The sequence below is a fragment of the Phyllobates terribilis genome, unplaced genomic scaffold (genome assembly GCF_046119375.1).
Source record: "Phyllobates terribilis strain yellow unplaced genomic scaffold, ASM4611937v1 Scaffold_4__5_contigs__length_816908805, whole genome shotgun sequence".
NCBI classification, from domain to species: Eukaryota; Metazoa; Chordata; class Amphibia; order Anura; family Dendrobatidae; genus Phyllobates; species Phyllobates terribilis.
In genome coordinates this window covers 168135288-168279466 of record NW_027362764.1, presented here as the reverse complement: position 1 = coordinate 168279466, position 144179 = coordinate 168135288, and the positions used below count along the sequence as shown (strand labels likewise).

At 44.0% G+C, this 144179-nt stretch overlaps 2 protein-coding genes across 3 annotated transcripts in view; one reads left to right on the top strand and one right to left on the bottom strand.

The window, feature by feature from the left end:
• JAZF1 (JAZF zinc finger 1) overlaps positions 1–10398 on the top strand; it is a 368303-nt gene extending 357905 nt beyond the window's left edge. The window contains exon 5 of the mRNA XM_073677913.1: positions 7600–10398. Coding sequence (XP_073534014.1) covers positions 7600–7776 — 177 coding nt within the window. The 3' untranslated portion in view covers positions 7777–10398. The remainder of the gene's footprint in view (positions 1–7599) is intronic.
• Positions 10399–23686: 13288 nt separating this feature from the next.
• TAX1BP1 (Tax1 binding protein 1) lies at positions 23687–138705 on the bottom strand. Of its 2 annotated transcripts, none has more exons than XM_073677912.1 (18): positions 138507–138705; positions 132778–132961; positions 121779–121881; positions 104934–105121; positions 100813–100971; positions 68734–68882; positions 66625–66715; positions 60898–61083; positions 59570–59818; positions 57478–57627; positions 54526–54610; positions 53995–54113; positions 52458–52583; positions 43549–43644; positions 42789–42975; positions 41674–41825; positions 28307–28392; positions 23687–25758 (listed from the first exon to the last, which is right to left on the bottom strand). In XM_073677912.1, exons 2-18 carry the CDS (start codon positions 132952–132954, stop codon positions 25554–25556), a joined length of 2508 nt encoding a protein of 835 aa, XP_073534013.1. In that variant the 5' UTR covers positions 132955–132961; positions 138507–138705; the 3' UTR covers positions 23687–25553. The 2 variants fall into 2 exon arrangements, with proteins under 2 accessions (XP_073534013.1, XP_073534012.1); XM_073677911.1 differs by having other exon boundaries at positions 54526–54613; positions 138507–138704.
• Positions 138706–144179: the final 5474 nt, after the last annotated feature.

Sequence of the window (144179 nt, the reverse complement as noted above, 5' to 3'; positions counted from 1 at the left end):
ATGTGGGGGTGTTCCAGCTCTTTCCCATGTCATATTTCATTAGTTCATTGGATCAAACATGGTTCATTTTAATATGCACCATCCTTTGTTCTCATCAGAGATAAGTTGCTGCCAGATGTGTAACCGAGGCACTGTTCGTGGTTACCTGGCAGCTCTAAATATGGCTACCATGAACAGGCTTAGCGCTAGCTAATCCGTGTTCCAGATCCTAGCGGTCGTCCAGGCCTTCACTCTTTAACCCTTATACATGGATCTGAAATTAACAGGGACCACAGAGATAGCTGCTGTATGGTGGTTCGAGCTGGCAAGAAGAAAGGTCCTGTAGCTGGGTCAGTACCAGGGGGTCAGTGTAGGGATGAGATCGTAAGGCAGGAGAGTAGTCAAAAATGACCCGAGGTCAAAATCAGGAATGTCTACTGGAAAGCAAAGCAGGATACTAAACTGTTTCTGGAACTGGTTAAATTATAACTGCTAGTGGACAGCAGGCTGTTAGGAGCTTAAATAGCTCACAGCCCTGCCTAGGCCAGACAGGAGGAAGCAAATACTGACAAAAGTTAACTCTTGATCTCCCAGCATGGACAAAACTACAAATCCCAGAGGAAACATGAACTAGAGTTGTCGTCTCGCCTGGTGACAGAAGCAAAGACAGGAAGGGCAGGCACCAATACAGATGTCACACAGAGGTGGCTGGCAGTGGCGATCAATGGAATAATTTTCAATGATTGGTGTTAAAGTTGATAGCGATCAAATTGGCCAAATTACTAGTACAAATATCTGTGTGAAACAATTTAGAACTAGAGCTATTAATCATTTATAGATCAGGCAACTATGCAATGTGTAATATCATGAATTTCCACATTTACCTCAGTCAAAGACTGTCATCTTATTCAATTAGTTCATTATCGATGCATCTGCCACATCACTTCCCCGGTGAATCATATTTACGTTTCTCAAACATAAATAAAGTCATCTGAATTCATAATTTGTCGCCTCCAGTGCAGTAACCAGGGCAGTAAAACCCATTTACAAGATTGGCACTGTGCTATACTTCATACCTTCAGACCTTGGCAAGCTTCATCGATACACAAAACAAAATGTTGACATTAGCCGAGTGGAAAAAGAAGTAGCAAGTCCCCAGTAATTATAGAGGCAGAATTTATTTCTATGTCACTCATTGAGATCCGGCTTCAGCCTTACTTTGCTTACCCCCTGCCTGCATCTTGTATGCTTGGTGCGTTTTATTAGGGCTGAACTAAATCTTGTCTTCAGTCATAATTCATTTTCACCCCTTTCTAGCAGGTGTGGCTTAGATTGTGAACATAGCCACACAAAGACTCAGTCTTACCCTTTAAAAACTAACTTTCCAGACGTTCTTTGCGCAATTCACCCGCTTTTCGTGGTACAATCATGTACTGGAAGCTGTGTGCATCTTTTAGCATTTTCCTTACAAAATTAATGGAACACGATAGAACATTAATAGAACATTACTTCATAGGTAACATTGGGTTATAAAACTAGACATTTAGAATTTATTCACATGCGGTAGATTTAATGCTGAAATGTCTACAGCTTTCCCACAGTCCTATTCATTTGATTGGGGATTGCAAAAATCCATGTGCTTGCCGCCAAAACAATATCAATTAGATGGCCTGGATTTTATGTGATATACCAACACAAAGTAGCAAGCAAGTATTTGTGAATTGTAAAGGAAATAAAAGAAATGATACATGGTTTTCTAAATATTTTAAAAATATAAATCTGTAAATTGTCACATGCATTTGCATTCAGCCCCACTGAGTCAATACTTTGTAGGACCGCCTTTCACTGCAATTACTTCTGTAAAGCCCCCGTCTCACATAGCGATATCGCTAGCGATATCGCTGCTGAGTCACGGTTTTGGTGACTCACCAGCGACCTCACCAGCGATGTCGCTATGTGTGACACTTTGCAACGATCAGGCCCCTGCTGTGAGGTCGCTGATCGTTGCAAAGTGTCCTGGATCATTTTTTGGTCGTTGGCCTCCCGCTGGCCAGCACACATCGCTGTGTGTGACCAGCGGGACCAACGATCTGGCTGGTAACTATGGTAAACATCGGGTTACTAGGGGCACGCGCGCACTTAGTAACCCGCTGTTTACCATGGATACCACTCTGCTACGGTGCACGGAGGCTCCCGCGCACCGTAACAGAGTGGTATCCATGGTAAACAGCGGGTTACTAGGGGCACACGCGCACTTAGTAACCCGATGTTTACCATAGTTACCAGCCTGCTCCTGCTTGCAGCAGGCTGGTAACGGGAGCAGGACATCGTGGAACGATTCTTTCCACGATATCGCTGCTCCCCTGATCGCTGGTGAGCCTGCCTGTTTGACAGCTCACTAGCGATGTATTAGCGATGCAGCAACGATCCCTGACAGGTCGTATCGTTGTCGGGATCGCTGCTGCATCGCTTAGTGTGACGGGGCCTTAAGTCTTTTTTGGGTATGTCTCTACCAGCTTTGCACATCTAGAGGCTGAAATGTTTGCTCATTCTTCTTTGCACACTAGCTCCAGCTTAATGAGCCTGGATGGAGACATCTGTAAACAGCAGTTTTCAAAGTTGCCACGGATCCTCATTGGATTTAGGTCTGGACTGTGACTGGGCCATTCATACACATGAATATTCTTTGATCTCTACCTTTCCATTGTAACTCTGGCAGTATGTTTAGGGTTGTTTTCCTGATGAAAGGATAACCTATTCCCCAGTCTCAAGTCCTTTGCAGCCTCTAACAGGTTTTCTTCCAGGATTGCCCTGTATGTGCTCCATCCATCTTCCCATTATCTCTGACCAGCTTCCCTGTCCTTGCTGAAATAAAGCCTTTCCTCAGCATGTTTGATGGTGGGCATGGTGTTTTCAGGGTGATGTGCAGTGTAAGTTTTCTGCCACACATAGCGTTTTGCACATAGCCCAGAAAGTTCTGCTTTGGTCTCATGTGACCGACCAGAGCACCTTCTTCCACATACTAACTGTGTCCCCTACGTGGCTTTTTTTTCCCTAAAACTTCAAATGGGACTTCTGATGGCTTGCTTTCAAAAATGGCTTTCTTCTTGCCACTCTTCTATAAAGGCCAGATTTGTGGAGTATACAATTAGTAGATGTCCTGTGGATAGATTCTCTCACCTGAGCTGTGAATCTCTGCAGCTCCACCAGACTGACCATGGATCTCTTGGCTGCTTCTTTAGTTAGTGTTCTCTTTGCTTGTGATGTCAGTTTAGGTAGACGGTCATGTATTGGTAGGTTTGCAGTTGTGCCATACTTCTACTTTTGGATAATGGATTGAAAAGTGCTCTGTGACATGTTTAGAGATTGGGCTATTTTTATTACCTAAACCTGCTTTACTCTTTTCCACAACTTTATCCCTGACCTGTCTGTTGTGTTCCTTGGTTTTCATAATGCTGTTTGATCCCTAATGTTCTCAAATAAACCTCTGAGGCCTTCACAGAACAGGTGTAATTATACTGAGAATAAATTACACACAGGTGGACTCAATTTACTAATTATGTGCTTCCGGGTGCAATTGTTCACTCAGGATTTTATTTTGGATTATCGAACTACAGGGGTCTGAATACAAATGTGCGTCACAATTTTCAGATTTATATTTTTAAAATACCGTAATTAAAAACCATGTATCTTTTCCTTTACACTTCACAAATACTTGCTACACTGTGTTGATATATCCCATAAAATCTCAATAAAATACATTTAAGTTTGAGGGTGTAACGTGAAAAAATGTACAATAATTCACAGGGTATGAATCCTTTTCAAGGTACTGTACAGTGTAACAGTGGTATAGTCTGCCTGGCTTCATCGCTCTCCTCATATACCAAGGGATTACATCTCGCTGCACCGTGCATACTCGGGGAGTACACCTCCTTCCACTGTACACATTCTTCCTGCTCTGTGAATAAATCATCGGTATCTTATCGGTGGGGGTCCGACCCGACTCCCATTCTCCCACAATCAGTTAATCCATGGTATAGTGGCTGTGACTGGTACTACAAGCCTTCTTCCTTTCACTTTTATAAATTGGATATATCAGAAAACATACTGAAAGGTTGACTGGCTTCCTTTGAAATTGGATAAAGTATATATAAAGTGAGAATTTTCTCACGCGGCGGTGGTGCCATAAGTGAGGTCAGCAGAGCTCATCAGCTGATTGGACTCCGGTAACCTCTCTCCCGGCAGCTCAGCTCAGCTATGTGCACTGCCGGGAGCGAATCATGCTCCTGTCAATGTATAGCCTGCTGCCGGGTAATCCGATCGCCGTGGGACACTCCGAATTTTACCTGGATTACGGCGGATAGGTAAGTATATGGTGGTTTATTATTTTTTATTTTTTACAGGTGACATGGACATCGGGAATTAGGCACTGCGGTGATTATATGGTGGGGTTTTTTTTTATATTTATTTATTTTAACTTTTTTTTTCACTGTGAGCACAGGCGCCGGCTGATTATATCTCCCATTAGCCTGCTCTGCTATTATCAGCAATAGCAGCCGCAGGCTAATGGGAGGAGTGGTCAATTCTTTGTGCGTTTTTGCCGCTTTTTTGACCTATTGGCTTCAATTGAGTCAGTCAAGTACACAGCAAATCCGCAAACCTTTTTATACCTGCGTTTTTGCTGCGAATTTGACTGACTCTATTGAAGTTAGTGGGTGGAAAACGTGGCAAAAACGCACAAAGAATTGACATGCTGCAGATTTAAACGCACTGCAAATCCTGACAGGAAAATTACTGATCATGTGCACAGCACTTCAGGATTTTCATTGACTATGCTGAAGCTAGGATTCCCTAGTGTTTTTGTTCCAATTCAGCGTGGAAAAAAAATGCACCAAAAACGCACCGTGTGCACACTGCCTTCAGTTGTGTGCGCACATTGCAGATTTAGTGCTTTTTTTGTCACCTTTTTTCTGTGCGGATTTGTGACAAAACCTGATGCCAGCAAAGTGATTGAGAAACCTGAAGTGTCGTGCACACGTTGAGTATTTTTGACTTGCAGATTTGGTACAGAAAATAATCTGCAGCGTGTCAGTTCTCTGTGCGTTTTTTCCAGCGTTTTTCACCCATTGAATGCACTGAAAAAACGCATGCAAAATCGCGGCGAAAAAGCAACGTTTTTGAGATTGCATTTTCCTGCCAAGAAATGCAGAAATGGATGGAAATTTCTCCAAATACTCAACGTGTGGTGTGCACATACCCTTGGAATTACTTATTGTGGAGGGAAAATCTGAGCCGTGATTAGAGGGAAATTCTCGGCTCTTCACATCACATTCTTACCTTTTCAGGTATGTGCACATTTCAAACAAAGGTTTCACAGACCTGAATTTTTTTACAGCTTCATTGTCTTCAAGGCAGAGGCCAAGAATGACAAGGGCAGCCATATAATAGAAGATGATAGTCTTCATTGCTGTCTGCAGCTGCGCAGATTTAACAAGCCGGGGCTATTTATGATCTGCAGAGTTTACTGCTCATCACATCCCATTAACAGAGCGTTTTATCCATTTTATATAAGTGCAAGATGATTTTTATTTGTTTGTTTCATGTTGTAAAGATGCCCCTGTCCTCACATCGTGTGCTGGAGAATGTACTCTGTACAAGCTGTCACTGAAGGGTTAATGCAGCAGTTCGTACGTGTCACATCTGAGCAAAAAATAATCTAGAGAATGCAATAAAAAAAGCGCCAAACTGGCAATAAACGTCTGATTGCTGGCAGAGGAGGATACTTTCCGCTGCCAATGCTGGATATCAGGAAAAGGCTTCTTCTGATAACACAAGTGCGTTTACTGTAACTGCGGCAAAGTATACGATCCTATATAAAGATTAATCCTAGTTTGCAGCCGGGCTCCGACTCTTCTATTTTTCCACAATCCGACACTGGCACCAGCCTGTTCATAAATGGCCAATAACAAATTTACTGAAGTAAAATAGTAAAGTAACATCACTGTTTTTTTTGTGTTTTTTTTTTTTTTAGAATTGAAATATTAACATTTCTAAACTTGTCTAAATTCCTATGAAAGTTAATAAATCAATTAACCAATATTAATACTGGATAATATTTTTTGTTGGTGCATTTCTACCAATTCTGATTCCACCAAACACTCCAACGCAACAGTCCTAATAAATGGAAACTTGGAAAAATATATAATCGGAATGTATATATTTTAATTAGTGTACTGAATTTAAAAAAAACATGGTCGCCTCCTTGTCCACTGGTCAAGTATTATATTGCAGGTCACTCACATTTCCTTCAATACAGCTGAGGTTCAATACCAGACACAAGCCATGAACAGCTGCTTCTGGAATAAAAATCCATATTTTTGTAATCCTAGATTACCTTCTATAATACAGTTGTATAGAGAAAGCAACATATAGGGAAAAGGGCTGTAAAACTACCAATCTATTTCTACAGAACACCATATAAAATGTGGATTTGTTGAAAGTTCTTTTCATTGTCACTCGTAACGCCATTAAAAATGTAATTGTAAAGCAATAGCCGGATTTCACGACTTCATTTGCATTTTAGTTAGAAAAATGTAGTATCTTTATTTTTCTGGTATACTGTAGGAAAACAGAATAGTGATGAATATAGTCAAGACATCCTGTGTGCTATATTTTTTATCATATATAAATGTACTCTTCTACCTTTCCCTCAGATTCACTCACAGTGTTTAAAGGAGTTTTTCAATACTTTTAAAGTTATTTTCAATAGACCGAGGGTGGGATAGTAAAAAACAAACTATACTCTTCTGGACCGCTGCTTTATCTACTGTGACCCCCACCGGTCTCAGTGTATCATCACCTGGAGGGGGAGTGACATGGCCGTTGGCGATAATCAGCAGATGCTGATAGGCTTCAGTTTTCACATGTCGTCTGAGCCTGTTGCTAATTGGCTGCATTGGTGATGTGATGTCTCCTGCAGATGTTGATGCCCCAAGACCATTAGAGGACACTCACTGATTACTTTATTCCTCGGTTGTCTTGAGCTGCAGCTGAGTCAGAGTTTTCTCCAAAAGGACATTTCATCAAACTAAAGCTGACCACACAGGAGATAGTTGATGGACAAACGATTGTTCATCTAACAGCTATCTCTCTTGACTACTCTATACACTTGACCGTTCAGATATGCCATGAGCTTACGTGTTTTCAATAGGTAGAGTAGGTGGGAGAAGGGAAAGTCACTGCCAAACAACTCTGGCAGCGGCTTTTCGGGTCAGGTGTTGAACCTACATCATCTGTCGGAGGAGAGTCAGGAGGCCCAAATACACATTAGATGGCCTGTTGGTCCTTTCCGAAACCGGTGGGTTCATTGATTTTCATCTAATCTGCATGGAGGCCTGTTACCTCAGTAAGTAGCTAAATTTCCATATCTTCTTCACAAGAAGCGTGGCCTGTAGGTCCCCCTATGCCAACTGGCAGTCTCCACAAAGAGACCCCATAGGTTATAGACATGTTAGACATATTTGTCAGGAGAATTTCCTGCCGTATGGCCTAAACATAATCTTGAGAAAATCCATATTGCATTTTAATTTAACATCTGTACTGTTTTCCTCTCACCCGCAGAATGTAAATGGTATTAAGTACCACGCCAAGAATGGACACAGAACGCAAATACGAGTCCGTAAACCTTTCAAATGCCGCTGTGGGAAGAGTTACAAGACAGCTCAGGGTCTCCGTCACCACACAATCAATTTCCATCCTCCTGTCTCCGCTGAGATTATCAGGAAAATGCAGCAATAAAAGCTGAAGACATCTGTGCCAAGAAACCCTCACCAGCAGATGCTAATTCTGAGAACAGCCACATTCTGGTTTTATTTTATTTTTACCCTTTATGTTGCATTTCAGGGGAAGCACTCAAAAGTCCAACAAAACCTACGTTTCAGTGCATGCTTTAATCAAAGAATTCCAGTTGTTTGGAATGATCGCTCTTTAAAGTGACCCTTTTTGTACTTTGCACATTCATTACCAGACCCATTTTCATTACTTTGATACGGTGCTACAATAACAATAACGACACAAGGTCAAACCTTCTATGGAGGAAACGAGTGTTTCTCTCTCCCAACCATAAAGACTGTCCAGTCAGTTAGGGCGCATGTTGTGTTGTTTAGATGTGATCGGTTACGTGAATGGGAACAGTAATCTCAGTGCTGAGACCATTAGAACTATTCTACTGCTAAGTGAGTCTGGAGACCACCGGTGACTGGTGGCAAGACGAGAGGACATAGCGTGTAGCTTCACCTATGTGCCATAGGTCTTATGTAGTGGTGACGTTACTCCTTAGCTGCAGACTGGGAAACAGGTAGATTGATGCTAAGGAGCAACTCAGAGGATTTTAAGTGGCATGCAGCAAATCTTTAGAGCGTGCACTTTAAGGAATATTGGCCAATTTTTATCCCGGAGGAAAGGTTCAGTGTTCTTTCATATGTGAAAAAATATATTTATGCTCATTGCTGTTTATCTGGTAATTAAAATATGGACTTATGGTAAACCAATATGACTGATAGTCGTCTCCACAGCCAAAATGGAGTACTAAATGTCCCATGTGCACAGAACGGCATTATTGGGTCTGTCAATGGGTTAATTGATCAATATACAGCAAAATATATACCAGACAATCTATAGAAATGACAAAGTAAAGTCAGAAGAGTAAAGTCAGAAGATATGAACATTAAAAGGGTGTTCTGGAGAAAAAAAAAATTGAGAAATGGAAAGAAATGCCATAAAATAACAAAATAACCCACCTAAAAAAAATTACATTGCTCCAGAGCGCCCCCTAGTTTCTCTTTACTCCTCTGCAGTGATCACATGCTGTCTACCCATGTGACAGCTGCAGCCAGTCACTGCTGATTTCCATAATTGGCTGCAGTGGTCATGTGGAGGGATTTATCCAGTGAGTTCTTGTTCTTTTATTACTTTATGGCATTTCCTCTCTTTGGACACTTTTTTTTCAATCTCAGTGAACCCCTTTGTTGTTGACAATTTTACGTAGATATTTTGCAACAGAAACTTCCAAAGAGCCTGTAAAAAACTACGCAGACAAAAAGTGTATGGTGTTGTGCAAGCAACCACTCAGGCGCTGGCGAGAGGGAGAGAGAGAGAATATTTTCCAGCTCAAAAGTTTAGGTCTTCATTGTTTTCAATGGGGTTTGGGTTCTGGTTCAAGTTCTGGTACCCAAACTGAACTTTGGAATAAAGTTTGGGTGAGGAACCAAATTCCGAACTTCCACGGGCCCGCTCATCCCTAGTCACGTGTTATCATTTACTTGTGACCATACTACAAAGGGAACTTGTCTCCATAAAATCAGTATAATATGTATTCTGGGCTTTGAGGTTCAGTGGGCTGTCCTATCGGTGACTGACAGCCTTCCCTGTGTGAGCTCACATGCATACAGTGGGGAAAATAAGTCTTTGATACACTGCCGATTTTGCAAATATTCCCACCTACAAAGAATGGAGAGGTCTGTAATTGTTATTATAGGTACACTTCACCTGTGTACTTATTTTCCCGACTGTATGCACTGATGAAGACCACCCCGTGGACCTCTCAGCCCAGAATGAGCAGATTTTACAATGAATAAAATACGACTAATACATAATCATTTCCCCAAAAAATATATATCACTCTGTTCAAATTATTCTGCTTTATTAGATGGTGGTAAATGACAGATAAGATTACTTGTTCAACGTGACATGTGCCCTTTATCCTTTCCTCTTATGTACAGATGCCAAACATCTGAATAAGACTGGATGGGAAAGCTCAAGCCAACAGACTGTGAGGCTATGTGCAAATTTAGTTTTTTTAGGGAATTTTGTAACATATCCACGAGAAAAAAAAGCTCCATAAAAATTGCCCCAAAAAATTGTAGAAAAACTCCTTCTATCCATGCCAGTGTTCATTTTTTTATGAGTATTTTGATTGTTTCTTTTCACTTCATGTTTTGAAAGAATGTGCATGTCACTTCTTTGAACAGTTCCTGATGGAATCCTCAATGTCCAGTCAGTCAACTGCAAAAAAAACACATCTGAGAGCAGCATGATGTAGGGACAGAGACCCTGATTTCAGTGATGTGTCACTTACTGGTCTGCTTAATGTAGCTTTGATAAAATCATTATCTTATCTGCTGCAGATCTAGAAGTTTTCTGAATGCTGAGCTCTGTATAACCCCGCCCACACCACTGATTGACAGCTTTCTGCCTATGCACAGTAAGTTGTCAATCAGTGGTTGGGGTGGTGTTACACAGAGCTCATGAATATAGAGAACCACTTGGCTTCAGGTTTCCTACTGATAACATCACAGTTTTATCAACAGGAGATTATCAAAACTACAGCAGGCAGCCCAGTTAGTGACACATTGCTGGAATCAGGGTCTCTGTCTCTACATTATGCTGCTCTCAGATTAGGTGGCAGAAATCTGGTGACATATTCCCTTTAGAATCACTTAAGGAACAAAAAATTTCCCCGAAAACTCACCCCAAAAAGAACGTTTCCTGAAACAGTTTCCATTTGAAAATCTTGACCTTTTTGAACTCCTCAAAAAATTCCATCTGTACATAGCCTAACAGGACTAAATAAGTATGATAAGAAAACATTTCTGCCACCCTTCCGTAATGGCTATAAGGCTGGGCCACGGTAATTAAGCCCAGGTCACACATCCGTGATATGGTGCAACCATAAAGTCATTGGGTGGCTAAAGAGAATGATGTTTAGGTCTTGGCCTCATTTTTATATAAGTTTGGAAATATTTGTAATTGAAGAAATTGAGCGATTTTTAATTTTTACCCCCAATTCAACTAAAGAAAAAATAGACAAAGCAGGCTGTAAAAACCACAATATTCCCGAATCCTCACGTAGAAATGTCTCCGCACTTGTGGGAAAACTGAACTTAAAACGCCCTTGATGAACTTGAGTCATTTTGTTACAGAATTTTACTACCACATTAATCCTCTGGTTGTTTTCTGATGACAGGCGCTTAATGTGTGCTTAAAACCAAATGACCACCACGTTCAGACTCGCTGACCTGCCTTACTTGTTGAACTCAGTATATTTGGTATCAGTTGCGTAGGTAATGGAAGTATAAATAAGAATGTTTAACATATTATAAGAAAGATATTTTCATACGTAAATGACATACATATAAAGGTTGTGCTTCTATCATTTCTTATTATCTTGCTTATCCTATTTTTGTTACCATTTAAAGTGCTAAAAGTCTTGTCTGCAACTAGCAAAAAAAAAAGAAAAAAAATGAAAATGGATAAAATATGTAAAAATAAAGTTCGATGTTGAAGTTGGGTGGTTTGCAGTCAGCACGGTATAGTAAGGATTTGACTTGGTGCCAACTTTCTGTTTCGGGCCAGGAAAGGCTGGGGCTTAGTGTAGCCACCTGGGCACACATGGGTGAGATTGACCAGTAACTTAGTGGGTAATTCCATTTCCAATGTTGATACTGAGAGAAGATCTATCATGGTTTCTCTACCCATTGATGCAAAGTTGCCCGTGCCACCCTAGCCATGTATAAGTTTCAGATTTTAAGCAGCATTGCCAGTTTTAGCAACACAGGAATTAATAAAGGTAAAGGCAAGTGTGCCATAAAGAGCAACATATCCCCCCAAAAGAAGAAAGTGTTAATTCATTCTTCACCCAGTTCACCACATCATATTGTCATGAATTAGGCTCTTGCACCCGGCAGATACACATTACTGGCCCAGTACATATTTATTAGGTATATTCTGTACCTGCTCTTTTTTTCCTTACTGATTCTTTGAGACTCGATTAAAACAAATATGGCATGCTCCATCATATGCCATAATAACAGGGGTATTGTTTGCTTCTAGGGGAGTACATGGAGGATTATACAACAGCAACCTGAGGACCTACGGCCCATAAGGCCTTCTTGTGCCATGTTGCTGCATGATGTGGCATGGCCTAGTCTAGACATTCTGAAACTTTACCGGGATTCAATGGGTTTTACAACCAATGATAAAGAGCCGCTGGTTGTTGTGTAAAAACCTACTAAAAATGCAAAAAATGTCTTTTCCTTTTTCTCTTTTTGCTGCTTAAGACAAGTTCTAAGTGCAAGAAGGGCAAGTGCAGCGACATGTAACGACAGTCGCAGGTTTGTGCCATTTTTAAGGTACAAAAGTGGAGCACAAATAAAAGAACCAGGACTAGTCCGGGCTTCAGGGTCGACTTTTCATACATTTTCTAAGTGGCACAATTTTTCTTCTTTTTAGAATCATTTATGATAACGGGTAATATGTTTCCCTTCAGAATTGTGCCTGACTATATTTTAGTAGTAAGTATTTTGGATTATTGGGGTTGTATATATTTGACCGCTTCTACCATGATGACAGGAGTCACTTGGATTACGCCCTCCACAGTTTCTCCTGTACCTTCACAGAAAACAGTGATGGAGAACTGTGCGATCGCTTTCCTATAATGTTATACCTGTGTGAATAGAGATAAGGGCAGAAGTGTCCATGAATATGCAAAACCTTTCTCGTTCTTACAATCTAATATGATAATGTCTTGTTTTATATAGAAGAAACCATACTGTGTCAGCTTTTCATTTAGCCTGTGGGAATTTAAAGGAGAACTTCAAGAAGACCCAATTTATTGCTTAAAAATGTGACAACCATTATTAAAATAACTTATCCATAAGTCAAGTTATCTGTAGTTAAAATCGGAGGTTCTTGTGTGACACTTTCTGCTCCAGCAGTGTTGTCATAGGGATAATGAATGTAAGGACAACCAATCAGAATTTGCTTATGTAGTCTAAAAATAAAAGCTGGAGTCTGATTGGATGCTGTTATGTACATTGTTAACATGGTATCAGTGGAATGCTAAAGCAAAAGGCCATTAAAGGGGTTGTCCACCTTTGGGGACTTTTTTTTCTTACTTGAATGCATATAATTGGGGCTAAAAAATTTTTTGTCAATTCTATTTAATGTGTTTGCACCATCTATTGCTGTCTGAAGAATGACATAACTGAGGAACCATCAGTCAGCTATGATGGTCTGACCGGGAGTTTATAACTCTTTTATCTGTCTTCTTCTGAGCTCCTCATAGTTTATTTATGACCACAGACCACATCAAAGTAGAATGTGCAGAAAGAGTCTGTAAAAGCCAAACAGTGCAACATTTTTAATGACACCCACTTGCGAAAATGATTTTTAGCCACAAACATATTCATGTAATTAAACATTTATATGTATGTAAATTATATATATATATATATATGTTTCCAAAGGTGTATGACCCCTTTAAGCATTATGGGGGAACAAGCAGAGATCATCTTAGCTTGTATCTTCAACTTGGTACAGGAAAAAGATTGAATACATTTGTGGACTACATGGACTTTCTTATAGATTTTGCAGTAGTTTGTCCATGTCCATTGCTCGGTGGCTTATCCTGGTGATCGCATGATCATCTCATGAACTGAAGTTGGACATCTTGATGTAACTATCAAGGTCCGCGCTGAGCAGAAGGCCTTCATTTTTTTTAGTTAAAAGAGCAGCTGGATCTGCTTACTGAATATTGATGTACCTGACCGAGGCTTGTGTAAGCTGCACTAGGTGCCTCATGGGCGAGGTCTGAATTGATTTTTTTTCATATTTTATACTTATGATCTAATTTTTTGGGTTGGCTTTGAATGAAAAAGTAGCATAGGGTAATGTTTACAAGTGTGATGGTTGGTCTGTAGCAAAAATCCTGGACCATTCAAAGGATGAAGCAGATGGGTTAGGCTGTGTTCTCACCATGGTTTGGACCCATGACAGATGCAAGTTGGGAGGTTCTTCATATGTAAACCTCTAATGGAAGGTTATACATACAGTGGGAAACTAATAGGCTCCCAGTAAAGTCAATATACCGATCTGACAGAGTTCAAAAGGAGTCTCCTTTCGCCTTCTTCAGAAAAATGATGCCCAGTGGCTTGTAGGCTCCAAACATGATGTGGACATGGCCTTAAAATTCTAAAAACTACAGCAATCTTAAGATAGAGGAAGAGTCTTTTGGAGTTGTAGGTGGGCACGTTTGTTTGGCCCCCTGATGGACTTTGAGATGCAGTTGGCCAGAGTACAGTTTTTTAGGAGGAGCCATGTAATTGGTGCCAAGAATAGGTTACTTTTGTGTAATGTAAGAGCTTGATTTGAGGTATGCTTTCCCGATCTTGTAGGATGAAATCAAGTCCCATCTTTAACTCCATATATGCATGAGCCTAAAAGGAGGTTTTCTCGTTTTATCTTCGGGAGCGCGCTGCTCCCCAGCCTCTCAACTTCTTGTTTGCGCTAATGAAGGTTGACAGTTGGGACCATTGGCATGGTCGAGCCAATGGCCCGAAATGTACATTCTGTGATGCTGCAAGCGGGGCAGCATCGGAGGGGCGCAGTGGCACTAAATCAGGTCAGCTATAGATCAGTGCTTACTAGCCGTATTCAAAAGCATTCTCAAGCACTATGTATGCTCAAACCCCTGAAGACAGTTGTGTTGAGTGATCAGAACCCCTGCAGGCAGTCATGTTGGGTGATCAGAACCTCTGCAGGCACTCTTGTTGGGTGATCAGAACCTCTGAAGACAGTTGTGTTGAGTGATCGGAACCCCTGCAGGCAGTCATGTTGAGCGATGAGGACCCCTGCAGGCCGTTGTGTTGTATTCTTTTACATACACGTGTATCTCCTCCATTGTTCTCATGACATTGAGATCTTGTATTCATGTATCAACTTCTGTGTTGACAAAAACATGCAATGCTGCCCTAAGTATTAATTCTGTGATTTTTTTTTTCACATTTTTCCTGTAATTTTATCTAAATTGTGAAACATCTCCTATATAAAAAATGGAGATTTAAAGCACTTTGTAGTTCTCTATTGCCAACCAAGCTAACGTTTTTTGCAATGCCAATTATTGTAATTATGGCACAGGACATGTGCGAGTAGACTGCACCCCTAAAAAGTCTCCATTAATAGAAAGGAGGCCGAGCAGTCGAGAAGGAATTTCAAGTGACTCTCCTTTGATGTTTATTGTGATTATTTTTTTTAATTGTACTTCCCTTTTGTAATGTTTGTTTCATTCCACATAGAGCTATCTGTTTAGCCTTACGGGTCACCGGTGTGGTGTGTTGTGTGCTGCGGGTGGCACGGTTACAGCCACCTGTCTTACATTAACATGTCTGGATCATTCCTTGCTCATCTAATGCACAGAAATCTTAACAGAACTGAAATTAGATGATCTTAACTGAAAAATCATCAGGTGAAAAATTTGGATTTTCCAGTATGAGGCGAAAGAAGATCTGAATTTGTTTTTGTTTTAATTTTTCCTTAAATGGCATCGTGGTAGAGTTACTACTATGTCTTGTATTGCAGCTCAATTACTTTCCATTAAATAGGGGGGAGTTGCAATACCAGACACAGCCTAAGGTCAAGAGTGGTGCTGTTACTTGGGGAAAAAAAAAGGCGATCCTTTCTATAATTTCAGCCAATAATAATTAAATGACTTCTCAAAGTTCCTATGACCAGTAACAGCATTATGTAAATAGTGAATTAAAAGATTGCTGTTCTTTAGATGAGCGTGGTACCATTTTGTGAAGTCTTTTCTGCAGGCAGAATTCATCACAGATATCCGTTTTTTTGGAGGGGGGGAGGGGAAGATTATACAAAGAGGAAGATGTATGTATGTATAAAGTCATATGGATATGGAAAGGAAGCTCTGAAATGGCTCAGTTGTGTGGCACATACATGAATTTGAGGACAGACGATCACGTTCAGTTGTTTGCTGTCATATTTAAGGAGTAGTTCACACAATCTCAGCATCTTCGGAGCAAGTCAAGTATGTTGGGAAAAAAAAAGGGGGGAGGTTTAAAAGGTATCCATAGACTGTAATGGTCAGGCTTGGCTCAGCTAGGATTACATTTGAACAGTTTGTTTTTAGAAAAGTGCAATAACAGTCTTTTCCATACCTAAATGAAAAAAGTTTGGAAGTTAAATATAAGCACAGTCCGACCATTAGTGCCTATGGGTCAGATACCTTTAAATTCCTTCATTTGTGGTTTTCCTATAGTCACTGGATGGGTGTAAAAAATACAAAACGTGAACAGAGATTCCTGTACTTTGGAAAATGTTCATAAACTTTCACCACATTTTAATCTGAATCAGATATCTGATGCACAAAATCATGGTTTTTCTATCCTCTTTGCCATTAAAAAAAATAAGCATCTTTTAAAAAAGGTGTCATTACAGTCTTACGAATACTATGGACCTAGGAGTTAGCCTACATTCCAGCATCAATTTCTGTTTTTATGTTAATAAAAAATTGACTGTTTTGCTCTCATATGTCATTCATTGTGCCTTTGATATACATCTGCTTTAAAAACTGGAGGTAAACTGACCAACATTTGTATCCATTGACATTTAAAGAGAATCTGTAAGCGTGATTTCACCCCCCAAAACTATTTATATGCGCATGTAGTTCTTTAAAAGACAAGTCCACCATTACCTTTATATGGCCAGTCTGTACCTCCAATACTGAGAAATCCGTGTTTGAATTAATATGCAAATGAGGCTGAAGGACTATGGTAGATCTGAAGTCTCTGTCATTCCAGCTCTATTCCCTGCCATGCGCTGCCTCATCCTTCTTGACTGCCAGCCTCTATGCTGTGTGACTCCAGGCAAAGGAGCCATGAGTTAAGCAGGAGGAGGCAGCACTAGGCAGGGAATAGAGCTGGAGGCTTCAGATCTACCATAGTCCTTCAGCCTCATTTGCATATTAATTCAAACGGATTTCTCAGGCAGCTACATGCACATATAGATAGTTCAATCCTGCTGACAGATTCCCTTTAACAATACATCAGTTAACACTAAATTAAAAACAGATGGAAAAGTGATAGAAAACGGATGTCTTCTGGTTCCCATGGATCCCAATAGATTTGAATGGCCGAATCTGATCTGCAAACACTTTAACCGAACAGTCACAGTCTGTAAAAAAAGAATAGATCGGTGAATGGTTCCAGTCTGCAGTCAGTTTTAAATAGGACAGCACATGGAGGTGAAAATCAGATTTGTGAATGTCGTGTTAGCAGTATTCTTCTTTCTTTGGTTCCATGACCTAGTGAAAATATTTTTTTATCATGTAGATTAATAATAAGGTGCAGCATGTTCAGCTGATGGAACCATTGTAAAAGAAAACACAAAGGAGCAACTTATTAGAAGAAATAAGTACAGGGATTAGGGGCTAGTGAAAGTGTTGGGGTATTGATTGAAACACCAATGATTTTGTGCATTAGTCATCTAATCTGACATTTTTGTTTTTTATTAAATGTCCAAAAACCCCAAAATTTTGAATTTCGCTTCTATAGAAGATATGTTGCTCTCCATTAGAGAAAATAATGCACATTGCACATGATGGAGAAGCTGGGGCCATTCTGTGATCCCCTTCACATATGCTGCCTGATCCAGACATGGGGATGAAGCGGGACGCATTCAGCAAACCCTATTAGGCAATTTGCAATCTTCTGCATTGTTGGCAGCCCGGCAAGGAAAAAAGCCTGGATCTTTTTTTGGCAGCGTTCTTTGTATCCCAGGCAGGATGTTAGAGCAACAGCTAAACAGTTGTAAAATAATATCATTGTTGCATGTAAATTCTTTTCAACTATAAAACTGAAATTCCAGTTTCTATTTACCTGCTCCGTGTGACAGTATTATTCCACAGGTAAGGATGGGACTATTTTGTTACATTGTGTATAGTGAATGTATTGTACTGTGTCTGTGAAAAGTGTTTAAATTATATTTTCATATGTTTTGTTGGGGACAGAGTACATTAAGTTGGAAGGTGACAGGGGTTTTAATGTTTTCAATCCGAAGGCAACTTAATGAATCAAAACCTCCTGTCAAAGCTGCTTATAAATGTAAATCAAAGTTAAATAAACTGCCTCTGACTGAGAACAAGTACAAGCGGCTCATTATTTTTTTCCCTTGTGGTTTTAAAGGTGATAAGTTCCACCGGCACACAGACTCATAAAAGGCGGCGGAGGAAGAAAATGTATATAAATATATACAATTACTCCCAAGTTCTAAACAGGCCATTGAGTAAGACGCCCGGCTCGCCGAAAGACTCTGCATGCTGATATTAATCTTATTAAGATGCACCTGTCACCTCCACACATTACATGTGGCCATGTTGTGCGCTGAAATGGTTAAAACCGGATCGTATAAATTTGTTGCGAATCACTAAGTGACAATATGAAACAATCGGGTCAGAACTTAGAGTAAAATCCACTCTACAGAAGCCAACGCTGAAAAGGAGAACCAGTGATACAAAACCACCAAGGCCTCCTGCACACTGGCGTGTTTCCACTATGTGAGGCACCTATTGTGCTAAGCACACGTCCGTGCTCGTCCTGGACTGTGTCTGTGAAAAACACACGGCGACAGATCAGTTTTTTCCCAGCAGCACAGATGGCAAGGGCCAATACAAGTCTATGGGTCGGTGAAAAACATGTGCAGCACACGGATGACATCAGAGTGCAGTCTGTATTTACCATTGCAAAGTATAGGAAAAGCTTTGTAATTTATTTATTTCTTTATTCATTCTGGAAAAACACTGATCACACACTGATGGTAAAAACGGACCCACAGATCCAAAACACTGATGACACTGGTAGTTTTTTTCACATACGTGTTGTATACAGATGTGTGAAGGAGACCTAAGACCTTTATTAAATAGAAGCTCATGATTCACCTTCTTCTGTGTAGAGCCACATTCAGAGATGCCTATGTGGTCACCCAGGTTTCCTAGAGCTTTAACTAACAAACCTTTCAAGTTCTCGGTCAGGCATTCTGGGAGGATGGGGGGGTATGTATAATCACGGACTGATCCAGTGTGTAGATTTACTGGCAACCTGGGGCTTTATCACACAGATGTGCGAAGCTACGGAGTAGGATTTTTTGGTCGGCTTGACAAAAAATATATAGAAAAAAATAAATAGATTCCTTCTACGTCCAGAAGTCATTTATCAGTAGGATAAACCCTCTTAAGCCGTCTATATGGGAATCTAGATCATAGATATCAAGATATCAGATGGCAGACAATTTTATTCAACTATGTCATAGTCCAGAGAAATCCACATTTTTCTGTTATGTACATGAAATGTTCAGGACTATGGGACGGACATAGATCTCCCTGAGAACCCGATTCCAGAGGTGATTTTTAACCCCTTCACGACCTATAGGTACATCATAGGTCGTGTCCCGGCATTTGATGCGAGCTCTGGCACTGAGCCCGCATCTTTCCCAGCACGTGACAGCTGATTATGTTAACATGATGCTGCTGTTAATCATTGGCAGCAGCATTTAACACAAGCGTGTTGGAAGCATGTCACAAACCCCATCCATCGGCGCCCCTATCACATGATCGCGGGACGCCGTTGGGTTGGCATGACAGCCAGGGGTTTGCAGAAGACGCTCGCATTGGCCATTGAAGATCTCTTATGAACACCGGCCGGTGTTCATAGATGATAATTTTTGTTATACATACTAGTCCTAAGAGGACTATTGAAGCAAGTAAAAAGTAGGGGAAAAAAAAGTTTAAAAAAATTTTAAAAAATTAAATATATAAAAGTTTGTATCACCACCCTTTTGCCCCATTCAAACTAAAAAAAATACACATTTCGTACTGCCGCGTTCAAAAACGTTCAATCAAAATATAACCTACCGTATTTTTCGGACAATAAGATGCACTTTTTTCCTCCAAAATTTTGGAGGAAAAAAGTGTGTCTTATAGTCTGAACTATGCCGTGTACTCTATACCTATGGCTGTGGGTGGTGGTAGTGTGGGGGGGAGCGGCAGAGGGGGATGAGCGGGGCACAGGAGGCAGCAGCTGCCTGCTGCAGCCTACGCTGTGACCGCTGCTAAAGAAAATGAATATTCACTGCTCCCCACACCGATGGGCGTGGAGAGCAATGAATATTCATTTTCCTTAATAGTGCGTACACTGTACACGCAGCGTGGCTCCTGCTGCCGCTCTTCAGTCTTTGTGCCCGCTATTAAAGGCCATGAATATTCACTACAATCCACTCCCATGGGATATTAACAGAATTGGGGGACATTACCCCTATAACAGTGTCAGCAGCAGACCCCCTGCCCCTTAACAGTGCATCATGACCACATTTTTTGCTTACATTTTTTTTCTATTTTCCTCCTCTAAAACCTAGATGTGTCTTATGGTCCGGTGCGTCTTATAGTCTGAAAAATACGGTAAATTAATCCGATCGGTAAAAGGCGTAACAGACAAAAAAATCGAAAAGACAGAATTAAGTTTTTCTGGTCGCCGCAACATTGCAATAAAACGCAATAACAGGCGATCAAAACTTTGTATCTACCCCGAAATGGTATCAATTAAAACTTCAGCTCAGCAAGCAAACAATAAGCCCTCACCTGGCCCCAGAAAAATGGAGACGCTACAGGTCTCAGAAAATGGCGCCATTTTTTCTCTTACAAACTTTAGAATTTTTTTTCACCACTTAAATAAAAAAAGAACCTATACATGTTTGGTGTCTACAAACTCGTAATGAAATGGAGAATAATAATGGCAGGTCAGTTTTACCTTATAGTGAACGTGGTAAATAAAAATTGTGGAATTGCACTTGAACTTTTTTCCCCCATTTTCCGTACTCTACAGTTGTGCTCAAAAGTTTACATACCCCGGCAGAATTTTTTATTTCTTAGCCTTGTTTCAGAGAATATGAATGATAACAAAAAACTTTTTCTCCACTCATGGTTATTGGTTGGGTGAAGCCATTTATTGTCAAACTACTGTGTTTTCTCTTTTTAAATCTTAATGACAACCAAAAACATCCAAATGACCCTGATCAAAAGTTCACATACCCTGGTGATTTTGGCCTGATAACATGCACAGAATTTGACACAAATGGGTTTGAATGGCTACTAAAGGTAGCATCCTCACCTGTGACCTGTTTGCTTGTAATCAATGTGTGTGCATAAAAGCTGAGTGAATTTCTGGGATCCAGACAGACTCTTGCATCTTTCATCCAGCCACTGACGTTTATGGATTGTGAGTCATGGGGAAAGCAAAAGAATTGTCAACGAATCTACGGGAAAAGGTGGTTGAACTGTATAACACAGGAAATGAATACAAAAAGGTATCCAAGGAATTGATAATGCCAGTCAGCAGCGTTCAAACTGTGATTAACAAATGGAAAATCAGGGGCTCTGTAAGAACCAAATCACGGTCAGGTAGACCAACAAAAACTTCGGCCACAACTGCCAGGAAAATTGTTCGGGATGCAAAGAAAAACCCACAAACAACATCAGCTGAAATACCGGACTCTCTGAAAACTAGCGGTGTGGCTGTTTCAAGATGCACAACAAGGAGGCACTTGAAGAAAAACGGGCCGCATAGTCGAGTCGCCAGAAAAAAAAGCCATTACTGCGCAAATGCCACAAAGTATCTCGCCTACATTACGCCAAACAGCACAGAGACGAGCCTCAAAACTTCTGGTACAAGGTAATTTGGAGTGATGAGACCAAAATGTAACTTTTTGGCCACAACCATAAACGTTACATTTGGAGATAGGTCAACAAGGCCTATGATGAAAGGAACACCATTCCTACAGTAAAGCACGGAGGTGGATCGCTGATGTTTTGGGGATGTGTGAGCTACAAAGGCTCTGGAAACTTGGTAAAAGTTGAAGGAAAGATGCATGCAGCACGTTATTAGCAAATACTGGAGGAAAACTTGCACTCATCAGCCCGGAAGCTGCGCATGGGACGTACTTGGACGTTCCAACACGACAATGATCCAAAACACAAGGCCAAGTCGACCTGTCATTGGCTACAGCAGAACAAAGTGAAGGTTCTGGAGTGACCATCTCGGTCTCCTGACCTCAATATCATTGAGCCACTCTGGGGAGATCTCAAGCGCGCAGTTCATGCTAGACAACCCAGGAATTTACAGGAACTGGAGGCGTTTTGCCAAGAAGAATGGGCAGCTTTACCATCTGAGAAATTAAAGAACCTCATCCACAACTACCACAAAAGACTTCAAGCTGTCAATGATGTTAGAGGGGGCAATACACGGTATTAAGAACTGGGGTACGTGAACTTTTGATCAGGGTCATTTGGATGTTTTTGGTTGTCATTAACATTTAAAAAGAGAAAACACAGTAGTTTGACAATAAATGGCTTCATCCAGCCAATAACCATGAGTGGAGAAAAAAAATTTTTTGTTATTCATATTCTCTGAAACAAGGCCAAGAAAGGAAAAATTCCGCAGGGGTATGTAAACTTTTGAGCACAAGTATATATGGTAAAATCAATGGTGTTTGTTCAAAAGTACAACTTGTCCCACAAAAAACAAGCCCTCACACGGCTATATTGACAGAAAAAAAAAGTTATGACTCTGGGAATAAGGGGAGCAAAAAGAGAAAAACGCAAAAAAACACAAAACAGAAAATCCCAAGTTTGTGATTTCAACTAATGGTTCTTCAGCTTTCTTCTCACAGGCAGTCAGTATGGGAGATGGGGAGCATAGGGAAGCAGAAAGCAAGACAGGAGAGCTGCAGATGTGTTTGTAATGAGATAAAGCTCAGCTCGGCTATACTGTGATAACTGTAATTACATACAGCTCTGCAGTGAGATCAGATTAAGTCATTACATATCTCACACTGGTAATGCAGATTTTCAGGGAGATCTGTGTCTAGCCCATAGTTCTTAGCAGCTCAGAAAAATATTGATTTCTCTGGAATAAGGCATTGGATCGCAGATATCAAGGTACCTATGACCTGCACGCCCATGTAGACAGCTTAAGAGGTTGGATCCTTCTGACAGCTTCCCTTTAAAGTGGATTTCCAGTCTTCTAAAATAGCCATGTATGAACCTAAAACAACCCTCACTATTTCTATTACACCAAGGTTTTTATAGTCACATGTTGGCTTGTCATCACCACGGCTGTAAAGACCCAAAAACTGGTTATATTTGGACATGTGACACCACCTGCAGGTCCCCTGTTCATGCAACTTCCCATACAAGCAGCAGGATTCAGAGAACACCAGAATCTTTTAGAAACCTGGAAATCTTGTAACTTTACACCTTTTTATTTTTTGGAAAAAAGTCTCAAATCATTTTAACTTCTCCATACCCATCAATCGATAAAATAACCAGGCATTGTTTACCCAAAACCAACTAAAAGTTGAAGAACGTTGCTTAAAAACACTCTATACTCCCTTTTTAAAAAATGAGGGATAGAAAAAAAACAAAAACATTACTTTCACATTACGGTGAATAGGAAGTTTTAATGAAATCTAGACACTGTAGAAAAAAAGAAAAATTGGAATAGATGAATGGAGACTTCCTTACTAGAACTACTACTTTCTGCTCTCCTTATTTTGTCTGCATTTTCCCTCCACCATCAGGAACATAAGATAAATCCGTATACATGGGCTCATGACACAGATCCATATTACAGAGGTGTCGGACCACCGTGTGCCATGTGATGGTGCTTTCGAGTGGCAATGCATCGAGGCCCCTGTAACCAGACACGTATTGTTGTTTTGTTTTTTTCTTGCAGATTTTCACACAATGCATAAGAAAAAAAAAAACGCCTTCAGATTTATGGAAAGAGATATGAATGACTAAATAATCTCATTGAAGGATTGGATTTTAGTTTATTTAAAATTAGATTAGAGAAAATAGGTCAGAACAAGTTACAACGTTGATAATTTATTCATTTTTAATGAAGAAAAACAAAAACACAACTGTGATTCAGCATCTATACGTGCACTTTAATGAGGCGCTTTTAGAGACTATATACATTAAAAGGCGTATAGATGACAGACACTTCCTGTGACCAATAATGTATAATAGAATATTGTGTGCAACAAATGCAATCAATCTACTAATCGTGATTATTTTCACATTTACAGAAGACGTTTAGAAGATGGTCTACACACGTCTGTGCCCGCTGCCAGGTCGGAGACCGGCTTTCATTTCATATTGTCCTCTAGATAAATGGAAGCCAAAAGCAGATTGGTTATGAGCAAAACATCATTTCTTGCTCTGCTTTCTCTAAGTGCCCCTCATAATGAGCATATAGTGTAAAGAAGTGACAGGTCGTCATCTAGTCCCAGCTTAGAGCTTTATCTGCTGTAAGCTGTTAAAGTGAACGTCCGTCACATAAACTACATACTGATGCTGGCCATACACGGGAAAGCTGTTGGCCAAACATATAGCTCCTAGTGATGAGCGAGCACGCTAGTTACTCGAGATTTCCGAGCATGGTCGGGTGCTCACCGAGTATCTTCAGCGTGCTCGGGTGTTATGTTTGAGTCACTCCGTGCGCATGATTTGCGACTGTTTGACAGTTTTAACACATGTTAGGAATGCCTAAGAAACAGGCATTCCTCACATGTATTAAAGCTGTCAAACAGTCGCAAATCATGCACATGGACTGACTCAAACATAACACCCGAGCACGCTGAAGATACTCGGCGAGCACCCGAGCATGCTCGCTGAAAGGGTTAACAGAACACGCTCGCTCATCACTAATAGCGCCCGCTCCCGACTCGCTCACATACATGACCACTTGGCTGGGTCGAACGTTCATGTGATTTCAACGTGGAAAGTGGAGAAAGCTGCCACTGGAGACATCAGGCTTACCCAGAAAGCAAAGTATTGAGCATTGAAATTCCGAGTGCTTGATCCTACTCTCTCCTGACGTCAAGTGTCGAAGGAGCCAGACACACCAGACAGCGGGTTCAGATAACTTTAATGTGTGAGGGAGTTAAAATGCAGCCATTTTGAAGATCTGCTCATGTAGGTAAAGGGGAAGCTTCCCAGTGAGTCCACAATTAAGCGGCCTATACGCAAGAGTCCTACATGCAATATGAGGCTGTGCAATCTTCTTAAGCAACTTGGGTGGCTGTGAGCTAGAGACAGAGCAGTCATATTTTTCTGTATTAACCACTGGGGCACCAGGTGACTACGTTTGTATACGCAATTACCTGTACTGAAATAGTGGTCATAGATATAGGAGTGGCCTGAAGTATCACAACCTCCCAGTAGGGGGAGCAAGAAGAGGATCAGTCAGAATATACACGTTTGCCATATTAATTGAAGGTGTCTGCAGTTACCTCGGTGGAGTTAGGCTTTAGGGATGTTAGACAATATTACATGGACCATGTGACCAGTACATAAGTCATGTCAAGCAAACGCCATAGCTACTAAATTACATAGCACAAAATCAAATAGTAGAAGACATGCAGTGACCGACCACCAGGAGCCTTTTGCACATTACACAGCTAAAATACCAGAGGCAGAATGCAGTCTCTCAGCAGAGGTCCGATACATACAGAGGTGAAACCCCTCTACCAGAAAGTGACATCACAGGGGGTACACTGTTTATTTCAGCTCTAGTTACATTGCAGTGCATATGTCATATCTCTTGATTTAAGCGGCTTCTTCTAGTTTTTAAGGTGAACTTCTCACCGCTACTACACCACAAAGCTGAACAGACTTAGTTCTCGAAATTCAGGACATTTGCATCAAAATGGGTCTGCACATGTCGCTCAAATGCCTGCTGGTCAAACTCCAGGGGGAACTGCTCATTGCACATTGGGCACACTTTCCAGTGACTCTCCACGTGCTCTTCAAATTGGTTCTGATTGTAGTTGGGTGGGAATACCATGGTACACAGCGGGCATTTCTTCTGTATTGTGGATCTGAAAAAGAAACAATAAAACACCATCCAAATGGATGAGAACATCCTTCTCTACAATTAGCTGTTTTGCAGTATTTCATACAGTCACATATTTGTTTTGCAATACTGGTTGTGAACGTAGGGGAGGTGAGGGCAGACTTCATAGTTATGGCACCATAAAACTGTATACAATTTATACTCCTCTAGAATATGAATACATACACACACACAGTGACAGCATTAAGGCTGTGTGCCCACTATGCGTTTTTTAAGCATTTACGCAACATAATTTCCGCCACGGAAACGCTTAAAAAACGCTTGGTAGAAGGTCTGCCATGTTCCCCAATGATGATCCACATGTGCTGTGCACATGCTGCGGAAATTTCCGCTGCGGATTATCATTGCGGAAAAATCTGCAGCACGTCCATTAATTTTGTGGAATCGCTGCGTTTTAGCCGCCATTGACTATTATTGAGCCACATAACATCCGCATGCATACAAGTATGCATGCGGATGTTATGAGATTCAATGTGCGGATGGTACCTGGGTCTGGAGAAGAGGAGACTCTCCTCCAGACCCGGGTACCATAGTACCTGTAGTTAAAGAATAAAAAAAACAATATGCTTACCTTCTGATGCCCCCTGTCTGCTCCTGGCGGCGCTGCTCGCTCTTTGACTGCTCGCGGTGGTGTCAAAGGACCTTCCATGACGTCATTTAGTCATGTGACAGGTCACGCAACCGCTGACATCGGCGGTCGCGTGACCGGTCACATGACTAAATGACATCATGAAAGGTCCTTTTTGAGCATCGCGAGCTGCCGAAGACACCGGAGAAGGAGACTGGGGGCCATCGGAAGGTAAGTATAATGGTTTGTTTTTGTTTTTTTAACATTTTCTTCTTTTTTTTCTTTTTACTATTTCGTAACTTGGTCACACAACATAAATCCATGTCGTTTGCATGGATTTATATAGTGTGACCAAGTTGTCAAGCACTTTCCAAGTGATACTAAAATCATTTGGAAAAGAGCTTGATAACCCGCATGCAGAAACGCTTCTACCTGGCAGGAAAACGCATGTACAATCCGCATGTACAATCCGCATGCGTTTTTTCTGCCAGGGAGATTCAGAAACGCTCAGGAAAAATCCGGAGCATTTCTGCATCGTGGGCACATAGCCTTACAGTCCAAAATACATTGTTACTCAGGATAGTTTGAGGACAGTTTGTATAGTTGATTCCAGCAGCTCCATGGAGTCATCCAGACTTCCAATAAACCGGTTAGGCTAATGAGATAAATGTTGAATCTCAGTCAGCTAGAAAGGTTATCTCCTGCTTTAGTCCGCACTCGCTCCTCCTGTCAGGTTCGGTGAACAGAGGAATGTGCGTTCACCATACCCGACAGCACACTGCCCTTACCAGACACCTGTCTCGAGCAGACGTCTTTACGCTGTCCGTCCTACCACCTCACAGTTAGGAGATGACATATTTAAAACCCTGATAGTGCGCTAACTAAACATTACATTTTTGCTAAATAAAGGTATTTAGTAAAATTTGTAATACTTAAATACACTATATTTATTACAATTCTCAGAGTGTCCCTTTAAGAATTTGCATAAAAAATGTGACTAGGCAGGAAAAATTATAGAAAAAAAAAAGCCTAATTTCTGCATGCATTTTTTTTCCAGTGAATGTGCGAAAAACGCTGAAAGAATTGACATGCTGCATTTTAAACTGTTTCAAATCTGCAAGGAAAAAATAAGCAGCATCTGAATGAGACTTTAGCAATCTCATTCACTTTGCTGCTACTAAGAAATGCTTCAGTTGCGACAAAACTGCGCAGGAAAAAAAAGTGACATAAGCATAGCAAATAATTAGAGTGGGCACATACCCCAAGTTGTGAGTGACTGCAGATGTGTACAGGGAGGAGAGGCGAAGCCACAGAATCAGCTAGTGGCTGGCAAGAGGGGTGCAACTGGGCCTTCCAGAATGCTAGGTTACATTAGAAATAATGAATAAATATGGCTGAATGCTCCCCTACAGCACACTGAGCTTTGTGGTGTTCTGTCAGCACCACTCGCATTACTGACTGCAGGAGAGTCTCAGGACGGTGCATACTTGGAATGCAGGAGGAGAAACAGGCTAAGCAGCGACTTAAACCATTTTTAGACTTTAAATGAGTCTCAAGATGGTGCTTTGTATGTGGGGTGTGAGAGCATTGATGGTGGGAGTGAATGACAGATACAGCTCAGCATAGCACAATGCTGCTTGGTAAATGTAGTTTAGAGGCACAGACCATAAGAATGTAACGGTAACGTGCTTTGGGGGACTCATTACAGGGACAGTCAGATTGTTTTTTTATCTCTTTAAAGAGTGTCCCTGTAATATGTATCTCTCATGTATGTTAGCCACGTGGTTCAGTGGATAACAATGTTGCCTTGTAGCTATTGGGTACTGGATATAAATCTGACCAAAGACAACATCTTCATAGCGTTTGTAGGCTTCTTCCCGGTACCTCTTTCACATTCCACGTCCATTTATATTTATAGACTCTTATGTAAAACATTTGAAAATACCTTGGATCAAAGCAAAACCCAGACCGGTCTTGTCCAAGAAAGCTTGGCGGATCTTGGTTCAGTTGCAGAGGCTCGTTGTCATTATCCTGCAACGCAAAATGTAACAATTAAAGTTTAGTGCATTATACAACCTATCAAGTAACAGGTCAAAGTTAAACACAGAGCCCATATCTTATTTGTTCAGAAAAAGGACCCTCTCGATGATGTACATATACCCCAAAAAAGCATTTTGGAAAGGGATCGTTCTGACAGGACAACTCTTTCTGGGTCTGCCCACATGGGGAGTATTCGCAGAGCATTTCCTTCCCAGACATAATCTGCTGCATATTACAGCACCACCATTGTGGATACGATTTTAGGAAATCTCATTCAAACCTGGGGCACAAATTGCTGCAGAATTGACATCTAGGGTTGGTCAATCCATGAAGGGTGAAGATGGCATATATGCGCTTCGAAGGGTGAAGATGGCATTATATATGCACTTTGGAAACCACAGATATATGCAGTTTAGTGCAGATATTGCAACAGCAAACTGCTGTGGAAATTTTTTACTGCGGCAAATCCACTGTACGCATGTCTCAAGTGGACGTACCCTCAAAGATAATAAATGGCAGAATAAAAAATATACAACTATTTGATATGTTGGTGGCACAACACTGGCATCATTGTTCCGGCTCTCTTTTGCCCCATAAGGGTCCATTTACAGAAACAGGCCAGAGGCACGAAGCAACCGCCCATCTTTTAATAGCCCGTTTACACAGGCAGACCGCAGTAAGTGATGGGCACGGTAATCGATCACTCGGTGCTCACAGGCTGCCATTTTTCTCGGCAGGGAGTCCTTTTTTACACAGGACGATGCACCACCAATGAACAAGCATTTTCCACATTCATCGCAGCCTGTTTGCACTGAAAGATTATCGTGAAATGAGCTTTGTTAAGAACGCACGTTCACGATTAGATTTCAGTGTAATTACAGCTGTTCCCAAAGGCGTTAGGAATTCTGCCCCTTCATGCACCAGAAAAATTTAATTCAGACAGCGGATGGATGTAACATGACAGATACAACATTCCCTGACTGTAGCAGGGTTTTCCCGGGAAAAATAGCATGGAATGCTGCACTATTTTGAGAAAAATGAGGGAGTCGGCAACACAATCTCATAAGGGTATGTGCAGACCATCCGGAGCCGGCTGCGGAGAAGCCGCCTCCGACTTCCGCTCATTATGCAATGGAGCGCCGGCCTCTTTTTTTTTTTTTTCCTCACATGCAGACTTTCCCCACGGAGATTAGGTCTAGGGGGAAAGTTCACATGTGGACCCGCAGGAGAAATTGACATGCTGCGGTCTGGAAAGACACACCGCATGTCAGTTTCCGCGGGTGATCCGCAGACACCTAGTGGGCATAGGATTTGTATAAATCCCATCCACTATGCTGTAACATCTGGCCGCTGCGGATTGCACTTGCGCTGCGTCCAATCCACAGTGAACACTGATCATGCACACATACCCTAAGTCTCCAATACAGGTGAGAACATGGCCTTATTTTGCCTATAAAAACTACTAACAAACCTGCCATCCTCTATGCAAGTCAATAGGATCTTCTGGGATCAGATGCTGAACAAATCAGTCATGGAAAATATTTAATAGGTTGCACACTCAGTGAAAAATATATAATACAAAAGCAAGCGAGGAAAAAACAAAAACACACGAAGAATAGAAGAGAAATAATGCAATAGATGAGACAGGTGATGAAAAGCAGAGCTATTACTATGGGAGAGAGACATTTCTGGCTGTAAATTCAAAATATATTTTAATTTTAGAAATGTTTCTCTCTCCCATAGTAAAAGCTCTGCTTTTCATTGCCTGTCTCATCTATTGCATTATTTCTGTGCCATATTGTGTATAAATATGTGACTTCAGATATTGGGTTATACTAGTGTGATGAAGAGGCCTGAGTAGTCTCGAAGGCTTGCAATCTGTTACCATCTTTTCAGTTAGCCATTAAAAGATATCAACCACTGAGGACTCTCAAATTGAAATATTTTTCTATCTACTGGCTAACACGGTACAAAAAAAAAATATAATATAAAATTATAGACATAGATACATATATATATTTTCCCTGTAAGAATAGAAGGGGACACTAGACTTAGCACGGAGATTATAAGTGTGGTAGGTGTGATAACAAAAGCTGCAAATTAAGTGCTTTAAAAAATACAAGTGTTAATAGTTTATTTTTCTTATTAATTAACAAAATGCAAAGTGAATGAACAGAGGAGAAATCTAAATCAGATCAACATTTGGTGTGACCTCCCTTTGTCTAAAAAACAGAATAATTATAAAAAATCAAAACCAATTATACCAAACAAGTCATAGTGATCATCATTTTCATATGTAGGGTGAAAAACTGTAATTTACAGAAACCGCTGTGTAGGGGACTTAAAACTGGGTGAGGAACAGCCAAACTACTCTAAAGGTGAGGACGTAGAAGACCGTTTCATGTCTAAGATCATACCCATACCAAGACTGAGCACAGCATCAGGACAAATGATTGTTATACTGCATTAGCAAGGTATCTCCCAGGCAAAGATTTCAAAGCGGGTTTTAAGATGGTGGTTGTACAAAAGAGCTTGAAGAGCTCAAGAAATGTGGAACACTAAGGACCGTAGACACCGTAATGGTCAGCTATGGAAACTTAGTGCAGCAGATGAAATACATGTTTATTTTCCTTCGAAATCGGAAGATGTGTTGCAGTGCCATCAGCGGAGAATTGGTAGTAATGGATGAATGTGACTACTATACACCCACCTACTGTTCTGAGAAGTCTGGCCAAGTTGTTGAGTTGTGACTCAACTATGCACAGAAACATAGCAACTGAAGACCAGAAAACTGGCACCAGGTCCGCTGGACTAAGTAGTCTAAATTTTAAATATTTGGATGCAACAGAAGATTGCAAGTTCGAAGAGGTACAATGATAAGTGTCTGCAGGAAAAATTGGGGGATACGCAAATAGAGTTGGAGATTTCGTCAGAATTAGCGGTGTCCTCAATGCTGACAAATACAGACAGATACTTATCCATCATGTAATACCATCAAGGTGACGTATATTTGCCTCCTAACTTAATATGTAGCAGGAAAATAACCACAAACAATCTAAAACAAGAACTAGGAGTCCTGAAAGTGATAAGGACTCCACAGAGTCCTGATCTCAACATAGAACCAGGTGGGATTATATGAGTAAACAGATGTATTTGTGCAAGTATACAAAAAGTGAAACTCCTATATTATATAGAGTCATTACAAACAGAGTGATCTATTTCAAGTGTTTATTTCTGTTAATGTTGATGATTATGGATTACAGCCAATGAAAACACAAAAGTCATTATCTCAGTAAATTAGAATACTTAATAATAACAACTTGAAAAATGTTTTTAAAATCCGAAATGTTGGCCTCCTGAAATGTATGTTCAGTAAATGCCCTCAATACTTGGTCGGGGCTCCTTTTGCATCAATTACTGCATCAATGCGGTGTGGCATGGAGGCGATCAGACTGTGGCACTGCTGAGGTGTTATGGAAGCCCAGGTTGCTTTGATAGCAGCCTTCATCTCGTCTGCATTGTTGGGTCTGGTGTCTCTCATCTTCCTCTTCACAGTACCCCATAGATCCTCTATGGGGTTAAGATCAGGCGACTTTGCTGCCAATCAAGCACAGTGATACTATTGTTTGTAAACCAGGTATTGGTATTTTGGCAGTGTGGACAGGTGCCAAGTCCTGCTGGACAATGACATTTCCATCTCCAAAAAGCTTGTTGGCAGAGGGAAGCATGAAGTGCTCTAAAATTTCCTGGTAGACGGCTGTGCTGACTTTGATCTTGATAAAACACAGTGGACCTGCACCAGCAGATGACATGGCTCCCCAAACCATCACTGATTGTGGAAACTTCACACTAGACCTCCAGCAGCTTGGATTGTGGCCTCTCCACTCTTCCTCCAGACTCTGGGACCTTGATTTCCAAATGAAATGCAAAATTTACTTTCTTCTGTAAACACCACCTTGGACCATTGAGCAACAGTCCAGGTCTTTTTCTCCTTGGCCCAGGTAAGACGCTTCTGGCGTTGTCTATTGGTCATGAGTGGCTTGGCACAAGGAGTGCGACACTTGTAGCCCATGTCCTGGATACGTCTGTGTGCGGTGGCTCTTGAAGCAATGACTCCAGCAGCAGTCTACTCCTTGTGAAATTCCCCCAAATTTTTGAATGGCCTTTTCTTAACAATCCTTTCAAGGCTGCGGTTATCCCGGTTGCTTGTGCATTTTTTTCTACCACACTTTTTCCTTCCACTCAGCTTTCCATTAATATGCTTGGATACAGCACTCTGTGAACAGCCAGCTTCTTTAGCAATGACTTTTTGTGGCTTACCATCCTTGTGGAGTGTGTCAATGACTGCCTTCTGGACATCTGTCAAGTCAGCAATCTTCCCCATGATTGTAGAGCATACTTAGAAAGACTAATGGACCTTTTTAAATGCTTAGGAAGCCTTTGCATGTGTTTTTTGTTAGTTATTCTAATTTACTGAGATAATGACTTTTGTGTTTTCATAGGCTGTAAGCCATAATCATCAACATTAACAGAAATAAACACTTGAAATAGATCACTCTGTTTGTAATGACTCTATATAATACGAGTTTCACTTTTTGTATTAGAAAACGGAAATTAATAAAATTCTTGATGATATTCTAATTTTGTGAGAAGCACCTGTATATAGAACTGTTCCTCAACATACAATCCTCTGTCTCCAAACACAGATAGCCACCTTATGCCCTCTCCTGCTCCCACCTGCTAACACTTTCTCTGCTCCTCCTCACTGCCAGAGATATCTCGCCAAATCCTGGTCCTCCTCACATCTCCACAGTCACTTCTACTGCTCATCCTGGATCTTTGTGAAACCTTTCTAATCTCATTCCCATTCGGGCAGCTCCCGCTTCCCCAGCCCACTAACAGGAGCTCTGTGGAACGCTCGCTCTGTCTGTAACAAACTTTCCTACATCCATGATCTTTTCATTACTCACAAAGTTTCCTTCCTCGCCATCATCGAAACCTGGCTCACACGGCCTCTCGTACAGTGGATTCCACCATTCCCACACCACTCGCCCCAGCGGCAAGCATGGTGGAGCAGTTGGTTTTCTCCTGTCAGATACCTGCACCTTCACCCAAATTCCACTGTCGCCCTCCATTACTCTTCCCTCTTTTGAGGTGCACTGTGTGCACATCTACACTCCCTGCTTATATTCAAACGTGGCGGGCACCACCCTAATATTTAGAGGGGATCAACCCAAAGCATATAAATAGCCAAGAACGAAAGAAGAAGAGATATGCATAAATGGGGATCCCACCAAAAAATGATAAACACTGTAGTAATATCAAACCTTTATTAGTACATAAATATAGACAACAACCCAATAAAAACAATTAAAACCGCCAAAAATGGCCCCATCTACACTCCCTCCAACTGGCCGTCATTTACTGCCCCCCAGGGCCAGCCACCACCTGGCTACTTAATTTCCTTTCCGCTGACATCCCCATTATCATCATGGGTGACTTCAACATCCTCATTGACACTTCCCACTCAGCTGTCTCTAAGCTTCTATCCCTCACTTCCTCAATGGTCTTACGCAGCCACTCGCAAAGATGGCCGCACACTGGACCTCATCTTCACCCACCTCTGTTCCCTATTTAACCTCTCTAACTCACCTCTCCCTCTTTCTGACCACAGCCTACTTTACCTCCTCTCCAGGTCCACAATCCCCACTCCACAAACTTGCAAACCCTCGCAGAAATCTCTAACACCTTGACCTACACTCACTCTTTGAATCCTTTCTCTCTCTTATAGACTAATTCCTTACACGATGCAAATGCTGCGGCCGCTTTATAAAACACCACAACAGCTACAGCTCTCGAATCGGTCTCCCCCCTCACACATACCATAGCTCGCACAATCAACAGACCACCCTGGTTAAAGAACTAAGAAGGGCTTCCAGAATTGCTGAGCAGAGATGGAAAAGGTCCCACTCTAATGAGAAACTCATTGCATTCAAACAGGCCCTCACTACTTTAAAGTCCACAATCACTGTAACAAAACAAACCTACTTCTCATCTCTCATATGCTCCCTGTCTCACAACCCTAAACAGCTATTCAACACTTTCAATTCTCTCCTCAGTCCCCCAGTACCTCCTCCCTCTCCCCTCATCTCAGCTGAAGACCTTGCCTCATTCTTCAAGCAGAAGATTGATATCAGACAAAGCTTTTGCCTAAAATCCCCACTGTCCCTCCTCATAACTACTCAACTCTCCTCCTCCAAAACCAGCTTCTCCACCATCAAGGAAGATCAACTTTCCTCTTTACGCTCCAAATTACATCTCACCACTTGTGAACTTGACCCAATCCCGTCCCACCTCATTCCAAACTTTACCACAGTCTTCATCACAACCCTAACCCACCTCTTCAACCTGTCACTAACAACTGGTGTCTTCCCCTCAAGCTTCAAACATGCCTCAATCACAGCCATCCTTAAAAAGCCCTCCCTTGACCCATACTCTCTGTCTAGATATCGCCCCTTATCACTTCTCCCCTATGCCTCAAAACTACTGGAACAACACGTGCATCTTGAACTGTCCTCCCACCTTTCCTCCTGCTCCCTTTTTGACCGCTTACAATCTGGCTTCTGACCGCACCATTCCACTGAAACTGCCCTGACTAAATTCACCAATGACCTACTAACCGCCAAATCCAAGCAACACTACTCTGTCCTCCTCCTCCTGGACCTGTCATCTGCCTTCGACCAAGTGGACCATTTCCTCTTACTACAGACTCATCTATTGGCATCACATACTTGGATCTCCTCATACCTAACAGGTTCTCCCACTTACACACCACCTCCTCATCTCACCCCGTTTGTCAGTGTCCCACAAGACCCAGTTCTAGGATCCCTGCTCTTCTCCATCTACACCTACGGCCTCGGACAGCTCAGATGCTCACGGCTATCAGTATCACCTCTATACTGATGACACACAGATCTAACACTATGGACCTGATCCAACCTCCTTTACTAACCAGAATCCCACAATGTCTGTCTGCTATCTCATCTTAGTTCTCTGCTAGATTTCTAAAACTTAACATGGATAAAACAGAATTCATCATCTTTCCACCATCTCAATCAACTCCCCCGCTCAACTGACCTATCCATCAAAGTCAATGGCTGCCCACTCTCCCTAGTCCCGCAAGCTCGCTGCCTTGGGATAACCCTGGACTCTGATCTCTCCTTCAAACCACATATCCAAGCCTTTTCCACTACCTGCCGACTCCAATTCAAAAATATCCCCCGGATGCGCACATTCCTGAACCATGAATCTGCAAAAACACTAGTGCATGCCCTCATCATCTCCTGCCTCGACTACTGCAACCTCCAGCTCTATGGCCTACCTTCTAACACTCTCGCACCCCTCCTACCTATCTTAAACTCTGCTGCCCGACTAATTCACCTGTTCCCCCGCTATTCCCCAGCCTCTCCTCTCCGTCAATCCCTGCACTAGCTCCCCATTACTCAGAGACTCCAGATCAAAACCCTAACCATGGCATACAAACCCATCCACAACCTGTCTCTTCCATACACCAGTGACCTAGTCTCCCAGTACTTACCTGCACACAGCCTTCGATCCTCACAAAATCTCCTTCTCTACTCCCCTCTTATTTCCTCTTCCCACAATCGCATACAAGATTTCTACCGTACATCCCCTCTACTTTGGAACTCTCTACCGCAACATATCAGACTTCCGCCTACCGTGGAAACCTTCAAAAGGAACCTGAAGACCCACCTCTTCCGACAAGCCTATATTCTGCAGTAACCACCGCTCCACCATACCGCTGCACGACCAGCTCTACCCTCACCTACTGTATCCTCACCCATCCCTTGTAGATTGTGAGCCCTCGCGGGCAGGGTCCTCGCTCCTCCTGTACCAGTCGCTGACTCGTTTTTTGTTAAAATTATTGTACTTGATGTTTGCCATGTATACCCCTTTTCACATGTGAAGAGCCATGGAATTAATGACGCTATAATATATACACACATATTTACACACATTCGACCTCTACAATTAAACTGGTGTCTTCGTGCTTGCCACTTGCCAGTTATACTACCAGTACAAACATTGGACATGGCACAGTTTCATTCCGTAGTAAAATTATTTTGATATCCCTGCTGCAAGGCCGTCCTTAGAACGCATGGGAAAATCAGAGATAATCTCAGGAGCTTCGGCTGTCATTCCAATGTCTTTCAACCATGGGTGGAATTTTGTAGCGCCATAAAACCAGCAAATAAAAAATACCAAAGCAAATGATTGTCATAGTCGCCTGTCATCGGCTAGGGACAGGGCTCCACTGGCCAGAAATGTGAAGAATGCAGCATACAAGGCAGAGCAAATCAATCTATGTCAGGAGACATTGTACCTTGGTAGCATCCCTCTGGGATTTGTATTAAAAGAAGCAAAGTGCTAAATAATCTTCTATCACATCTCCTTGTAATTTGTGTATAAATAAGATGCGATCACTTCCAACACCTCCACGATAGAAGCTGACAAGGGAGTCATAGAGCTGAGTGATGTGTACATGGAGATCTAGGCAGCCAAGCATGTCACCGGTGTCTCCCTGCACTCAGGCGCATCACTTAAATTGCCCTGTCAGGCTGAGGCTACATCACATCATCAGCTCTGTCAGCCGCGCTTTTGTTTCACGAGCACTAACACCACAAATATATCGGCGGCGCACTCATGAGTATCGTGCCCATCACAGGAAACAGTGCCACATACCTGAAGGTCTCCTCCATAGGATGCCAATAGCGACTCTTACATTCATACAAAACACTAATAAAAGGAATCTAAAGGGTCAATAACAATAGAATAATAAGTTGTTTAGCTCGTCCCACATAACAGGGGATAACCTCTGTGCACCCTGCACTTCTGCCCACATACATTCTCCATGTTTATTATTAGGCTGCTTTATAGCAGATTTAAATATTATTTCAGCAGCGAAGGATACTTTGAGTCATTTTTGCAAAGAATATAATTACAATAGTAAGATATATAAGGTATATCTTATGTAGTGTGGGCCACCGAAATGAATCATTTTTTGGCAAAAGAACAATACTTATGTCCCTGATCAGTTATCTGTGCAAAGAATCGGCCATATGTTCACTTTTTCAGTAAAGAATATATTGGCATCAGTCATGGATCCGGTGTTTCACCCAGGGCTGTGGAGTCGGAGTCGGTGTCCACTTTGGTGGAGTCGGTATAAAATGGACCAACTCCGAAAATATATAATAAATTAGGTACAGTCGTTCAATGCAGTTTGTGGGGAATATTTTTTCATAAGAATTTGGGAAAGTTCTGCTGATAAAATAATGATTTTATTAAAATTACAGCAAGCAGCCCAGTAAGTGACATCACTGGATTCCAGGTCTCTGTCTCTACATTATGCCGCTCTTAAATTAGCAAAAACCTGGTGACAGATTCCCTTTTAAAGTTATCACCTATCCATATGTGTTTGAAGCCCAACGAGAAGAGAGATGGGAGAACAGAGCTCAGCAGAGCCCTTCTGAACAGCGGCAGGACATGCGCCATCATTCTGCAAAAGAAAGCACAGTACAGCGCTTGGCTTTTTTTTCTTTTAGCTGTCCCACAGAGGATTTAGTTTACTGCCAGAAAAAGCTAAATTAAGTCTAGTCTGGCCACTGATGACCATGTCCGACCACCTCAAAATTTAGACCGGGTTCTGCTGAGCTGCGTTCTTGAGATCGGCTGGCATCCCAGCGGTTGGGCACCTACCAATCTTAAAGTTATCACCTATCTTATAGACCGGTGATGACTTCTAAAGTCGGAAGTCACCCTTCAAGAGTTTATGTTGTTTGGTACTGAACATATATTTTGCAATCCATAAAATTCTGTATATATTATTACATGCACACACATTTCTATTTAACATGCAAGAAGGCAACACATAGGTCGGGAAGACAGCGGTATTAATTAAAGTTCTCCGGCTGACTAGAAGAGAAAAAAATCTCTTGTCAAGCACAATGTCTCCAGTGGGAAGGGTTTAAGACAATACGCAGAATGAGAGGTGAAGGTGGGGGACATTCACGGGCAAGCATTTTGGACCTTAAAACTGTCAGTGAGGGAATTAGGACAGGCTCCCTAATTATCTTCAATCAAAGACACCAAGATCCTGAAGGCCGGAGGAAGCAGCTTTTTTTTTTTACTACGGGTGCTGAATGCCAAGGCTATTATTATAGCTGTCTGAGCACTTATCAGTTTCTGCAAAGGTTAATAGCAATTAAACGCAGCAAAGTAGACTAAATGAGGAACACGTCATGGTACCGCTGTACTGCAAAGAGCAAAGTATTCAGCATGAACGTATTCCTCATCAGATGTATTTTGCTAAGATCAAAGAGGCCTTCAGTCTAAATGTAGAAGAGCAAATCTGAAACACACTGACATTTCAATTTCATTTAGGGAATCAAAAAGAGATCTTGATGTACCATGTAGCGCAGAGCGAGGGCACCGCCATTATCAATTGTCTCTCTGCCACATAAGAGCTTATTCTACTAATATAACTGTCATAGGCCTCAATGAGGATTTGTTAAAAAAATGTCACAATGCAGGAGACTAATCCAAACGACGATATTACCCAAAAGTCATATAGACATCAACTACATTCCTAATAAAGGAATAGAAACCAGGGCTGTGGAGTCAGTAAGCCAAACCTCCGACTCCTCAATTTCCATGACACCGACTCCACGACTCCGACTCCCTCATACACGGCTCGTGTTTAAGTGATAAATTTACTGTAGCACAGATTAATCTCAGCTAAAAGTCTAGACCCTTAGATCAGGAATAGGACAGACATTTATAGGACATTTCATAACTTTCCCAAATTCTTATGAAAAAATATTCCCCACAAACTGCATTGAACGACTGTACCCAATGTATTATATTTTAGGAGCTGGAGTCGGTTCATTTTATACAGACTCAGATTCCACCAAAATGGACACAGACTCAGACTCAACAGCCATGATAGAAACACTAACGCTCGGTGCACATTACGCTGGCATAAAAGCCACAAGGATCTAGCGGACTCCAATCACTTGACAAAGTCAGAAGAGTGACACCATGTCCATCAGCTGGGTGTATAGCCAGAATTTTTTTTTTCTGCAGTATGAAAAAGAGTTGTCTACAATGTATCCCCTAGGAGCTTATACTGTAGGATACACTACAGCCTTCCCATGTTGGGAGAAGCTTTCATATTATACTTGAGCCTAATAGGTGAAGGACCTACAAGACTCTGGGAAAATAAGTGTGCAGCCTAGTGACAGCCAAACCTCATGTCAGTCTACCCTTATACCATGGCCTGATAATTTATGCAGCGCTGAAGTCCCAGGGATGAGAAACTTCTGGAGACATACAGTACAGACCAAACGTTTGGACACACCTTCTCATTTTAAGATTTTTCTGTATTTTCATGACTATGAAAATTGTACATTCACACTGAAGGCATCAAAACTATGAATTAACACATGTGGAATTATATACTTAACAAAAAAGTGTGAAATAACTGAAAATGTCTTATATTCTAGGTTCTTCAAAGTAGCCACCTTTTGCTTTGATGACTGCTTTGCACACTCTTGGCATTCTCTTCATGAGCTTCAAGAGGTAGTCACCGGAAATGGTCTTCCAACAATCTTGAAGGAGTTCCCAGAGATGCTTAGCACTTGTTGTCCCTTTTGCCTTCACTCTGCGGTCCAGCTCACCCCAAACCATCTCGATTGGGTTCAGGTCTGGTGACTGTGGAAGCAAGGTCATCTGGTGTAGCACCCCATCACTCTCTTTCTTGGTCAAATAGCCCTTACACAGCCTGGAGGTGTGTTTGGGGTCATTGTCCTGTTGAAAAATAAATGATGGTCCAACTAAACGCAAACCGGATGGAATAGCATGCCGCTGCAAGATGCTGTGGTAGCCATGCTGGTTCAGTATGCCTTCAATTCTGAATAAATCCCCAACAGTGTCACCAGCAAAGCACCCCCACACCATCACACCTCCTCCTCAATGCTTTACGGTGGGAACCAGGCATGTAGAGTCCATCCGTTCACCTTTTCTGCGTCGCACAAAGACACGGTGGTTGGAACCAAAGATCTCAAATTTGGACTCATCAGACCAAAGCACAGATTTCCACTGGTCTAATGTCCAATCCTTGTGTTCTTTAGCCCAAACAAGTCTCTTCTGCTTGTTGCCTGTCCTTAGCAGTGGTTTCCTAGCAGCTATTTTACCATGAAGGCCTGCTGCACCAAGTCTCCTCTTAACAGTTGTTGAAGAGATGTGTCTGCCGCTAGAACTCTGTGAGGCATTGACCTGGTCTCTAATCTGAGCTGCTGTTAACCTGCGATTTCTGAGGCTGGTGACTCGGATAAACTTATCCTCAGAAGCAGAGGTGACTCTTGGTCTTCCTTTCCTGGGGCGGTCCTCATGTGAGCCAGTTTCTTTATAGCGCTTGATGGTTTTTGCAAATGCACTTGGGGCACATTCAAAGTTTTCCCAATTTTTCAGACTGACTGACCTTCATTTCTTAAAGTAATGATGGCCACTCGTTTTTCTTTACTTAGAATTTGTATTATGGCAAGAAAAAAGCAGCTAACAGTCTATTCAGTAGGACTATCAGCTGTGTGTCCACCAGACTTCTGCACAACACAACTGATGGTCCCAACCCCATTTATAAGGCAAGAAATGCCACTGATTAAACCTGACAGGCACACCTGTGAAGTGAAAACCATTTCCGGTGACTACCTCTTGAAGCTCATCAAGAGAATGCCAAGAGTGTGCAAAGCAGTCATCAAAGCAAAAGGTGGCTACTTTGAAGAACCTAGAATATAAGACATATTTTCAGTTGTTTGACACTTTTTTGTTACGTATATAATTCCACATGTGTTAATTCATAGTTTTGATGCCTTCAGTGTGAATGTACAATTTTCAAAGTCATGAAAATACAGAAAAATCTTTAAATGAGAAGGTGTGTCCAAACTTTTGGTCTGTTCTGTATACCAAGTGTCTCCTCCTGCTCCTCCTTCTAATGAGGAGTATAATAAATACCACAACCACCACTTTATGTACCACCCTTCCACAATCCTGGGGTCAACTCACTCCTACATCAAACCCACACCGGCCAAGTTAGAGGTAAGGATTATGTAGTGGAAATCAGGACTAGGCACATGTAAAGTCCAAAATCATCAAAGACATAAGAATATAAAAAAAGCATAGAAATGTTATACCGACCTGATTGTTTTCATCAGGGTCTTCCAAACCATCTGGCCGGCTAAGATTCCTAGCAGGCTGACTGCAGACCACTTTGTCAATCAGGTTCCATGAGGGTGGCCTTGCTGGAGGACCCTGCACTTCATCAGGATTAAGAGCTCCATCTGCGCCATCTAATAAATTACAGATGAGCGATTCATTTACCAGCTGAACAAGGTAAAATAAGTTGCCTCATATAAAATCAGTCTAACGTAGGAAAAAAACAAAACATTTTTCCCACAGTAGTTTAAAGGGGGTAGCCCCCCTTACAAAATAAAAAAAATAGATACTCCCCTCCCACATCGTCACCGTTACAGCGAAGTCGGCACCCTTGTTCCAGGCTGTTGTGACATAATTATGCTACGTGAGCCCTGTAGCCGATCAGTAGCCGCTATTAGGCTGCTGCGCTCTCACTTCTTTTATTTGCCCAAGATTCATCCGAGGAAAATAAAAGTGCAGCAGTCTAGTAGCAGCCACTGATTGTTACACCACATGAGCCCAGTAGCCAATGTCATGCAAGCCCCTGGTGAGGGAGGACAGTATCTGTCTCTTTATTTTCCAAGGTGGACTACTTCATTTACAAAGAGGTTGTCCAGGTAGTGGACAACCCCTTTAAAAAAATGAGAGTAAAGCTTTGACTGGCTTCTATGGGCGATTTAGACAGTTTTTTCGGCTGTATTAACTTGCTAAGAGACCAGTGTTTCAAGAAAGGCATTTACCAATAGTCTGAAAACATCAAGTTTTATATCGAAATGTCCCATGTATATTCAGACATCGGGTCTTTCACAAAGAGAATAAAATTTCAACTTACAAAGTTAATAGAAAAAAAGTGTATATAAAAGATAATGTGCATATATTAAGCTAGCCAAACAAGATTGTTTTTTTCTAACAGCAAGAGAAAGAAAATAGAAATGAAGAGTGAAAACGGATTTGTTACCCATTTGAAGTCTATAGCTGCCACAGACTCTCCTTCTATGCAAGTGAGGCTATTAATGGCTGCTTTGCTTTTAATGTCAGCCTTGACGACTCATTAGACTATACTAATATTATAGTCATTACTAATACAAGTCTATTCTATGACTATAACCACCTCTCACCTCTGGTTGCCTGTGTTGCATATGGATTTCCAAACTGCAGTACAGGAGGCTGGATGGGGATTATAGGAACCTCTCGATGTTCTTCACAATATGGATTAAAGAACTGCAATCCCTGAGAGCTGGTGCCTGGTAATGCATGATCACCCGCTGCCCTCGCTGACAGTCTTTCCAGGTTAATTTCAAGTTCCTATAAAGTGAGATGCCAACAAAATCATTTTACTACCTAATATAACCTACATTTACTAGTGGACACCCGGTAAGACATGTATAGAATCATTTTACACATTGGGACCGTTTGCATGTAAGTGTAGGTTAGTAGATATGACTTGAGCAGCATTGATCAGTCAACAGGTTCCCTTGTACAGGATATAATTCTACTTGGAGGAACCTGCCACCAGGTCAAAATCAGCCAATTTTTGCCCTTCTTTTAATCCTTAATATTCTGTTATTTTTATTTTTTTTGGCTCCAGAGACATGGGCCTTTCTATTTAGGGCTAATGTTTATAGTCTTTATAAGGGGGCATAGCGCACATGGGTTATTACGCAGGGCGGCCTGAAGCCATGCCCCCTTGGTAAAGAACATAAAAGGCCCATACCTCTGGAACCAAAAGATTTAAAAAAAAAAAAAAAAAAAAAAACCACACAAAATACTCAAGAACAGAGGGAATAATATAAGAGCAACATCAGGCTTTTGACCTGGTCCTCTTTAAAAGCATTCTTTGCTTCTTTTTGAGTCTTTTGCCATCTGTCTAGTTCTTACCTTGATGTCATTCTCCAGTTTATTCTTCTCGCACAGCAGCACATCTACATGGCAATTCAGTTCTGATATTTCCCGATCTTTCTCTGTGGACTGGACCTGAGGACACATGAAGATGGCGTATTACTTGTAAAATATACACACAACTCAGTTACATATGGTATTAATCCCCCTTACTATTGTGTCACTCCTTGCTACATCCACTATATGACTTCCCAGGAACACTATTCCCTCTGCACTTTATCCGATTACGCCCCTGCCCTCCTCACCCCATGTCCGTTCTTCTCTTGCAGGCTAGGCTTACACCAGGGCTCATACCACCCATGTGTGATCTCTGACTACATTTATGCCATTAGTGGAGAAAGGTGGTTAGAACCACAATTACAAGGTCACCGAGAAGCTCAGAAACCACCACACACTATAAAGCAAGGAGTAAGAACATTAATAACACAATCAGAGTAAATGGCCACAATTTTTCATGATATGACACATTTCACTTCTGCTCTACTTTCAGAATAAAAATGTCATGTGTTTGAGGCTTGAAGCTCTATCCAGCAATGGGCGACTTTACTTCTCAGGGCTGACATGCTATAAAATATAACCCTGAGGTCAGGGGTTAAAACGTATCCCAGCAGCCATATTTCATCCATGGCCCAGGGAAAGCAGCCATGTCTCCTAAATCTGTCCCATCAGTGTCATACACACTGGGGAAACCATGATGCTTCCATCTAGGAGGCCAGAAAACATTTTATTTTCTGATGTCATTGAAGAACAAAAAAACATTTGCCTGCCAGTCATGGGAGGATTGTAATCTTGTATTACCACGGCACTTAAATGATGATAATCGACTACATTATTTACCAAGCACTGTAAGCTTTTCTGAAAATTGGTCACAAGAATGGATACCATGCGATACAAAGCTAAGAAACCCTAAAAGCAATGGGCAATGTAACAAACCGCCCTTCCCTGGAATCAAACCGCTTAGTTGCCACTGTTGGCAGTTTACAGCAGCATCTGAGTGGTTAAACAGCAACTATTGAAGCTTCAATTGACCAATATTTTGTGCATGACTAAAAAAACGGGACCCAGCCAGACTCAGTCCAAAGGGACTCCATGTGCCTCATTACAATGAATGCTGGCGCTGGGGGGGGGGGGGGGGGGGTTTCATTTGAATCCTGTATTTTGGGGGATTAAGACTGAAACCTCTCATGTAAGTTCTCAGCACAGAGCACACGATAAATGTGATAGTAGCTGTAAAAGCAATCACAAAATGTTATAAAATGTTATCTACTCCAAAATGCTACTAATAAAAACTTCAAGTCATCTCTCAAAAAACAAGTCCATCATTCATCAACAGACACGTAGGGGGGAGGTGTGAAAAAGAGAAAAGATCATACTTACACACATGGTGGAATTGCCCGGTTATTCAAAGATTCTGGAAAATGAGAGCTCAAACCCTATTTGAATTACTACACATACGCTTGACCTTAACCCCTGAACACATTCTTAAACCTCCCAATTAAATCGGACAAAAAGTTTCCATCATTTTGTTCTATCGGCGGGTAAGCTGCTCATACCACCTCTTTGGCGTTCACCTGATTTACCAAGCAAGAAGCAATTGCTACTAAAAATCGACCAATTATTCCAAATTGAACAACTGGGAGCCTTGTCAATGCAAAATCTCACCTCCTTTCATCGGGTTTGGACTCCTTGGCAGAAATTTAGAAACCCCGAATCCTACCTATCCTCTATCACATAAACCGTCTCAACATTTTAATTTATGCTATTTTTATTTTTAACCTCTTCATACAGTGACTGGACCTCCCCCCTCTTCACTTTCCCCTCTCATTCTCTTCCTCTTACCTTGTCTGTCCCCCCTTTTATATCCAAGTTTTCTCTCTCCTCATTACCCAGTTGATTTTTTGATTCTTTTATTTCTTTTTTACGCATCCTTATCCTTGTTTTTCTTATATTGTGATTACTTATATATAGAGACAATTATGTCTCTCTTTTATGTTATACATTGATCATATATTCAAATTGCATCATCTGTATTACAAGGTTTTGCTGCAATCTTCATGACAAATCCGTGGACCTACATTTCAAATATTTAAAATTTGTTGTACACTTTTCTTTATACGATTTGATTCTGATTGAAAAATGTGTGTATGTTATCTATCTGTTATGTCTATTTCTTCAATAAATAAAACATTGAAAACTAAACATACACGTAGGGAGCTTACACCTCATAGGTAGCAAAAAGGCCCTGGAAAAGCAACATGGCTCCTTTCCAAATTACCCCACAAATAAAGTGAAATCTGCACTCCCAAATGCAAATGTCTCCCTCCTTTCTGAGCCCCACAATGTGCCTAAACCGCAGTTATGTCCACGCGTTTGGCAATGGTGGAGTGGGAAAAGCCAGCTAATTTACAAGGTGCGCATCTCCAGAAGCACGAGCTGGGCACAGTGGGCACCAAGCCGAAATATTTGCAATTTTCACTGTATAATATCCATTCAATGTTTTTTTTTTTCTGTAAAAGACCAGTGGAGTTAAAATAGTCACCACATTCATAGAGTCGGAGTCAGTGTCCATTTTGGCGGAGTCTGAGTTGGAATAAAATGGACCGACTCCTAAAATATATAATAAATTGGTTTTAATAGTTCAATGCAAGATGTGCTGTAAATGTGTTCATAAGAATTTGGGAAAGTTATGAAATGTCCTATAAATGTCTGTTCTGTTTCCGATCTAAGGATCTCGGCTTTTAGTTGAGATGAATCTGTGCTGCACTTTATGTACACGCTCAGTAGTGAGGCAGTGAGATGAATCTGTGCTGCACTTTATGTACACGCTCAGTAGTGAGGCAGTGAGATGAATCTGTGCTGCACTTTATGTACATGCTCAGTAGTGAGGCCGTGAGATGAATCTGTGCTACACTTTATGTACACGCTCAGTAGTGAGGCAGTGAGATGAATCTGTGCTGCACTTTATGTACACGCTCAGTAGTGAGGCCGTGAGATGAATCTGTGCTACACTTTATGTACACGCTCAGTAGTGAGGCAGTGAGATGAATCTGTGCTGCACTTCATGTACACGCTCAGTAGTGAGGCAGTGAGATGAATCTGTGCTGCACTTTATGTACATGCTCAGTAGTGAGGCAGTGAGATGAATCTGTGCTGCACTTTATGTACATGCACAGTAGTGAGGCAGTGAGATGAATCTGTGCTGCACTTTATGTACACGCTCAGTAGTGAGGCAGTGAGATGAATCTGTGCTGCACTTTATGTACATGCTCAGTAGTGAGATGAATCTGTGCTGCACTTTATGTACACGCTCAGTAGTGAGGCAGTGAGATGAACCTGTGCTACACTTTATGTACACGCTCAGTAGTGAGGCAGTGAGATGAACCTGTGCTGCACTTTATGTACACGCTCAGTAGTGAGGCAGTGAGATGAATCTGTGCTGCACTTTATGTACACGCTCAGTAGTGAGGCAGTGAGATGAATCTGTGCTGCACTTTATGTACACGCTCAGTAGTGAGGCAGTGAGATGAATCTGTGCTGCACTTTATGTACACGCTCAGTAGTGAGGCCGTGAGATGAATCTGTGCTGCACTTTATGTACACGCTCAGTAGTGAGGCAGTGAGATGAATCTGTGCTGCACTTTATGTACACGCTCAGTAGTGAGGCCGTGAGATGAATCTGTGCTACACTTTATGTACACGCTCAGTAGTGAGGCAGTGAGATGAATCTGTGCTGCACTTCATGTACACGCTCAGTAGTGAGGCAGTGAGATGAATCTGTGCTGCACTTTATGTACATGCTCAGTAGTGAGGCAGTGAGATGAATCTGTGCTGCACTTTATGTACATGCACAGTAGTGAGGCAGTGAGATGAATCTGTGCTGCACTTTATGTACATGCTCAGTAGTGAGGCAGTGAGATGAATCTGTGCTGCACTTTATGTACATGCTCAGTAGTGAGATGAATCTGTGCTGCACTTTATGTACACGCTCAGTAGTGAGGCAGTGAGATGAACCTGTGCTACACTTTATGTACACGCTCAGTAGTGAGGCAGTGAGATGAACCTGTGCTGCACTTTATGTACACGCTCAGTAGTGAGGCAGTGAGATGAATCTGTGCTGCACTTTATGTACATGCTCAGGAGTGAGGCAGTGAGATGAATCTGTGCTGCACTTTATGTACACGCTCAGTAGTGAGGCAGTGAGATGAATCTGTGCTGCACTTTATGTACATGCTCAGTAGTGAGGCAGTGAGATGAATCTGTGCTGCACTTTATGTACATGCTCAGTAGTGAGGCAGTGAGAGGAATCTGTGCTGCACTTTATGTACACGCTCAGTAGTGAGGCAGTGAGATGAATCTGTGCTGCACTTTATGTACATGCTCAGTAGTGAGGCAGTGAGATGAATCTGTGCTGCACTTTATGTACACGCTCAGTAGTGAGGCCGAGCTGTGGAGTCGGGAGTCCGGGAATTGAGGAGTCTAATGTTTGGCTTACCGACTACACAGCCCTGCTTCTAAGTCCTGATGTTAGGCCAACCATTAGCTTCTGGTGACACATGGGACATCCCCGTGTTCGGGAGAAATTGTGTACCAAATTGTGGGTTCCATTTTACCTAACATCCCTTTGTGAAAATGAAAAAGTTAGTTAATTTAACAGTTTAATGGGAAAAATATAAAATTCTTTATTTTCATGAGCCAATGAGGCACCTGTGGGTTTACATACTCCGTACACCCCTAGATGAATTCCTTAAGCAGTATAGCATCCAAAATCGGTTCACTTAAGAGCCAAGTGGGATACTACTGCGTTTGAGAGAAACTTCATAATAAATTGTGGCGTCCATTTTTTACTATTACAAATTGGAAAATCAATAGCAATAATCAAAAGCAATATTTCAGTGGAAAAACTTACTTTAGTCATTTTTTCATTCCACTTTGCATTAATTCCAGTGAAGCACCTGAAGGATTAACACTAGTGATGATCGAGTATGAACCGTTAACCCTTTTCGGGTGCTTGCCGAGCATTTTGGCGTGCTTGACATTTCTGTTACTGTCGCGACTTCTGCAAGTGTCACGGCTGTTAGACAGCTGTGACACATGCAGGGATCGACTGTTCGACAGGCCGTGACACTTGCAGCCGCGGCGACAGTAACAGAAATGATGAGCACGCCAAAATACTCGGCAAGCAGCCGAGCGTGCTCGCCCAAAAGGGTTAGCGATTCATACTCGATCATCACTAGTTAACACATTTTCCTACTAGCAGTTTTGGGTGAAGTTGTTAAACTGGTATCATCACTTTGGGGGTTTTCCAATATATAGGACCCTCAAAGTCAGTTCAAAATGTCCGTATAAAAAAAAAAAAATATATGATTTTTACATTTTCTTGCAAAAACTGAAAATTTGCTGCTAAACTAGTAAACCTTCTTCCATTCTAATAAAATAAAAGGACATTTGATAATTACATATGGTAAATGTTATTAACTTTTTTCTGTGGTGTGACTATCAGGTTTAAGGTTATAAGCATTCAAAGATTGAAAATTGGAATTTGATAAAAGTCTAGAAAAATTAACAGATATTTTCATAAAAAAACACCCTCAAAACATATCATCTTAAATTTACCATTAGACAGAATCAATAAGTTGAAGAATTCCAGAGTTATAGCCACATAAAGTGACATGTCAGAATTGAAAAATGGGGCTTGGCTGCAAAAACCAAAAATGGCTCAGTTTAACCCTTTGCTACTTCAAGATTTTTGTCCACCAGGCTGCAGTGTTGACATCCCTTTGACAGGTGACCCTTGCAGCCAATAACTGGTCTCACCTGTCAGACTGCTTAAGACAATGATTGGCTGCAGCTGTCCTGTGTCGACAGGATGTTGCAGCAGACGAGTAAACAAAGATCAGTGGGGAGTAGCAGAGGAAATTGTTAAGTAATGTTGCTTTTCCCATTTGCCTTCCCCACATTTTTCTGCTGATCAGGGACAACTCCTATAACATCCTATATACATTTTTGGCTATTTTCTGGTATAAGTACATTGATAAATCTGCACCTCTGTTCTAATACAATTACAGCTCTGCCGTGTAAGACCTTTGCTTCAACCAAAACAGAAAAATGTGGACATCAAACGTGTTCAGTTACTTATGTATGAGGCTTGTACATACACAAGTGTGCGCACCGCTTCTTTATTCACTGCTACATCGGAGTCCAGACACTGTCCATTACACAGTACACATAGCCGAATTATAGGATAAAGGTATCAGAGTCACTCAGAAAAGCAGGGGAGGGCATGTACTCTACAGGGAAAAGGCTTCTATTTCACAGGTCTTAGGGGGCGGCTGTGATCACGTGAAACATTCCTCACCTTTAACTGAGCAGCCTCATAAGTAGTCACGTCTGAAGCATAAAGGCACAAAATATCCCCCCAGTGCTGCATTACATTGTGCTCCGACAAGCCGAACATATTTATCTTTTGCAGATCGGCCACATTAACGTCCCCTAATACTTGTGCTATGTGGGGAACATTCAGTGTATCACAGATGCTGCCTTTTATCACTGGCTGACAATACATTGTGGCAGAATTATCAGTAGCAAGAAGGTCACTGCACAACAGATTTGGCTCAAAACAGTGTGTCCTAGTCACAAGTCTCTCTTTCTACCACATTATGGCATCATTCACACACGCCAGTAACTACAAGCTCATCAGAAATTTGGGAACCACTAAGTGTGGACTGGTAACATCCCACTAATGCATTTTTTTTTTTTTTAAATCAGTCATAAATGCTGCAAAAAAAAAGTTGGTTCCTCTTAAATATGGCAAATGTCCTTTACAACACTTTAATTGCAGCCCATGCATTCAGGTTAATACACACGAGAGCCTGACAATCAATTTAGAAATGGAAATACTTTCCAGCACAAAGAGACTGATTAATTCTGTGCACTAAGCCTACAGTATACGGGAACTTATCTGCACATATACTGCAATGTTGGAAGGGCCCCCATTCACTAGACAGAGGACAGACGTCTGTTCTTTTGCAAAGTGTTTGTATATGAAGGAGCAGTTTTCTGAACTTTCCTATACAGATCAACAGATGGCTAATGCAAAGAAACGTATACCAAGAGATAGAAGCTTATTTACAGTGGGTCTCTATGCTGGAAGGATGCCTTGGCATCCAGCATGACTGTGACCACTCTTGGGCACAGATACAGTACAGACCAAAAGTTTGGACACACCTCATTTAAAGATTTTTCTGTATTTTCATGACTTTGAAAATTGTACATTCACACTGAAGGCATCAAAACTATGAATTAACACATGTGGAATTATATACTTAACAAAAAAGTGTGAAACAACTGAAAATATGTCTTACATTCTAGGTTCTTCAAAGTAGCCACCTTTTGCTTTGATGACTGCTTTGCGCACTCTTGGCATTCTCTTGATGAGCTTCAAGAGGTAGTCACCGGAAATGGTCTTCCAACAATCTTGAAGGAGTTCCCAGAGATGCTTAGCACTTGTTGGCCCTTTTGCCTTCACTCTGCGGTCCGGCTCACCCCAAACCATCTCGATTGGGTTCAGGTCTGGTGACTGTGGAGGCCAGGTCATCTGGCGTAGCACCCCATCACTCTCTTTCTTGGTCAAATAGCCCTTACACAGCCTGGAGGTGTGTTTGGGGTCATTATCCTGTTGAAAAATAAATGATGGTCCATCTAAACGCAAACTGGATGGAATAGCATGCCGCTGCAAGATGCTGTGGTAGCCATGCTGGTTCAGTATGCCTTCAATTTTGAATAAATCCCCTACAGTGTCACCAGCAAAGCACCCCCACACCATCACACCTCCTTCTCCATGCTTCACGGTGGGAACCAGGCATGTAGAGTCCATCCGTTCACCTTTTCTTTGTCGCACAAAGACACGGTGGTTGCAACCAAAGATCTCAAATTTGGACTCATCAGACCAAAGCACAGATTTCCACTGGTCTAATGTCCATTCCTTGTGGTCTTTAGCCCAAACAAGTCTCTTCTGCTTGTTGCCTGTCCTTAGCAGTGGTTTCCCAGCAGCTATTTTACCATGAAGGCCTGCTGCACAAAGTCTCCTCTTAACAGTTGTTGTAGAGATGTGTCTGCTGCTAGAACTCTGTGTGGCATTGACCTGGTCTCTAATCTGAGCTGTTCTTAACCTGCGATTTTTGAGGCTGGTGACTCGGATAAACTTATCCTCAGAAGCAGAGGTGACTCTTGGTCTTCCTTTCCTGGGGCGGTCCTCATGTGAGCCAGTTTCTTTGTAGCACTTGATGGTTTTAGCAACTGCACTTGGGGACACATTCAAAGTTTTCCCAATTTTTCAGACTGACTGACCTTCATTTCTTAAAGTAATGATGGCCACTCATTTTTCTTTACTTAGCTGCTTTTTTCTTGCCATAATACAAATTCTAACAGTCTACTCAGTAGGACTATCAGCTGTGTATCCACCAGACTTCTGCACAACACAACTGATGGTCCCAACCCCATTTTTAAGGCAAGAAATCCCACTTATTAAACCTGACAGGGCACACCTGTGAAGTGAAAACCATTTCCGGTGACTACCTCTTGAAGCTCATCAAGAGAATGCCAAGAGTGTGCAAAGCAGTCATCAAAGCAAAAGGTGGCTACTTTGAAGAACCTAGAATATAAGACATATTTTCAGTTGTTTCACACTTTTTTGTTAAGTATATAATTCCACATGTGTTAATTCATAGTTTTGATGCCTTCAGTGTGAATGTACAATTTTCAAAGTCATGAAAATACAGAAAAATCTTTAAATGTGTCCAAACTTTTGGGTTGTACTGTATAATGTGTACCTAGATTTAAGTTACACACTGGTATCTGCCTAAATCTATGCTGACCCTGTTTCTGCCTACCTTATACTGATCCTCATGGACTGCCAGCTGCAGTTTGATACTTTCATTAATTTTCAGTTGTTCCTTCCACTTTAGCTCCATCTTCGCGACATCATCAGCGTACGCAGTGCACCTTGCCTTTTCTTCCTAGGAGAGCAGGAAAATAATAAAGAATATAAGACGTTCTGATGCAGCTAGTTCAGGTCATTGGACCCGCAGTAGCAACACTCTTTGCTCTGTAATACGGAAGGTAAAATGTGGCCATATTATGGTCATCTGAATGGGGCCATTAAACTTAGCTACAATCCTGTGATTACAGCAGCCTCTGCGATGTTTCAAGCAGGCAGACTTTGCAGTGTAAACAGGTGAAGTGAGGAGAAGGTATGGTGAACTAGCATTGTACAAACGAGCAGGCGCAGCTTCACTGTACATGAAGCCTAGCAGACAATGATCACCTCCGGTCACTAAATTAGGAAGAAAAGGCAGCACAAAAGGCACTGCACATCACAATCTTATAAAGTCCTGAAGTTTTTAACTTTTCACATGAAGTGAAGTAGATTTAACACAATATGCTAAAATGTCAAACACATAAATACATTTTGGAGATTGATCATCTTTAACCCCTTTAAGAACAGACGATCTTTCGTTTCTGTGCTTTTGTCTCCCCCCCCACCCCTCCTTCCTCCAAGAGGCATAACTTTTTTTTTCAGCCAAAAAAGCCATATGAGGGCTTCTTTTTTTTGTGGAAGGATTTGTACTTTTAAATAACACCATCCGTTTTACTGTGAGATGTACTGGGAAACAAGTAAAAAATCACTAGTGCAGTGAAATTGCAAATAAAAAAAAAACAAACGTAAAAAAAACCTGTAATAGTTTTTTTTCTGCCGTAGAAATGACCTGGCAATATAATTCTCTAGGTCAGTATGATTATGGCGATACCAAATTAGAAGATTTTTTTTTTTTATTTAAGTGGTGAAAAAAAACTCAGAAAAGTGTTTAAAAAAAAAATTATATGCTTATGTCACCATATTCCAAGACCTGTAACTTTTTTGTTTTTCAGAGGATGGATCTGTGTGAGGATGTGTTTTTTTGCATGGCGTGCTGACACACCCACTGCAGATTATTGACCGGTCTCTCTCGGAGTGAGAGACCCATTAATAAATACTAGCAGCACTGGGGAAAGCTGGCCGGGGCGGCACTGGACTAATCTAGTCTCTGGCCATGGTCCCCATTGGGATCTTTAAAGTGTATTTTTTCTGAAAGGAAAAAATATACCTGGCTGACTTGGCAACCTATCGGCACCCACAAATCACGTGGAAGGGGAAAACAATGCTTAGAAGGACGCTCCAGTGGAACATGCACTATAAATACCGCTGACAGCGGTATTTAACAAGTTAACAGCAGCAAGTGGAGCTTTCATCTGTCGGGAAAGGGGTTGCGGAGCCTGCTCCATACACTCGCTCTACCTATATGGTGCTCATCATTAAGGCGTTATTTTATCGTTTGGTTTATAAGATTAAGTTACTTCACTAGCCATATCCGATGGTTAGCTACTTACTGCTAACATTTGTTTGTACTTCCGATACTTCTCGGTTTTCTCAGCTATTTCCTTGTTCATATCAGCCACTTGTTCTTTGATGACAAATTCAGATACAGAATGAGAAGAAAATGGACTCACTGTGGAGGACAGATAAATGCAGGATTACCCAAGATCACATAGTTATGTAAAACTGAAAATATTAGTGCCAGTTTTGTACCTCTTCGTCAAGCAATATTGGGAGCGATTCGGAGACGAAAACTTTCAAAATCTGGCAATTTGTGGAAATAACTCACCCATTCAAGTGAATTGGTCCGCACAAAAAAAACCAAAACAATAAGGACAGCCATCCATGCTGTATAGTAGTGCTGTCCGTTTTTATGGTTGCCAAGAGAAGCTTAGGAAACATCAATTTTTTTTTTTTGCATACAAGAAGCATGTGTGACATACCAACGGTAAAAGCAGACAGAAAAAAAAAAAAGTATGAAAAACTATTATTAAAGTGATGAAAAGATGGTCATTGACATGATGTGCGCATGAAGCCTAACCTACCTGGTGGAGTAAAATTTGGGATATCCGCAGCTGATGCCTCACAATACACATACAGATCTCCTGACTTCTGCTGACCTTCTGAAGCCTTCTGATCCGGGGAAAAAATAAAAAATCAAAGTGTGGCAGATGTATTCAGAACATTTCATGTTACAAATGAAGAATCAGATTGCATAAATGACCAGTCCTGTTTGTCACATACAAAAGATGGCAGCACTTACTGAAAAAGGGAAAAAAGGGGGGAAAAGAAGCCTGCAATATGTTGGGGTAATGAATGAATTTATAAGTTGATGCCAAGAGTTAGAAAGTGCCGCCATGTCCACGAGTTGTATCTGGTACTGAAGATCAGCTCTAATTCAGTTGGGAGAGACCGAGCTGCAATTCAGACACTCCCCATGGAAAAACTCTGAGCAGTTTCTGACAAAGCAGTCCCCAAATCCTGGTCAACCTCTAACTCCTTCATGACCGAGTAGTTTTTCATTTTAGTGTTTCCATTTCTTTCCTCCCCTTCTTCCAAGAGCCATCATTTTTTCATTTCTTCACCGATATATATATATATATTATTGACGGGGAAAAAAAAACAGGTTTATCTTTTGACCGCTGCGACGTCTTGAACCTGTGATCAACTCATTGCTCCTTCATAAAATGCAATACCACTGTTTTGCAACATATAAGCAAAATGATGTTCTCCTATGAAGCCCAACAGTAGGACAAAGATGGTATCTGTGGGGGACTTCAGGAGACTTTTGGCTGCCATAACACTACATCTGCCCTGCAGAATCACATTGCAGGGGTTCGATGGGTGAAGGGGGATCAACCCACAAAAATACAGCTGTCAGAGATAGACTGTGGCATTTAAGTGGTTTATCAGCAGCACTCTGAGCAAACTCTGGTCACTGCTGTTACAGCAAGATACCAGCTGCATATCACAGCCAGCTTATTCCAGGTATGGTGTGGGCACAGCATCTATGCACACTCCAAACACCGGCGCCTGACATATTGTGTACTACTAAGTCACATGAAAAGTGGATCCAGCAAAAAAAAAAAAAAAAGAAGAAAGTAAAGTAAAAAACAGTAGTACACGTTTTTGCTTTCTATTTGTTGCTTGCTGTACGGTAACCTTTAAAAGAACACTCTACTACTTAGTGAACCTTGTTACAGGTACGGATGGTCTGTGGAAGAGACCATGTTCATGAGAGGCTCCAGCCCATCAGGACACTATGTGAGACTTCATGTTAATAAAGATAACATACATTGACAAAGGTGGAACGGTTTTAAGAACTACACTGCTCAAAAAAATAAAGGGAACACTCAAATAACACATCCTAGATCTGAATGAATGAAATATTCTCATTGAATACTGTGTTCTGTACAAATTTGAATGTGGTAACAACAAAAATCACACAAAAATAATCAATGGAAATCAAATTTATTAACCAATGGAGGCCTGGATTTGGAGTCACCTCCAAATTAAAATGGAAAAATCCACTACAGGCTGATCCAACTTTGATTTAATGTCCTTAAAACAAGTCAAAATGAGTCTCAGTATTGTGTGTGGCCTCCATGTGCCTGTATGACCTCCCTACAACGCCTGGGCATGCTCCTGATGAGGTTGCGGATGGTCTCCTGTGGGATCTCCTCCCAGACCTGGACTAAAGCATCCGCCAACTCCTGGACAGTCTGTGGAGCAACGTGACGTTGGTGGATGGAGCTAGACATGATGTCCCAGATGTGCTCAATCGGATTCAGGTCTGGGGAACGGGCGGGACAGTCCATAGCTTCAATACCTTCATCTTGCAGGAACTGCTGAAGTACTTCAGCCACATGGGGTCTGGCATTGTCCTGCATTAGGAGGAACCCAGGGCCAACCACACCAGCAATATGGTCTCACAAGGGGTCTGAGGATCTCATCTCGGTACCTAATGGCAGTCAGGCTACCTCTGGCGAGCACATGGAGGGCTGTGCGGCCCTCCAAAGAAATGCCACCCCACACCATTACTGACCCACTGCCAAACCCGTCATGCTGAAGGATGTTGCAGGCAGCGGATCGCTCTCCACAGCGTCTCCAGAGTCTGTCACGTCTGTCACATGTGCTCAGTGTGAACCTGCTTTCATCTGTGAAGAGCACAGGGCGCCAGTGGCGACTTTGCCAATCCTGGGGTTCTGTGGCAAATGCCAAGCGTCCTGCACAGTGTTGGGCTGTGAGCACAACCCCCATCTGTGGACATCAGGCCCTCATGGAGTCGGTTTCTAACCGTTTGTGCAGACACAAGCACATTTGTGGCCTGCTGGGAGGTCATTTTGCAGGGCTCTGGCAGTGCTCCTCCTGTTCCCCCTTGCACAAAGGCAGAGGTAGCAGTCCTGCTGCTGGGTTGTTGCCCTCCTACGGCCCCCTCCACGTCTCCTAGTGTACTGGCCTGTCTCCTGGTAGAGCATCCAGCCTCTGGACACTACGCTGACAGAAACAGCAAACCTTCTTGCCACAGCTCGCATTGATGTGCCATCCAGGATGAGCTGCACTACCTGAGCAACTTCTGTGGGTTGTAGAGTCCGTCTCATGCTACCACGAATGTGAAAGCACAACAAACATTAAAAAGTGACCAAATCATCAGCCAGAAAGCATTGGTACCGAGATGTGGTCTGTGGTCCCCACCTGCAGAACCACTCCTTTATTGAGGGTGGCTTGATAATTGCCAATAATTTCCATCTATTGTCTATTCCATTTGCACAACAGCATGTGAAATTGATTGTCAATCAGTGTTGCTTCCTAAGTGGACAGTTTGATTTCACAGAAGTGTGATTTACTTGGAGTTATATTGTTTAAATGTTACCTTTATTTTTTTGAGCAGTGTACATATTTTGTACTCCTCAGTAACAGAAATATAAATGTTTCTTGCTCTTAAAAGGCTATATCAATTATATTAGTCACAAGAATAATAATAATCAGGTACGTACAAGCTGGTCTGTGAGTTTTGTGACTTGTTTCTGAAGTTTCTGACATTCTTTAAATTTTTCTTTATAGTGGTCGGCAGCCATTTGTAGCCTGAGTTTCAGATCTTCAACTTCCTTACGAAGTTCCTGCTCAACTCTACAGCTTTCCGCGTCCTAAAGATAAAAAGCAACATGAGATTTTACATTAAACAGGAGTATTGTAGTTTTGGGGAATTCACTGAATTTCTGTATTAATTCTATGGTGATGAAGGGTTCTAGGAAAGAATTATACACATAGTGGAGGTGCTAATAGGACACAATCCAAGATTTTGCTGCAAGTGTCCCCAGGTCATAATTAGTGATGCAATGTGCACTGTAATCATATGTCAAAACCACTTTATATAGATTTGTCTAACAAATCTATCGCCGCAATCACTGGGACAGAAATCAAATGGCGTGGGCGCTGACCACCATGACTGAATGCAGTGAAGAACACCCCTATGACTGAATGAGCAAGAAAGATATAACTATATAAAAGTGGTTTTGACATATCATTATAGCGTAGATTTTCATGAAAAAAAGAATGTTAGTGATACACATTGCATCATTAATTATGACCCGGGGACAGTTTATATGATACAAATGACATGACAGGTTCCCGTTAAATGGTTAAAAGTGCAAAGTGCTTTAAAGCAAATAACTTTGCAAATTACAGCTTATGAAAAATCCTCTCTGTTCTCAAGAATAGATGGATTTTTAAATCTATAGCGTACCGCTCATTGCCTAGGTTACAGACCACCCGGCGGTCTCAGGGTAGTCGGTTACCTAGGTAAGGAATGGGCGTCACTTGCCGGCTTTATGCTTTAGAGCCTGTTTGTGCTGCTTTAAAGCCGGCTGGTCACGGGATCCGACCAGCCTCACTCCCCCTGCCCTTCTTTGCTGCAGAGGCAAAGCTGCCACTCCGAGCTGTATAAGAGAGTGCTCAGTTCAGAACAGCAACGGAACAATGCCGCCAACCCAAACGGTCAATCTTCGGAAGCTCACCACCACCTGCAAAGCAGCAAGTCGGGGAAGGGGAGTACTCCTGAAGAAGAACAAGACCTTCTGAAATGTACTGGTTGTTGCTATCTCAAGAGCAGCTGCTAATTTTCACACTTTTCTTTTGTTTACAGCTTGTTGCCTTGATGACCAATCACCTCTTTTGCTGAACTTGTAAGCACCAGGCTGATTGGTATTAGGAGGTAACCGTGCCATCAAGTAATCTTGACAAGGTTAAAAGCTGTACTTACAAGCTCAATAGAAAAGAGATTGTAAGCACTGCACATGTTCTGCGGTTTAACAGAGGTGGTCGATCTCCAAGGCAACAAGCCGTAAACTAAAGAAAAGTGTTAATATCTCAAAAACGGCTAAAAAATATATTATACAGCAGATTGCAAAATTGCTTGTATTTACACTATCCAACAATACTCATTTATATGATGGAAATAATGGGTGAAATGCACATGTAAGGCAAGCATGTTTTCTTACAAATTTGCTGTGGAAAATCTGCAGTGAATCTGTTACAAGTGTTTTTTACCACAGACCATGGCGTAGATTTTGCAAAAAGTGAACTCTGCAATGAAAGGATTGGCTAGGTATATATAAATCTGCACCACAAATCAATTTAGGTATAGAAAATTTCAGTAACATGCAGCTGAGAATTTTACAATCTGATTTCCCTCGCTGGTACTACACTATGATTCAGATCTTCCAAACGGATAACCTGCACCAAATCTACACTGCGTGTTCTGCAATAATATAAATGGCTTCATTTTAAATAGCCCTTGTTGACCCAAGAGCACGTCATATAGGCTGCTGGTTCTCTATGTCATCCTAGCATGCAGTACGCTGAGGGATCGGCTGTGTACAGCAATCTGGAGTCTGTCCCTTTACTCCAAGTCATAGGCTATCCTAAAGACAGCAAGAACTGAGCGCATGGTTCTGCAGAGCAAATACATGAGAGTTAGTGCTTCTCTCACAGACATTTACATTCTGGCCTCTGGGGGCGAGGTATTCACACATATTGGTACATGTGAAGGAAACACTGCACCCTGATTTAGGTTGTTTAATACCTTACCTGATCCTTTCTTGAGACACTGTTAGAGGATGATTGCCTATCACGCAGGCTGAGCTCAGACAAGGCGGTGGCAAGTTGCTTCTTCACGCTCTCAGTCTCGAGGCGAGATGTATGAAGGTCAGCCATAGTTTTATCACGTATATTTACTGCATCACTAAGCTCCCTGGACATTAAGGAAGCCTCCTGTCTGCTGGCCTGATGGTCATCCTCAGTCTTACGAAGCTGTTGTTTTAAAAAGCCAATATCTTCCTGGGAAGTACAGAATAAAATACATAAAAAATTCAAAGTATAGTTTGCGAAAAGCAGCGATACAGCAAGTAACGATACAGCAAGACAAACCTCACTCATCAGAGGGGAAGCGGAGTCTTACATTCATAAAATATACAATACCATGGACAGGACTTGATGTTGCTTCTACAAGTTTTATATATTGCGTTTTATGCAAGTTATTTCAGGATACCATAATTACAAAGCGCAACAAAAAATATACAATAATGCAAATATAGATTAGCACGTACATTCTTCTGTTATCGGCGACACTATGGTCGTCTGCAATATTTGACCTGATAGATCACTCCATTGGTTGCCGGAGGTCACAATATAAGGATATTTATACAAATATATCTCTATCAGGATGGGGCTAGGATGAGGGACATTACTACATACTGGGGGGAGGCAACAAGTATGCCCTTATAGGATTTAGAACGCTACAAGAGACCATACATCTGACCAACATGCGGGGCAAAGGGGAATGGGTGAGGCCCAGGTCCAAATTTTGCGCTGGGACCCATCGGACTCTAGTTACGCAAGCCAGAACGAGGCTCTCATAGACTTACATTGTCAGCTTGTGACCGTTAACTCTGATGGCGGTGGAATGTGATCAGCGCCGGGAACAGCAGAAGACAGCGACTGGTAAGTATTTTACTAGGGGGCAGGGAACATGCATTACTCACTCTAGTGGTGGTGAAATTACTAAAAAACAAACAAACACTGATGTGGGGCTTTAAATTATGGCTCTTGGAAAACAGGGAAAAGAAAAAGATCAAAAAAGAAAATGACTGCAGCAGGAAGCTGACAGGTGAAGTGACTCAATGTTTATCAGTCAACAATGCACATATCAAGTAGTAAGAAATATTGGGAAGTGAACAGTCCATTCATGAGAAGCAGAAAAAATGACTGATTGTTAGGATCTAAGTGATTCTGACATGGACAAATACATATGCACAGTACAATAAAGCTGCACAGAAATCTAGCAGGGCTGTAGTAATACTCCCAATATAGAGGTTGTACCGAGCTGTCACTCATGTGCATGAAGCCTTAGTTCTCACCTTCTCGGAGGCATTTTGGAGTAGTTCCGCACACAGTTTCTCTTTGTCAGACAGACACAGCTTCATTTGGCTGAGCTCCTCTTTGTAGTGAGCAATTAGATTTTCTTTACCAGAATCTAAATTTCTTAATGTCTGTACCTCTGACAGTAGCTTTGTGTTCTCAATTTCAGTATTCTTCAGATGAACCTATAAAAAGGGCAATGTTACATTAATTTTCGCAAAAATAAGACTGCATTACAAGAAGACTACTCAAATAATTGTAGAGCTAGAAAGAAAAGATAGGAAAAAAAGCAAGAGTGAAGGAGCAGAGCAAAGAGAGGGGGGGGGGGAGGGGGCAGAGCAAAGAGAGAGGGGGGGGGAGAGGGGGCAGAGCAAAGAGAGGGGGGGGAGAGGGGGCAGAGCAAAGAGAGGGGGGGGGAGAGGGGGCAGAGCAAAGAGAGGGGGGGGAGAGGGGGCAGAGCAAAGAGAGAGGGGGGAGGGGAGCAGAGCAAAGAGAGAGGGGGGGAGAGGGGGCAGAGCAAAGAGGGGGGGGGAGGGGAGCAGAGCAAAGAGAGAGGGGGGGGAGCAGAGCAAAGAGAGAGGGGGGAGAAAGGGTGGGAGAGAGGGCAGAGCAAAGAGAGAGGGGGGGAGAGGGGGCAGAGCAAAGAGAGAGGGGGGAGAGGGGGCAGAGCAAAGAGAGGGGGGGAGAGGGGGCAGAGCAAAGAGAGGGGGGGAGAGGGGGCAGAGCAAAGAGAGGGGGGAGAAAGGGTGGGAGAGAGGGCAGAGCAAAGAAAGAGGGGAGGTGAGAGGGGGCAGAGCAAAGAGAGAGGGGGGGAGGGGGCAGAGCAAAGAGAGAGGGGGGAGGGGGCAGAGCAAAGAGAGAGGGGGGAGGGGGCAGAGCAAAGAGAGGGGGGGGGAGAGGGGGCAGAGCAAAGAGAGAGGGGGGAGAGGGGGCAGAGCAAAGAGAGAGGGGGCAGAGCAAAGAGAGGGGGGGGAGAGGGGGCAGAGCAAAGAGAGAGGGGGGGAGAGGGGGCAGAGCAAAGAGAGAGGGGGGAGAGGGGGCAGAGCAAAGAGAGAGGGGGCAGAGCAGAGAGAGGGGGGGAGAGGGGGCAGAGCAAAGAAAGAGGGGAGGGGAGAGGGGGCAGAGCAAAGAAAGAGGGGAGGGGAGAGGGGGCAGAGCAAAGAGAGAGGGGGGGGAGAGGGGGCAGAGCAAAGAGAGGGGGCAGAGCAGAGAGAGGGGGGGAGAGGGGGCAGAGCAAAGAGAGAGGGGGCAGAGCAGAGAGAGGGGGGGAGAGGGGGCAGAGCAAAGAGAGGGGGGGAGAGGGGGCAGAGCAAAGAGAGAGGGGGCAGAGCAGAGAGAGGGGGGGAGAGGGGGCAGAGCAAAGAGAGGGGGGGAGAGGGGGCAGAGCAAAGAGAGAGGGGGGAGAAAGGGTGGGAGAGAGGGCAGAGCAAAGAAAGAGGGGAGGGGAGAGGGGGCAGAGCAAAGAAAGAGGGGAGGGGAGAGGGGGCAGAGCAAAGAAAGAGGGGAGGGGAGAGGGGGCAGAGCAAAGAAAGAGGGGAGGGGAGAGGGGGCAGAGCAAAGAGAGAGGGGGGGGAGAGGGGGCAGAGCAAAGAGAGGGGGGGGGCAGAGCAAAGAGAGAGGGGGGAGGGGGGCAGAGCAAAGAGAGAGGGGGGAGAGGGGGCAGAGCAAAGAGAGAGGGGGGGAGGGGGCAGAGCAAAGAGAGAGGGGGGGAGGGGGCAGAGCAAAGAGAGAGGGGGGGGAGGGGGCAGAGCAAAGAGAGAGGGGGGGGAGGGGGCAGAGCAAAGAGAGAGGGGGGGAGGGGGGGCAGAGCAAAGAGAGAGGGGGGGGAGGGGGCAGAGCAAAGAGAGGGGGGGGAGAGGGGGCAGAGCAAAGAGAGAGGGGGGGAGAGGGGGCAGAGCAAAGAGAGAGGGGGGAGAGGGGGCAGAGCAAAGAGAGAGGGGGGGGAGAGGGGGCAGAGCAAAGAGAGAGGGGGGGGAGAGGGGGCAGAGCAAAGAGAGGGGGGGGAGCAGAGCAAAGAGAGAGGGGGGAGGGGAGCAGAGCAAAGAGAGAGGGGGGGAGGGGGCAGAGCAAAGAGAGAGGGGGGGGAGGGGGCAGAGCAAAGAGAGAGGGGGGGAGAGGGGGCAGAGCAAAGAGAGAGGGGGGAGAGGGGGCAGAGCAAAGAGAGAGGGGGCAGAGCAAAGAGAGAGGGGGCAGAGCAAAGAGAGAGGGGGCAGAGCAAAGAGAGAGGGGGCAGAGCAAAGAGAGAGGGGGCAGAGCAAAGAGAGAGGGGGCAGAGCAAAGAGAGAGGGGGGGAGGGGAGCAGAGCAAAGAGAGGGGGGGAGAGGGAGCAGAGCAAAGAGAGAGGGGGGAGAGGGAGCAGAGCAAAGAGAGAGGGGGGGAGGGGGCAGAGCAAAGAGAGAGGGGGGGAGAGGGGGCAGAGCAAAGAGAGAGGGGGGGGGAGAGGGGGCAGAGCAAAGAGAGAGGGGGAGAGGGGGCAGAGCAAAGAGAGAGGGGGGGGAGAGGGGGCAGAGCAAAGAGAGAGGGGGGGGAGAGGGGGCAGAGCAAAGAGAGAGGGGGGGAGAGGGGGCAGAGCAAAGAGAGAGGGGGGGAGAGGGGGCAGAGCAAAGAGAGAGGGGGGGAGAGGGGGCAGAGCAAAGAGAGGGGGGAGGGGGCAGAGCAAAGAGAGAGGGGGGAGAGGGGGCAGAGCAAAGAGAGAGGGGGGAGAGGGGGCAGAGCAAAGAGAGGGGGGGGAGAGGGGGCAGAGCAAAGAGAGGGGGGGGAGAGGGGGCAGAGCAAAGAGAGGGGGGGAGAGGGGGCAGAGCAAAGAGAGAGGGGGGGAGAGGGGGCAGAGCAAAGAGAGAGGGGGGGGAGAGGGGGCAGAGCAAAGAGGGGGGAGAAAGGGTGGGAGAGAGGGCAGAGCAAAGAGAGAGGGGGGGAGAGGGGGCAGAGCAAAGAGAGAGGGGGGAGAGGGGGCAGAGCAAAGAGAGAGGGGGGGAGAGGGCAGAGCAAAGAGAGAGGGGGGAGGGGGCAGAGCAAAGAGAGAGGGGGGAGAAAGGGTGGGAGAGAGGGCAGAGCAAAGAAAGAGGGGAGGGGAGAGGGGGCAGAGCAAAGAGAGAGGGGAGAGCAAAGAGAGGGGGCAGAGCAAAGAGAGGGGGCAGAGCAAAGAGAGGGGAGAGCAAAGAGAGGGGGCAGAGCAAAGAGAGGGGGGTGAGCAAAGAGAGGGGGGTGAGCAAAGAGAGGGGGGAGAGGGGGCAGAGCAAAGAGAGGGGGGAGGGGGCAGAGCAAAGAGAGGGGGGAGAGGGGGCAGAGCAAAGAGGGGGGGAGAGGGGGCAGAGCAAAGAGAGGGGGGAGAGCAAAGAGAGAGGGGGAGAGGGGGCAGAGCAAAGAGAGAGGGGGAGAGGGGGCAGAGCAAAGAGAGGGGGGGGAGAGGGGGCAGAGCAAAGAGGGGGGGGAGAGGGGGCAGAGCAAAGAGGGGGGGGGAGAGGGGGCAGAGCAAAGAGAAAGGGGGGGAGGGGGCAGAGCAAAGAGGTGGGGGAGAAGGGGCAGAGCAAAGAGAGGGGAGGAGAGGGGGCAGAGCAAAGAGAGGGGGGAGCGTCGCGAGGGAGGCGCGAGGGGGCAGAGCAAAGAGGGGGAGAGGAGGAGTCGCGAGGTAGGCGCGGGGGGGCGTCGCGAGGGAGGAACGGGGGCGTTGCAAGAGACGCAAGTTAAAAGAGTGAGCGAGGGAGAAAAAAAAATGGTGATTAAGTAACGTAAGAAAGAAGATAAGAAGAGGGATGTGGTAAAATGGGGAGAGAAGAAACTAAGGGGAGAGAAAAAGGGGGGAGAGAGTGAAAAGGAAGAATAAGAAAGGGGAGAATGGAAGAGAAAAGATAGTGAGAGGGAGCAAAATGGGTAGCACATGGGCGAAGAAAACATTTTCTACCAGTTTTACAAAATGTCTATTCCGTACACTATCCTAGCTTATTCTGTATATACAATATTGCTGGCTTATAATGGCATAATTGGTGTATTTTTCTCTTATCCAGTTTGTTCCTCCTATTGTGCAATTCTGTTCTATAAAAAAAAAATGTATTATAATTCCTCTATTATCTATTAAAAAGAACTATTTTACTTAAGTGAAATTAATACTTTATTGTAGCCTAGGAAGTGCCAATTAAGTTATTTCATGCCACACAAATAACGGCTGCTATTTTAGTGCCGAAGTCGTCACAGCCAAAGTATACAGGAGCTTTATATCAGTACAATCCATCTAGTTTGAGACATTTATGGACAACATGTAAAGAATGGAAATAAACACCTAGATTGTAACTTCCACACCATCTTATACTGGTTTCCTGGCATTTCTGACTCTTGCGCTGTCCAGATTATGGTGAGACTAGCTAACCTAATATGTATTTTCTCAAGCAGAAAAATAATCCCACAAGCAAACAACAACAAAAAGAGAAATAATTTTCTAGCCAAGGTTACATAATTCAACCCATAATTATTGTTGAGGTTTTAAACTGAAATTCCTTTTCGGAAGCCAGCTCCACCCCAAGAGCATAAAACATTCTCCAACTTTGTGCTTTTTCTGACAAAAGAAACAAGGCTATTGTTCAATTCACACAAGAAGGATCCAAAGCTCGCTGTCTCCAAGGGTAACTTGTTCCATATGTGCCTCTCACTTTGTGCGCAGAGTGAAGATCTCATTGTTAATATAAACCTTTCACCTCTTAATTTTAGGTCACGACCTATTGTTTTATAGGTTTCTATTGGTGAAAATATTTTTTGCAATTTAACTGTGGCGTTTTTGTAGACAGACGGCACCAAACCATAAATGCAATAAATGCAAGGTGGCAAATACACAAAAAGTGACTTTATAACCACAATATCTGTTAAATATTACGTGTGATGAGAACATGTAGATGCAGCACAGTGTGAGTGTGTGAGACAGAGTGTGTGAGACAGAGTGTGTGAGACAGAGTGTGTGAGACAGAGTGTGTGAGACAGAGTGTGTGAGACAGAGTGTGTGAGACAGAGTGTGTGAGACAGAGTGTGTGAGACAGAGTGTGTGAGAGAGAGTGTGTGAGAGAGAGTGTGTGAGAGAGAGTGTGTGAGAGAGAGTGTGTGAGAGAGAGTGTGTGAGAGAGAGTGTGTGAGAGAGAGTGTGTGAGAGAGAGTGTGTGAGAGAGAGTGTGTGAGAGAGTGTGTGAGAGAGAGTGTGTGAGAGAGAGTGTGTGAGAGAGAGTGTGTGAGAGAGAGTGTGTGAGAGAGAGTGTGTGAGAGAGAGTGTGTGAGAGAGTGTGTGAGAGAGAGTGTGTGAGAGAGAGTGTGTGAGAGAGAGTGTGTGAGAGAGAGTGTGTGAGAGAGAGTGTGTGAGAGAGAGTGTGTGAGAGAGAGAGTGCGTGAGAGAGAGAGTGCGTGAGAGAGAGAGTGCGTGAGAGAGAGAGTGCGTGAGAGAGAGAGTGCGTGAGAGAGAGAGTGCGTGAGAGAGAGAGTGCGTGAGAGAGAGAGTGCGTGAGAGAGAGAGTGCGTGAGAGAGAGAGTGTGTGAGAGAGAGAGTGTGTGAGAGAGAGAGAGTGTGTGAGAGAGAGAGTGTGTGAGAGAGTGTGTGAGAGAGAGAGTGTGTGAGAGAGAGAGTGTGTGGTCAGTTTTCCTTCATCAATAAGCTCCTCAGATGTGCTCAGCCATAGTAAATGGACATGATCTGCACTTATCAATCGGTTATGTCAGCCCTCGGCCATACTGTATCCATAAGTTCTCCTTACCTTATACAACTCCTTCTCATCCTTCTCATTCTTTAGCTGAAATTCCAGTTGTTCTCTCTCTAACTTTATTTTCTTGAGTTTATATTTTATGCTGAAAATGAGATAAAGGTTGTTTTTTTTTATTTAACAACTAAAATAAAAAAATGGACCGATCAACTAAGCACAGTGGACTTAAATGGCATCTGTCAATGGGATCAACCCTCCTAAGCCGTATATGTGGGCATATAGGTCATAGAAAGTGAATAAAATGATACCTTGATATCTGCGATCTGATTTCTTATTCCAGAGTAATCCTCATTTTTCAATATGTAAATGAGCTGTTAAGATCTATGGGCCGTACACAGATCTCCCTGAGAATCTGCTTCCAGGGCTTATTTTAAATGTAAGAGGGCATTAGCAGTGTGAGACATGTAATGACTGACAGCCCGCACTCCTGATCTACATGTCTCACACCTGTAACCACCCCCTTTCATTTACAATAAGCTCTGGAGGCAGATTCTCAGAGAGATCCATATCCAGTTCATAGATCTTAACATCTAATTTACATGCTGAGAAAAATATGGATTTCCCTGGAATAAGACATTGGATCGCAGATAATCAAGGCATCATTTTATTCAGCTTCCTATGACCTACATAGCCATATTTTTCTCAAACAGTTCCAAATTTGACTACTGAATCAATTGAAGCATAAAAAGAGCCACATACAAAAACTGCACCAAAAAACACAAGATTTGGGGGGAAAAAAAAGAAATTTTTAAAACCATTTTTTGTTGATTTTCAGCCAGAAATAATCCATTATAAAACAAAACAAAACACAACAACCACACACTCATTCATACACAGTTTTCAGGTGGCTTTGAGTGGTGCTTTTTTTTTTTACTCAAATATTTTTCTATTTAAACTTCTTTTCCCTACAATAGTAAAAAAACACACCCACAGCGCATGCTGCCATGTACTGTGTGAAAGTCACTGGTAGTGTGTCGGAACGGAGATATGTTTCACCGAGGCTGTTACCCTCAGTGATGTGAAACATGGACATTTCTCCTGCACATTAAGTGCAGAGAGTGTTAACGGCCCAGGTTTACAAGGAAATGTTTTTAGTCGCTGGCAAAGTGCAGGGCGGGACGTCCTCCACCATATCTCCAATCCAGGGAGTGGTCTGGGCTTTAAATAGCCAGCCTTTACACTCAGGTGTGGTCAGTGTTTGGAGAAATCTGCTCCAGAGAGGAGCGTGCTCATGTTGTACTGACCCGTGTGTGCCTAATCCTGAGTGGCCGGACCCCGGCCGATATATAGACTGTGCTGCAACTTTGTATTTTGTTCTGACATTTTTAGCCGTATGGGCTGTGTTTTTTCTTTATGAACTCCAGGGTAGATTATGACGCCTAATAAACTAACCCAAAATTTAAAGAGACAGTGTCCTGTGTCTATCTCTGCATACAGCCAAGCAAGTCGCTATACCATAGTACCCAAAAATGCATTCAACGTGAAAAAAAAATGTAAAGGATAAAAAAAAATCCATTACTTGCTGTCTCTTTACTGTGGCCCTAGGATTACCTCTCATCTCTTTTCAGTTACTCAACCTTCCATGCACTCTTACTGGTGGACATCTATGTTCAGTTTTTCAGTTGACAGCCTATTAGATGACAGACTTTACAGTCGTTGGCGGCTTCTTCTACGCCTGTCAGTGGCACTGCACATGCATTCATCTAGGATCATACCGGCTGCTAAAAGCCATTACAAGTGATCTTATTTAAGAATCTATGTCAACACTGAATACCGATATCAACCCTATCATATCATGTCTCACCCTACAGTCATCTGCATTGTGCACAACCTAGAACATTAGTGGACAATTATCAAAACTGGTGCAAAGGAGAAGTGGAGTAATTGCCTGTAAGATGAGATGCCACTTTTTATGGCCTTTGAAAATGTAAAAGCAGAATATTCACTGGAGGAAAACTACTCCATTTTTCCTTTGCACTGGTTCAGATAACCCATTCGACCGGATATGGTGTCAAACATGCACAGCGCCTTCTATTCGGTTACTGTATGGTTATCTATTAACTTCCAGACTAGGACACACATGCACTGAACACAACGCTTTACCTATCTAATTCAGTTTCCTTTTCAATGGCTTTCTGAGTCACAGTCATAAGGTCTTCTTCAAGCTGCAGGATTTTTGAAGACATTTCTTTACACGCCTTCTTTACTTCTTCACTTTCAGCTTTTAGGATGTCAGAGGCTTGAAGCAATCCCTACAATTCAAGAAAACAACGTATTTACAGACCGAGACACATTAAAGGATAAAAGACATTAGATGAAGACCACACTATAGACAAGGAGTTGGGTTGTGAGAGACCACCACTGGTATAGACTTGGTCACGCACAACCTGGAGACATGGTCTGATACAATGCACAGATGAGAAGAACGTTGCGACAAATCCATAATGAGCACTTTCGAAGTGTTTGTTATTTTGTAACGAGATTTATAAAAGTATAGGAAAATCTCTGAGTGATGAACAGGATCCACTGGAGTTTCAGACTGGAGATCTGTTGGGGTTAGTGAGCCATCTGCATGTTCACGACAGTACAGTATGTGATGGCCACTAAATGATCATGTTCATAAGGTGTAAATATATGTCCAGTAATGTTACACAGTCCACAAATTAACCTCTTAGTGACAGAGCCAATTATGTCCTTAATGACCAGACCAAATTTTTACAATTCTGACCACTGTCACTTTATGAGGTAATAACTCTTGAACGCTTCAACGGATCCCGCTGATTCGGAGAATATTTTTCGTGACATATTGTACTTCATGATACTGGTAAAATTTATTCGATATCACTTGCGTTTGTGAGAAAAACAGAAATTTGGCAAAAATATTGCAATTTTCAAACTTTGAATTCGTAATGCCCTTAAATCAGAGAGATATGTCACATAAAATAGTTCATAAACAACATTTCCCACATGTCTACCTTACATCAGCATAATTATTTAAACTTTTTTTTGAGTTATGAAGTTATAATGGTTAAACTTTGACCAGTGATTTCTTATGTTTCTACCAAAAGTTACAAAACTATTTTTTATTAATTTTTTTTTAAGGGACCACATCACATTTTAAGTGACTTTGAGGGGTCTATATGACAGAAAATACCCCAAAGTGACACCATTCTAAAGACGTCACCCCTCAAGGTGCTCAAAACCACATTCAAGAAGTTTATTAACCCTTCACGTGCTTCACAGGAACTGAAGCAACGTGGAAAAAAAAATTAACATTTAACTTTTTTCACAAAAATTTTACTTCAGACCCTGATTTTTTTTTTTTATTTTCACAAGGGTAAAAAGATAAAATGGACCACAATATTTGTTGAGAAATTTCTCCAGAGCACGCACATACCCCATATGTGGGGGAAAACAACTGTTTGGGCGCAGAGCAGGTCTCGGAAGGGAAGGAGCGTAGTTTGACTTTTTGAATACAAAATTGGCAGGAATCGAGAGCGGATGCCATGTAGCTTTTGGAGAGCCCCGGATGAGTCTAAATAGTGGAAACCCTACCCCATATTAGAAACTACACCCCTCAAGGATTTTATCAAGGGTAGTGAGAATTTCGAATCCAGAGGTACGACACAGAATTTGAAAACCTTAGGTTGAATATGTTGTCATTAGTGTTGAACGCAAGTGCTCACTACTTGAGTTTGCATCGGGTGCTCGGGTATGCACAGAGTATTGGGGGTGCTCGAGTGACATGCTAGAGTCCCAGCCCCGCAAGCTTAGCGGCTGTTTCATACCCCCCAAAAAAATCACGCAGCGATAGCCCGTGTATGGCAGGCAATCCCCGCATGGTTTTTTTTTTGGGCTGTATATTAGCCACAAAACATGTGGGGTGGGGACTCGAGCACCCGCAATACTCTGTGTATACCCCAGCACCCGATGCAAAAAGTAGTGGGCACTTGTGCTTAACATTAGTCATCAAAACGTCATTTTTTTTTCCTTTTGAAAAAATTCTAACCCTAACCGCTACCACAACCCTAACAGCAAAGAATGGAAAAAATTTTATTTATTTATTTTACAATTTTTATCTAACTAAGGCTATGTTCACACACGTTGTGTTTTGCTGCTTATTTTGCAGCAGATTTTTAGGATTTCAGCTGCCTTTTGCAGTACCAGCAAAGTCCAGAAACCAGAATACTCTGTTCACACGTTGCTTTTTGTTTGCTAGGTATTTTCTGCCTTGCTTGAGTATTTGGAAAGTAGAGCATGTCACTTCTTTCAGCGTATCGGCAGCAGAAAACGCACCTGTGTTTCTGCTGCGTATTTGCTGCATTTTTTTCACCCATGGAAAGTAATGGGTGGTCAAAAAAACACAACAAAAGACGCAACAAAAACTGCAAAACCCACACAAACAACATACAAACTCCTTGCAGATGTTGTCCTTGGTGGGATTTGAACCCATGACCCCAGCGCTGCGAGACTGCAGTGCTATAATATATATATTTTTTATTTTAAATTTTCATATATTGCCTGTCACTTATGTCCATCAATTTATGGCGACCACAGGACACCCCCTGACATCTTGTTGAGCTCATACTTTAATGGGTAAAACTGGTTTTAGTAGTAAAAAAAACAAACAAAGAAGAACCAGCACGATAATAGTGGGTTATCATGTTATGGCGACAAGCAAATATGACCACTACTGAGTTGCTTCTGTGTGTTTAACCTAGAACTTTCATTCACCCATGAAGCCTATGTGATACACACAAGTGATTTCATTTAGCTTTCATTACAAATAGACCATGCCCACAATAAATAAATGAGTGGCACAGTCATCCTGACAGAGGGCACAAGGCCAAGGAGCCCCATGGTACAAGTGCCGCTGGCAGTGAGAGGCTGAATATCTTGTAGTTTTCAAGAGTCAGAAATGGCACTGGACAGTATCCAAGTGCGCTACAAACTATTCAGGTACTATAAAATATAATGAGGGGCTGTGTTTACTCATTAATGGTAAAATCATGCTCTGAGCTACAGTAATTAAGAAAAGAACTTTTACAAGCACCCAGGGGTAATACAGCGACGCACTGAGCAACAAGTCTTCTTACCAAACTTACTACACCTATTTAAAGAGGTTCTCCAACTAACTTTATATTTAGAAAAATCTAATTATGGCTAAGGCTTCACAGCGTGAATATTGCATTTGCAGATGATTTCTAGCACTCCAATTACTGGGATAAAAATAATAGTAATAATATCCAAATAATGCAGACTTCTGTAATTTTGGAGGAGCAGTAGACAACGTTCTTATGGCCATATTACAAGCTCTATATGGCAGAAACCCCCCTCCCCCCAAAGAGTGAATTTGACTATCTTTATACTCTACAGTTGTATTGTGGGTTCTGTCTGATTCCCTGAAGAAAAAAAAAATAGGACACGGGCCGCCTGCCTGAGCCACGATCGGACACGGGCCGCCTGCCTGAGCCACGATCGGACACGGGCCGCCTGCCTGAGCCACGATCGGACACGGGCCGCCTGCCTGAGCCACGATCGGACACGGGCCGCCTGCCTGAGCCACGATCGGACACGGGCCGCCTGCCTGAGCCACGATCGGACACGGGCCGCCTGCCTGAGCCACGATCGGACACGGGCCGCCTGCCTGAGCCACGATCGGACACGGGCCGCCTGCCTGAGCCACGATCGGACACGGGCCGCCTGCCTGAGCCACGATCGGACACGGGCCGCCTGCCTGAGCCACGATCGGACACGGGCCGCCTGCCTGAGCCACGATCGGACACGGGCCGCCTGCCTGAGCCACGATCGGACACGGGCCGCCTGCCTGAGCCACGATCGGACACGGGCCGCCTGCCTGAGCCACGATCGGACACGGGCGGTCTGCCTGAGCCACGATCGGACACGGGCGGTCTGCCTGAGCAAAGGCTTCCTAAGAGTTTAAAAAGGTCCCTTAGTCTGTTTCAGTAGGCTCCACAATCATGGGGAAGACTGCTGACTTGACAGATGTCCAGAAGGAAGTCACTGACACACTCCACAAGGTCCCAGAGTTCCAGTTTTAATTTGGAAATCAAGGTCCCAGAGTCTGGAAGAAGAGTGGAGAGGCCACAAGCTAAGCTGTTTGAGGTCTAGTGTGAAGTTTCCACAATCAGTGATGGTTTGGGGAGCCATGTCATCTGCTGGTGCAGGTCCACTGTGCTTTATCAAGATCAAAGTCAGCGCAGCCGTGTACCAGAAAATTTTAGAGCACTTCATGCTTCCCTCTGCCGACAAGCTTTTTGGAGGTGGAAATTTCATTCTCCAGCAGGACTTGGTACCTGTCCACACTGCCAAAAGTACCAATACCTGGTTTACAAACAATAGTATCACTGTGCTTGATTGGCCAGCAAACTCACCTGACCTTATCTCCATAGAGAATCTATGGGGTACTGTGAAGAGGAAGATGAGAGACACCAGACCCAACAATGCAGACGAGCTGAAGGCTGCTATCAAAGCAACCTGGGCTTCCGTAACACCTCAGCAGTGCCACAGGCTGATCGCCTCCATGCCACGCTGCATTGATGCAGTAACTGATGCAAAAGGAGCCCCGACCAAGTATTGAGGACATACATTTCAGTAGGCCAGCATTTCGGATTTTAAAAATATTTTTCAAGCTGTTGTTATAAAGTATTCTAATGTACTGAGATAATGACTTTTGTGTTTTCATTGGCTGTAAGCCATAATCATCAACATTAACAGAAATAAACACTTGAAACAGATCACTCTGTTAGTAATGACTCTATAATATATGAGTTTCACTTTTTGTATTGAAGAACGGAAATAAATTAACTTTTTGATGATATTCTAGTTTAGTGAGATGCACCTGTAAATCTTAGAATAACTGCAACAGCAAGTGACATGTTGCAGATTTCAATAACGTACCGCATGTCATTTTCGAATGAATTAAAAAAAAAAAAAAACTTTGTCAGACCTGTAAGACTCTACGTTTCTTGTGCAGCAAAAATATGCAGTGTCAAAAACGCATAGCGGGAACTTTAAGTAGTTGTCCACTACTTGGACAGCTCCTTCTCATACTCCTTCGCCCCGAAAAACTAAAAAAAGCTTACACTCCCCTCCCGTGCTGGTGCCGTTCCCGCGATGTCGGCGCTTGCTGTCCCTGAGCCCCCATGCGGTTATGACACATGAGCCTGGGGCCCAATCAGCGTCGGCATCACTGCCCCCGCCTTCGGACAAATTAAACATGAGGAAGCCAAATCAGCTGCAGCCTGGACTTCCTTTTCATGTCAAATTCGACAAAAGGTGGGGACAGTGACACCAGCGCTGATTGGGCGCAGGGCTCATGTGTCACAACAATTGCACGAGAGCACCGGGACTGCGAGTGCCGACACATCTGGAACTGCAACAACACAGGAGGTAAGTATAAGCCTTTTTATTTTATCGGTGCTAAACATTTAGATCAAGAAGAGGTTGTCCTAGTAGTGGACAACCCCTTTAACCTAAGGTTTGGTTTTCAGGTGGTAGATATGTAGGTGACTAAAAAGCCGTTCCATAGTTTTGAATTGGGTTGTATTTACACGTGTGCAATGGAACAGATCTAGAATTTTCTGCATCATGTGAATTGATCCTACGATTATTCCCTATACATACATAATCAGTACTGCTCATGCTGCAGTTTCTGAAGTCCTGAGGTTATTTGTCAGTGTGTTTAATACAAAATAACCTGACCATGGTTACCCCGCTAAGCTCTTGGAGAAAGACTGAGTCATGTCCGACAGTTTTTACCCCTGTTAAACACATCAAGAGATACTTTTACATTTTACTGAGTAAAACACAATCAGGGAACACCCATTATATAAATTAAGCAAAGCCGTCATTTCCAGTGTGTCCGAGTAAATAATCAACCAGTTTGTCTCTTTTTACGGTTAGGTTACGTGTGTTTTGTCGCTTTCCCAAGCTTACAATGGGTTTATTGAGGTCTACCATATCTGCCATGAGGGTGGCTTATATTGGTGTATGAACGCTTCATTTACTGTGACTTACCTGCATTACAACTCAAAAAAACAGATATGCCTCTGCAGTAACCATATACCGTACAGACCAAAAGTTTGGACACACCTCATTTAAAGATTTTTCTGTATTTTCATTACTATGAAAATTGTACATTCACACTGAAGGCATCAAAACTATGAATTAACACATGTGGAATTATATACTTAACAAAAAGTGTGAAACAACTGAAAATATGTCTTATATTCTAGGTTCTTCAAAGTAGCCACCTTTTGCTTTGATGACTGCTTTGCACACTCTTGGCAATCTCTTGATGAACTTCAAGAGGTAGACAACGGAAATGGTTTTCACTTCACAGGTGTGCCCTGTCAGGTTTAATAAGTAGGATTTCTTGTCTTATAAATGGGGTTGGGACCATCAGTTGTGTTGTGCAGAAGTCAAGTGGATACACAGCTGATAGTCCTACTGAATAGACTGTTAATACAAATTCTATGGCAAGAAAAAAGCAGCTAAGTAAAGAAAAACGAGTGGCCATCATTACTTTAAGAAATGAAGGTCAGTCAGTGCGAAAAATTGGGAAAACTTTGAATGTGTCCCCAAGTGCAGTTGCAAAAACCATCAAGCGCTACAAAGAAACTGGCTCACATGAGGACCGCCCCAGAAAAGGAAGACCAAGAGTCACCTCTGCTTCTGAGGATAAGTTTATCCGAGTCACCAGCCTCAGAAATCGCAGGTTAACAGCAGCTCAGATTAGAGACCAGGTCAATGCCACACAGAGTTCTAGCAGCAGACACATCTCTTCAACAACTGTTAAGAGGAGACTTTGTGCAGCAGGCCTTCATGGTAAAATAGCTGCTAGAAAACCACTGCTAAGGACAGGCAACAAGCAGAAGACACTAGTTTGGGCTAAAGAACACAAGGAATGGACATTAGACCAGTGGAAATCTGTGCTTTGGTCTGATGAGTCCAAATTTGAGATCTTTGGTTCCAACCACCGTGTCTTTGTGCGACGCAGAAAAGGTGAACGGATGGACTCTACATGCCTGGTTCCCACCGTGAAGCATGGAGGAGGTGTGATGGTGTGGGGGTGCTTTGCTGGTGACACTGTTGGGGATTCATTCAAAATTGAAGGCATACTGAACCAGCATGGCTACCACAGCATCTTGCAGCGGCATGCTATTCCATCCGGTTTGTGCTTAGTTGGACCATCATTTATTTTTCAACAGGACAATGACCCCAAACACACCTCCAGGCTGTGTAAGGGCTATTTGACCAAGAAGGAGAGTGATGGGGTGCTAAGCCAGATGACCTGGCCTCCACAGTCACCAGACCTGAACTCAATCGAGATGGTTTGGGGTGAGCTGGACCACAGAGTGAAGGCAAAAGGGCCAACAAGTGCTAAGCATCTCTGGGAACGCCTTCAAGATTGTTGGAAGACCATTTCCGGTGACTACCTCTTGAAGCTCATCAAGAGAATGCCAAGAGTGTGCAAAGCAGTCATCAAAGCAAAAGGTGGCTACTTTGAAGAACCTAGAATATAAGACATATTTTCAGTTGTTTCACACTTTTTTGTTAAGTATATAATTCCACATGTGTTAATTCATAGCTTTGATGCCTTCAGTGTGAATGTACAATTTTCATAGTCATGAAAACACAGAAAAATCTTTAAATGAGAAGGTGTGTCCAAACTTTTGGTCTGTACTGTAGCATCCAGCATTTTGTGTTGGTCTCCTCAGTATGCCCATTTCATCTTACCCTCCAAGAGCCAACTGTAATGAATTGGCACGTACTAAACTACTGTGTGATAGAATATATAGGAGTGATTTATAAGGCCAAAAGAGTAGTTACTTACCGGTAACGAAATTTCTCGGAACCCATGACGGCACCACGGAGAGAGGGGATCCGCCCTTCAAGGACAGGAAACCTACAGATAAAAAGGGCGGCACCTCTCTCCCGCATCAGTTGGTTTACAGAGCACCGAGAGGACCGCCAGGTTAGTAACACCAAATATGGCATTTTTATTATACATACTATATATGTATATATATTTTTTTTTTTTCAGACACACCCTGTGACTAAACAACAGGTAGTAACGATTGTGCACACCCATGTGTAAGAAAAAAGGGGAGGGAATGTACGGGTGCCGTCATGGGTTCCGAGAAATTTCGTTACCGGTAAGTAACTGCTCTTTCTCTTTCCCCATGACGGCACCACGGAGAGATTGCAGAGCAGTGAAGATTAGGGAGGGACCACCGCTTCCAGAACCCTTCTGCCAAAGGTAAGATCTGAAGATGATGTTAGATCCAGCCGGTAGTGTTTAAAGAACGTGGAGGGAGAAGACCAGGTCGCCGCTCTACATATCTGTTCGATTGAAGCTCCGGCCTTCTCCGCCCAGGAGGCTGCCACTGCCCTTGTCGAGTGCGCCCTTAAGCCCACCGGCGCTGTTTCCCCGCTTGAGGAATAAGCCAGGGAAATGGCTTCCCTTATCCACCTTGCCAGGGTTCCTTTGGAAGCTTTCTGTCCCTTCCGAGATCCCTGGAAGCACACAAAAAGAGCCCTGTCCTTCCTACACTCCCGTGTGGCCTCTAAATATTGCATAATGCACCTCCTGACGTCCAAGGTGTGAAGGGCCTCTTCCCCCTTGTTTTTTGGGGCTGCGCAGAAGGAAGGGAGGGTAACCTCCTGTGACCTGTGAAAAAGGGATCCCACCTTAGGAAGGTACGCAGGGTCGGTCCTAAGCGTCACTCTGTCGTCTAGTATTTGCGTAAAAGGGGGTCCTGCGGATAGTGCTTGGATATCACTAATGCGGCGAGCCGAGGTGAGGGCTACCAGAAGGGACGTCTTAAGGGACAAGATTTTAAGGGACGCTTCCCCTAGAGGTTCAAAGGGGCCTCTGGTCAGGGCTGAAAGAACAAGATTTAAATCCCACGGAGGAGCCTTCCGGGAGGGGATGGGCCTGGATCTATGAGATGCTCTGATGAACCTGGAGACCCATCTATCCCTTGCCAGGTTGCAGTTATACAGGGCTCCCAGAGCTGCCACCTGAACCTTCAGTGTGCTCGTGGCCAACCCCAGTTCCAACCCCTTCTGAAGGAACTCCAGAATGGTAACCACGGGGGCCTCCCCTACTATATCCGTACCTGCAAAGGAAAGGAATTTCTTCCAAGTTTTCCCGTAGAGCCTAGTAGTTACAGGTTTCCTACTCTGCAGCAAGGTAGAGATTAGATTGGGGTAAAACCCTTTATCCCTCAAGAGTGACCTCTCAAATTCCAAGCTGTCAAGTGCAGGTTTGTTACCTGCGGGTGTAGTACTGGACCCTGAGACAGCAGGTCCGGAACTTCCGGAAGGACCCAGGGGTCGGAGACGGACATGATCCTCAGCCAGGAAAACCAAGGCCTTCTTGGCCAGAAAGGGGCGATCAGGATCGCATTCGCCTCGTCTTCCCTGATCTTCCTCAGAACTGCCGGAATGAGAGCAATCGGAGGAAAGGCATATACTAGCTGGTGGCCCCATGGAATCAAAAAAGCGTCTAGTGCTACTGGGTTCCCCCTGGGGTCGATCGAGCAAAACGTGTCCACCTTTTTGTTTTTCCAGTTGGCGAATAGGTCTATACATGGGATTCCCCAAGCCCTCGTGATTTTTTTGAACACTAGCTGGTTCAACTCCCATTCGCCCTGTCTCAACTGGGTACGGCTTAGGAAGTCCGCCGTGACGTTCATTGACCCTTTTATGTGCAGAGCTGATAAGGACTCTAGATTCCTCTCTGCTACGTGGAGGATGGAGCTTGACGCCTGAAGAAGGGAGATGGACCGGGTACCCCCCTGGTGATTTAGATATGCCACCACTACTCGGTTGTCCGAGAACACTCTCACGTGGTAACCCTTTAACACGTTTAGAAATTCCAAGAGGCCATACTTCACCGCCAGAAGTTCTTTCATGTTGGAGGAAGAACCTTCCACCCCCTTTGCCCAGACTCCCTGAGCCACTCGGTCGTCTAGATGAGCTCCCCACCCCCTGGGGCTTGCATCTGTCATCAGAATCTGGGGTGACGGTATTGTCCATGGGACGCCCCTGCCTAGATTTTCTTTCTTTGTCCACCATGTTAGGGAAAGTAAAGTTTTTGAGGATAAGGTCAGTCGCCCTTCTAAGTGCCCTCTTAGAGATTTTTCCGCCCTCAAAATCTCCCATTGTAAGACCCTGGTGTGCAACTGAGCCCAGCGGACACCCGGGATGCAGGCAGTCATAGAACCGAGGAGGGACATTGCTCCCCTTAGTGTCATAACCGGATGCTTCCTCACATAGGACACACGGGCTATCATATTTTGGACTTTCTCTTCCGGAAGACGGCATTCCTGACTTCTTGAATCTAACAGGATACCTAAGTATTCCTGTAGCTGAACTGGCTCCACTCTGGATTTTTTTAGATTTAGAAGCCATCCCAAACTTGTCAAAGAATCCATGACTACTGCTAGCTGGTCTTTGCAGTGGCTGAACGAGTTGCCTATAACCAGTAGATCGTCCAGGTATGGGACTATCAGGATGTTCCTCTCCCTCAGATGAGCCATGACTTCCGACATCACTTTCGTGAAGACTCTGGGGGCTATTGCTAACCTGAAGGGAAGGGCCCCATACTGGAAGTGTCTGATTGTGCCCCTTATTGGTATGGCTACCCTCAGGAATTTCTGGTAGTCCCTGTGAATGGGGACATGATAGTAGGCGTCTTTTAGGTCTAAGACCGTCATGAAACAGCCTGGAAACAGTAATTTCACACAAGTTTTTATTGACTCCATCTTGAAAGGTTGTATATTTAGAAACTTGTTTAATTTCTTCAGGTTCACGATAGTCCTGAGTGTACCATCCAGTTTTCTCCTGAGGAATAGTGGGGAGTAAAACCCCTCGCCTGCTTCCTGAGCTGGGACCTCCTGCAGGACTGCTCTGTCCACTAGGTCTAGGACTTCCTGTTCTAGAGCCAACTGTTCTACCGCTGAGGACCTTACGGGGGTTACTGTGAAATTTCCTCGGGGAGTGGAGAGGAACTGGAGTTTTAGCCCAGATCTTATCAGGCCCAAAATCCAGCCCACATTTGAAATCTTTTCCCAGGCTGGGAGGAAATGGAGCAGCCTTCCCCCCACCTGGGGCTGCGTTTCATTGGGCGGGCTTCTTGCTGTCACTAAGGGGCCTGTTGAACATAAACCCCTTGGCTTTCTTCTGTCTCCTATCTTCCCACCTGTCCTGATCTTTGGGGGGCCTCTTTCGCATGAATTTTTTGCTCCGAAAACCCTTCCTGAATGATGAACCGGAGAGGACCGGGAATCGTTTTGTGTCATCCCCGGCTTTATCCAGGATGTCATCCAGGGTAGGTCCGAACAAAAATTCTCCTTCACACGGGATGGAGCACAGTTTGGATTTCGTTTGGAGGTCGCCTGGCCAGCATTTGAGCCATAGGGCCCGTCTAGCTGCATTTGAAAAACTCCCTGCTCTGGCTGCCAGTCTGACGGAGTCGGCTGAGGCGTCTGCCAGAAAAGCCGCTGCGCCTTTCATCACAGGGATGGTCCCTATAATATCCTCCCTTGAAGCCTTGTCTTTTAGCTGAGATTCCATCTGGTCCAGCCAAACTATCAAGGATCTGGCTGTGCAAGTGGCTGCCACTGCCGGTTTTAACCACCCCCCTGCCGCTTCCCAGGCTCCTTTCAGAAAGGAGTCCGCTTTTTTGTCCATAGGGTCTTTAAGTACCCCCATGTCTTCAAACGGCAGGGAATATTTTTTAGAGGCTTTGGCTACCGCCACGTCAATTTTTGGCGCTTTATTCCAGAAAGAGCATACAGGGTCCTCAAAGGGGTATTTCCTTTTTGGGGTCAACAACCCTTTTCTCTCTGGCTTCTTCCATTCTCTCTTAATCAGGTCGTGAACCTGATCATTAAGAGGGAAGGATCTCTTTCTTTTCTGACCTAAGCCACTGAACATTATGTCTTGGATGGACTTTTTGGGATGAGTGTCTACAAACCCCATGGTGGCCCTAACTGCTTTGATTAAGCTATCTGTTCCGTCTATAGGGAAACAGTTACGACCACCGTCCTCTGAAGATGAGGAAGCAGATGATGAACAGGATGATTCAGACCCCGCAACTGCCTCATCTGATTTACTAGACTCTGACTCCGGGGAAAGGTGCCTAGTTTTTTTATGCTTCTTCCCCCCCTTTTGGAGGGATTTGAAGGTATCTTCGACTTGTGATTTTATCAGGGATCTGAGCTCGGTAGCAAACTTAAGGGTCTCCTCACAGATGGTTTGCTCGATGCATGAGCTACATAGTCTCTTTTGCCATGTGGTGGGTAGATCTGCTGCGCAAAGTGCGCAGGCCCTGTTTTTAAACTTCCCCGTGCTCTTCCTTCCCCAAGAAGAAAAGAGAGGGGGGAGGGTCCAAATTACAAGTGAACTTTCACGAAGATCACTTACCGCCTATACGAAAGAGAGAGAGGGAATACCGCATTCGAAGAGGAACCTGCTCTGGTAGCTGGGTCTTTCGCCGAGGCTGATGCCGTGCCGGATTCTTTGCCACGCTGAGAAGACCTGCCGGACTGACCGCTTCCTCCGTCACCTTGATTATGTTGACGCGGAGGGCCGTTGGAGGGTCCTTTCGTGCGTTTCCTCTGAGGCGATGGTGATGGAGATGGTGAGTGGGGGCGCAGGGACTGCACCTCCTGGGGCTCCTGGTCACTCATACTGCTGATTTTCACGTATGCCAGGAAGCATTTTCCCTTTGCTTCCCTGGCAATTTAAGCTATGCAGGTGACCGCCCCCTCCCCCTCCAACACCGCTGTGGGGAGCGCCCCCCTCTGGCCAGGACACCGCTGTGTCCTCCATGTTAGGCCTTTCCCGCGCGCGCGTTTGAATTCGCCGCTCCTGCGGCCGCGTCACTTCCGGCGCGCGCGCGAGGGGGAGCGTCGGTGAGCGCGCGCACCCGCCCAAACGCCGAATCGCTATCCGGCAAGCATGCGGGGCGCGCGCTGCACAAGGCCCAGACCCTGACCCAGGGCTCAGGCCAACCCAAGCCCTCAGCCTTCTATACTTACCGCCTGGGCCCGACGCCACAGGAGACCGCGGCTTGCTTCGCGTCTCCCTGCCACCCTAGAGGCCCGCTGACCCCAGCTGTGGCGCTTCAGGACACCGCACCAGCCGAGGCAGGGAACCCCCGCTGCCTGAGCCGGACTGGTCGGGCCTGGTAAGTAAAATCTTCTTTCTTCAGGATTTCATCCGTAGGTCCCTGTCAAGGACAGGAAACCAACTGATGCGGGAGAGAGGTGCCGCCCTTTTTATCTGTAGGTTTCCTGTCCTTGAAGGGCGGATCCCCTCTCTCCGTGGTGCAGTCATGGGGAAAGAAATTTATTGTGCTTTTCTCCCTGAAAAAAAAAAAAAATGATTCCCATTATTCCCCCACAATAGATCTATGCTGGTGTGAGCATAGACCATAAAGGGCGACACAAGCATTCATAGCTCACGTGTATGGACACCTGTAAGGTCCATTTACACTACACAATTATCATGAGTGTTCCCAAAAAGGCAAGTCCACGATAATCTTACAGTCTAAACAGGCTGCTAATGAAAGATCGTTCGTGAGCCCCCTGCAGCATGTCACCCCCCCATATAATGCTACATGCAGCATGTCACCCCCCCATATAATGCCCCATGCAGCATGTCACCCCCCCATATAATGCCGCATGCAGCATGTCACCCCCCCATATAATGCCGCATGCAGCATGTCACCCCCCATATAATGCCACATGCAGCATGTCACCCCCCCATATAATGCTACATGCAGCATGTCACCCCCCCATATAATGCTACATGCAGCATGTCACCCCCCCATATAATGCCCCATGCAGCATGTCACCCCCCCATATAATGCCGCATGCAGCATGTCACCCCCCCATATAATGCCACATGCAGCATGTCACCCCCCCATATAATGCCACATGCAGCATGTCACCCCCCATATAATGCTACATGCAGCATGTCACCCCCCCCCCCCATATTATACCCCTTGCAGGATGTCACCCCCCCATATAATGACCTATGCCCCCATACATAAAAAAAAAAAAAAAAAAGAAAATCCAATACTCACCTCACTTCTCACTTGCTGCCACTGCTCTACTCTGGTCTGGACTCCAGCGTTGCGGCGGCGGCGTCCCGCTCTGCGCTGACTGTGACGGCACTCGGGAGGGCGAGGTGTAAAGACGTCACCGCACCCTCTGACCTGAGACGTCACAGGAAGCGCAGAGCAGGAAGACAGCGGATCTGCAGAGGCACGGGGAGAGGTAAGTATCCGCCTGCCGGGGCCCTGAGCAAGCGGGAGGGAGCGGGCGCTGACACCGCTCCCCTCTCCTCCGCCCATAGCCCGGCGGGCCGGATAAAAGTCCTCCCCCTGCTATATACGATCACTTGCTCGCTCATGTCACCTAAGCTTCAAAAACCATCTCTAGAATTCGACCTTTTCTTACTTTTGACTCTGCAAAAACTCTGCTGTTATTATTCATTCTCATATGAAATATTGTAACTCTCTACTTCTTTCTCCCTCTTATTGTTACATTCTCCCCTCTCCAATCCATCCTGAATGCAGCAGCCAGGATCATATTTTTTCCAACCGCTACACCGATGCCTCTACTCTGTGCCAGTCATTGCACTGGTTGTGCATCCGCGCTACAAAGTCCAATATAAACTTCTCACTCTCACCCACGAATCGCTCCACAGTTCTGCACCACCCTACATCTCCTCCATCTATATCTCCCTACCCATGTCCTCCATTCTGCTAATAACCCAATACTAACTGTAACGGGTCTGGGAGGCGGAACCTCTGAGCTACTATACAAGGGGGCGGTCCTTGTAAGGGAGCGGTGGCGACCAGGGTAGACGGGCAGGCAGTCACAGCAGGTGACTGGGACAGTCTCTGAATGAACGGACAGGAGGTCACGGCAAGTGACCGGGGCAGTCTCTGGATGAACGGGCAGGAGGTCACGGCAAGTGACCGGGGCAGTCTCTGGATGAACGGGCAAGAGGTCACGGCAAGTGACCGGGGCAGTCTCTGGATGAACGGGCAAGAGGTCACGGCAAGTGACCGGGGCAGTCTCTGGGTAAAGGATTGGTACGACCTGTGGCGGCAGATGATAGACGTGAGCTCCCAGGTGAGCAGGCGAGAGTCTCTGGATAATCGGGTGGTCACAGCATGTGACGGCGGAGCCTCCAGGAAGTCCAACAGACAGGTAGCAGATGAGCGCTCCCAGGTGAGCGGGCAAGAGTCTCTGGAATAGCAGGTGGTCACAGCACGTGACGGCGGAGCCTCCAGGTAGGCAAGCCGGCAGGTAGCGGAGGAGCGCTCCCAGGTGAGCGGGCAGGAGTCTCTGGAATAGCAGGTAGTCACAGCACGTGACGGCAGAGCCTCCAGGAAGGCTAGCAGGCAGGTAGTAGATGTGCGCTCCCAGGTGAGCGGCCAAGCTGGTCCATAGACAGACTGACAGGAGTAGGAAGGCAGACCGTCGGACCTCAGGCTAGCAAGCAGGTAGCAGGAATATCAGGCAGGAAACAGACAGCAAACTGGCAGGACTCTGGCAGGAATCAGGCAGGTAACTGGCAACGGGACCTGAGGGCTGAAGCAGAGTAGTGAACAGTGCAACAACATTGCTCGGGCACCTCCATTTTGGAGGAGGTGCCTTATATATGGTGAAGTCCTCCGGCCATTGGCCGGGGACTCCTTAGGACGGCGCGCACGGCCCCTTTAAGAGGGAGGGAGCACGCGCGCGCCCTAAGCACAGTGGCCGGGAAGGAGCGCGCGCTGCCAGCAGAGCGGGAGGAGGACGCCGGGCTCGGAGCAGAGAGGTGAGGGGAACAGCGTCCCTGCCTAGCAGAGGGCAGGGACGCCGACGCTACAGTACCCCCCCCTTTAGGCCCCCCCTTTTTTAGGCCAGACAGAAATTTAGCAAGGATGAGAGGGGCATGGATGTTCTCCCGGGGCTCCCACGTTCTCTCTTCAGGACCAAACCCCTTCCAATCTACTAGAAAAAAGGTCTTCCCTCTTAGCCTTTTGGTGGCCAGAATGTTCTCTACCTCAAATTCGTTTTCAGCGGAAACCGGAGCAGGAGGCGTGCCTGTAGACTTGGAAAAAGAGTTAAGTACCACAGGTTTGAGGAGAGATACATGGAAGGAGTTAGGGATCCGCAAGTTGGTCGGGAGTTTCAATTTATAGGCCACCGGGTTGATCTGACTGATGACTTCCAGAGGACCGATGAACCGAGGCCCTAACTTATAGGAAGGAATCTTGAGCTGGACATACTTGGACGAGAGCCAGACCTTATCCCCTGGACGGAATTGAGGAGGATGTCTTTTCATACGCTCGGATGACAGAAGGAGTGCGGACCGGGTACTCTCCCATGTGGAGGAAAATTTGTTAACAAGAGATTCCGCAGCCGGATTGTCCACCGAGGTGGAGACGGGAAACGGGATCCGAGGATGCTGACCGAAGACTACAAAAAACGGGGATTTGGAGGAAGATTCGCTCTCGTGATTGTTGTACGAGAATTCGGCCCATGGCAGGAGATCCACCCAGTCAGAATGGTGGGCATTAACGAAGTGCCGGAGGTAACTGGTCAGGATCTGATTGATCCGCTCCACTTGACCATTAGACTGTGGGTGGTAAGCGGAGGAGAAGTCCAGGGTGACGTCTAGCAATTTACAAGTGGCTCTCCAGAAACGAGAAGTGAACTGTACCCCACGATCCGACACGATGTGACGGGGCAGGCCATGAAGACGGAAGATGTGGCGGATAAAGTCTTTAGCCAGCTCGGGTGCAGACGGGAGGCCTGGCAGGGGAATGAAGTGAGCCATCTTGGAAAAGCGGTCAGCGACCACCCAAATGACCGTACAACCGGCAGAGACGGGAAGATCAGTTATGAAGTCCATCGCTATATGCTGCCAGGGGGCAGCAGGTACTGGCAGAGGAAGAAGGCGACCGGCTGGCAGGTGTCTCGGAACTTTGTTGCGGGCACAGGACACACAGGCAGAAACAAAGTCTATTACATCCTTGCGCAGGTTAGGCCACCAGTAGTGCCGGGAAATAAGCTGGAGGGTCTTTTTCTGACCGGCGTGGCCAGCTAGTTTAGACGAATGACCCCAGTGTAGGATCTTCTCCCGATCAGGTACCGATACGAACGTCTTACCGGGAGGGAGACGATTTAGACTCACGGGAGCCACCTGCATTACTCTGGCGGGATCGATGATATGTTTAGGTTCTTCCTCGAGATCAGATACCAGAAAGGATCGGGACAAGGCGTCTGCTTTGAGGTTCTTGTCAGCCGGGCGAAAATGTAGAACAAAATCAAAGCGAGCAAAAAAACAAGGACCACCGGGCTTGGCGCGGATTAAGTCTCTGGGCATGCTGGAGATAAGCCAAGTTCTTGTGGTCAGTGTAAATTATTACCGGATGAAGAGCCCCCTCGAGTAGGTAACGCCACTCCTCCAATGCCAGCTTGATGGCCAATAACTCTCGGTCTCCTATGGAATAATTGCGCTCAGAAGAGGAGAAGAGTTTGGAGAAGAAGCCGCAAGTTACCATCCTCCCGGAAGAAGATTTTTGAGTAAGTACAGCTCCGGCTCCAGAGGAGACGGCGTCAACCTCCAGAAAGAACTGCTTGTTGCCGTCCGGACGATGCAGCACCGGGGCGGAAGAGAAGGCCTGTTTTAAGGAAAGAAAGGCCTCCTCTGCTTCGGGCGGCCACTCTTTGGGATTAGTACCCTTACGGGTGAGCGCGGAAATTGGGGCAGTCCGGGAAGAGAAGTGCGGTATGAAGAGGCAGTAGTAGTTGGCGAAGCCCAGGAACCGCTGAATGGCCTTCAACCCCTCCGGTCGGGGCCATTTCTCGATGGCAGACAGTTTCTCTGGATCCATTCGTAGGCCGGTCTGAGAAATAATGTAGCCCAAAAACGGAAGCGAGGTCTGCTCAAAGAGGCACTTCTCATATTTAGCGAAGAGGTGGTTCTGCCTGAGCCTGAGCAGGACCTGACGAACGTCCCTCCGGTGAGTCTGGAGATCCAGAGAGAAGACCAAGATGTCGTCCAGGTACACCACAACGCAGGAGTAGAGAAGGTCCCGGAAGATGTCATTGACCAACTCTTGAAAGACGGCAGGAGCGTTACAGAGACCAAAGGGCATTACCAGATATTCATAGTGGCCGTCCCGGGTGTTGAATGCAGTCTTCCATTCATCCCCTTGACGGATACGGACCAGGTTGTACGCCCCACGGAGGTCCAGTTTGGTGAAGACTCTAGCCCCCCTCAGGCGATCAAATAATTCTGGAATGAGCGGAAGGGGGTACTTATTCTTCACCGTGATCTGGTTAAGGCCTCTATAGTCTATACAGGGACGGAGAGAGCCGTCCTTCTTTTTGACGAAGAAGAAGCCTGCTCCCGCCGGGGAGGTAGATTTCCGGATGAATCCCCTGGCCAAATTCTCCTCAATATATTCGGACATCGACCGGGTCTCAGCAGCGGACAATGGGTAAATACGCCCACGGGGAGGAGTAGTACCGGGTAACAGGTCGATAGGACAGTCGTATGGTCTATGAGGGGGTAATGTCTCTGCCTCCTTTTTATTAAAGACATCAGCAAATGACCAATAGGGAATCGGAAGTCCAGGTAGATTAGTTGGGGTAGGAGAAGGACGGACGGGATGAACAGGAACCAAACAAGTCTTATGACAGTCCTGTCCCCAGCGAAGGACTTCTCCGGTCTGCCAGTCAAGCACGGGTGCATGTCTCTGGAGCCAAGGTAGACCTAGTAAGAGGGCGTGAGAGAGTCCAGGCAGAACATGAAAAGAGATGCTCTCAGAATGCAGCATTCCCACCTGCAGAGTTACGGATTCGGTGATGAGTTGGATGGGATGTGGTAAGAGGCCCCCATCCACAGCAGCGACAGATAATGGTACAGCCAGAGGTTTGGTGGGAATGCGGTATTTTTCTACCAGGGACTGTGAGATAAGATTCCCGGCCGCTCCAGAGTCAAGTTGGGCTAGTTCGAAATAACGATTCTCCCCGCAGATAATTGAGACTGACAGTAGCAGAGATGGAGAGGATTTATTCTTGTCTAGGTTGACCTCTCTGAGCGAACCTAGACACAGGCGTTTCCCGACCTCTCCGGGCAGGTACGGATCCGGTGCTCCTTACTGCCACAGTAGAAGCAGCTCCCTTCGGCACGGCGTAAGTCCTGACGGGTTTTGACCATCTTGGTCTGGTCGACCTGCATAGGCTCAGGAGAGTGTACCTGGGGAGAGACGGATTTCTGAAAAGTAGGAGCTAGACGTGGAAACCTCCTCTCACGGGTGACCTCTTTGGCACGCTCCTGGAACCGTAGGTCAATCCGGGTGGCAAGAGTTATTAGGTCATCGAGAGTGGTAGGAATGTCCCGACCGGCAAGTTCATCTTTAATACGGCCGGACAGACCCTCCCAGAAGACGGATACCAGAGCGTCGTTATCCCAGGCCAGCTCCGAGGCAAGGGTACGGAACCGTATGGCATATTGGCCCACGGTGAGACTTCCCTGACAGAGGCGTAGCAGAGATGATGCGGATGAGGTCTTCCGTCCGGGTTCGTCGAAGACTTTCCGGAAAGCCATGAGAAAGGCAGGCAAGTCGGACACCAGGGGGTCTCCTCTCTCCCATAGAGGATTTAGCCAGGCCAGGGCCTCCCCGGTGAGATGGGACATGATGAAGGCAATTTTGGCCCGGTCGGAGTTAAACTGGTGGGACAGGAGTTCAAAGTGCTGGGTGCACTGATTTATGAAGCCCCGAGCCTGGGCGGAGTCGCCTCCGAAGCGAGGAGGTGCAGAAAGCCGGGGTCCGGGGTAGGATACCACGGTATTGGTGGGCAGCGGAGCTGCCGGGTTGCGAGTCATGGCACTGGCGGTGGTTGCTGGTGGATAAGTCAGAGTGTCCAGGCGAGAATTGACATTCCGCAGGTGACCCAGGATGGACTCCTGTTGGGACCTCTGACGGGACAGTTCATGACAGAGGTCCGAGAGCGAGGGAGCTTGGGTGCCACCGGGTTCCATGGCCCGAGCAAACTGTAACGGGTCTGGGAGGCGGAACCTCTGAGCTACTATACAAGGGGGCGGTCCTTGTAAGGGAGCGGGTGGCGACCAGGGTAGACGGGCAGGCAGTCACAGCAGGTGACTGGGACAGTCTCTGAATGAACGGACAGGAGGTCACGGCAAGTGACCGGGGCAGTCTCTGGATGAACGGGCAGGAGGTCACGGCAAGTGACCGGGGCAGTCTCTGGATGAACGGGCAGGAGGTCACGGCAAGTGACCGGGGCAGTCTCTGGATGAACGGGCAGGAGGTCACGGCAAGTGACCGGGGCAGTCTCTGGATGAACGGGCAGGAGGTCACGGCAAGTGACCGGGGCAGTCTCTGGGTAAAGGATTGGTACGACCTGTGGCGGCAGATGATAGACGTGAGCTCCCAGGTGAGCAGGCGAGAGTCTCTGGATAATCGGGTGGTCACAGCATGTGACGGCGGAGCCTCCAGGAAGTCCAACAGACAGGTAGCAGATGAGCGCTCCCAGGTGAGCGGGCAAGAGTCTCTGGAATAGCAGGTGGTCACAGCACGTGACGGCAGAGCCTCCAGGTAGGCAAGCCGGCAGGTAGCGGAGGAGCGCTCCCAGGTGAGCGGGCAGGAGTCTCTGGAATAGCAGGTGGTCACAGCACGTGACGGCGGAGCCTCCAGGAAGGCTAGCAGGCAGGTAGCAGATATGCGCTCCCAGGTGAGCGGGCAGGAGTCTCTGGAATAGCAGGTGGTCACAGCACGTGACGGCGGAGCCTCCAGGAAGGCTAGCAGGCAGGTAGCAGATGTGCGCTCCCAGGTGAGCGGGCAGGAGTCTCTGGAATAGCAGGTGGTCACAGCACGTGACGGCAGAGCCTCCAGGAAGGCTAGCAGGCAGGTAGCAGATGTGCGCTCCCAGGTGAGCGGCCAAGCTGGTCCATAGACAGACTGACAGGAGTAGGAAGGCAGACCGTCGGACCTCAGGCTAGCAAGCAGGTAGCAGGAATATCAGGCAGGAAACAGACAGCAAACTGGCAGGACTCTGGCAGGAATCAGGCAGGTAACTGGCAACGGGACCTGAGGGCTGAAGCAGAGTAGTGAACAGTGCAACAACATTGCTCGGGCACCTCCATTTTGGAGGAGGTGCCTTATATATGGTGAAGTCCTCCGGCCATTGGCCGGGGACTCCTTAGGACGGCGCGCACGGCCCCTTTAAGAGGGAGGGAGCGCGCGCGCGCCCTAAGCACAGTGGCCGGGAAGGAGCGCGCGCTGCCAGCAGAGCGGGAGGAGGACGCCGGGCTCGGAGCAGAGAGGTGAGGGGAACAGCGTCCCTGCCTAGCAGAGGGCAGGGACGCCGACGCTACACTAACATCCTCAATAATCCGAACAGACTCCTGTCTCCAAGACTTTTCGCGAGCTGCGCCATTTCTCTGGAATGCACTACCCAGGTCAATTCAATTAAATTTTCAATATCCACAGTTATAAGCGTGCCATAAAAACGCACTTTAGACTGGCTTATCTCCTCACTTCACTAATCTAACCATTCCTATTTTGCCCTCACAAAATTTTCCTCCAAATCTGGTCCCACGTTGCATCTGTTCACACACCCTCCATGCACTTAATATCCCTCTGTGTCTGTACTCATCCAGATACTGGTTGGTGACCGGTTCATGCAGCATTATGTGAACACTATTATATTGATGGCTGGACCATACATGGCAAGCACTTTTTACCATTGACCTTTCATGTCTCCCCTATTTCCTCAGATTATAAACTTGTGAGCAGGGCCCTCACTCCTCTTGGTATCTGTTGAAATATTTGTTACTCTGTATTGTTTGTACATGTCCCCTCTGTAATGTAAAGTGCTTCGGAGTAGGTTAGTGCTATAGAAATAAAAAATTATCATTATCTTTTGTACTGCAGAAAAGATCATTGCTGCTGAAAACACATTCTCCTGAGTAAACAGGACTTGCGCTGCCGAGAACAATGGTAGCCAAAGCGAACTGAACAATCTATTGAAGGTCGTCCAGTGCGCACCTGAATGGCAGTCTGCCTGGGAGAAAACGCTTTTAAATAATACCAATAGGTAAATATTCACCGATCAGCAGTTGTGTAAAATCTGGTGGCGCAAACTGCACCCTTAGTCTTGTTTCTCCAATCTTGATTGAAACTGCAACATATTAAAAGAAGTGCTCAATGTCTGTAAGTGAAATCCTATAAAATGGTGTACATCTGTTAAATTACATCTAAAAAAGGCTCAGACTGGCTAAAAATAATGAACTTACAGTCACCCATCTCCCACACATCGCATCCTGGCATTTACCTGGGCCTGAAATCCTCACAACCTGGTGGGTATTTCAAGCAATTTCTGGCGTATAGTAGACAGGACCCAGGATGGGGTTAAAAGTTGGAATGGGACATGCAGGGGGATCAGTGAGGACAAGTTTTATTTATTTTATTATTTCTGAACCCTTTTATATTGCAAAGTGTTTATTAAGCCATTACACAATACAAGTAAAAAACAGAACAAGTGAGACGAGGACCAAAGGTCTCAATCAATGACCAACAATAGCAATGTGAATAACAGCATAAGGACCGATCAGACTGAGTGGGTCTGAACAATTAGGTATTAATCTGATCCCAGCCAGGATAAGGCATGGATAAACATTTCCATTCAATGTGTCTCTAATGTAATATTTTAATTTGGTGCAAACCAGAATTGTAAAAAAACGATTGAACCTTTATTAAAAGAATACGCCGTCATGAAAAAGGTTCCAGGGTATTTAAAGGCTATTTTTTAATATGTTCATGTAGTTAAGTATTTTTGGCAATGTCGCCCAAAGTCCTCAAGGGAAAAGAAAAAAAATAAATTGTATTCCATCCAAGATCACGTCAAAAAGCGTAATATCGATCGGTCATTTTCAGACACACTGGCACCAAGTGATCCCTATGACCCCCCAAATCAGAGTTAACCCTAATGTTATAGACCAATGATAATCGTCAGTATGTGGAATTTAACTCTAGAGAACACATTAAACCTATGCATGTTGTGTGTGGTAGGAGTCACAGAAACGAATACTAGACCACAACTTCCAATATTTCAGCTTTCTGAACCCTCGCAAGAGAATTTGTTGGTGGGTGTACTGGATCATTTAACTGGAGATAGACTTTTAAGGGAATGTTCAACAGAAATTGTTCTAGTTTGTTATACATTTTTTAAATTCTGCTTATTTCAAATTTTCCATATCTATACTAAAATAAAAAAATTAAGAAATCTTACAATTTTTCACACTGTCCAATACTAGATTCACACCTTCCTCTTCAGTTCAGCAGCTCTCCTCTTCCCTTCCCTATGACTTTCAGCAACATCAGAGCAGGCTTAGAAAGCTCTCCTGCAGAAGTCAATGAGTCAGAGCCAACCTTCTGGGGTCTATGTCCATGTAAGCGAGCTGTTCAGAGAAGGTATTGAGGGTCTATTGTGAGGCTTAGTGGCTAGTGTGAAAATTGAAGGTTTATGAAGTTTTGTTAATAATTAGAAATGTAACAAAAAATATATCAAGAATTACCATAAAACCAAATGTATACAACAGGCAATTTCCTGATAAATGGTATGTTTAACTTCAAGTCTATCTCCTAGTGGAGACGACCGGTGGGGCGAGAAGTTGGCGAGACCACTAGGCGCGAGGTTATTTCTCGTTGCTGTTGCTGAGGTTCATTGTCACTTCTCATGAACCAAAATCTATAGTATAGTCAAAATTTCAGTACGGTCAACAGTCTCTTATAGTAGTTACAGCAATTTTTCCAGGCAAAGTAGAGAGATCACCCTGTAGAATTGTCAATCTTTGCCCACTCTTCCTTGCACTAGCACTCCCTCCAAATCTGTCATATTTCAAAAGCATCTCCTGTGTACAGCGCACTCTTCAGGTCAACTCACAGATTTCAATTGAATTCAGATCTGGGCTCAGGCTGGACCATCCCAAAACCTTAATCTTCTTATGGTGAGGTCATTCTATTGTTGATTTAGAGGCCTGCTTCGGGGTGTTCTTGTGTCAAAAGATTACATTCCTATTCAGCTTCAGCTTTTTAGCAGAGGCCTGATGCAAAATTTACTGATATTTGGAACTGTTCATAATTCCCTCCACCTTAACTAAAGCCTCAGATACATCAACCAAAAAACAGCCCGAAAGCCTAATGCTGCCTCCACCATGCTACACAGTGGGTATGGTTAATGTTTATGCAGTCCTGCTGGCAGCCTACCAATAGCAATTTTCTTCTCGTCTTTTCATCAATTTTTAAGGGATGTCCACTTCTAAGTAATGTCAATGTTGTACCAAATTTAAGGCACTTCTTGATGACAGTCTTCATGGTGTTCCATGGTATATCTAATACCTTGGGAAAAAAAAATTAACTTTCTCTTGACTACTATCAACAATGAGATCCCTTTGCTGGGTTGTAAGCCATTTACAGACCGTAATCTTTGCTGTAAAATGCAACTAAAAATGTCAGAAAAATCCGACTAGAACAACTGAACTTTACATGGTGTTAATCAGAATCATTAAATGATGGCAGCTGTGCACTGACTATTATACATGAGTTTCACTGTCATTGGCTAATTCTACAACTACATGTCCATGTTCACACTTATGAAACCACATTAATTTAGCTTTATTATTATTTTTTTTAATTTCCCCCCTCAAAACGATAGTTTTGTTTCTGAAATTATTTATACAGTTTACAGGGGACACTAGAAAGGTGGAAAAAGTTTTGAAATGATTATTCTAGGTATTTTTTTTACATGACAAAAAACTGGCATTTTAACTGGTATACGTCAAAATGCCAAGTCAAAAGTGGCCAGATTTTGCTCTTATTTTATTCCCGCTGCTCCCCTTATTATTAAGATGATTTATTTTTTTATCTGCTGCACAATTCCAATGATATATGCCTTTCCTTTTCGTGCTCAATTTTAATGGTCTTTACCACGGGGGAGTGACTCAATGCATAATAATGAAGAGCGGTCTAAAAATTCTCCCCTAAAAAATCCTGTGCAACAAAAATTGATTCAAAGTCAACATTTAGCCACATTATTATTTTTTTCCAATAAAAATGTGGAAAAACTGCCAGAGAAAAATACTGAACTGCGATCTCTGATGGTGCAAGCAGAAGCAGTTTTGGCCATGCAACATTGCAGAAATCCAGGGGGCAATGAACCAGGCCGGGATCAGGAGCTAACAATGTGCTCCACCAATCTGGCCAGCTTCAGAGCGGAGCTTACAAGCTCTATAGCAAAGGGCTTGCAAGTGCTTTACTCCTTGCCTAAGAGACCAGCCACCGCTAGTAGACTGCAGAGGTGGTAGATAACCCAGACAAGAATACGATAACCATCAATTTTCAGAGGATTTCTAATAAAATATTCATAAATTGCTTGTTTTTAGACTTTCAATTTTATCCATTTAACATGATGGGACAACCACTTTAAATGTGTAAAATAAGTATAAAACATTTATGTAAAAATGCCATTCTTTACAAGTTGAAACAAAAATGCCACAAGTGTGTGAAGGATGTCAAAATACAACTAAAATACACATCTCAACTGCAATAAAAAAAAAGAGGGGAAAAAAAGAAGAATCAAGAAAGAATGAAAAGAGAGACCGGATAAAGAGATTAGGCAAATCTTTCCATTTAGCCTACATATCACTCTTAGGCTTCTTGGCTCCCAGTCTACATTAAAAATTATTATTCCCTGTAACTTGATAAAAATTACTGTTGAACTTGACCTATTTAACTTGTGCTTTTTTTTCCAGGAGTGTTGGTATAATCATTATTCACAGTTCTGCCACTAGAGGGCAACAGAGGCTTACAAAAGGGCCAAGAGATTTCCACTTCCCCCTCCTAATAAAACCTGATCTGTACTTCCAAGCACGGCTTACTGCAAATCCACGGATCTAAAGAGCACTGCGAGGATTTCATACACACAATTCATTTCATAAAGAGTGTCCACCAAGAAGGCAATAAGCTCTGCAGCATGGAACAACAAAACCCTAGGATGCCTATACTAGTAAGATATCCAGCTTTAAAATACCAAGAAAAAAAAAAATTAAATGGAAGTAATTTTACCTGTGGACTCAAAATTCTATATTTCACAGCGAATTATTTTCTGCGGTAATGAACAGAACTTGAATTGACAATAAAGTCTCAGTGAGGTTACTTATGGTCCAGTTTTTCAGACGCTATGGTAAATGCGCTGGAGCAGACTTCCGTTTATGCCATTTAATTGTTAACAGGATTTACCCATTTATAGCCAAAAACACCTTCTACACCAATAAAGGTGGATGCAAATGGCGCTTCCAGTTCCACCAATGCAAATTTACTCTAGCCCATTGTTAAATATGAACAGTGCAATAAGAAAGGAAAAGCCTTTATACGCACCCCTACCTTATCAGCGCTGACGTCAGCCATGCCGTAAATTAGATTTAAGAGGCTCCGGAGCTGACACATTACTTTGTTTATTGCACGCTATTCCATTGTAAAGCATAGGTAAAAATGACAATCAGATGGCGCGCTGCCAGGCATAGGTAAGCCATCGGTCTGCGGCCGCCAATGACCAGGCGGGGTTGCACAATCACAGATGGGTATTTCTGCCTCTATTGCTTCCAGCAGGTATAATTAGCAGCTTTATATCCAGCGGACAGCGTGCACAAGTCATTAACATGGTACGCACAGTAGCACGGCTGTGCCATTACTTATTATCACACTACCGTTTCATGCACAATCTACACGACAATATTGTGCAAGTCACTTTACAGCTGTAGGAACTAGCTCATAAAGTCAGAGTTAATTTATTACATCAGCGTAAGTTATTATTCCCGTTAGTGACTTTTATAGTTCTGACGATTAAAACTTTCCAAAAACACCAAAATTAAGAATTCTGCTGCCCAGTTTGCTAAGCAGCAGCCCAAAAAGTCTCCAAGACTCCTAGAGCAACAGAGGCCGCAGCCAGCAGGTGGACACTGGACAGGCATGGAGAGAGTGCTGCCGAATGTTCTACCCTACACAGACATACACTTAGCTAGCAAGCACAAAAAACCTCACCTATGTATTCAGCCTATCCATTGCATTGCCCCAATGATTCATTTCGGAGCATTACCTTCTCTGTGACACAGAAGGGGGCTGGCTTACTTATTAAAACAAGCAGCCAACTAGCCCCGGTCACACACCGCACCGGACACGTGCCGACCCCAGAAACACTGTCCGGTGTCCGACGCAAACCAGAAGAGAACCTGCCGGGATCAGAGCTCACAGCTGAAGAGGAGGGACACTTGTCGGGGGTCAAGCAGGTTAGTAAGACGTACACATTTAATACATTTTAACTTTAAAGCCCTCATTTACATGTCAAATGGATTTTAGAAATACTTATTCTAAAGATCTGTCTGTGTGTAATGTAATAAAGGGACTGTTAGGCAGGGAATTTAGATAGGTAGACAACTGCGGTTCTGGGGGTACGGGGTACCTGACCAGTGCCCTTTAAGACAAAACTTAAGGCAAAGCATCACAAAGGAGGAAACCCAGCGTATGGTGACATCCATGTCTTCCAGACATCAGGCAGTCATTGCCTGCAAAGGATTCTTTACAAAGCATTAAAAATGAACATTTTATTTATGGTAAATTTGTCCAATTACTTATGAGCCCCTGAAATGAGGAGGCTTTGTAGAAAAATGGTTGCAATTCCTAAACGTTTCACAGGATAATTTTTGTTCAACCCCTTTAATTAAACCTGAACGTCTACACTTCAATTGCATCTCAGTTTCCTTCTGAATCAAAAATAGTGGCCTGCAGAGCTGAAATCACGAAGATTCTGTCACTGTCCAAATATTTCTGGACCTAACTTGTGTGTATAAAGATATGTAAGGCAATGCTCCAGTTCTTCCAGAATATTGAATTTTGTTTTGTAACACGGGTGAACCCAGCCATGATGAGCCATTAGTAGGCTTACTGTCCATGCAGTGCCGTCTACACTCACTACTGGATCTCATGAATGGTGGCTAGAATCTGATGACAGCACAACCACAGGATTATTAGCAGATTTTTTCATTTTACAAAAAGGAGAGGTCTCATTAATGGAAATGCATGCTTCTTAAAGGAGTTGTTCAGTTAACTAAAAACAAATGGCAATGTTTGTGTAGGCATCATAGGAAAAAGAAGAAGGGCAGTCATACGGCTCAGTGGTTAGGTGCTCTGTGCGCCGTCGTCTATGTAACTAGTGATGCAGTCATTGAGATGACAGTCGCTGATGGTGTTCATGTAAGGGAGCGGGCGGAGAGGAGACCACATGATGGGCAGACTGAACTGCCCCTTTAAAAGGGAATCTGTCGCCAGGTTTTTGCTGCCTAATCTGAAAGCAACATAATATAGGGACAGAGACATGGATTCCAGCGATGTGTCACTTACTGGGCTGCTCCTGGTAGTTTTGATAAACTACCTGATCAGCAGGATTATTACTAGAGGACTAGTAAACCTGTGGCCACGTAGTCCTCCATATTCACTCTGTGTACCCTGTGCATTAGGTAAAAAGCTGCCAATCAGTGGTATGGGCAGTATTATACAGCATTCAGAGGACTGCTAGGTCTGCAGAAGAGAAAACAGGGATTTTATTAAAACTGCAGCAAGCAGCCCAGTAAGTGACACATTGCTGGAATCAGGGTCTCTGCTCCTACATAATGATGCCCTCAGATGGGGGTAGCAAAAACATGGTGACAGATTCCCTTAAATAAAATAAACTAGTACCACTGAAAGGATTGTAGGGCATGTCCACCTGTAAAAAAAATAATTCAGTGCAGTCTGATCTGTCACAGTGTTAGATTACAAAACCTGTATATTGTGGACACCCTCTACTCTCAATAACCACCCAAATGCCCATTACGAAGCGTATCCCTGCAGCAATGTGGCATACAGAGGTTGTGAACTGCTCACTGTGGTCTACAACCTGCGGCTCACCATCTGTTGCGTTACTACAACTCCCAGCATTTTCCCCAGCATGATGCTGTCTGTTCAGCCCAAGACATACAATATGGCAGCAACCTGAGAACTCCAGGCTGCAGAGCATCAGTGTAATGCTTGAAAGCCTTCCTGCTCGCAGTCTTTTTCCCCATGGGACTACATCTGGAAATGGTTGTGATCCAAGCCTGGTACCAAAGTCCTGAAGCTTTCTAATCGTTTTACAACATAAAAGCCAAAGTGGCTGGAGGTTAATAGAATTAACCTGCACTCTGTAAACACACAGCTCATGCACCTCATACTATATCGCTTGTCATCATCTCATTCAGCTCCAGCCACAGCTTCAAAGCAAGCAGCACACCCCGGAGACCGGCCGGCCGCCACGTCAGAGCAGGGTACTAAGAGGGAGGACGGCTAGAGGCCCCGATCCTTATAGACTCGGCATTCTCACAGCATCAGTATTCACTATGGTCACGTATAAGCAAATCTCACTGACTTCAGGGACAATTTCCCTAACAAATGCCCTGGTTTACACGTGGCATCTGCTGCCACCCAGTAAAGGAACAATGAACCTAAAAGGAAAGATCTGCTCAGAACATTACATAGAAAAGAAAGGTTTCCTGGAGATTTAGGACAAAACGATGGGTGGGATTACAGCCTCTGGACAGTGTAATATATTCAGTGCAATCTAAGCAGGAGGTAAGAAATACATTTGTGATTAAGATGGGAAATAAGAATGTATTTTTTAAATTCTTTCCGGCACAAAATCATTTAAAAACTATAAGATGAGACAGAATCCTACCGCCCTAACCTCAGGCAGCATCCCATAGCTACAGGTTACCTTGTGCTGATGAACTAGGCTTTACTCTGAAACTGGGGCCCAAAGGAAAGAGTCCTCTGGGTGGCTCCCCACTGGATTGTCCCCGCCCAACTCACCCTGATTGACAGGTCTTCCCTTATTTGTGTGTATGCTTTGCACATAGAGCCGGCAGACAAGTCATCAAACCTGTCCAAAAGAAAAACTGTCTTTTTGGCCGTAGCATCCAAACGACGCAGTTTCTAGTTGTCACTAAAATAATTGCAAGAAGACTTAACCAAGAATTAACCAAGGCACCAAATTAGAATGAAGTCTTTATTGGATCATCAGCAGGTGTAAAACCCTTAAGTTCGGATTCCTCACCCATTTCAGGCATTGTTCCTTCACTTCTCATAGCAGGGATTCCCTATTTTTTTTTCTTGGGGGGATATATGGACCATGTATGTATTAAAATATAACTTTTAAAGTATAATAGAATTAGAAGATACAGAAATGGTTAGAGGTAACTAATCGAGTGTTCCCAGAAGGGGCTGATTCACAAAGTAACAAACTGTGGCTACAAATTGCAGTAAAACAGTCCTACAACGGGTAAAAAGCTGCTCATGATAATAGATGGTGTGATCTCACCCAACTTCCAGGAACACATCTATGATGTCCAGTAGAAAGTATGGGATCTAGAAGGTTAATACAGGTCTATACATTGGCTATACCTCCCAGTCATGCCCCATGCATTAGCTCCCGCTGCCCTTACAAGACAGTACCCAAGTGTAGGACTTCCAATAATGTTATACTGTACCCCACACAACTTCCCAATGCATTTCATCCTCCATCATGAGGATTCACCAGGGGATGTACTGAAGGGGAACTTAGAACAGATCAGGGGAACCATGATCATCAGATGATCCTCAGGACCCCAGCAGCAGGTGTGCAGAGTGCTGCCTGGACAAAGTGAGGTCCAAGGGCCACATCAAACTGAACCAACACCAAGAGCCACCATAACACTTACATGCTGTAAATGTCAGATAAGTCCCCATCTCATCAGTTTGGGTAAGGATTACGTTTTGTTCATAGTAGTGAGATGCTTAAACAGCTGAGTATATGGGGATCTCAAAGATGGCCATACTGTACACCACTGGTACAGCTACCAAGTCCTGCTTCCAACTATGAGCCACTCCACTTCTTTTTAACATGAAAAATACATGCAGCCAAGAGACACCGAGGAGCATGCCTTCCACCAGGATTGTCGATGGCTGTGCACCATGGCCATATGTGGCTTCGGGCGTGTGGTTATCCGCGCAAGTCTAGTATTATTTTGCCATTACAAGCACTTTTCTTTTTCCCCTATAAACCATAAATGTAAGTCATACTGATACTGACATACAAACCAAAGGCTTGAGCTATGAAGACTCTACCTTGAAATGTGGCCAAAGATCCACAAAAGGTCACCTTCATCCCATGGGGTCTCCTCTACATGACCACCACCAGAAGCAGTTCAACAATAGCAATAAGAGACAGCCATAGTATTTTCTTTGGCAAATTTTGCAGCATGTTCTCCCATGGTTGCTTTTCATATCCTGACTGCATGTGACTTAAAGGGAGTCTGCCAGAACAGAAGAACTGTTTAAAACAAGGCCAGGCACTCTGTGGACCCTTGGTGTGGCCAAACATTTAAATACACCTTCCCACTTGCTCGTTTTCCATCTATTTCCACCATTCGCTAGAGCCAAAGCTGTCAAAGAGGAAAGGGAGATGGAAACAAGTAGTTGGGAATGTACACTTAAACGTTGGCCACACCTAGGGTGCACTGAGCACCTGTACCTAGTTTGAACAGTCATTCTGTCCGGTCTCAGATATTTCTGCCAATTTACCAGAAAGTAACTTTACGTTACTCAGGGAATCTGTTAGCACAAATAAGATGCTTATAGTGGCTTTAGCACACCCTGAATAGTGCCCCAAAATCTCATGTGTGGCACCACTGAAGTAGGCAGATCCCAGTCTGACTGAATAAGAGGCACCCTGTTCTCGAGGTTTGGCCTCCTTTCAGCACACTTAATGCCATGATGGACGGCAGATACCACTCAAGCAGACAGATGAAGGCCTAAGGACATCATCAGAATTATTTCAGTAACAGAATAAGATGAAAATCCAACACCAGGAACACAATTCACAAGAAGGTAAAATCCACCAGAGAAGATCGCTTTAGAATTTACAGCAACATGACTATGTACTGTATGGGCACATATGTCAAAAATGTCTAAACTATTAAGTATGATAATTTATTAAGACTTACATCTCGCTCTGCGATCAGCTGGTCAGAGCACTCTCTCTCACGTGACAGGGCCATTTCCAGTCCTTCCACCTCTTGCCTTAGCTGCGTGGTCTCCTTCTCCAGTACAGCAGTTATCTTCAGCAACTCCTCTTTTTCTTTCATAGTCTTTTCTATTTTAAGCTGAAATGATTAAAAGCAATAATTAATACAAGATGGACGGAAAGTAACATGAGTGATGCACCCAAGGGTCGGAGCAGCCCATTCGCCCCATGATACAGCTGAGCATTGTAACATAACAGAACTGTAAGAAAAAAAAAAACTGCATGGACCCCACATCCAAAAATCACTCATTGATCTAATAACGCTAGGCAAAAATTTACAAAACTGAACATGAGGTTCTTAGTTAACATCCTGATCAGACTGTAAGAAGCCCACTACCACGTCACAGTGAACCTGTCAGTGGGTCCCTGACTAAAAAGCTGCGGCGCCGTGAGCAAACCACCATGCCAACGTCTGTGCACCAGCAGAGTGGGCGATCTGGTGCCTGACAGCACCCATGCTGCGAGGCTGAGTCTCGATGACTCCAGGCCATACCACCTTATAAAGCACAGCAACACTGGCAGCTATACAGCACCAACACCAGGTGAATGGATGTGAAAAACTCACCTTGCACAAGCTCTCAGGCTGTGAGCTAGGAACAAAAACAGGTAGAACCCATGTTGCAGTCTCCTGCTAATTTAAAAATGTCTGGGTCAAATGGAAGGAAACCCAATCCAAGTAAAACAAAAGCAAGAGGGGACACTAATACCATATTCCAGAACTGTAGAGAGAAAAAAAAGACATGGACTGCACATCCAAAAATCATACCATGACATGACCTAATGCTGCTAGGCAAAAATTGACAAAACTGAACATGAGGTTCTTCGTTTAACATTCTGATCAGACAGTACGAAGCCTACTACCACGTCACGGTGAACCTCTCAGTGGGTCATTGTACGACTTTTGGATGGTAAGTCCATGATTTTTTCTACAGTTCTGGAATGTAACATAATATAATAACATTTACAATAAAATTAGAGCGGTATTTCGAGCTGCTTATTTTCCGATAAAATCTGAGCCTCCAGCGCAGATGTGAACGGAGCCTTACACAAAATCTACACTCAAGGCAAGCAATGTTGAGAAGCTGAATAGGATGGACACGGCCGCTGTTTCATTTATATGAAACACAAGAAGGAAGAATAGGATACATGTTTCCCTTTAAGGTGAAACAGGACTTGGCTTTAATGAGTATCTCATGAGACCAATTTCTATTTTGTTCCATGAACGGCAATTACAGATATGTAATAAAATAGAAACGTAGCCCTAGTCCTTTGGTTTGGGACTGACAGTCTATAGACTATATATTAAGCTCCATGCTAGTTCTAGGGTGCCATTTCAGAGACCTTGTACAAGTATGGGATGAAGGTACAGAAAATAAGTATTTGATACAATGCCGATTTTGCAAGTTTTCCCACCTACTAAGAATGGAGAGTTCTGTAATTTTTATCGTAGGTACACTTCAACTGTGAGAGACAGAATCTTAAAATAAAATCCAATTGTATGATTTTTACATAATTAATTTGCATTTTATTGCATTAAAAAAGTATTTGATACAATAGAAAAACAGAACTTAGTATTTGACAAAGAAATCTTTGTTTGCAATAACAGAGGTCAGAAGTTTCCTGTAGTTCTTGACCAAGTTTGCACACACTGCAGCAGGGACTTTGGCCCACTCCTCCATACAGATCTTCTCCAGATCTTCCAGGAATCTCGCGATACATGACCCCATCCATCCTCTCTTCAATACAATGCAGTCGTCCTGTCCCCTTTGCAGAAAAGCACCCCCAAAGTATGATGTTTCCCCCACCATGCTTCACGGTTAGGATGGTGTTGTTGGGGTTGTACTCATCCTTCTTCCTCCAAACACGGCAAGTGGAGTTGATACAAAAAAAGTTATATTTTGGCCTCATCTGACCAAATGACCTTCTCCCATGCCTCCTCTGGATCATCCAGGTGGTCATTGACAAACCTCAAACATGTTTAGACATATTCTGGCGTGAGCAGGGGGGCCTTACATGCCCCGCAGGATTTTAATCCATGACGGGGTAGAGTGTTCCTAACGGTAATGTTTGAGACTGTAGTTCTGGGCTGATTCCTGACCTTTCTCAGAATCATCCTTACCCCACGAGGTGAGATCTTGCATGGAGCCCCAGACTGAGGAAGATTGACAGTCATCTTGTGTTTCTTCCATTTTCTAATAATTGGTACAATTAATAGAGGCAATGAGTGTAGAGTAGGAGAACTTCTTAAAAAAAAGACTAACAGGTCTGTGAGAGCCAGAATTCTTGCTGGTTGGTAGGTGATCAAATACTTAGTCCATGCAATAAATTGCAATTTATTTAAAAATCATACAATGGGATTTTCTGTTTTTTTTTTTCCAAGATTCAGTCTCCCACAGTTGAAGTTTACCTACGATAATAATTACAGACCTCTCCATTCTTTGTAGGTGGGAACTTGCAAAATTGGAAGGTATCAAATACTTCTTTTCCCCACTGTAGATGTGTTGGAAATGGTTCATCTTGGAAACATCCATTACCCAGATGTTACACACGGGCCAAGAGGTTCTGCTTGATATAGACATAGATCCAATAAGAATTCATGTATAGCTCTGTCACAAGGCCGAGTTTTCCTATTACTACCACAGATACATCACTAGGGTATAGAAAGGTCACTGAAGCAACGACTGGATGATGCCGCCTGCGGGTGGGGACAGCTGAAGACTTCTAATTGTCAATGGATTAGAAATTATCCATTGTTTCAGGTTTATGGCATATATGGAAGTACAAGTCTTTCTGGCCATTTTTAAACTTTAGGACTGGGCGATTTTCCGCATTTTTTTTTTTGTTTTGTTTTTTTGTGCATTTCTGACTTTTTTTCCTTCCCAACTTCCAAGAGCCAGAACTATAATTTTATGTCAACATAGCTGTAAAAGGGCTTTTGTTTTACAGAATAAATTGTGCTTTTGAATGACATTGTTCACTTTATCATACGACATGCTGATTAACGGGAATGAAATTCTAAGAGTGCCGACATGGTGACCTTTGCAGGAGTGCCAGCATGACGGCCACAGAAGCTTTCAGACCGCTGGCTACCCACAATCATGGTGAATGGCCCGCTGCCCGCAATGCTGGCCTTAAATGACACTCTCAGAAATTGATTGCGGCATTTAAGGAGTTAGAAGCAGCAATAGTAGCTCAGCTCCAATCACTGCTGTTAAAGGCAGATGCTGACTGTGTAACAGCCTGCATCTCCAGGTTATGGTGCAGGCTTAGCTCCAGACAACCGACAATGGATGTACCAGCCAGTGAACAGATAAGTAAAAACACTTTCTGCTCATTATATGACTTCGGTGTTACACTTTTCACAATTTTTTTCCCTTCACAGGTTATATCCCTAATTTTGAGTTGTCTCTGACCTAGTGAGAGGAAACTAGCTGCAGTGATATCTCCCATACACAGCACACAGACATGAGGGATTCCTGCTCTTTTATCGCTATGTGGAACATGTTCGAAAGCAAAAGCAACATGGAGGACAGGAGTACAGCAGCACTGTAAACCAGCATTGGAGTGAGAAACACTTATGAAAGCAGCAGGAAGGCCTGTCACTCTGCTTGTCCTCTCTCAGTGACACAACCAATCAGTTAGCTCACTGAGGAGACAGGTTACAGCTGCCTCCTGTTTAGCAGTTTTTCAGAGTGAGCAATTATATTAGGAGGTGGGGGGGGGGATAACTCATATGTGAAGAAAGAACCTTATTTAAGACATATTACAAAGTTTCTTATATTCACTCGTACTACTGATTCAATCTACAGTGACCATCTAATCTGTGCTCTGCCCTTTTTGAACGTGGCAGCATGTCACAATAACTTTACTACCAAACATTACAAAGATGTTAATGAGAGAAATATCATGCCAATAAATATAAAGTGGATCAAATTTGTCGTTTGGAAAATTCTGTCCTCAAGGCTGTAAAATGTCTAATTTTATCTACACACAATTGCAAAACTAAGAATGGGCATAAATCAGTAATTATCTTAAACGTACCTCGAGTAGACCAGCCTTAGTGGTTACCACCAACATGTCTGAATGACCTTCATCTTCCATGGTTAATAGCTCATCTACAGGTGATGACGTGCGAAATTGGAAGGGTGTGCTTGCTCCACGTATCTCTCCTTTATGGGTCACATAGCAGAATTGGTAAAATTCTCCATCATCGTTAGGAAGATAGTATCCTAAATACACAATTGAAGATGGACAATAAGAAAAACTTTTTAAAGGCATTTCTTACATACATAGAAACAACATTAAAGCACTACTCCAGAGTTTTTTATTTCCCTGTCAGAGTGGTGTCATTATTATTATTATTATTATTATTATTAATAATAATTTATATAGCGCCATTGATTCCATGGCGCTGTACATAAGAAGGGGTTACATACCAAATACAGACATCACTTGCAGTAAACAAACTAACAATGATAGAACGGTAAGGAGGGAAGAGGACCCTGCCCTTGCGGGCTTACATTCTACAGGAAAGGGGCAGAGACAGTAGGTTGAGGGGTTGCAGTAGTTCCGGTGTTGTTGGTTGAGGTGACCGCAAGCAACGTCATGGCAGGCTGTAAGCTTGTTTGAAGAGATGGGTTTTCAGGTTCCGTCTGAAGGATCCAGGTGTGGTGGATAATCGGACGTGTTGAGGCACAGAATTCCATAGGATGGGGGATATTAGGGAGAAATCTTGGAGGCGATTGCGTGAGGAACGAATAAGTGTGGAGGAGAGAAGGAGGTCTTGGGAGGACCGGAGGTTACGTGAAGGAATATATCGGGAGATTAGTTCAGAGATGTACGGAGGAGAGAGGTTATGGATGGCTTTGTAAGTCAGTGTTAGTAGTTTGAACTGGATATGCTGGGGGAATGGGAGCCAATGAAGGGATTTGCAAAGGGGGGGGTAGCAGAGGAGTAGCGAGGCAAGAGATGAACAAGTCGTGCAGCAGAGTTGAGGATGGGCAGGGGGGGGAATCGAGAGTGTCAGCAGGTAGGCCACAGAGGAGGATGTTGCAATAGTCGAGGCGGGAGATGACGAGGGCATGCACAAGCAGTTTAGTAGATTGAGGGTTGAGGAAAGGACGGATTCTGGAAATATTTTTAAGCTAGAGGCGACAGGAGGTGGCGAGAGCTTGGGTGTGGGGTTTGAAGGACAGGGCGGAGTCAAGGATTACTCCGAGGCAGCGGATTGTCGGTACAGGGGAAAGAGTAATGTCATTTATTGTGATAGAAAGATCAGGTGGGAAAAATATGAGAGATGGGGGAAAGATAATGAGTTCAGTTTTGTCCACATTGAGCTTGAGGTAGCGGGAGGAGGAGGATATGGCTGCTAGACATGCTGGGATTCTGGACAGCAGAGAGGTGACGTCTGGGCCAGAGAGGTGGATCTGGGGGTCATCAGCGTACAGATGGTACTGGAAGCCATGGGATTTTATGAGCTGTCCCAGGCCAAGGGTATAGATTGAGAAGAGTAGGGGTCCTAGGACAGAGCCTTGAGGGACTCCAACAGAGAGGGGGCGGGGTGAGGAGGTAGTGTGGGAGTGGGAGACGCTAAATGTGCGGTTAGAAAGGTATGAGGAGATCCAGGATAGGGTAAAGGAAGAGAGTATCTGTAGTAGGAGGCAATGGTCAACTGTATCGAAAGCAGAGAACAGGTCAAGAAGGAGTACAGAGAATTGTCTGTTAGCTTCGGCTGTAAGTCATTGGTGATTTTGGTAAGGGCAGTTTCGGTGGAATGGTGGGGGCGGAAGCCGGATTGTCGGTTGTCGAAGAAAGAGTTAGATGAAAAGTGGGAGGAAAGTTCAGCGTGAACGTGTTGCTCAAGGAGTTTGGAGGCAAATGGGAGCAGCGATATGGGGCGATAGCTGGACAAGGCGGTTGGGTCGAGGGATGGCTTTTTGAGGATGGGCGTGATTGTGGCATGTTTGGAGGCAGTGGGGAAAGTACCAGAAGATAGTGATAGGTTGAAGAGATGGGTTAGGGATGGGATGAGTGTGGGGGTGAGGTTGAGGAGGAGGTGGGATGGGATGGGGTCGAGTGCACATGTGGTAAGATGTGATTTGGAGAGGAGACGAGTAAGGTCTCTTTCCGTGATGTTGGGAAGGGAGGTTATGGGGGTAGGGAAATGCTGTGGAAAACTAAGGGGTTGTGGTGGTCAGACAGTAAAGACTTGCCGTGTGTGGTCAATCTTGTTTTTGAAGTGTGTGGCAAACTCCTCAGCACAGATGACGGAGGTCGGAGGGGGCAGTGGAGGGCGGAGGAGAGAGTTAAAAGTGTTGAATAGCTGTTTGGGGTTGTAGGATAGGGAGGATATGAGGGTTGTGAAGTAGGCCTGTTTAGCAGAGGTGAGTGCTGATTTGAATGCAAGTGTTGCTTGTTTGAATGCAGTGAAGTGTCACTGTTGTAATTTCCCTGTCCCTAGTCTCATACTCACCAGCCACAGTCCTCATCTGTTCTTGATGTTGCTTCGGTCATCTTCGGCAGTTTGTGACCTGCTGGATCGCGCCAGTTTTCTGGGCGAGCTGGGGGTCACGTCCCAATGCAAGTCTATGACAGCAAGAATGGGACCAGAAGGAGTGTCTTACAGAGTCACATTGAGAGCTTGTGACCGTTACCTCTGACTTATGGTCACATGATGGAGGAGCGGGACTGGGAGGAGCAGAAGACGCCAGCTGGTAAGTATATTGCAGGGTCAGGGAATACAGATTAGTAATACCACTCCAGGGATGAAATTAAAAAACAAAAAAAAAAAAAACCGCTGAAGCAGTGCTTTAAAGGAGATCAAATGTAATCAACAGGCACATTAAAGACAATATTTAAATAACTTATTGAGAACAGTTGTTAATAGTAGAATTACACTAATTAATTGGGGAACTGGGGTCCACTGACACTAAGTAAGGGTGTACAATTAAAAAAATACAATATTTCCTGTTGCTGCAGTAATTTATTCACCTCTTGGACAGCCCCTTTAGCGCAGACTTTCCATGGCAATAGGAAAAAATCATGAGGATACATGTCTCACGAACTATATTAAATGTTTCATTGAAAAAGAAAAAAAAAAAAAGGCCACTTTTCTTTCCTTAGAGGCGTTTGTCCAGTCAAATGTGATAAGTCGGCAGTCACTCTGTGTGACTGCAGGCTTATAAATCCCCCCCCCAGCACATGCACTGCGCCCTGCGGGGATTCGCCGGTTTCAGACCCGAAATAAGATTCCCCCGGCCAGTCGACGCCACCTCACTCCATACATCTGTATAGAGAAAGGACACGGCCCGTCTAGTGACGCAGCTGTACAGTGGGCGTGTCCGACTTGAAGGCGTGGCTTCGAGCAATACAAGTGTATGGAGAGAGAGGCCACGCCCACTGCCGGGGGTATGCATAAGTCATACCCTCCGGTTTCAGGACTGAAAACGGCAAATCCCTGCAGCGCACAGTGCCTGCGCTGGGGGGATTCATAAGTCTGCAATCATACAGAGTGACTGCTTGTCCAGGCCTCTATACACAGGTCTATGATATTCAGACTCAGGCTGGTGTTAGTCACCATTGTGGCAAGTTTGCCGGAATATCTAAAAAGTTTACAACATTGTAAACTTTATTTATTTTTTTTTTTTTAATTCAGTGGCTGGACAAACCTTTCTATTGCATGTGAGCGAGACCCCTTCCACACTGCATTCTTCCCCACATTCAGCGGTCTTGTCACCCAAGTCCAAACCCCACCTCTGCAAAATGGGATTCGGGTGTATGCACTGACAGGGCCATTGTTCTAAAGGTGCAGACAACGTCTCCATGAGATCTGTCATGCACCATTTTTGGGGCTTATACGCCTACTTGAGGCGGACACTCAGATGCAGCAAATTATGCCTGGGCGTCCACCTCCAGTAGGCATATACACCCGATAATTGTGCACGACAGAGCGCATGGATACTCCATCTGCATCATTATAGGCAATGGCCCCGTTGGGGCATACACCCGTATCTCATTTTGCAGGGGATTCAGACATAAGGCCCGACGGGACCACTGAACGTGGGGAAAAGTGCAGATTGGATGGGTCCTGAGGCTGCAGAAGGATCTCTCCTTTTTAGCAGACACGGCTGCTTCACTATAGCCCTGCTTGGAGCTTTCACACAGCTCTGATTTCTGACAACCAGAAGCAAACCTAATTGGCCACTGTACAACCCAGCGCAAACGGTCATCTATACAGGATATCAGCTTGGCCTAGAGAAAATTCCAGAACAGATTTAAGAAGAAAACCCTGCAACAAGTGGCAGCTTGGCTGCCTACAAACCACTGCAGGGTATGAGCCGATTATTTTTTTCTGCCCTTGCTAATCTAGAGTATCTGGACCAATAGGTATCAGTCTGATTGATTTTATGGAAGTTAGTTGACCTCAATACAATGTATGCTCATGTGGTAAAATACACAACAGACTGAGAGAAACACTTTCTAAATAACTTTCCACGTCTGAGAATTTACAACTTTATTTTACTTAGAAAGCAATTTCCGAGTAAGCAACATTACCTGACAGTCTGCAAAAATAAAAAACATATTAAATCTTTAGAAGACTCTTATATAAGAGCGTCCGGAAGGAGGTTGTGTACAGAGAGCGTATAAGCGAGACCTGGAGCACCCGGCACAAAGATGGATTGCTACAAGTAGAAATAACATCACTGTTTGAGGAGCCAGGTACTTTGGATTGTAGTAAAACAAATGTTTATTCTGGATGGTGGTAAAGCTCTTTAGCACATTTTGCTTTCTTGGACGTTTTTACATCACAAGCGTTCTGCATACACCAGCGGAGCCGGACACTTACGCTGCAGCTATTCAAACAGGGAAACTGCAGTTTTTCTATCAACAGTGGATCAGGTTTGGGAATGTGAGCATTACGCCTGCAGGATTTCAGAAAACACCACATTCACAGAATCACAATCCTTGGCCATGTGCTTCCAGAGTGACTGGTGCGCCTTGTCACTTCAAGTCTGACTTATTCAGAAATGCAGCTGGGCCCCCATTTCATTCAGGAAGCTTCACTGAGGCGACTGGTAGGATAGGCTAAAATGTGTAAGAGACTTGGTCAAGTGCCTCTATACTGTAAATGACCTTCATAAATGACGAGAACAGGATCCCTAAAACCACCTATGGGGTGTAGTAATCCGAAAAGTCAATATCGACCCTTTAACAAGCCTTGCCACATGACTTCGCATAAGAAGCCAAACTAGAAACTCCATTTGCAGATACATGTTTTGTAGTGTTTGCCCCTCATCAGTGCAAAGCAGGAGGATTTGGCTGGGTGAGAAGCCTCTGACAGTGGGTCTAAGGTATTTAAGTGGTAAAGTTTCTCCTTAGGAAAAAAAAAAATGTTAACTCAGACAAATGTCCACAGGTTAAATTTCAAATACATTGGTGTCATCCATAAGTGAGGGAATCTTGGCCATATCAAATATTAAGCCTCTGCTGCATTCACAATGAGGCCAAAAGAACGTTCTTCTGGTCTCTGTCGGGTGGGTATACGGAATAGTGCCGTAAACTATGCAGTTTCATATAAAGGTATACAGTAAAATATTCTACTACAACACAAGTTTATTAGTGATGTATCCCTTTTTATGCCTAGACAATGAGATACATCGCAGCCTTCCATCAGATGGATACAACCGGAGATCCTCCAACATATGCCTTCTACTTAGGCTCCAACTGTGATGGGAACAGAGCCTTGTGTTTATAATATAATGATATAGGTTTTGTAACAGGCACTGACAAACCCTACAAGTGAGAGAGGGTCTACATTATAGGACCCCCACCAGCCACTCAAAACACTTGTCTGGGGTTTCTCACAAAGCAGGAAGCTCTACACAGCGCTGCTTACAGGCTCGATAACAAGTCTATGAGCCCATAAGCCAATCTGTGTATAAGCTCACAGACCTACAACTCATACAATGTTCTGAATGCGAACTCAGACAGGAGTAGAGCGCTCTTGCTTCCTGAGCACCACACAGCAGATAAGTGTTTTGATCAGTGGGCTAAGGGGTCTCAGGACCTAGACAAGACCTCTAAGGGACCCTCATGGCCTCAAACTTACCACGAGTTTTAATCAAGCGTCTTGTGTGAGAAAACTCTGGAGCTATGAGCGGCAAATCCACTTGTTTCACTGCTCGTGGTGTCCTACTTGGCCAAGAGTAGTCCGGCAGGGCAACTATTCCCCGGGGTAGTCCTGCGCTTGGATGCTGTGCTCAGTCATGGTTTCAGTGCAGGACTTTGTGAAGCTATAAATGAGCACAGTGAAGGTGTCACTCCAGAGTTTTCTCACACTAAACACTTGAATAAAACACAGGGACAGAGCTCTGTAGGATATTGGTGGCAGCGGCCTTAGGTAACCGGCAATCCCCATGAAGCCTAAAGCTTGGCTAGATTCTAACCAGGGCTGTCCAGTCAGTAAGCCAAAACGTATGACTTCTCTTGTTCCACACGCCGGCTCCTTCATAAAGGCTCATATCTAATACTTTGTGCCAAAAGTATGGTACATGATGTAGTAAATTGATCTTTGCACCTTCTCCGCTAAGCTACATCCTTTTCCAGCAAATCCACTGCCCCTCCTTTGGACAAGACTCAGAAAGTGACCAAAGCATAAAAAATATGGCGCAAATCAAGAAAAACACTTTTTGGTGCAATATGCATGATATTCTTGCACGTTAGCTTGATAAGTCTCCCACTACATACTTATATGATTACAGTAACAAGCTATGTCTTGAATACATAAAATGTACAACAGAAGTATGGTAATATTTCTTTTTTTCTGGAGTCTGTACATTTCTACTTTGGTATTACTTTGTACTTACTGTAGTATACAATGTGTTTTCTGGACACCCTAAAGCAGTTTAACATAAGTTAAAGGGGGTTGTCTCTCCAGAAAATCCTGGTCTTTGGTAGAGCTTCTTAGAAAAAAATAAAAATAAAACATGTTTGACTCTCAGTTGACAGGTCCCCTGCTGAGTCTGTGCTACTGCTCCAGACCTAAAGTGATTGGCTGCAGCGCAGATGTTGTGTTGACAGCCAATCGGTGAGCTCAGCTGCTCTATGTTCCATCTACATGGGCAGAGCTGCTGCGCTCAGAGACCGGCTACTGTGCTGTCTACGTGATGTCAGTGCTGCAGCCAATCACTGACTGTAGGAGCAGTGGTAGGGACTCAGAGCTGAACCCGGGGAGGATGAGTGAAGTACGCCTTGTTTTTTTCTTTCGACAAGCTGTACCTGGGGACCGGGATTTTCTGAAAGGGAACAATAGATTAATTAAATTCATCAGTCTCACCCATATGAGACGAGTATAACAACTTTATTCTATGCATCAAGTTATGAGAAACTAGGAAGTCTGCAAACTGTTCGGCATCACTCTGTAGATCCACAAGCTGCTACCGTTTTAGTGCTCGATAGTAAAAGCATGCTTTCAGAACTTGGCTCGTTCAAGTCTCAAATGGACATTTTACAGAAAACGACATAAAATCCAGCTTTGAATGCTGGTGACAAAATAGAGTGTGCTGTGTATCCCTAGTTTATGGCCGCTCTGCTAGTTTATACAGGTGGAAGCACCCAGCTGCTATTGGAAATAAACCGAGGACTTCACTGAGCTGCTCAGCAAACAGGTGAATTACTGGGGACGACCCGGCATCCCGAGCCAAGGACCGACAGCAAACAGACAAAAGGCAGAAAACATCACAGGGAGGGGGAAAGGAAACATCACGGGGAAGGGGGAAAGGAAACATTTGTACTAGCTGTACGGGGCTTCTACACACTGAACTATTAATGTTTGGAGGTAAAATAGCTAAATAAAACATGCCAGTTTTATAATAAAACTTACATGGACCTGTTACAGCTCATGAGTGTTTATATTGGGAAATACTTGCAGTCCCCATTAAATTGTTTCTGCGCTAATTTATTTTCAACTTTGTTGTGATGCTGTGATATTTCTCCTAGAAACACCATCATAAATTGACAACTGGGTGTTAACCTTCTCCTTGCCAATGAGGTCAGAGTGTTCCATTAGTGCACAAAGTGTGACTATGTGGGGCCCCATCGGCCTCTACACGGGCCGAGCAATGCTGGGAATCCGGGTAGGTAGGGCCGTAGGTTCCATCACTGCTTCCCCATGTTAGGAAATACTGACCGGGAAGCCATCGATGGCAGCGAGGCACAAACGAGCAGCTACACTGCCTTTTACAGTTAATCCACATAAATCTAGGTACATTGTTACCAAGTGAATTTAGCCATTGAACGTAGAACAAAAGTTGACACAAAAGGCAACTCCAAATTCCTTATTATAAAAAGGAGGAAAACAGAGTTTTGGGCTAAAAAAGATACTTATTTATTGATTGTCCATATAGTAAAAATATTTAAATAAGCAAAAAAGGCATAAAGACAGAAACAATACATGGGCAACAAGGCAGTACATGCACATTAGCAGAAATGAAAGACGTATGCATATGCTTATTTCTATATACAGTACAAATAAAGGGCACAATCATCATTAATCCAAATACAGACACACACATACATATATATATATATATAATACACAGTGGTGGCCAAAAGTATTGGCACCCCTGCAATTTTGTCAGATAATACTCAGTTTCTTCCTGAAAATGATTGCAATCACAAATTCTTTGGTATTATTATCTTCATTTAATTTGCTTGCAAGGAAAAAACACAAAAGAGAATGAAGCAAAAATCAAATCATTGATCATTTCACACAAAACTCCAAAAATGGGCCAGACAAAAGTATTGACACCCTCAGCCTAATACTTGGTTGCACAACCTTTACCCAAAACAACTGCGAACAACTGCTTCCGGTAACCATCAATGAGTTTCTTACAATGCTCTGCTGGAATTGTAGACCATTCTTCTTTGGCAAACTGCTCCAGGTCCCTGATATTTGAAGGGTGCCTTCTCCAAACTGCCATTTTGAGATCTCTCCACAGGTGTTCTATGGGATTCAGGTCTGGAGTCATTGCTGGCCACCTTAGAAGTCTCCAGTGCTTTCTCTCAAACCATTTTATAGTGCTTTTGGAAGTGTGTTTTGGGTCATTGTCCTGCTGGAAGACCCATGACCTCTGAGGGAGACCCAGCTTTCTCACACTGGGCCCTACATTATGCTGCAAAATTTGTCGGTAGTCTTCAGAATTCATAATGCCATGCACACGGTCAAGCAGTCCAGTGCCAGAGGCAGCAAAGCAACCCCAAAACATCAGGGAACCTCCGCCATGTTTGACTGTAGGGACCGTGTTCTTTTCTTTGAATGCCTCTTTTTTTTGCTGTACACTCTATGTTGATGCTTTTTCCCAAAAAGCTCTACTTTTGTCTCATCTGACCAGAGAACATTCTTCCAAAACGTTTTAGGCTTTCTCAGGTAAGTTTTGGCAAACTCCAGCCTGGCTTTTTTATGTCTCGGGGTAAGAAGTGGGGTCTTCCTGGGTATCCTACCATACAGTCCCTTTTCATTCAGACGCCGACGGATAGTATAGGTTGACATTGTTGTACCCTCGGACTGCAGAGCAGCTTGAACTTGTTTGGATGTTAGTCGAGGTTCTTTATCCACCATCCGCACAATCTTGCGTTGAAATCTCTCGTCAATTTTTCTTTTCCGTCCACATCTAGGGAGGTTAGCCACAGTGCCATGGGCTTTAAACTTCTTGATGACACTGCGCACGGAAGACACAGGAACATTCAGGTCTTTGGAGATGGACTTGTAGCCTGGAGATTGCTCATGCTTCCTAACAATTTGGTTTCTCAAGTCCTCAGACAGTTCTTTGGTCTTCTTTCTTTTCTCCATGCTCAATGTGGTACACACAAGGACACAGGTTGAGTCAACTTTAATCCATGTTAACTGGCTGCAAGTGTGATTTAGTTATTGCCAACACCTGTTAGGTGGCACAGGTAAGATACAAGTGCTGTTAATTACACGAATTAGAGAAGCATCACATGATTTTTCAAACAGTGCCAATACTTTTGTCCACCCCCTTTTTTTAGGCATGGTGTGGAATTATATCCAATTTGGCTTTAGGACAATTATTTTTGTGTTTTTTCATTGAAGACAAATTAAATGAAGATAATAATACCAAAGAATTTGTGATTGCAATCATTTTCAGGAAGAAACTGAGTATTATCTGACAGAATTGCAGGGGTGCCAATACTTTTGGCCAGCACTAATATATATATATATATATATATATATATATATATATATATACACACACAGTGCCTACAAGTAGTATTCAACCCCCTGCAGATTTAGCTGGTTGACACATGCGGAATTAACTTGGCATTGTGACATTTGTACTGTAGATCAGCCTGGAAGTGGGAAATGCACTGCAGCAAATTTATTTATTTTTTTTTTAAACGTAAAAAGTTAATTCAGAGTGTCATTTATTATTCAACCCCTCAAACCACAAGAATTCTGTTTGGTCCCCCTAAAGTATTAAGAAGTAGTTCAGACACCAAGAATAATGAGCTTCACAAGTGTGGATTAAAGATCTCTTTTGCCAGCCTTTTCTGACTATTTAAGACCCTCCCCAAACTTGTGAACAGCACTCAGACATGGTCAACATGGGAAAGACAAAGGAGCATTCCAAGGCCATCAGAGACAAGATCGTGGAGGGTCACAAGGCTGGCAAGGGGTACAAAACCCTTTCCAAGGAGTTGGGCCTACCTGTCTCCACTGTTGGGAGCATCATCCGTAAGTGGAAGGCTTATGGAACTACTGTTAGCCTTCCACGGCCAGGACAGCCTTTGAAAGTGTCCTCCCGTGCCGAGGCCAGGCTTGTCCGAAGAGTCAAGGCTAACCCAAGGACAACAAGGAAGGAGCTCCGGGAAGATCTCATGGCAGTGGGGACATTGGTTTCAGTCAATACCATAAGTAACGTACTCCACCGCAATGGTCTCCGTTCCAGACGAGCCCGTAAGGTACCTTTACTTTCAAAGCGTCATGTCAAGGCTCGTCTACAGTTTGCTCATGATCACTTGGAGGACTCGGAGACAGACTGGTTCAAGGTTCTATGGTCTGATGAGACCAAGATCAAGATCTTTGGTGCCAACCACACAAGTGACGTTTGGAGACTGGATGGCACTGCATACGACCCCAAGAATACCATCCCTACATTCAAGCATGGTGGTGGCAGCATCATGCTGTGGGGCTGTTTCTCTGCCAAGGGGCCTGGCCATCCGGTCCGCATCCATGGGAAGATGGATAGCACGGCCTACCTGGAGATTTTGGCCAAGAACCTCCGCTCCTCCATCAAGGATCTTAAGATGGGTCGTAATTTCATCTTCCAACAAGACAACGACCCAAAGCACACAGCCAAGAAAACCAAGGCCTGGTTCAAGAGGGAAAAAGTCAAGGTGTTGGAGTGGCCTAGTCAGTCTCCTGACCTTAACCCAATTGAAAACTTGTGGAAGGAGCTCAAGAATAAAGTCCACATGAGACACCCAAAGAACCTAGATAACTTGGAGAAGATCTGCATGGAGGAGTGGGCCAAGATAACTCCACAGACCTGTGCCGGCCAGATCAGGTCTTATAAAAGACGATTATTAGCTGTAATTGCAAACAAGGGTTATTCCACAAAATATTAAACAGGGGTTGTAAAATAATTGACCCACACTTTTATGTTTAAAATTTAACTGAGCAACAAAACTTTTTGGTTTGTAAGACTTATGCTTCTGTTCATAAAACCTACTCTCGTTTGAAGGCTCTAACTTATTTGCATCTTATCAAACCAGCTAAATCTCGTTAAATCCATCTGGAGCCATGGTGCCCAGAGAGACAATCCATTGGGTTTCCTGTTGGGCAAGTAGTTTATAATATTACCTCCCCTAACACAACCATGAATCACATCAATACCTCGTATCATGAGAGAGACCTAGAATTACAATTGTGGCAGATCTCGATCTCATTGGGCGGCTTCTGATCACATGATCAATCCCCTGGGACATATAGGCTATGTGCCCATGCAGCAGATTTGATGCAGTGCGTTTTTGCCTCTCTCTGGCAGAAAAAAAACCACATGCAGATTTACATGCGTTTTTTCAAGCACTTTTCCAACTGATTTTGAGCATCACTTGGAAAGTGCTTGACAAATTGGTCACACAATATAAATCCATGCAACAGGCATGGATTTATATTGTGTGACCAACTTCGATGCTTTAAATGCAGCATCTATAGTAAAAAATAAAAAAAAATAAAAAAAAGTTAAAGAGTTAAAAACAAAAAAAAACCTGGATACTCACCTCTCCGGTCTTCTCTCGGCCACGTCCTCTCTCCTCGGCGTCCCACAGTGACGTCATTTAGTCAGCTGATGGTCACGAGACCATCACCTGACCACTGACATCAGCGGTCGCGTGACCATCAGGTGACTAAATGACGTCACCGCAGGTCCTGCCAGTACACCGCGAGACGCCGAGAAGAGAGGACGTGGCCGGGAGTAGACCGGAGAGGTCAGTATACAGTTTTGTTTTTTTTATTTTTAACTTTATTTCTTTTTTTCACCGCGTGGTAGCCTGGATGAAGTGGAGTTGTAGCCTCCTCTTCATCCCGGGTACCACACGCACCGCGATTACGCCGCAAATTCGCGGCCATTGAATTTAATTGAAAAGCAGCAAATCCACATATACCTGCGGGTTTGCTGCGTTTCAATGTTCCTCAATGGCCGCGAATTTGCGGTGTGATCGCAGTAGAAATGGTCATGCTGCGTTTTGCAACGCAATGCGAATTTGGCGCGCTAATTAGCGCATCATTTGCACAGCACATCCGAATTCACATTGCTTTGCATGGCAGACGGTTTTACAAGTGTTTTTGCGGCCGTAAAAACGCTACAAAAAAGCTACGTGGGCACATAGCCTAAGGGTCCCGTTGTTCAGTCTGATGTACCAGCCCCACTGAGGAAGAAACACATTAAATGCGCGAAACACGCGTTGGGGACTCTTCGGTTTGGTAACTCTGCAATGTGCACTAGTGCTATGGGTACGAGCGTTTTTCTGCCATGTACATAGGTAATTTGATACTTGGATGTCTGCATTTGAATTAATGACCATTGTGATTTATACATGTACAATATATATATATATATATATATATATATATATATATATATATATATATATATATATATATATATATATATATATATATATATATATATATATATATATATATATATATATATAAAACAATACATGGGCAACAAGGCAACATATTCACATTGGCAGCAATCGATGAAAGAAGTATGCATAGGCGTATTTTTGTGTGTATATTATATAATGTATAAATTATATAATATACACACAAAAATACGCCTATGCATACTTCTTTCATCGATTGCTGCCAAAGTGAATATGTCAGGCAGCACGGTGGCTCAGTGGTTAGCTCTGCTGCCATGTAGCGCTGGGGTCCTGGGTCCAAATCCCACCAAGGACAACATCTGCAAGGAGTTTGTATGTTCTCCCCGTGTTTGCGTGGGTTTCCTCCGGGTTCTCCGGTTTCCTCCAACACTCCAAAGACATACTGATAGGGAATGTAGATTGTGAGCCCCAATGGGGACAGTGATGATGTCTGTAAATTGTCTGAATTGTAAAGCGCTGCGGAATATGTTGGCACTATATAAATAAAAAGATTATTATTATTGCCTTGTTGCCCATGTATTGTTTTGTCTGTCTTTAAGCCTTTTTGCTTAAAGGGGTATTCCCATCTCCAAGATCCTATCCCAATATGTAGTAGGTGTAATAATATTGGCAAATACCTTCAATTAGAAATTTAGTATAGTTCTTCTGATTCGCGAGGTCTTCCTCATGTGCAAGCATTGCAGGAACTTAGGTATACCATGGAAACCTAAAGGTCCTGCAATGCCCTGCACATGAGGAAAGACATAGGAAATCAAAAGAACTATACTACATTTCTAATCGGAGGTATTTGCTAATATTTTTATTATTACACCTACTACATATTGGGATAGGATCTTGGAGATGTGAATACCCCTTTTAATATATATTTTTTTATTATATGTACAATTAAGTATGTTTTAGCCCAAAACTCTGTTTTTCCTCCTTTTTGCAATTACAGTCTTTTTAAAGATATCAACAAAAAATAAACCCTTTTACAGACACAGGTAACGAGGTCTTTCAAATTTAAGACTTTCCTGTTAAAATTATTTTCTTTGAATTTTGCAAAAGATTACGTTCACACAAAACCTGTGAAAAAGTTGCCCACATTATCCAAAAAACTGCATTTTGTACACATATGCTGTCTAATATCTTCATGAAAGTGTCCCGATTCTCATGCTCTGTAACTTGTCATCAACTTTTTTTTCAGTGGGTGTTTCCGCTTTACAAGTAATTTATTAGCAATATAGGAGCTGGAACATATTTGCCATCACTCCCAGGATGCATCATGTCATTAGCCATTAGCTTGCCTGCTCTTAACTGAAGGTTGCCTCTCGGTTATGTCTGTATGCCACTTGACAGACAGGAGAGGAGGAGTAGAGAGACAAAGATTCATTTGTATCTCTGTAACCTATATCAGAGTCTACAGCAAGAAAGAATCAGAAAAACGACACTTGAGGCCGGGCGTCACACTAGCGTAGCGCATCTGATGCGATAAGCTAATGACACTCGGCTCCAGCTCCGCTGCAAGCGTGATCCGAGTGTCAGGGCAAAGTAATTTCTCCAACTCCTCTATGGCTGGAGTCTGCGGTAATCGGACTGCACTCGGATCACATCCGAGTGCAGTCCGATGCTTTGCATGCACCCATATACTTGTATGGGAGAGTGCTGTCCGATATACAGTGGGTACGGAAAGTATTCAGACTCCTTTAAAATGTTCACTCTGTTTCATTGCAGCCATTTGGTAAATTCTAAAGTTCATTTTTGTCCTCATTAAAGAACATTCTGCACCCCATCTTGACTGAAAAAAAAACCCCAGAAATGTAGACATTTTTGCAAATTTATAAAAAGACAAACTGAAATATCACACGGTCATAAGTATTCAGACCCTTTGCTCAGACACTCATATTTAAATCACATGCTGTCCATTTCCTTGTGATCCTCCTTGAGATGGATCTACTCCTTCATTGGAGTCCAGCAGTGTTTAATTAAACTGATAGGACTTGATTTGGAAAGGCACACACCTGTCTATATAAGACCTCACAGCTCACAGTGCATGTCAGACCAAATGAGAATCTTGAGCTCAAAAGGAACTGCCCAAGGAGCTCAGAGACAGAATTGTGGCAAGGCACAGATCTGGCCAAGATTACAAAAGAATTTCTGCATTACTCAAAGGTTCCTAAGAGCACAGTGGCCTCCATAATCCTTAAATGGAAGAAGTTTGGGACCACCAGAAGTCTTCCTAGACTTGGCCGTCCAGCCAAACTGAGCAATCGTGGGAGAAGAGCCTTGGTGAGAGAGGTAAAGAAGAACCCCAAGATTACGGTGGCTGAGCTCCAGAGATGCAGTAGGGAGATGGGAGAAAGTTCCACCAAGTCAACTATCGCTGCAGCCCTCCACCAGTTGGGCCTTTATGGCAGAGTGGCCAGACGGAAGCCTCTCCTCAGTGCAAGACATATGAAAGCCCGCATAGAGTTTGCTCAAAAACACATGAAGGACTGCCAGACTATGAGAAATAAGATTCTCTGGTCTGATGAGACAAAGATAGAACTTTTTGGTGATTATTCTCAGCGGTATTTGTGGAGAAAAGCAAGCACTGCTCATCACCTGCCCAATACAATCCCAACAGTGAAACATGGCGGTGGCAGCATCATGCTATGGGGGTGTTTTTCAGCTGCAGGGACACGACGACTGGTTGCAATTGAAGGAAACTTGAATGCGGCCAAGTACAGAGATATCCTGGATGAAAACCTCTTCCAGAGTGCTCTGGACCTCAGACTTGGCCGAATGTTCACCTTCCAACATGCAATGACCCTAAGCACACAGCTAAAATAACAAAGGAGTGGCTTCAGAACAACTCTGTGACCATTCTTGACTGGCCCAGCCAGAACCCTGACCTTAACCCAATTGAGCATCTCTGGAGAGACCTGAAAATGTCTGTCCACCAACGTTCACCATCTAACTTGACGGAACTGGAGAGGATAGGCAAGGAAAAATGGCAGAGGTGTGAAAAAAAATCCAGGTGTGAAAAACTTGTTGCATCATTCCCAAGAAGACTCATGGCTGTACTAGCTCCAAAGGGTACTTCTACTCAATACTGAGGGTCTGAATACTTATGACCATGTGATATTTCAGTTTTTATTTTTTAATAAATTTGCAAAAATTTCTACATTTCTGTTTTTTTTTTCAGTCAAGATGGGGTGCAGAGTGTACATTAATGAGAAAAAAAATGAACTTTTTAGAATTTACCAAATGGCTGCAATGAAACAAAGAGAAAAATTTAAAGGGGTCTGAATACTTTCTGTACCCACTGTACGCTGCTAATCGCTACACGCAGTGATTTTTTTTCTCATGCCAACTTGGCATGAGAAAATAAACGCTAGTGTGCACTGCTCCATAGTATAACACTGGATCGAGTGCTATCCGATGAAACTTCGGATAGCACTTGTCCGAGTTATTCGCTGGCTAATTGCCGTGCCTACAGAGTAAGATTTTAAATACAGCGATCTGCACATTGTGTATTGATCAAATGAGATCAAATCTGAAAGTACAGCGACCATTTAGGGCATCATTACGGAACAGCTTGGAGTGAAACCATAAAAGTGACACCAACCAAGAGGTGTTAGAAAGCAACTAATAGACAGACAGTGCCCTCCAGAAAAGGCATCACCTCTTTGCTATTAAAGACACAGGCACTAAGGTCGTTTGCTGCAGACCTACCTTGAAAAGTCAGCACACAGTTATGAGTTGAATCTGGAACATAATTTTCAGGCAATGGTGACCACAAGAAGGTATAATAATCTCGTGCAGTGCTCCAGCCAACCTTTAAAAAGAAAAAAAAAAAAAAGGAATTACAAAGATATATGCACAATCCAATAAAATGTAATTATTGCTGAGCTGTAACTCTTTGGTAGTCTAAAACCTATAAAGTCCAAGCTGAAATAGCACTCTGGTAGTAAAAACCAAGTGCGTCACTTATGGCATCCTACCAGAGCTGCAAGCGTCATGTGGATCTGTAAGGCTCTGTTCACATTAGTTTGTCAGAGATCTAGTTTTTTATTAAGAAAAAAAAAAAAAAAACAGGATCCATTACAGACGAAGCAAAAACAGTTGCATCCTTTAGTTTCCATTTTGCATTTTCTTTTGTTAAGCTTGTAATTAATCGGTTTTTACTAGAAAATGGATCAGTTATCAGATGTCCAGACTTTAACGCAATGAAAAACAAAACAAAGAAAAAAAAAACAGATTGCAAGGCTGGGGATACAGTGTGTGGAGACGGCTCAGGAGCAGAGCTTCCCTCTGTAGGCGCTAGATGCCACATGTACCCCAAATTAGCATTGATAAAACAGTCAGCTCGTCAAGCGAAAAACCAAGCCCTCACACAGTCCTACTGATAGAAAACTACAAATGTTACTAGTCTCAGGAAATGGTGACACAAAGAAAATTTCGGCAGTATGATGAGGACAAAGCCCCTCGTTATAGTGTCATCAATAATTCCAGCAAATGTCTACCTCCATGAACATTTCTCAGGATCAGTCCTCACAGAACGCGGAGCTAAACAGCAGATATTTTGGGAATTTTACACTGATTTTGCACAAAACCAAATCTTTTAATTACATACAACGCTGCCTTCAATATTCTGCCCTTCACACTTGGAAGTAGCGTGAAAATTATCCAGAGTCAGAAATGACAGCTAATAGTGTTACTCAACGATATCCACAGGTTCTGCTACTTTTATCTGGTTTAGCTGCATGATAAATAGCAAATTAAGACAAATATTTAACATGCATTTTTATGGCATACTATTTAGGTATATATCTCAGTGTACTGATGAAGATATACCGTATTTTTCAGACTACAAAGGAGAAATTTTAGCAAAAAAAAAAAAAACACTTGCCAATAAGTCAGCTTCCTGTGATGGAGAACGCACACAATGTTCTTCCCAATCATAAAGAACTGCTCCCTGCTGCAGGAGAGGAAGCTACCGGGACCAGCACGGAGGCTGCACGTCCTGAGCAGCCAGGGGAACTTCCACCCGACCAGCTCCCGGACTATTCACGTCATGTGATCAGTCACATGTCTAAAACTAACTCTAAGATGTGGTAACGTATAGTTGTGTGTGCGCGTCTCCACACGTGCATATGGCGCAGGGCTGTGCGCATCTCCACACGTGCATATGGCGTAGGGCTGTATGTGTGCATGTAAATGTGTATATGTAGCAGAGCTGTGTGTGTATAATACACACTGTAGAGAAACACTAAATATAGATCTATTACATTCCTATGCTACTGTAGTGCATTACAATTAGTGATCGTGACCCCTGGCAGTTTACACCACCATGGAAGTTTTAATTAATGAGAAATAGGTTTTTCCTGTTTTCTGCTGTTTAAACCTGGGATGCGTCTTATGGCAAGGTGCGTCTTACAGTCGGAAATACACAGTATGTCAAGTTGGCCTATAGTCAATTGAGTTCCTTCTATGCTTTCAAGTTTTCTTCTTCACCTTCCAAGAGCTACAAATTTTTTAATTTTTGGATGAGTGATATATAAGGACTTTTTTAGCCACTTTGGGGTCAATATTTTTTCATGTCTTTTTGTTCCATTTTTTTGCGGACAAAGTGACCAAAACAGTGATTCTGCCATTTTTTTCTATACTTCAGCATTTACCATATGGGACAAATAGGATATGTTATTAGTTTGGTTGCTTACGCATGTGGCAATACCAAATATCTTATTTTTAATTTTAGATATCATTTTGGTTTTGGGAAAAGGAGGAGGGGGGGGATTTGATTAATGTTTTCAAATACTTTTCTTTAATTTTTTAGTAATCTTCCAATGGACTTTGAACCTGTGATTTCTTGTACAATAAACTGCAATATTAATATTGCAGTGGACAGTAAGATTACATATCTCTAATGAGGCTTGTGGAGCCCCAATGTACACAGGGGGAGGCTGTGTTGGGGCTCATACTGAATATAGGTGCCCTATGTTATGGGTATTGGATGGAAAGGATGAAAAAAAAGAAAGTGCAAAGACAAAATGGTTCAAGACAGGAATAAGTAAACTTAAAAAATAACTATCTTGTACAAACTAAATTTGTAAAACATAGGAAAGATAAGAAAAATGAAAAATTAAATACATACTACTATCCCTTCAAAAAAAGTTGTCCACTACTCAGGCAGCTTCTTCTTAAATATTGTATACTTCAGTGCAAAATAAAAATAACAGATACTCACCTCCCACACTGGCATTGTTCCAGCGAAGACAGTGCCAAGTCTCCCAGGGCTTGCGTGACATTTTTATGACATGTAAGCACTGCAGCTAATTAGCTGCAGTTCTCAAAAGTTCCTTCGGACATCCGAGGTTTGTCTGAAGGAACATTGAACAAGGAAACCCATTAACAGCTGCCGATTGGCCAAAGGGTGGAGAATAATACAGCTACTGCCATCCATATAGTATATCACAAATTCTGGGCACAATAAAAGATGCTGGCAGAGACGTGTGAAGCAGCCACCAACACTCAGGATACTTGCACCTAGAAGATGATACCATTTCATCCACTCTGCCATTATTTGCTTGCAGAATTTTCCTCTAATAGAGACAGTTTATGTACACTGAATGTCACATTTCTGTCTTGTTTTATAGGAAATGGGATATACAAGGAGAATGATCTAGTGATAATCCACAACAGGAGAATGGAGTCACGTTTTTGTGATGAATTGTCACAGACTGACGGAAGAAGAATGACCCAGACAAAATGAAGAACAAATGTTTTATAGCTTCAGTGGCTTATAAACAGCTATTTTAAAAAAAAATTGTGGAAGTCTAAGCACAAGAATGATAAGGAGGTAACTACATTACAAGTCGCCAGTATGTGGATATTGTAGGGATCATATGCAGAAGTAATATACAGCATTTCTCTTTTAAATCACATACTGCATGTGTTTTGAATGTTAAAGTGGTTGTCAGGTGAAAACAAGTTATCACCCATCCACAGGATCAAGAGTCAGACTCCTGGGAACCGCACCAAGCATCAGAATGAATTTTTCCAGCAGCCTCAGAGACTGAATGCAGGAGCGACAAGGCGGTCCAACGAGGGACCGGCAAGGGGGCCGACATGCAGTTCCATTTTGTAACGGGGATAAAAGTGCCCTAAACTGCCAATCATTGCGGTACCTAGAACTTAGATGCCCATCAACCTGCAAAACATCACCTATTCTATGCATAACTGATAACTTTTTACTACCTGGACATACCTTTATGGACCAAGCAATATTTTTTTGTGTTATTATTGTTGCATTTTTACATTTGTCAGCCAATAAGGCTGTATGAGGGCTTTTATTTTTCCGAGACAAGTTACATTTCTCAAAAAAACACAAATAAGGGGTACATTATAAAGGGATTTAAGAAAAACACTGCTTTAACTCAGAATATTTGTATTAGCTCACTGTTTCAACCTAAAAGGGCAGAGACAGACGGCCGTATAACTCGTGTAATGATCGCACCGCGCTGCACCTCTCCTGACCTGAACACGACAGCGTGATGGATTTCTATGCAGCTGTCACACTCAGGTCAAGAGAAGTGCTGGCCAATACGAGGTTTACGATGTTATCCTCACGAGAAATACAGCCGTCAGTCTCTGCCCCAATGTTGATTATCTCTTTTCTTTTACTGATTTAATTACTTTAGGTTTTAGTTTTTATTCATACAGGATGATACACATTCACTTACATAGCTAAAAGGGTTATTCCCATTTCTAACATCTATGGCATATCCACAAAGTATGGCATAAATATCCCATAAATATGGGTCTCACAACTTGAATCCACATTTATGTCGAGAACTGGGTCTTGTCTTTGGTAACCATGCGTGCACATGGGGCTCTCCTTCACTTGTATGGAAGTTTTGAAAATCGTCGGGTACATTTCCTCACAAGTTTTCAGGATTTTTAATGAATAGGTCAGTTCAGATCCACAGACGGAGGTTTGGCCAGGACTTGGCTTTGTATTATGAGCACACAAATGTGCCTGTAAAATCATTTTCTGAAACTGGCCAAAATGACTCCTTTCATTTAATAAAAGGTAAGTTTTGCTGGACTCCAAGTAACTTTCAGGAATACTTTTGAAGTAATAGTATAGAAACAACAAGACTCACTGAGATGGGGCAACTATTTCCAGGTCTAAACCATTTTAACAAATATATTTTATATATAAAAAAAAAACGACATGCCGAGTTGTGTAATACTAATTACGAGATATTTCCAGCCATGCAACTCATTTGCCTTACAGTACAAGCTAACAGTAGCCTTTCTTCCTGTAATTTACTGCTCCCCTCGGGCTATCTCCCAGCTAAATGAACACATACCTCCTTTCTTTGACAGCCATGCTAAATAACTCCATCGATACCAGTGAAAAAAAAAAAAAAAAAAAGGACAATAAACCAAGCTGCCGGTCTGGCATGGGAAATCCAACACAAGAACCAGAACTCAAAGCTATAACATTTAATAGGACCAAAATATTACAGCAACTAAGACTACAGGCTGTGCTAAAGAGCAAGTGGGAGATGCTTCTCTACGATAGAGACAGCTACAAACGGCAAAAGTTAGAAGCATGTGCTATAGGGTCGCTTTGCTAAGGGAATGCATCTAGGAATTTATTTTTTGCTCAATGAAACCAGATAACACCAATACTTTTCTTCTAGAGTCTAAGCTTCTGTTAACAGCATTCACAGATACACTACAGCCACATGGACCGAGGACAATAGGCAGGTTCAGACTCAATGACTTCTATAGGAGAATGCACGGAGCGTGCTCTGTGATCTGCGCAGAGGGCATTGTTATAGTGAGCTGGGTCTACTGTCAATAATGGTTCCAGTGATACCTACATATAGGTGTTACCATTCATTGCAATCACGACTGTAATGATAATCGAAAAGTGATCTCTACAAAACAGCCTATTCTGAAGCTCAATGGTGAGAGTTAAAGGGATTCTGTTTATAGGATCAACCCTCCTAACAGTGGCGTAACCACAGTCCAATGGGCACCGATGCAAAATTTGGACCTGGGACCCCACCTGCACGTTTGTCAGATGTAAGGGCTCTTGTAACGTTCCAAATCCTGTGAAGACATATGTGTTCACACCTCATGTAATTATATCCCCGAACCTGGGTGCTTCCTGTAATAATGTACTCCATCCAGGACCTTTCCTGTAATATCCCCACCCTAGGTCCCTTTTAGTTCTAATTTCCCCCTTCCTGGGCCTTGGTATAATGTCCTCCATCATGGGCCTTTTCCTGGTATAATGTCACTCAACCCCGTAATAATGTTTCCCTTTCCTGGTATAATGTCCTCAATCTTGGGCCCCTTCTTAGTATAATGTCCTCCATCCTGGGAACCTTCCTGGTAAAATGTCCTCCATCCTCCATCAGACAGGTCTTTGCATGGCAATAAATTTCAGCTGAATGTGCTTCCTCAGACACATCCAGCTGAAATAGCAGCAGGCGTCGGAAGACCCCCTTCCAGCACGCACCTAATCGCACCCTCTGCGACCAAGATCATTACACACCTGCCTCCTGAGTAGTCTATATGGGCATGTAGGTAAAAGGAAGATGAAAAAACTGAAAACTTGACATCTGCGATCCAATGCCTTATTCCAGAGAAATCCCTGCTTTTCTTATATGTAAATGAGCTGGACACTGATCTGTCTTCACAGCTTATTTGTAATAAATGGGGAAGTTTATTTGTGTGAGATATGATGGCCGCTCTCTGCAGAGCTGTGTGTGATTATACCCGACACATCTGCAGGCTCCTCTCAGCCTCCACCTCACAGACAGACAGGGTGCAATAGAGCAGAGCTGTGAGCTGCAGAAAATGTGTTCGTAAAAAGATAAAAGTTCAATTCTGCTGTTCTCGGTTAGTTACTTGTCTCACACTAGTAACGCCCCCTTAAATTTAAAATAATCTCTGGAGGCAGAGTCTCAGCGAGATCAGTGTCCAGACCATAGATCTTAACAGCTCATAACATAAGAAAAAAGTGGATTTCTTGAAATAAGACATAACATCGCAGATATTAAAGTAAAATTTTATTCAGCTTTCTATGACCTTCATGTCCACATAGATGGCTTATGAGGGTTGATCCTTCTGACAGATTCCCTTTAAAACTTCAAGATTTGATTTTAAATACATAATGAGATGGACAATAGCAAATACAGCACCAAAAATAGAAAATATATAAATATTATATATACAGTGCCTTCAAAAAGTATTCATACCCCATGAACTTTTCCACATTTTTCACGTTACACCCACAAAGCAAGTATTTGTGAAGTGTAAAAGAAATTAATCATATTTTTAAAATAATTAGTAAACCATGTATCGGAAAATTGTGATGTGCATTAGTATTCAGCCCCCTGTAGTCCCATACCCCTAAGTAAAATCCTGAGTGACCAATTGCCTCCAGAAGTCACATAATTAGTAAATTGAGTCCAACTGTGTCATTTATTCTCAGTATAATTACAGCTGTTCTGTGAAGGCCTCAGAGGTTTGTTTGGTGACATTACAGGTCAAAAACCATAATGAAACCAAAAGGGACACACCAGACAGGTCAAGAATAAAGTTGTGGAGAAGAATAAAACAGGGTTATGTTATAAAAAAAAATGCCCAAGCTCTGAACATCTCACGAGGCACTGTCCAATAAATCATGCAAACATGGAAGGCGTATAACACAACTGCAAAACTACCAAGATATTTTTGAAAGCAAGCCATAACAAGTCCCGTTTGCAGTTTGCTAAAAGCCATGTAGGTGACACAACTAGCATGTGGAAGACTGTGCTCTGGTCAGATGGGATCAAAGGTGAACTTGTTGGGCGAAATGCAAAAAAAACTAACACTGACAAAGCAGCACTCTGCAATGCTACAGCATGCAAACGTGCAGCTTTTTCAGTTATATATGGGAGGTGGCTACTCTTCGCTTGCACCTGTTCACACCTGTTTTCTGTTTGGAAGTGACGGTCAGTCTTTGATATTTATACACAGGCTCTCTGACCGAACACTCCACCCATTCGCCTATGGTGGTTTTAATCACAGCAGGATCCTACCTACCCATATAATTGCGGGGTAGCAGCCCAGGAGAGGTATTATACTAGGTTAGGTTCCCAGCAAAGAGGATAGTCTTGTCGTTGGCTGCTCGGCACATAGGAATTGGTCAATTTATGCGCTAAGGCCCCGTCACACTTAGCGACGCTGCAGCGATCCTGACAACGATACGACCTGTCAGGGATCGTTGCTGCGTCGCTATGTGGTCGCTGGTGAGCTGTCAAACAGGCAGGCTCACCAACGATCAGGGGAGCAGCGACGTCGTGGAAAGAATCTTTCCACGATGTCCTGCTCCTGGTTACCAGCCTGCTGAAGCAGGAGCAGGCTGGTAACCATGGTAAACATCGGGTTACTAGGGGCACACACGCACCTAGTAACCCGCTGTTTATCATGGTTACCACTCGGCTACGGTGAGCGGGAGGTTACCGCTCACTTTAGCAGGCTTGTAACCATGATAAACAGCGGGTTACTAGGTGCGCATGTGCCCCTAGTAACCCGATGTTTATCATGGCTACCAGCCTGATCGCTGATCCCGCTGGTCACACACAGCGGTGTGTGCTGACCAGCGGGAGAGCAACGACCAAAAAATGGTCCAGGACACTTTGCAGCGATCAGCGACCTCACAGCAGGGGCCTAATCGCTGCAAAGTGTCACACATAGCGACATCGCTGGTGAGGTCGCTGTTACGTCACCAAAACCGTGACACAGCAGCGATCTCGCTATGTGAGACGGGGGCTTAAGTATCTTCATTTTAACCTATTTTCTAGAGGGGTAATGCAATTCAAATATCATATACTTCATGCTTGCCTACTTAGTGTTGCAGAGTGCAGCTTTATTTATTAGTTATATATGGAGGTGGCTATTCTTAGCTTGCATCTGTTCACACCTGTTTTCTGTTTGGAAGTGACGGGAAACTAATACTGCACATCACCCTGAAAACACCAACCCCACTGTCAAACGTGGTGGCAGCATCATGCTGTGGGGAGGCTAGTCTTCAGCAGGGACAGGGAAGCTGGTCAGAGTTGATGGGAAGATGCATGGAGCTAAAAACAGGGTAATCCTGCAAGAAACCCGTTAGAGCAGGGATGTCCAACTCAAATACACAGAGGGCCAAAATTAAAAGCTTGGACAAAGTCACGGGCCAACCTTGGTATTTATTTAAAAAAAAAAAAGTCTACAATTGAGGAAGTTTTTCTTTATCAAATATAAAGATGAACCTTTTCATATGGAAACAAACTTAAAGGGGTCGTCCCACGAACAAAGTACATTTTAATAGATCCTAGCATACTGAAATAATATAATATGTTAAGTAAGAGCAGTAACAGGCATATGGCCCAATGGCGTAATTTAAAAAATAATAAAAAACCTTGAATAATGCAGATAAATAAAGAATGCCATCAAAAGCGTCCCCCAAACACAGTAAGACACCCCACATGCACAGTTTGCTAACCCTACTGCACCCTACACCCAAAGTATGGTGACCCCATCACAGTATGATTCCCCAAATATAATCCATGCATGGAGCACAGTATAATGGCCCCACCTAGAGCTCCATACAGTATAATTGACCCCACATTTAAAAAAAAAAAAGCCTCACCTCTCAGTTGTCCCGTTGTAATGATGTCACCGCGCCCTCTGCGTTGAGATGTCAGATGCAGAGGGAGAATGATGGCGGAGGGAGCGACAACTGACGCTCCCTCCTCCATCAATGCTTTCAACTGTATCAGCATCCAGGATGCGGCTACAGTTGAAAGTGTGATGCCACCCAAATATACTCACCCTGCAAAATTTGTAAAAAATAAAAATTTCCTTTTGTCGACATTTTTCCAGGATCCTTAACATTTTCATTTTTCAGGATCTGGGGCTGGGCGATGGCTTTTTTTGTTTTCATATCATCATCATCATAATATAATTTTGTTATCATATTTCATTGCAACGTTGTGGCGGCCAAAAAAAAGCAAATCTGGTGTTTTGATCTTTTCTTTCTCTTACACCGTTTACCGATTGGATTAATTTATTTTATGTTTTGATAGATCGGACTTTTACGAACACAGATACCAAATATGTGTATTTTTTAATGGGGCAAAAAGGGGGTGATTTGATTTTTTATTTCTATTAGATTTTTAACAATTTGTGTTTTCAATTTTTACCTTATTTAATAGTCCCCTTAGGGGATTTGAAGCTGCAATCATCCAAATGCTTGTGCTACACATAGCAGTGCATTAGCACTGCTATGTATAGCTAAAATCACGATCTCCTATGAATACCATACAGGTTGGCTTTCACAGGACTATCGTAATGAGAGGCCTGGAGGTCTTCAGCAGACCCCGGCTATTATGGCAACCCATTGGGGCCCTGCAATCACGTCACAGGCGCTCCAATGGCAGCGTGGAACAATGTGCGCTTCTGTTGGCGCATGTTAAATGCCGCTGTCAGAGATTGACAGGGGGATTTAACAGGTTAAGAGCTGCACCCGTAGCTATTAGAGGCACATGATGGATAATTAAATCAGCCGTCACATGCGGGGAAAGAAACTCTACGTCATGTCATGAAACTTAGGAAAACAAGGAGACTTATTTTTTGTCTCGTGAATGGTTTTTGCTACCTCTTCTACGAGTAGCATGATGTAGGGACCCAGATTCCAGGGATGTATCAGTTTACTGGGTGCAGTAGTTGTGACACAATCAGTTTTTAGGTGCAGCAGAGCACAGAAAGCTGCCCTCGCACACACCACGGCTTTCTGTGTACATTGCGTTTTGACAGTGAGCTGCTTACCAGAGGAGGGGGCGTGGTCAGACTACTTGGCAGAAGAGATCTAGTCTAGGCAGTGATAATCTCCTGGTGATAAAACATTCATTGTATGGAAACAAAGGCACGCAGCCTAATAAGTGACACATCCCTGAAATCTGAGTCTCCGCCCCTACCTCCTGTTATCCTCAGATTACACAGCAAAAACCTGCTGGCAGCTTCCCTTTAACACCCCTTCCTCCCACCCAAATAAAAAAATTTCTGACATCAGATATCAGAAGTTTCTATAAATGGAGTCTGTGTTTTAGCAAGTACTTGTACTGATGCCCTTTAAAAAACAATTCTGGAGTATCTTTATTAAAAGAGGCTGTCCACTACCCTTCTGAATCAATATGTTTCCCAATCCACATACATTAGAAGGAAGTTAGCGCTGCTGCTCTCTAATTTCCTCCGGAAGTAAGTGTTATGTCCGAAGGCAAGGAGAGTGAGGCCAGCGCTGATTGTCCACAGGGATCGCATGACACAACGATGGAAAATCCGCAGGAGAGCAAGTGCCGACACTGCTGGAACGGCAACGGAGGAGAGTATGAGTGTTATTATTTAACAAGGGGAAACATGAGGATTGGAAGGGTTCTCAGATTAGTGGACAACCTTTTTAAAACTTTGCATTGTGCAATTCCTCTGTTATTACTCCTGGAAAGGTATTATAAAGCATTTGCTAAATCGTTTACAGGAGGAGTGCTAGCATGTTAGAATCAAGTATTAAGGGGTAACTTTTTTTTTTTGTTTTGTTAACGAACTGTATTACAATCTGTGAATCAGAACTGATCTCATAAGGAAGTGGATATTATACAGCCCAGAAGAAATCACACAGACCTACCTTAAATATCCCCACCCAGTCCTTGGGATGGGGCTGGATATACTGAGTCAGGGTGTAGTGGCACTCCAGAGGGGCGCTAGGAAGATAACTCTTTGCCACATTCTGGAAGATCACGTGTGCGAAGTTGGACGTCTGCATGGTACTGTTTGGAGACAGGAGGTCTTGTGGAGTGGACATCTTTAACCTGGAATTGGAGAACGAAGAGAATTATATATGTGCAGAGTTAAACACTTTAAAGGGTATGACCCTCTAAACAAATCTGGTGCATTGTACTGCAATGATGTGTGGTTAATACTGATATATGAAGCGCCCATCTTCTGCATATATTCAAGCAGAACAGAATTAGCTCAGCATGTATACGCCTAAATTTACATAAGGTGGAATAGGGAGGTAGAGCTGTGTTTATGGCCTGAGCCTTCATCTTACTTGTGGTTGTCATATGTCCATCGGACCCCCTGCCTGATGCAGTACTGATGATCTACACTAACAAGGTAGGTCTCAGTATCACATGCCCAGAGAACCCCTTTAAGCGTGGATATGCAATTACTGGCTATAGTTAAAGGGGTTGTCCAGGACTATATAATTTTTTTAATACATGCCTAATAAATAGCAGGCAAGTCACAGACCACTCCTGCCAGAGAATAAGCGGCTTCCGCTGACGTCACGTCGACAGAGCACCAGCTTCTCACCCGCTCTGCTCTGTTGATGGGGCGTGACTATCGACGTCACGCTGACTGACAGCCAGCTCCCTACTGTCTAATTATGGAGAGTCAGCTGTCAATCAGCATGACACTGGCACACTCCGCTCACCAACAGAGCAGCCTGGAAGAGGAAGAGCTGCCCTGCTGATGTGGAGCAGCTGAATCACAGGCAGGAGCTGTCAGTGACTGCTCTGAGACGGTGCTGGGTAGAAAAGACAGGTAGTTGCCTCTGTTAGCAACTACCTGCCGGTTAGTTTTTAGGTGCATGGTGAAAAAACTATTTAAAAAGAGGTTGTCTACTACCCTTTCATTGATGACCTATCCTTAGGATAGGTCATCAATGTCTGAACAGTCGGGGTCCAACACACAGCACCCCCACAGATCAGCTGTACTCTGTGGCGGCCGGAACTTCTCCGTCTTCTAGTGGAAGGGGCAGGGTAATACACATCCGCCTCCTATTGATTTAAAGGAGTTGGATGTGCAGTACCCAGCCACAGCCACTATCAGAAAATGGAGCAGCTCTGCAGCTGAGCAGTTCTGGCCGGCGGCCGCCAACACAGAGAATAACTGATCGGCGGGGGTGCTGGGTGTCGGACCTCGGCCGATCAGACATTCATGGCCTATCCTAAGGATAAGTCATCAATCAAAAAGTAGTGTTCACCCACTTAATTGCAGAACATTTAGGAGAAATTCAGCTTTTTTTCACACCCTGAACTGTTTTAAGTCATACAATGTCTATAAGAGAAGCTTATTGAACATAAAATGGAGATGAGTTTTGTAGTACCTCTCGTCTTATCTCATATGCGCAGAGCATTCATTCATTCATTCAACAACTCTGCTACAAAAAAACATGCATCAGCAATCATCATACACAGATAACACAGCCCCAAATCTACAAAACAATTCCTACAATGTACAGCAGGGTAATAGTTAGGGAGTTTGTATAAAAGCAGGTTACTATAGAAGGTCATACTGCCCATCCACCTTGACAATACCTTCCCAGTGATCCATTCGAGTCTTAAGGCCCCGTCACACATAACGAGATCGCTAGCGAGATCGTTAGTGCGTCACGGTTTTGGGATCGCTGGAGAGTCGTTTCGTGATCGCTGGGGAGCTGTCAAACATGCAGAACTTCCCAACGATTTCAGCCGCCCCAGCGATCTAACTAACGATCTCGGCGGTCGTTGGGACGCTTTCACACAGCAGCTATTTCAACGATCCACACCTTGATAGGGACTGTACTGTGTCAAAGGCGTGCATAAAATTACGCAAAATCAGGACTCAGTCGAATGAACGGATATCAACAGCCCGGAGAATTCTGCTAGGATCTGCAATCCAGCAAGAGGTCAGAAACAAAGGATGGAATCGCTATTCTGTTGCCTTCTTTAAGCACGGCGGAAAATGAGAACGCTGTAGTGACCAACAATCGGGAACGAGGGGCGCGGGAAAAGTCCAATTTATGCACGCCTACGTGTCTCAGTTCTGAATCGCTAACGAGGTCGTTGATAAGGTGTCAAATACAGCGATGCACACTGCCCCCAGCGGGACCTCAAAGACCCACGAATGGTCCAGGAAGCTTTGTAACGATCAGCGATCTCACAGCAGGGGTCCGATCGTTGCTACCTGTCAGACATAACGAGATCGCTAGCAATATCGCTATTGCGTCACAAAAACCGTGACGTATCAACGATCTCGCTAGCGATCTCGTTATGTGTGACGGGGCCTTTAGGCTGCGTACCCACTATGCGTTTTTAAAGCGTTTTTGCAGCGGAATTTCCCCATCGAAAACGCTTAAAAAACGCTTGGTAATACGTGCCCCATGGTCCCCAATGATAATCCGCATGTGCTGTGCACATGCTGCTGAAATTTCGGCGGCGGATTATCATTGCAGAAAAATCCGCAGCATGTCCATTATTTTTGCGGAAATGCGGCGTAATTGGCGCCATTGACTTGCATTGAATCGCTTAATATCCGTGTCAGTACATGTGCACATGAGGATATTAAGCGATTCAATGTGTGGATGGTACTCGGGTCTGGAGAAGAGGAGACTCTCCTCCAGACCCAGGTACCATAGAACCTGTAAAAAAAAAGAAATTAAAATAAAAAAAATATACATTATACTCACCTTTCGATGTCCCCCGGTCTCCTGTAAGATGCATCCTGGCTCCCGATGGTGTAAAAGGACCTTCCATGATGTCATTTAGTCATGTGACAGGTCACACGACCGCTGACGTCGGCAGTCGCGTGACCTGTCACATGACTAAATGACGTCATGGAAGGTCCTTTTACACCATCGCGAGCCGCTGGGAAGCCATGACGCACCGTACAGGAGACCGGGGGCCATCAGAAGGTGAGTATAATGGGGTTTTTTTTTACCATTTTTATTCTTTTTTTTAACTATTAACTTGGTCACACTATAAATCCATGCAACCGGCATGGATTTATATAGTGTGACCAAGTTGTCAAGCACTTTTCCAAGTGACGCTAAAATCGCTTGGAAAAGCGCTTGATAACCCGAATGCGAAAATGCATGCAAAAACGCTTGACAAACGCTTCTACCTGGTAGGAAAAACGCATGTAAAATCCGCATGCGTTTTTCCTGCCAGGGAGAAGCGGAAAAAATCAGCAGCATTTCTGCATCGTGGGTACATAGCCTTAGGAGCCCCATACCCAAAGAGTTAGCTGTCGGACAAACAATGGTTAAGCCGATCATTTAGGTGACAGCTAGTGCTCCCTAATACACAGGAGCTCTCGCTCTACAGAGCACTCCGGTGTTCTCTTTGAGAGAGATGATGCCGGACTCCTCTAGGGCAGGTTCATCTTGACAGGAACAAAAGGATCAGCAGTCCATATTCAGGCAAGCCAGATCATCATTTCCTCCAACATCATCTGTTGACCGTGCCAGTGGAGAGTCTAATACACAAACTGTTGACCGTACCTGACAATATCTGAACCAAGGAACGAGTTGTGCGTTCGGATATCTTAGTTGCAGCACCAACGTTGTTGTACTCGAATACAATGTACATGACAATGCACAGCCTGCTCTTCTGAGCAATTCTTGACATCCTCTTTAGCCCCCTTGGTGGACAAGGCGTTTACGTGCACAAGATCTCCTTTAGCTGACGTTTTTCCTTGATCACATCAATCTCAGTATACATGACACCACTGCACCAGAATACCCCACGAGGTTTGCAGAGCTTTGAAACCCTGTCCCCAGCTAGTCTAACACCAATGACCATGTTTTGAATGAAGATGCTCCAATCTCAAGATTTTCCCGTTGTCAAATAGATTCACACCAAAACTGATTCACAAAAAAGTGACTCCCGTGGTTTTCTGCAGTCCCCCGAGGTTACATTTCTAATTTCCACACAAAGAAGCACCAATTGTGAAAGAGCAGGCCCCTCTAATAAAGTGGGCATTTTACGTACGTTGGACTCTCAAAGTCAGGGACCTTCTGGTTCGTGAGGAGAATGTGATAAGACTACACTACTTCCTTTGGTTGATATGTGAAGTGTGTCTTGGCCGACAATTCATGAATTAAAGGGGTTGTCTCAAGATTGTGAATTATCCCTTATTCACAGTATAGAAAACTTCTCCCACACCGATCCTGAGAGGGAGGCGAATGGATTGGAGGTCAAATCTGCTCCATTCATTGTTTACATGACTGCTGCAAATGGTGAACTACAGCGCTCAGCCACCTCCGCAAGCCACATAGATCTGCCCTCAGTAAGCCAGAACACTTTGCTGAGCCTGCTCTGGGCTTCCAGTGACAGGATGCACATCAGATATTTGACATAAAAGACTAATGACAGCAATAACAATGAGAAGGGAAACATAACCAAGCAACTCATCCAAACTCTCTAGTAAGTGATGAGTTTAAAGAGGTAGTCCACTACTATAAATAATGGCCCCATCGATTTACACTTGACATTAAATCAGAGAAGGCTGCAGCCGGGGTCACGTGATGCCTGGCGAGGGGTCTGTGATAGCGCCGCTCACAGGCACTTATAAAAACAGAAGGAAATTACAAAGAAACTTATTTCCAAAGTTTAAATCGATGGGGGCGTTATTTATAGCAGTGGACAACCTCTTTAATAGTCAAAATATGTGGCTTTAATTATTTTCAATCAACGTAGCAACAAAGTAGTGTGCATGAAGTTATTTCACCTATGGAAGGTAGAGAACAGCGTGATCATCTGTACTCCGCCATACAATGCAATCCAGTATGATAACATACCGCACCCATCAGGGCCTGCGGGCGATGGGAGGAGACATCCAGCAGACAACATGTCAGAGGCCACTGAGAAGCACATAGAAGAGCAGGAGTCAGGTGTACTAAAAGTGCAGCCACACTAGGGGGCGCTAGAAAAAGAAAGCAAAGGGACAGCACAAGGCTTTATCATAGCATATGAATTAAGCTTGATTACTGGCATTAGTGACTGATATTCCTACAGACACCCATGATGACACCATCACAATTAGCAAGTCCTCAGCAGCTGCAGCCTGTCTAGTAAGATAAGACAAAGAACCGAAGGCAAGCTGAATATAAAAGCAAATAATGGCCGGAGAGCAGAGCAGGCCACTGCAAGAGCACACGTCTGCAGCCACATTACTGTGCAGATAGGTAACAGCACAGCAGTCACAGACTTCTGCTCTACGTTTACTGTACGTTCGCTGCCTTGTCAGCAGACCTCCCTACCACTAGGGGGCGGCGCATGACGTCACGGGGCACCTGACAGCAGGTCTCACCTTAATGCACGCCTGTAGTGTACGTCCCGCCCCCGCACACATGTCCAAAAGATGAGGGCGTGTCCGAGAGTGACGCAGTGATAGCGACGCCCACTGAACTGTCCTAACTACGCCAGAGAGGCCTGTACGTGCGATGACCTCTATATAACGGACGGGGAGGTCGGTGCATCTACCGGGCAACCACATAGGCCAGTAGTCCACGTACCTGCCACCAGGCTGGCCCTTAATCCCAGGTCACACTACGTTAAAGAGCCATTAACACCGGGGAGCGAGTCGTACCTATACAGGGATGCCGGTAGATGACTTGCTGGCCTTCAGCGCGGACCCCGGAGAGGAGCGCAGGACACGCCGGCGGGTGTGCGAGACACGGCAGCTCCCGGGCGCTTCCGCGTGTCAGCTTCTCTGCTTGTTTTCGTTCTCGCTCTCCTCAGCCTACGTCACTTCCGGTTCCCATGATGGGGAGGTGTCAGCTGACTGGAATTCCTGGGGCAGAGGCGGCTGTGGTCCGGTGACGTCAGCTGGGGGAGGGGCCATGCGCTCACTGCCATGGAGACGGGAAACAAAGCCGCACTCAGCCATAGTATCCGCACTGCTGCGTCAGTGCTGCCCGGGGTGAGCGCTGCTCCTCTGTCAGGTCCTGGACTGCGTGTACCCTCACCACTGATGTCACTGACAAGACGACAATGGCGGCAATAGAAATTCACCAGGCCAACCTTACTTCCAGGGACTGGCTGTCATTATTTAGTTCTAGTCACGAGTAATAGTCATGAGATAACAAGCAAGGCTTTTCCGCCTCATGTCACTCTTGTTGATCCAGGGAAGGCCGCTACAGAGGCAATGACTGTACTCTTTCAGATGTCACAGGACCGCTAAAGCCAGTGATTGGCTGCAGCCATCAGATGACTACAAGGGTGTGCCATGGGATGTTTCTCCCTTCATCTGACCGCTGCTGCCAATCACAGGCTTGAAAGGACTTGTGACATCTGTGGCGGCACAATCATCACTACAGGAGCTGGTACCGGCCAACAGAGTGACCCGCGAGGCTGTCAGGACTGGTGATCTTATTAAAGGGATTGTCCTGCCTTAGGCTATGAGTCTTGGGGCACTCTATATGACTATATGTGACTGCAGACTTGTGAACCCTCACATCACACACAGTGTGTATCTCCGGGAGCAGCGGGCCCTTGACCCCAAGTATGTGATTTGCATATATGAGGTCACATGCCGACTAGACGTGTGTGGCCTCACTCAATGCAACTGTATTAAGCAAGGTTGGACACATCTAGTCAGAATGTGGCCGGAAGTATTCAAATTGCAGTCATGTGACCACCGGCATCGGAGAATCCTCACAGCACACAGTGTGCGCACTGCGTGGAGTCACAATTGTGCAGTCACATAGAGTGACTGCAGACTTGTAGTCTTAGGCCGGACAACCCCTTTAAATATAAGTTAGTGTCAAAACTCATAAGTGTCCTCAATATTCCCCAAAATGACCCAGCTGTCTACCAGAGTTAGGCCCAAAGTAATAGATTGCGGGATCCCACAACCTTCAGTGAGGAGCTCTCTCTCTCTCCACTAATCCAGCTCTGCCATGTACTATCACCGGATGATAACTTCATTACAGTGGTCATGCAATGTACAATAAACGATTTATACCAAGCTTGCCATGTGATTAGTGTCATTTTATGTAATCATCCAGGGAAAAATCTATTTCCTTTCCCAACATCCATCCTATAGTTCCAGAAGATGCCACTAGTGTGAATGGAGCCGGCTCAGGAGATGAGACCTCTGTAAGTGCCGGCCAGCGACGTCCCAGATATACTCGATGGGAGACACAGATCCCGAAATGCTGCACGCTAAGGTCCCACATTTGTGCCCCGCAGGCTGCTCGGAGTAACAAGAACCTCATGCTGTGCAGCGTTGTCCTGTTGGAAAATGGCTCCTGTGACATTTTGGAAGCATTTGTTTGCGTTTCCTATCACACTCCAAAAAGATGCGGCTAATAGGTTTCCCATGAAAATAGTATGAGAGAGATTGGGAAATTAGATTGGGAGCCTCAAAGGAGACAGGGACTGATATGAATGGAGACAAATCAATGCTCATACATAGCTGTAGGTAATATAATGTTCAGGGGTGGACATAACATTGGTGCAACCTGCTCAGGGGCCCAAGAGGAAGGGGGGCCACATCTACCTCCAATACAAGTGGAATTGTGCATTATCATGACCTCTTTGACTACAAAGGGCCCATATACTGTTCCTGCCCATTTCTGTCTTTGTCCGCTCCTGTCAGGGCCGTAACTACAACCGGGGCAGCCAGGGCCCCAACCACCCAAGGGGCCCCAAACTGATTGTAAAAAATTTTTATTTTAATACTTTAATTTCTCATAAAATACCCAGCTCCTATATTCCTGTCAGACAATGTCATCCGGAGGACAGGAGAGACTATCATTTCAATAATTTCCAGGAGCTCTGCCAGCTGTCAATGAATGGAAACCTGCACTGGCCTAGAGAGTCTCATAGCACAAGATTTGTAACAATATGTTAGTCTGGAGATCACAGAGAGTTGGCAAGGCAGGCACAGTGCACACTGACTGTAACAAACTCTCAGCATCATTGAGAGGAGACAGTCTCAGCAGACACAAATATCTCTGTGACAAACTGTGAGAAGCCCTGCTATTTAATAAACATATACAGTTATTTGAAAATTGTGCAATATTTGGAATTATTCACCTTATTAATTTTCCAAACATATTCACTGAATATTTAACTTCTAAAACTTGCATCATAAACAACAAAATCTATTAAAGGTCTTGCGGAACGTGGTGAAGCCTGTGTGTTGTATACAACAATGCGTAGCAGGCTTCACCACGTTCCGCACAACCTCTAGTGATTGAAATGTTGAGGGGCCCCACTATGAAGTTTTGCCCCGGGGCCCCGAAGTTTATAGTTACGGCACTGACTCCTGTCAATGTTATAAAAGGAAGTGATGATAAATTCTGTTACATTTAGTATTTTTTTCTTGCGTGACTTTCGATTTTTAATCTGAAACATATTAGCAGCACAATACTGCAAAGAAATGATAAAACACATTGAAAAGGATTCTGTCGTAAGAAAATTGCCTTGTTTAAATCTTTTTTTAATACATGTATTTTTTAAAATTTTTCTCATCACAAACTTTATTAAAGGGGTTGTCCGCTACTAGGACACCCCCTTCTTAAACAAAATGTTCTGCCCCCATAAAATAAACCTATACTCACCTCCTGTGCTGACTCCATTCCAGCGGTGTCAGCAGTCATGGTCCCGGAGCTCTGGGTGGTGGAATGACACATGATGCACTGCACCCAAGAAGCACTGGCATCACTATCCCCGCCTTCGTACGAACTGAACATCAAGCAGAAGTCCGGGCTCCAGCTGATCTCTGCATTTATTTCAAGAAGGCTTTGTCCTAGTAGTGGACAACCCCTTTAAATAAGAAACTTAGTAAGCTTGAAATTTTCACTTTGGCCATTAGGGCTGTTTTAGACCCATACTTCCATACTAATAGCCTTTCACTTTTTGAGACCCATACTTCCTGTACTTTCATGAGGGCGAGGACTGTGAGGGGGCCATTATGCTGTTTGGAGGGCTGTGTTGGAGCCATCATGCTGCTTGGAGGGCTATGTGGGAGCCACTAAGCTATTTGGAGGGCTGTGTGGGTGCCATTATGTTGTTTTAGGGCCAGCACACTTTGTGGAGGGTTATGTTGGGTGTCACAGTTGGGGCATCATACTGTGTTGGGGTCACCATACTTTGCAGGAGGGGGTGGCGGAAAAGAGTAGGGTTATCATATTGTGTGTGTGGATGGGTACTGTGGCGGAAATTCACTGTGTGGTGTCATACTATGTTTGGGGGGCACTTTTGTTAGCATCATACTTCATGGGGGCAATGAAAGGAGAATCTAGGGGCTTCAATAGTAGGAAAATTACTTTGTAAGGGCTGCAAAGTTGTGAGATCTGCTCTTCTGTGACTTCGCCAAATTATTATTTTTTTAAAGGGAGGGGGGCCCAATTAAAAATTCCACTTTGGGGCCCCAGGATTTCTTTGTATGTCCCTGTTTGATTTAAAAAAAATTGCCTAACAGCAGGAAGTGTAGAATTTAAAGAGAACCTGTGATGTCCTGTGCAGTATCTAAACTGCCCCCATTGCGTTGTTAGTGATGCAATGTGCATCACTAACACGCTTTTTTCATTAAAATCGGTGCTAATATCATGTGTAAAAAAACACTTTATATGTTTATATTATATTGGCTTGTTTAGTCATAGGGGTGTGATTCAACGCATTTAGTTAGGGTTGGCACTACCCACGCTATTTGAATTCTGCTTCCGGCTTGCGCTGACGTCACTATGCCGCGCTTGCGCAGTATGTCATGGCCAGCCACGCTTGTTGCTCTGGGAGCCGCGCATGCGCTGTGACGAGCCTCTCCCCAATGCACAGTGAAGCTGGGAACTACACACAAGAAAAACATACTTTTAAAGCACCACTCCAGCGTTTGTTTATACTCACCCTCAGGAGTCTTCACAGTTTTTTCAGTGCTGCTCTGGTCCCCCCACGCCCTCTTCTGACCGTAGCTTCTGACTGTCCGGGAGTCAGAAGCTACGTCACACGCTCTCAATACAAGTCTATGAGGGCCAGAACGAGCCGGCAGGTCACTTTTCGCCAGAGACCTACCAAAGCGTCACTGCAAATGGATGAAGGGGGCGGCAGGTGAATGTCAGACAGGGGGCAGCAGACTTACATTTAAAGCACCACTCCAGGGGACCGAGGCAGACTTGTAGGACAGGCGGGTCCCCAATGGCTTCTTCCCGCCCACTGACAGTGACTGACAGGTCTCTGCCCACGTGAGCATATAGGCAGAGACCTCTCAGTCACTGTCAGCGTGCGGGAAGAAGCTGCTGGGGACCCGCCTGTCTGACTAGTTTGCCGCACAGCTCGGTCCCCGGCAGCCATTAAAAGCATGTTTTTCTCTGAAATGCAGCAGCGTTTCAGACTCAAACATGCCTGATTGCGTTCGTACAGTCAGTGTCTGGTAGATGCTGCTTCATCCCTGATGAAGGAAAAACTTTTTTCCATAACGCATAGGATGAATTTAGTCTGTGCCTTTTTCCGTTGTATGTGACGTCACGCAGCAGGGTATTCGGGAGGGAAGTTGGAACTAGAAGTAGTTCTTGATCTACAAGCGCCTCTGGCTGGTACGCACTATAGCTCTCATCCTCCAGCTTTCAACATACCGAATGAGAGTAGCCCTCCCCTGATTTACTCCACGGACTACAATCTGCTACATCCCATTTCATCCAAACCGAGTGGATTATACAGCCCATACCAAGGAATAAGTACACCCAAGGTGGATACTGATTAGAAACTTATTCTATATATTCCATTTGCGCCATTATTTTACAACTGTATACAGTAGAAGTTTGATATTGCTTAAAGGGGTTGTCCAGAACTGTTCTGAATTTTCAGTGATGCATTTACTGACCAAAGGAAGTAAATTTATAATTACCTTTGTGCCTTGATCGGAAGCTGTGTTTCATCCACTTTGGGTTATGTCCCATATCTAGAGCTCTGCATTGTCTTCTACTTTGGTCTGTGTACAGGACATCGCCTGTACTCCACATGAACCCATATTGTTGTTTTTCAACATCCACATCGGCAGCGCAGACTACCACCCTCATTCTCCGACCACTACTTCACGACGTCACTATGACAGACAGCTTGATGTGAGAAGGAGTTTGATATTTTTTTCATGCACACATGCGCAATGCTAGTTTTCCCCTGTGGTGGCAGTAGAAAGAGTGTGTGGGATTATATATGAAGATATATAAAGCCAGGTAAGCTCATACACGGTGGCTCAGTGGTTTTCACTTTTGCTTTGCAGCGCTGGGGTCCTTGGTTCAAATCCCACCAAGAACAA

Coding starts and splice junctions, on each gene's coding strand:
- TAX1BP1 (XM_073677911.1), bottom strand. CDS start 132,954: ATGTCCACTCCACAAGACCTCCTGTCTCCAAACAGTACCATGCAGACG. Junction 100,972..104,933: donor CTAAGGCTGGTCTACTCGAG/GTACGTTTAAGA, acceptor TAATCATTTCAG/CTTAAAATAGAAAAGACTAT. Junction 52,584..53,994: donor AGTACAAACAAATGTTAGCA/GTAAGTAGCTAA, acceptor CTGCTCTCCTAG/GAAGAAAAGGCAAGGTGCAC.